At 40.7% G+C, this 144,179-nt stretch overlaps 13 protein-coding genes and 1 long non-coding RNA gene across 14 annotated transcripts; 6 read left to right on the top strand and 8 right to left on the bottom strand.

Moving 5' to 3' along the window:
• Positions 1 to 4,228: 4,228 nt before the first annotated feature.
• Positions 4,229 to 5,595, bottom strand: LOC106094979 (lipase 3). The gene is made up of 3 exons (XM_013262222.2): positions 5,527 to 5,595; positions 4,736 to 5,467; positions 4,229 to 4,676 (listed from the first exon to the last, which is right to left on the bottom strand). Exons 1-3 carry the CDS (start codon positions 5,593 to 5,595, stop codon positions 4,239 to 4,241), a joined length of 1,239 nt encoding a protein of 412 aa, XP_013117676.2. The 3' UTR covers positions 4,229 to 4,238.
• A 37,294-nt stretch (positions 5,596 to 42,889) lies between these two features.
• On the top strand, positions 42,890 to 44,076 carry LOC106094623 (uncharacterized). Its single transcript, XR_001222590.2, has 2 exons — positions 42,890 to 43,484; positions 43,547 to 44,076. It is a non-coding gene; the product is annotated as an uncharacterized LOC106094623 (long non-coding RNA).
• Positions 44,077 to 46,776: 2,700 nt separating this feature from the next.
• LOC106094624 (larval/pupal cuticle protein H1C-like) lies at positions 46,777 to 47,334 on the bottom strand. Its single transcript, XM_013261857.2, has 2 exons — positions 47,272 to 47,334; positions 46,777 to 47,198 (listed from the first exon to the last, which is right to left on the bottom strand). Exons 1-2 carry the CDS (start codon positions 47,281 to 47,283, stop codon positions 46,803 to 46,805), a joined length of 408 nt encoding a protein of 135 aa, XP_013117311.2. The 5' UTR covers positions 47,284 to 47,334; the 3' UTR covers positions 46,777 to 46,802.
• Positions 47,335 to 51,915: 4,581 nt separating this feature from the next.
• LOC131997686 (larval/pupal cuticle protein H1C-like) lies at positions 51,916 to 52,385 on the top strand. Its single transcript, XM_059368918.1, has 2 exons — positions 51,916 to 51,927; positions 51,990 to 52,385. Exons 1-2 carry the CDS (start codon positions 51,916 to 51,918, stop codon positions 52,383 to 52,385), a joined length of 408 nt encoding a protein of 135 aa, XP_059224901.1.
• A 10,368-nt stretch (positions 52,386 to 62,753) lies between these two features.
• Positions 62,754 to 71,910, bottom strand: LOC106094626 (larval/pupal cuticle protein H1C-like; the record flags this gene model as incomplete). Its single annotated transcript, XM_059368911.1, has 3 exons — positions 62,754 to 63,145; positions 71,600 to 71,620; positions 71,892 to 71,910. Coding segments are annotated over 3 exons (432 nt in total), but the record flags the coding sequence as incomplete, so codon positions are not given.
• On the bottom strand, positions 68,474 to 68,930 carry LOC106094627 (kunitz-type serine protease inhibitor conotoxin Cal9.1c-like). The gene is made up of 2 exons (XM_013261859.1): positions 68,805 to 68,930; positions 68,474 to 68,741 (listed from the first exon to the last, which is right to left on the bottom strand). Exons 1-2 carry the CDS (start codon positions 68,881 to 68,883, stop codon positions 68,560 to 68,562), a joined length of 261 nt encoding a protein of 86 aa, XP_013117313.1. The 5' UTR covers positions 68,884 to 68,930; the 3' UTR covers positions 68,474 to 68,559.
• A 5,366-nt stretch (positions 71,911 to 77,276) lies between the features above and the next one.
• On the top strand, positions 77,277 to 78,321 carry LOC106094628 (uncharacterized). Its single transcript, XM_013261860.2, has 2 exons — positions 77,277 to 77,499; positions 77,562 to 78,321. The coding sequence occupies exons 1-2, from the start codon at positions 77,488 to 77,490 to the stop codon at positions 78,270 to 78,272; spliced, it is 723 nt and encodes a 240-aa protein (XP_013117314.2). The 5' UTR covers positions 77,277 to 77,487; the 3' UTR covers positions 78,273 to 78,321.
• A 6,262-nt stretch (positions 78,322 to 84,583) lies between these two features.
• On the bottom strand, positions 84,584 to 85,030 carry LOC106095228 (cuticle protein 19.8-like). Its single transcript, XM_013262469.2, has one exon. It carries the CDS (start codon positions 85,028 to 85,030, stop codon positions 84,584 to 84,586), a length of 447 nt encoding a protein of 148 aa, XP_013117923.1.
• Positions 85,031 to 90,659: 5,629 nt separating this feature from the next.
• Positions 90,660 to 99,850, bottom strand: LOC106095218 (cuticle protein LPCP-23-like). Its single transcript, XM_059368907.1, has 5 exons — positions 99,791 to 99,850; positions 99,165 to 99,728; positions 92,017 to 92,100; positions 91,350 to 91,484; positions 90,660 to 91,029 (listed from the first exon to the last, which is right to left on the bottom strand). Exons 1-5 carry the CDS (start codon positions 99,800 to 99,802, stop codon positions 90,709 to 90,711), a joined length of 1,116 nt encoding a protein of 371 aa, XP_059224890.1. The 5' UTR covers positions 99,803 to 99,850; the 3' UTR covers positions 90,660 to 90,708.
• On the top strand, positions 91,765 to 92,274 carry LOC106095230 (pupal cuticle protein G1A-like). The gene is made up of 2 exons (XM_013262471.2): positions 91,765 to 91,823; positions 91,899 to 92,274. The coding sequence occupies exons 1-2, from the start codon at positions 91,812 to 91,814 to the stop codon at positions 92,247 to 92,249; spliced, it is 363 nt and encodes a 120-aa protein (XP_013117925.1). The 5' UTR covers positions 91,765 to 91,811; the 3' UTR covers positions 92,250 to 92,274.
• A 364-nt stretch (positions 99,851 to 100,214) lies between the features above and the next one.
• LOC106095216 (uncharacterized) lies at positions 100,215 to 107,831 on the top strand. Its single transcript, XM_059368900.1, has 2 exons — positions 100,215 to 100,277; positions 107,448 to 107,831. The coding sequence occupies exons 1-2, from the start codon at positions 100,215 to 100,217 to the stop codon at positions 107,829 to 107,831; spliced, it is 447 nt and encodes a 148-aa protein (XP_059224883.1).
• Positions 107,832 to 112,084: 4,253 nt separating this feature from the next.
• On the bottom strand, positions 112,085 to 112,705 carry LOC106095217 (pupal cuticle protein G1A-like). Its single transcript, XM_013262459.2, has 2 exons — positions 112,694 to 112,705; positions 112,085 to 112,609 (listed from the first exon to the last, which is right to left on the bottom strand). Exons 1-2 carry the CDS (start codon positions 112,703 to 112,705, stop codon positions 112,085 to 112,087), a joined length of 537 nt encoding a protein of 178 aa, XP_013117913.2.
• Positions 112,706 to 122,230: 9,525 nt separating this feature from the next.
• LOC106093706 (pupal cuticle protein C1B) lies at positions 122,231 to 123,105 on the top strand. Its single transcript, XM_013260829.2, has 2 exons — positions 122,231 to 122,313; positions 122,403 to 123,105. The coding sequence occupies exons 1-2, from the start codon at positions 122,302 to 122,304 to the stop codon at positions 123,054 to 123,056; spliced, it is 666 nt and encodes a 221-aa protein (XP_013116283.2). The 5' UTR covers positions 122,231 to 122,301; the 3' UTR covers positions 123,057 to 123,105.
• Positions 123,106 to 131,925: 8,820 nt separating this feature from the next.
• Positions 131,926 to 133,409, bottom strand: LOC106095105 (uncharacterized). The gene is made up of 3 exons (XM_013262353.2): positions 132,848 to 133,409; positions 132,678 to 132,740; positions 131,926 to 132,517 (listed from the first exon to the last, which is right to left on the bottom strand). Exons 1-3 carry the CDS (start codon positions 132,896 to 132,898, stop codon positions 132,086 to 132,088), a joined length of 546 nt encoding a protein of 181 aa, XP_013117807.1. The 5' UTR covers positions 132,899 to 133,409; the 3' UTR covers positions 131,926 to 132,085.
• Positions 133,410 to 144,179: the final 10,770 nt, after the last annotated feature.

The following is a 144,179-nucleotide window of genomic DNA, read 5'->3' as shown; positions in this document are numbered from 1 at the left end:
CTTCTGCACTGTTAACCTCTACCTATCCTCCATTGCATCCCCCCATAGAGGGGATATAGAGATCGCATGATATGCGGACGATTGTACTATCATGGAATCAAGCCCCCCACCGATTGATGACATCTGCGATAGGTTGAACGTCTACCTCAACGCACTCTGCCTCTTATTTCGCTGTCAGAGATCTGAAGATATCGCCACCAAATCTTCTGCCACATTGTTTACTACAAATACGCGGGAGGTGAATGTCGAGCTGATGATTCCGACCATCAAGTGTCCCAAAATACTTGGCGTCACATTTGACAGCCCTTACACATTCTCCCTGCTTGCCACAGCAATTTGCGATAAAGTCAAAAGTAGAAACAAGGTCCTCAAGTCACTTGCCGGCAGCACTTGGGGTGCTGTCAAACCTTGTTGACCACGTACAAAGCAATTGGCCGGTCTGTTATGGGTGTTAAGTTATGCAGCACCAGTGCGGTCTCGTCAGCTCTGTGACACGCCGTCGAATAATATTCAGATCGGCCAGAATACCGCCTTTCGAACTTCGACGGGCTGACTCTTCAGTTCTGGAGCGGAGTGGAGCGGAGTGGAGCGGAGTGGAGCGGAGTGGAGCGGAGTGGAGCGGAGTGGAGCGGAGTGGAGCGGAGTGGAGCGGAGTGGAGCGGAGTGGAGCGGAGTGGAGCGGAGTGGAGCGGAGTGGAGCGGAGTGGAGCGGAGTGGAGCGGAGTGGAGCGGAGTGGAGCGGAGTGGAGCGGAGTGGAGCGGAGTGGAGCGGAGTGGAGCGGAGTGGAGCGGAGTGGAGCGGAGTGGAGCGGAGTGGAGCGGAGTGGAGCGGAGTGGAGCGGAGTGGAGCGGAGTGGAGCGGAGTGGAGCGGAGTGGAGCGGAGTGGAGCGGAGTGGAGCGGAGTGGAGCGGAGTGGAGCGGAGTGGAGCGGAGTGGAGCGGAGTGGAGCGGAGTGGAGCGGAGTGGAGCGGAGTGGAGCGGAGTGGACCGTGGAGCGGAGTGGACCGTGGAGCGGAGTGGAGCGTGGAGCGGAGTGGAGCGTGGAGCGGAGTGGAGGCATAACTTTGCCTTAAAAAGATATAGGTGCGACTATCACCTGATTTTGTTGAAATTCAGAACAGTGACATCCAGGTCCAGATCGAACTATATTAAGATATGGGCGATATGGACCGATCTGCCAACTAAGGGTCTTAAGCCCATAAAAGGAGGCCCTTATCATTGAGTTTAAAATTGAATCGGACTGCACTCATTGATATGTGAGAAGTTTGCCCCTGTTCCTTAGTGAAATGTTCATGGGCAAAATTTACAAGCCCATAAAAGCCCAATTTTTTACTCGATTTCGCTTAAATTTGGAACAGTGCGTTTCACTAGACCTCTCGTTGTCCGACCTGAATATAGTCCAGATCGGACCAAATTTGGATAAAGCTGCAACATAGACCGATCTACAGAGCCGTATTTTCCTATTTCGCTGAAATTAAGAGCAGTGAAATGGACTAGATTTCCATTTGTCCGAACCAAATTTGGTCCAAATTGGAAAATAAAATAATAAAATAGGATTATAAATATATCCATGATGGGTGGGTCTCCAAAGTTCGCCATGAAGTACAGTCGGATGATCTGTTAATGTAGAAGCAACAGACACGGATTCAGACCATAATTGGCATGGATATTGGAGGTTATAGTAGTAATCACTATGCAAAATGTCGGTGAAATCAAATAATAATTGTGCCCTCTACACGCTTTGGGAGTAAAATCGGCAGATCGTATTATGCGGGAGTTGGAGATGTTAGAAGAAATTAAGCAAAATTTCTCCGAAATTGGATAAGTATTAAGCCCTCTGAAGCCTCAACAAGTATAATCGGGAAATCGGTTTACATGGGGGCTATAAAAGGTTATAAACTGATTAAGATTTCACTACACAAAAATTTTGGAGGTCATAAAAGAAACCGCTTTGCAAAATTTCAGCCAAATGCCTAACATAAGTCACTGTGTCAAATTTCAGTGAAATCGGATTAAAAAGGCGCCTTTATTGGGGCCAAGACTATAAAGCGAGATATCGGTCTATATGGCAGTTATATCCAAATCTGGACCGATTTAAGCCACGTTGCAGAAAAATGTCGAAGAGCCTAACACAACTCACTGTCCCACATTTCGGCGAAATCGGACAGTAAATGCGAGTTTTATGGCCCCAACACCTTAAATCGAGAGATCGGTCTATATGGCAGCCAAATCCAAACCTGGACCTATCTGAGTCAAATTGAAGAAAGATGTCGAAGGGCCCAACACAACTCACCGTCCCAAATTTCTGCGACGTCGGACAATAAATGCGCATTTTATGGGCCGAAAAGCTCAAATCGAGAGATCAGTCTATATGGCAGTTATATCCAAATCTGGGCCGATTTAAGCCACATTGCAGAAAAATGTCGAAGAGCCTAACACGGAAATCGGACAGTAAATGCGAGTTTTGTGGCCCCAAAACCTTAAATCGAGAGATCGGTCTATATACAATAGCACCCATATCCAAATCTGGACCGATCTGGGCCAAATTGAAGAAGGATGCCGAAAGTCCTAACACAACTCACTGTCCCAAATTTCGGCGACATCAGACAATAAATGCGCCTTTTATGGGCTCAAAACCTTTATGAGAGAGATCGGTCTATATGGCAGCTATATGCTAACCTGGACCGATCTGTGCCATATTGCAGAAATATGTCGAGGGGCTTAACTTAACTCACTGTCCCAATTTTCGGCGTAATTTGACAATAAATGTGGCCTTTATGAGCCCAAAATCTTAAATCAAGAGATCGGTCTATAAGGCAGCTATATTCAAATCTGGACCGATCTGAGTCAAATTGAAGAAGAAATCGAAGGTCCTACACAACTCACCGTCCCAAATTTCTGCGACATAGAACAATAAATACGCCTTTTATGGGTCCAAAACCTTAATCGAGAGATCGGTCTATATGGCAGCTATATCCAAATCTGGACCGATCTGTGCCATATTGCAGAAGTATGTCAAGGGGCTTAACATAACTCACTGTCGCAAATTTCGGCGCCATCTAACTATAAATGCGCCTTTTATGGGCCGAAAAGCTCAAATCGAGAGATCGGTCTATATGGCAGCTATATCCAAATCTGGACCGATCTGTGCCATATTGCAGAAGTATGTCGAGGGGCTTAACATAACTTACTGCCCCAAATTTCTGCGACATCGAACACTAAATGCGCCTTTTATGGGCCCAAAACCTTAAGTCGAGAGATCGGTCTATATGGCAGCTATATCCAAATCTAGACCGATCTGGGCCATATTGCAGAAGTATGTCGAGGGGCTTAACTTAACTCACTGTCCCAAATTTCGGCGACATCGGACAATAATCTGGACCGATCTGGGCCAAATTGAAGAAGAATGTCGGAAGGCCTAACACAGCTCACTGTCCCAAATTTCGTTCAAATCGGACAATAAATGCGACTTTTATGGTCGCAAGACCTTATATCGAGAGTATGGCCTATATGGCCGCTTTATCCAAATCTGGATTGATCTGGGTCAAATTAAAGTGATATGTCGAGTGGCCTAACACAACTCGCTGTCCCAAATTTCAGCTAAATCGGCTAATAAATGTGACTTTTATGGGCCTAAGACCCTAAATCGGCGGATGGGTCTATATGACAGCTATATCTAAATCTGCACCGATCTGGGCCAAATTGAAGATATGGGGGTTATATCAAGATATAGTCCGATATAGCCCATATTCGAACTTAATCTGCTTATGGACTAAACAAGAATCTGTGCAAAGTTTCAGCTCAATATCTCTATTTTTGAAGACTGTAGCATGATTTCAACAGACAGACGGATGGATATGTCTAGATCGTCTTAGATTTTTACGCTGATCAAGAATATATATACCTTATAGGGTCGGAAATGGATATATCGATGTGTTGCAAACGGAATGGCAAAATAAATATACCCCCTTGCTTCGGTGGTGGGTATAAAAAGCAAATGAGCGGGAGCGGAGCTGGAAAATGTTTGCCGTAGCGTGAGTGGAGCAGAGCGGAAAAAAGATACCCGCTCTGGATCCCTGGTTCAAACGAGCAGCCATGACGAACATTGTATTGGTCGACCTGTTGAGGTGTTTACGCCAGAAATGCTAACAAAAATCCACAAAATGGCATTTAGTAGCTGTTAATGGATCACAGATACATATTTCAAAAATTTTTGTACATCGCATATCGCATTATCTCAAAAAGGTTTATTACGAAAACATTTGCACAAGTCTAAGTTGAAATCGCGACCCTCATATCGCTGCATTCTATGCACAACACAGTCATAGATGCACTCCTTAAGATTATAGGCCAAGGCAAAATCAAAGTGATTGAATTTCATGTATTTCACACGATTCCATGAGGCTTTTTTACCAAATATTTCAGAAAGCCGATAGAGATCTTGAGTATCTGCCAGAAAATCATTGTCACTAAAGTACATTTCCATAGGAGTTTTGGGATGAACATTTGTTAGGTTGTAGGCAGGTGGTTTTGGTTTGCCATATTTTCGCAAATTCCTCTCTAAGCCAAAGTCAAAGGCGCGAAAGCCACAGGAGGCAGCCAACTGCAGATAATGGTGATATTGCCGAATAGAACCACCAGCTGGAGTGGTCGCCAAAATTTCCGGCAGCAAGTTCTACAATAAAACGAAAGCATCAAATAATAGTGTACACCACCCTAATGTACAATACTTACTCTATTCAGGTAAGGAGAATCCCAGCCCACAAAAAAGTTCAAAAGTTGTATACACACACTCTGATAATCGGGTAGCAGGCAAATCCTGCTCGCCACTTCTCGAAACAGGAAGACCAATTGGTGTAGTGGTAGGGTACCCAGGCGTACAGACAAGGGATTATTGTTTCCCAACAAAGGTACGCCCAGTGTGGGCAACGGTCCTCTGGCGTGGCAAAAAAACACAACGGGCGCGAGCAGATGAGAGGTACGTATCTTTTGATTATAACTGGGATGGCTGGCAAGGGCCATCACAAAGGCTGTGACACCCATTGAGAAGCCCACATAATGAAGACTCTGCGAGTTGGTTGCTGCTAATATGTAATCGATTGTCGCAGGCACATCAATGTTACCGATTTCATCCAATGAAAACTCCCAAAACGCAGTCGAGGAAGGCTCGAATTTTATATGTTTTTCGGAATATACATTGCCCCGGGCATTGGCCAACCACACATCATAACCGAAATTGGCCAACATAAATGGCAGACCATTATGTGGGCCAAGAAGCACCCATATATCCGAGGAGCACTGCACACAATTCATGAGTAGAACAGGAGGTCTACTGGCGGTGGTTACATTGTTGCGCGTTTTGCCACGATGGGAATAAGGAATGCGAAACACGGTCAAAATATAACCATCCGTAGTAGTCAGTTGATGTGTTTGACATGGATAACCATGTTGAGTGATTCCATCGCACTAAGGAAAATTCAATTCAATAATCAATACTCAAATTGCTTTTGTTATATGATGCTTACAGTGTCAATTGCCGAGATTATATTTAAACTGAACAAGAAAATAGTTTTGAGAACAAAGCGTGACTGCATTTTCGATGACGTTCGCAAAGACTGTAAATCAAAACTAAGCTTGTTTCAATAAAGACCAGCAACCTTTAATTATTTTGTACTTCGTAGCAATTGGTTACTGCGTCACATCGGTATGTGAATGTCCGTAATTATGCCATTAAATCGTAACAAAAATCTAGCCTTCCGTCGAAAGCATGTACTGCTCGTATTAAAACGAAAAAAATTGAAAATTTTACCTATTACTCACTTCATAGGTAGCCAGGATGGAATCTATGATTTCAACTTCTCTACAAAGAGGTGTCGCACTGCTGCACGCCATTCGGACTCGGCTATAGAAAGGAGGCCCCTTATCATTCAGCTGTGAGAAGTTTGCCCCTGTTCCTTAGTGGAATGTTCATGGGCAAAATTTGCATTTGTATTTGTCATTGTAGCCTATGACGCTCAACGCGTTCGAATCCTGGCAGGAACATCGGACAAAGCGGTAGTTATTTACAAAATGTTCCCCAAAGAGGTGTCGCACTGCGGGAAGCCGTTCGGACTCGGCTATAAAAAAAGGACCCTTATCATTGAGTTTAATCTTGAATCGGAAAGCACTCATTGATGTGTGAGAAGCATACCCCTGCTTGGATCCTGGTGTTTTTAAAAATTGCACTTCCAAATCTCTTTAATTTGAGTCCCATATTGCCAGGGTCGGTAAATATGAACCGTTTGGAGGGTGTTCTATGGCTGATGCGGCCACCGGCACTTTGCACAAAAAATGGATATCAAATTCGTTCTTAATTCCCAAATACCGTTGATTAAGCCTCTCAATTGCCATAGTCGAAAATGAAGTTTAGTTAAGTGGTGCTTTAGGGCGTAAACCACTTGGCTCCAAAATTGGATATCAAATTCGTTTCCTACTCTCAAATAGCTTTCATTTGAGTCCCATATTGTCATAATGGGTCAATTAAACCATTTGACGTATCTTCAGGAGGAAAAGCGACACCTAGACTTGAAAGCAAATTTAAATGTCATATTCGTAATTTACTCCCAAATACCTTTCATTTGAGTCCCATAAAGCCATGGTCGGCGAATATGCCCACTTAGGGGTATTTGGGGGTGGGCGACCGCTTTAGTACTTGAACCTAAATTTTTTTCGCCATATTTGTAATCTACTGCATAATAATTTTCATTTGAGTCCCATATTGACATGAACTTCGAATATTTCTGTTTAGAGCAGTTTTGGGTTTGGGAAGGGGCCCGCTGGGTACTTGGACCCAAATTTTAATACCATATTCGTTTTCTGGTCTCCATTTGATACCTTTCATTTGATACCCTTATTGTGCCCATCGGACCACGGATATGGATGGCGTTTTTTGGGGTAAGGGGGAGGGTCCGCCTCCATCCGATATCAAAAAATCATATAGCCTATGTTTCCTTGCCGACCAACTTACACAATCTATGGAAATTTTAAGAAAATGGCGGTGGCGTGACCCCCTATACTTCCATATGATTTTGTAGGCCGGATTCGAAATCTACTCCCGAATACCTTTCATTTGAGTTCCATATTGACATGAACTTCCAATATGTCGGTTTGGGGTTTGGAGCGGCCTATTGGGTACTTTGACTCAAATTAAAATACCGTATTCGTATTCTACTCTCCAATACCTTTAACTTGATACCTATATTGTCCCGATCGGTTCACTTTTGATTTTGGGTGGTGTTATTGGCATAAGGGGGAGAGTCCGTCCCCCTTCCAATATCGAAAAATTATGTAGCCTATGTTTTCTTCCCGACCAACCTACACAATATGTGAACATTTCGAGAAAATCGGTTTTGCCGTTTTTCAGTCTATACGGAACAAACAAACCTAGTCCCATATATCCGTGATTGGCTAATGTCCCGATTTAGGCGTTTTTATGGGGGTGGGGTGACCCCTATACTTCAATCTGATTTTGTATGCCAGATTCGTTATCTACTCCCGCAATCTTTTCATTTGATACCCATATTGCCCCGATCGATTCACTTTTGATTTTGGGTGGTGGGCATAAGGGGGAGAGTACGTCCCCCTTCCGATATCGAAAAATTATGTAGCCTATGTTTTCTTCCAGACCAACCTACACAATATGTGAACATTTCGGTTCTGCCGTTTTTAAGTCTATACGGAACAAACAAAACGAGTCCCATATATCCCTATAATTTGACATGAATTTGTATGCCAGATTCGTTATCTACTCCCGCATACTTTTCATTTGACACCCATATTGTTCTTATCGGTCCACCCAAATTGTTCCATCGATAAGACGATCTAACCATGTCCGTCCGTCTGTCTGCTGAAATCAAGCTACAGTCTTTAAAATTAGAGACATTGAGCTAAAACTTTGCACAGATTCTTTTTATGCCCATAAGCAGGTTAAGTTCGAAGATGGGCTATATCGGACTATTTCTTAATATAGCCCCCATATGGACCGATCCGCCGTTTTAGGATCTTAGGCCCATAAAAGCCATATTTATTATCCGATTTTGCTGAAATTTGGAATAGTGAGTTGTGTTAGACCAGTCGATATCTCACTTCAATTTGACCCAGATCGGTCCAGATTTAGATATAGCTGCCATATAGACCGATCTTCCGATTTAGGGTCTTGGGCCAATAAAAGCCACATTTATTATCCGACTTTGCTGAAATTTGGGACATTGAGTTGTGTTAGGCCCTTCAACATCTTTCGCCAATTAGTCTCACATAGGTCCAGATTTGGATATAGCTGCCATATAGACCGATCCTCCGATTTAGGGTCTTGGGCCAATTATTGCCCAATTATTGGCGCATTTATTGCTTGATGTCGCCAAAATTTGGGTTGGTCTGTGATGTTAGAACCCTCGACATTCTTCTTTAATTTGGTCCAGATCGGTCCAGATTTGGATATAGCTGCCATATAGACCGATCTCTCGATTTAAGGTTTTAGACCCATAAGAGGCGCATTCATTGTTCGATGTCTCCAAAATTTGGGACAGTGAGTTATGTTAGGACCCTCGACATCCTTATTCAATTTGGCACAGATCGGTTCAGATTTGGATATAGCTGCCATATAGACCGATCTCTCGATATAATGTTTTGGGCCCTTAGAAGGCACATTTATTGCCCGATTTTTCCAAAATTTGGGAGAGTGAAACGTGTAAGGCCACTTGACCTCTTTTTGCAATTTGGCCCAGATCGGTCCAGATTAGGATATAGCTGCCATATAGACCGATCTCTCGATTTAAAGTTTTGGACCCATAAGAGGCGCATTTATTGTCCGATGTCGCCAAAATTTGGGACAGTGAGTTATGTTAGGACCCTCGACATCCTTCTTTAATTTGATCCAGATCGGTCCAGATTTGGATATAGCTGCCATATAGACCGATCTCTCGATTTAAGGTTTTGGACCCATAAAAGGCGCATTTATTGCCCGATTTTGCCAAAATTGAAATGTGAAGGGCCACTTGACCTCTTTTTGCAATTTGGCCCAGATCGGTCTAAATTTCCATATAGCTGCCATATAGACCGATCTCTCGATTTAAGGTTTTGGGCCCATAAAAGGCGCATTTATTGTCCGATTTCGCCGACATTTGGGCCAGTAAGTTGCGTTAGGCTCTACAACAACTTTCTGCAATTTGGCCCAGATCGGTTCAGATTTGGATATAGCTGCCATATAGACCGATCTCTCCATTTAAGGTTTTGGGTCCATAAATGGAGCATTTATTGTCCGATGTCGGACATTGAGTTATGTTAGGACCCTCGACATCCTTCTTTAATTTGGTCCAGATCGGTCCTGATTTGGATATAGCTGTCATATAGACCGATCTCTCGATTTAAGGTTTTGGACCCATAAAAGGCGCATTTATTGCCCGATTTGGCCGAAATTTGGGAGAGTGAAATGTGTAAGGCCACTTGACCTCCTTTTGCAATTTGGCCCAGATCGGTCGAGATTTGGATAAAGCTGCCATATAGACCGATCTCTCGATTTAAGGTTTTGGACCCATAAAGGCGCATTTATTGCCCGATTTTGCCAAAATTTGGGAGAGTGAAATGGGAAGGGCCACTTGACCTCTTTTTGCAATTTGGCCCAGATCGGTCCAGATTTGCATATAGCTGCTATATAGACCGATCTCTCGATTTAAGGTTTTGGTACCACAAAAGGCGCATTTATTGTTGGATTTCGCTGACATTTAGGGCAGTAAGTTGCGTTAGACTCTGGAAAAACTTTCTGCAATTTGGCCCAGATCGGTTCAGATTTGTATATAGCTGCCATATAGACCGATCTCTCGATTTAAGGTTTTGGGCCCATAAAAGGCTCATTTAATGTCCGATTTCGCCAACATTTGGGGCAGTGAGTTGCGTAAGGCTCTGCAACAATTTCCTGCAATTTGGTCCAGAACGGTCCAGATTTGGATATAGCTGCCATATAGGCCGATCTTTCGATTGAAGGTTTTGGGCCTATAAAAGCCGCATTTATTGCCTGATTTTGCCATATTTTGGCACAGTGATTTGTGTTAGGCCCTTCGACATCTTTTTGCGATTTGGGCCAGATCGGTCCAGATTTGCATATAGCTGCCATATAGACCGATCTCTCGATTTAAGGTTTTGGGCCCATAAAAGGCGCATTTATTGTTCGATTTCGCTGACATTTGGGGCAGTAAGTTGCGTTAGGCTCTGGAAAAACTTTCTACAATATGGCCCAGATCGGTCCAGATTAAGATATAGCTGTCATATAGACCGATCTCTCGATTTAAGGTCTTGAGCCCACAAAAGGCGCATTTATTGTCTGATTTTGCCATAATTTGAAACAGTGATTTGTGTTAGGTCCCTTGACATCTTTTTGCAATTTGGCCCAGATCGGTCCAGATATGGATATAGCTGCCATATAGACCGATCTCTCTATTTAAGGTTTTGGGCCCATAAAAGGCGCATTTATTATCCGATTTCGCCGAAACTTGTGGCAGTGAGTTAAGTTAGGCCTCTCGACATCTTTCTACAAGATGGTCCAGATCGGTCCAGATTTGGATATAGCTGCCATATAGGGCGATCTCTCGATTAAAGGTTTTGGGCCTATAAAAGCCGCATTTATTGCCTGATTTTGCCATATTTTGGCACAGTGATTTGTGTTAGGCCCCTTGACATCTTTTTGCGATTTGGCCCAGATCGGTCCAGATTTGGATATAGCTGCCATATAGACCGATCACTCGATTTAAAGTTTTAGACCCATAAAAGGCGCATTTATTGTCCGATTTCGCCGAAACTTGGAGCAGTGGGTTAAGTTAGGCCTCTTGAAATCTTACTACAATATAACACAGATCGGTCCAGACTTGGATATAGACCGATCTCTTCATTTATAGTTTTTAAATCACAAAAGGCGCATTTATCGTCCGATTTCGCCGAAATTTGCGACAGGGAGTTGTGTTAGGCCCTTTGACAGCGCTCTTCAATTTGGCCCAAATCGGTTCAGATTTGGATATAGCTGCCATATAGACCGATCTCTCGATTTAAAGTCTTGGCCCCATAAAAATGCACATTTATAATCCGATTTTGCTGATATTTGAAGCAGTGACTTATGTAAGGCTTTTCGAAATCCATGTCGTATATGGTTCTGATCAGTCTATATTTCGATATGGCTACCAAAAAGACCCATATTTTGTTCTACAAAATCGAACAATGACTTGTACTTATTAGACCTCTCAATACCAGTGTCGAATTTGGTCCAAATCGGACCATATTTCGATAAAGCTGCTATGGGGGCATAAATCACCGAATTATGACGAAAGGTGGTTTTCATATATACCCACCACGGATATCCAAAGTTCGGCCCGGCCGAACTTGACGCCTTTTTACTTGTTTCTATAAGTGAATCCTGTACTAAAGGTATTTTTCTGAAATCTCATGTTCTTCTCTACAATGTTAAGAACATTTTCTAGCGCTCAGATCAAAATATAAAAAGTTGCGAACTTATTTACGATTTTTTCTTAGTTTGGACTACTGGACGACGGCAGCGTAGTTAAGCGTATTGATACATTATTTAATTAGTATTGATTAGTACAGCAATTACATTGTCCACTAGATTAATGAATAAAACAGTCTCAACTAAGATGTTGAGACTGCGCGACCGTAGCGCAGAGGTTAGCATGTCGGGCTATAAAAAGGAGACCCCTTATCATTGAGCTTAAACTTGAATCGGACTGCACTCATTGATATGTGAGAAGTCTGCGCCTGTTCCTTAGTGGAATGTTCATGGGCAAAATTTGCATTTGCAACTAAGATGTCATTTGAAAATGGACCTGATAGTATATGCAGAAAGAGGAGAATAAAGCTCCGACGGAAAGACAAAATTAAGAAAAACATTTCGAAACTAGATGCCAGAAATTAGAGGAGAGCAGAAGATCGAGACAATTGAAATTTTTTTAGTATGTAAAAGTTATGGTATTAAAAACATATTTCATCGGTTCAGATAGATATGGCTCTCATATAAATCGATTTTATATTTCTCAAGTTTAATGACAGCATGCCGCTTACTAGTTATGATCTCAATTAACTGCTTTTCGCTCATTCTCGTGCCCTGAAATTATTTAAAACTCTTGTTTGTATGTATAACACTCAAAACATATAATTATCCAAACCATGAATTAAAGCAAAACAAGTAAAAGCGTGCTGAGTTCGGCCGGGCCGAATCTTATATACCCTCTACCATGGATCGCATTTGTCGAGTTCTTTTCACGGCATCTCTTCTTAGGCAAAAAAAGGATAAAAGAAAAGATTAGCTCTGCTATTAGAGCGATTTCAAGATATGGTCCCGTTCGGACCACAATTGAAATATATATTGGAGACCTGTGTAAAATGTCAGCCAATTCGAATAAGAATTGCACCCTTTGGGGACTCAAAAAGTAAAACAGAGAGATCGATTTATATGGGAGCTGAATCAGGGTAAAAAACGTTTCAGACCATAATAAACACGTTTGTTAATGGTCATGAGAGAATCCGTCGTAAAAAATTTCAGGCAAATCGGATACGAATTGCGCCCTCTAGAGACACAAGAACTCAGGACCCAAGATCGGTTTATATGGCAGCTATATCAGGTTATGGACCGATTTGAACCATACTTGTCACATTTATTGGATATCATAACAAAACACGTCGTGCAAAATTTCATTCCAATCGGATAAGAATTACGCCCTCTAGTGGCTCAAGAAGTCAAGACCCAAGATCGGTTTATATCGCGGCTATATCAGGTTATTGACCGATTTCAACCATACTTGGCACAGTTGTTGGCATCATAACAAAATACTTCGTGTCAAATTTCATTCAAGTCAGATAAGAATTGCGCCCTCTAGGGGCTCAAGAAGTCAAGTCCCCAGATCGGTTTATATGACAGCTATATCAGGTTGTGGACCGATTTAAACCATACTTGGCACAGTTGTTGGATATCAAAACAAAACACGTCGTGCAAAATTTCATTCCAATCGGATACGAATTGCGCCCTCTAGAGGCTCAAGAAGTCGCAACCCAAGATCGGTTTATATGGCAGCTATATCAGGCTATTGACCGATTTAAACCATACTTGGCACAGTTGTTGGATATCATAACAAAATACTTTGGGTCAAATTTCATTCAAATCGGATAAGATTTGCGCCCTCTAGTGGTTCAAGAAGTCAAGATCCCAGATCGGTTTATATGGCAGCTATATTAGGTTATAGACCGATTTAAACCATACTTGGCACAGTTGTTGGATATCATAACAAAACACGTCGTGCAAAAATGTGCAAAAATTGCGGCCTCTAGAGGCTCAAGAAGCCAAGACCCAAGATCGGTTTATATGGCAGCTATATCAAAACATGGACCGATATGGCCCATTTACAATCCCAACCGACCTACACTAAGAAGTATTTGTGCAAAGTTTCAAGCGGACAGCTTTACTCCTTCAAAAGTTAGCGTAATTTCAACAGACAGACGGATGGACGGACGGATGGACGGACGGATGGACGGACGAATGGACGAACGGATGGACGGACGGATGGACGGACGGATGGACGGACGGATGGACGGACGGACGGACGGACGGACGGATGGACGGACGGATGGACGGACGGATGGACGGACGGATGGACGGACGGATGGACGGATGGACGGACGGACGGACGGACGGACGGACGGACGGACGGACGGACGGACGGATGGACGGACGGACGGATGGACGGACGGATGGACGGACGGATGGACGGACGGATGGACGGACGGATGGATGGACGGACGGATGGACGGACGGATGGACGGACGGATGGACGGACGGATGGACGGACGGATGGACGGACGGATGGACGGACGGATGGACGGACGGATGGACGGACGGATGGACGGACGGATGGACGGACGGATGGACGGACGGATGGACGGACGGATGGACGGACGGATGGACGGACGGATGGACGGACGGATGGATGGACGGACGGATGGACGGACGGATGGACGGACGGATGGACGGACGGATGGACGGACGGATGGACGGACGGATGGACGGACGGATGGACGGACGGATGGACGGACGGATGGACGGACGGATGGACGGACGGATGGACGGACGGATGGACGGACGGATGGACGGACGGATGGACGGACGGATGGACGGACGGATGGACGGACGGATGGACGGACGGATGGACGGACGGATGGACGGACGGATGGACGGACGGATGGACGGACGGATGGACGGACGGATGGACGGACGGACGGATGGACGGACGGATGGACGGACGGATGGACGGATGGACGGACGGATGGACGGACGGATGGACGGACGGATGGACGGACGGATGGACGGACGGATGGACGGACGGATGGACGGACGGATGGACGGACGGATGGACGGACGGATGGACGGACGGATGGACGGACGGACGGATGGACGGACGGATGGACGGACGGATGGACGGACGGATGGACGGACGGATGGACGGATGGACGGACGGATGGACGGACGGATGGACGGACGGATGGACGGACGGATGGACGGACGGATGGACGGACGGATGGACGGACGGATGGACGGACGGATGGACGGACGGATGGACGGACGGATGGACGTACGGATGGACGGACGGATGGACGGACGGATGGACGGACGGATGGACGGACGGATGGACGGATGGATGGACGGACGGATGGACGGACGGATGGACGGACGGATGGACGGACGGATGGACGGACGGATGGACGGACGGATGGACGGACGGATGGACGGACGGATGGACGGACGGACGGATGGACGGACGGACGGATGGACGGACGGATAGACGGACGGATGGACGGACGGATGGACGGACGGACGGATGGACGGACGGATGGACGGACGGATGGACGGACGGATGGACGGTCAGATGGACGGACGGACAGACGGACGGACAGACGGATGGACGGTCAGATGGACGGACGGACAGACGGACGTACATGACTAGATCGACATAAAATATCACGACGATCAAGAATTTATATACTTTATGGGGTCTCAGACGAATATTTCGAGTAGTTACAAACAGAATGACGAAATTAGTATACCCCCATCCTATGGTGGAGGGTATAAAAATTGATTTTAACAGCTTTGAGACTTTGTTTCGCCAAAACAACATCAAGATTGTTGGTTGGTGGCATTCAGTTGAAATAAATAAAATAAATATGCCGTAGGCAAATCAGCGGCTGCCAGCTGTGGTTAACAACACTGTTGGACATATAAAATCGGCCCCTTTCTGTTTAATACACTGACGCCCATGGTTAGCATTTCATATAGACTAATTGAGATTTTCGCTGTAGGCGCCTAAGATTATATTGGGAGGCTAGCTTGTTGATGTTTGCCCAGTCAAATGGTGGCACTCAGTCACGACATTGTATTCACATTGGCAAATAATAAATAAATGAACCAAGTCATAGGAGTCTTCAAAAGTCTAAAGATGTGACTCTTGGTAATGTCTGGACTTGTGACGGGCAATTGTTAACTAAAATTCCTTTGAACAATTTGCTCACTCACTGAGATTTCTTTGAACTTTGTGGTAATAGCCATCATATTCAAATGGTTATATGGTCATTACAAAAATCCTCAATGGTTATAAGTGAACGAATAAAATGAAGCCAATGTGCTTTTCAGCCGAGATCGATTTTTAAACGTTATCCGATTAATGAGTCACGACTATATTTTTTGTTTAGCAATAAAAATTATGGATATTTAATTAGCTGTTAACGGTTACGACTACTTGTGTTTGTTGGCTGTCAGCTTCTGCATAAATGCATAATTTGGCAATATGACGAGGAGAGAACAGAAAATTTTTGGAGAACAATAAAAATGATTATTAAATTTTGCGGTTCTTCTTTAGACGAATACAATGATGAAGTATTGTTAAGCATGTAAGACAGCTCTGACATCCAGCTCTAAACTCCAGTAAGTAAGGAAGTAAAATCGAGAGATTTAGCTCCATGGGCTATTTTGCAATATGTTATATGGGATCTGAATCTGATATCAAAAGTCACCAAGGAATCCACTGTGACAAAGTTCGTAAACAAATTTTAAAATGGAAAACCCCGAGCGAAGAAAGATATATGACAGCTAGACAGGGTCCGCTCCGCTGCGCCTCCTTCTCTATATGGAACAAAATTTTCCTTGGAATATTTATTTTCAACAATTAGAGCTTTTAGTGAAATACAATGCTACGAAAATAGTATATCGCTTGAAAAATTGTTTACCAATATAAGTGCCTTCATCTGAATCCCATATGATCTTTATTGGTCTACGAATTTAAGATTGGATGTAAGGTGTACTCTTTTCTAAAAATTCTTTATTTCAGCCCGATATTCTCATAATGTCTGATTTAGGGGTTTTTTTTTTGGGGGGGGGAGTTGGTCTCCCAGACACTTGGCCCTGAAGAAATATCAGCATCGTGCTCTTCTCTCAAATACCATTTATGTAAATCCCATATTGCTATAGATGCGTGTAACTATACCATAGTCGGCATACAGCTCATACAGCTCGTGAGTCATACGTCGCCTATATTCTCCGTTAACGCAAACTGGTGCATACATTTTACGAAGAATCTTTCTCTCAAATACTCCAAGCACTGTCTCATCTGCTTTCACAAGTACCCATGCTTCAGAACCATATAACAGCACGGGTAGTATCAGTGTCTCGTCTGTCGAGAGCTGGCCTTGTTTCTAAACTGCCTACTTAGTCCAAAGTAGCATCTGTTTGCCAGTATTATTCTTCGCTTAATCTCAAAACTGGTGTCTTTCGTTTCGGTTACGGCGGTGCCGAGGTAGATAAAATTACTGACTGTCTCAAACTGTTGTGGTTCCCAACTTTCTCCATTTCTCTATCTGCTCGGTTGTACAAGGCCTTTTGGAAGTTGAAACCATCCATTTCGTCTTATCTCCATTCACTGCCAGACCCATTTTCACTGACCCTCTTTCGATTCTTTCAAAGGCTGCAGTTACTACTTCCGGTGACCGACCTATGATATCGATATCGTCGGCATAGGCGACTGGCATGTGTTCTCTTGTGATTAGTGTGTATAATCTTCTCCAGCAGGATATTAAAGAGATCACACGAAAGGCTCCTTGTCTGAAACCTCGTTTGGTAATAAATGGTTCGGAGAGATTCTTTCCTATTCTTATTAAGGAACTGAGGAACGCGTATCTGCAAGTGTCATCCTGCAGAGTCTTATTAATTTTGCAGGGATACCAAACTCAGACATGGCTTGAAATACCTTTGAACGTAAAGGAGTATCGAAGACGGCTTTGTAGTCAACAAAGACATGGTAGGTGTTGATTTGTCCTTCTCGGGTCTTTTCCAGGATTTGGCGCAGTGTGAATATCTGGTCTAGGGTGGATTTACCTGGTCTAAAGCCGCATTAATAGGGCCCAATTATCTCATTGACTTTAGGTTTTAATCTTTCACACAGTACGCTCGGGAGTATCTTGTATGCGATGGGGAGGAGACTTATTCCTCTGTAGTTGGCACATTCCGTCTTGTCTCCTTTCTTGTGTACGGGACATACTATGCTGAGGTTCCAATCATCGGGTATGCGTTCGTCTAGCCAGATTGCGCAGATAAGCTGATGCATATGCCCTGTCAGCTTGTCGCTTCCGGTCTTAAATAGTTCAGCGGGTAACCCGTCGGCTTCTGCTGCTTTGTTGTTCTTTAGTCGGGTTACTGCTACTTGGACCTCATTCTGACTAGGAGATAAACATTTTATACCATCACCACGGATTGGTTCTGCGGTATCCTTTTCGCCGGGTAAAATGTTCTTTCCATATCTTCAGCATGCTATCTGTTACCAGTTACCAGATTTCCTTCTTTGTCTCTGCAGGAGGATGTGCCTGCACCATAGCCATCGGTTTGGTGTTTAATTCTTTGGTAGAATTTCCGGACTTCATTCTGATTCCTGTACATCTCAATTCGCTCGCACTCACGTCTTTTCATTTCCTTTTTCTTTCTGCGGAATAGACATTTCTCCTCTCTCCTTTTCTCCCGATACCTCTCCTTCATCTGGCGCGTTGCTACTGATTGCAGGGTTGCTCTTTTCATTTCCTTTTTCTTTCTGCGGAATAGACATTTCTCCTCTCTCCTTTTCTCCCGATACCTCTCCTTCATCTGGCGCGTTGCTACTGATTGCAGGGTTGCTCTATATGCCGATTCTTGGCTTCAGTAGCATCTCGACATTCTTGGTCGTACCATGGGTTTTTTGGAGGAGGCTTCCGGTAGCCATGTACTGATTTCGCGGCATTTTCCATGGAGTGGGCAATAGTTTGCCACTGCGCCATTTTATCATCGGAACAAGGAGTGCTTTCTTCAAGCAGTTGGGTCAGTCAAGTGGAGTATGCCGCTGCCATTTGTTGTGTTTGCAGCTTTTCAATGTCCAGCTTCAGTGCAGCGTCATATCGTACTTTCCTCGCCCTGTTCAAAACGGGTGCGAACCTTTGCTGCAACAAGGTAATGATCCGAATCTATATTCGCTCCACGGATCGATCGTACATCTAACACGCTGGATGAATGCCTTCCATCTATCACAACGTGATCACTTTGGTTTCTCGTGTTTTGATCGGGTGACAGCCATGTGGCTTTGTGAATATTTTTATGTTGAAATCTGGTGCTACTAACTACCATGTTTTTTGCCGCGATGAAAATCTATCAGCCTCAATCCATTACTGGATGTTATCTCGTGGAGGCCATTGGCTGCAAAATTGGATATCAAATTCGCTTTCTTATCTCAAATGCCTTTCATTTAAACCACTTATTGCAAAAGCCAGGTTTGGTTTGTGGTATGGGTCTTGAAGACCCAAATTGTCTTGGTGAGTAAATATGTCCTACTTGGAAGTTGTTATGGTGGTGGGACGTCCCCTAGACAGTTGGTCCCGATTGTTGATGTCAGATTAATGGTCTACTCCTAAATACCCTTCATTTGAGCTCCATTTTTCCATAGTCGGCCAACATGACCGGCTTGGGGATGGGCGGCCACTCAGTGAGTTGGCCTTAAAAATATATATCGGATTCGTGTTCCACTTTAAAAATCTTCTTATGTGAGCCTCATATTGCAATGGTCAGCAAATGTTTCCTATTTGGGTGGTGTTACGGGGGTGAGTTGGCCCCGCAGACACTTTTCCCAAACATTGATATCAGATTCGTGATTTACTTCCAAAGACCTTTCATTTGCTGTCATATAGACCTATCCGCCGATTTAGGGTCTTAGGCCCATCAAAGCCAAATTTATTATCCGATTTTGCTGAAATTTGGGACAGTGAGTTGGGTTAGACCCTTCTAAATCTCTCTTCAATTTGGCCCAGATCAGTTCAGATTTGGATATAGGTGCCATATAGGGCGATCACTCGATTTAAGGTCTTGCGCCCATAAAAGGCGCACTTATTGTCTGATTTTGACAAATTAGGGACAGTGAGCTGTGTTAGACCCTTCGACATCCTTCTTTATTTTGGCCCAGATCGGTCCAGATTTGAATAAAGCTGCCATATAGACCAACCTCTCGATTTAAGGTTTTGGACCCACAAAAGGCACATTTATTGTCCGATGTCGCCGGAATTTGGGACAGTGACTTAAGTGAAGCCCCTCGACATACTTCTGCAATATGGCGCAGATCCGTTCAGATATGGATATAGCTGCCGTATAAACCGATCTCTCGGTTTTGAGGTCTTGGGCCCATAAAATGCGCATTTATTGTCCGATGTCGCCGAAAGTTGGGACAGTGAATTGTGTTGGGTCCTTCGACATCTTTCTTTAATTTGGCCCAGATCAGTTCAGATTTCGATATAGCTGTCATATAGACCGATCTCTCGATTTAAGGTTTTGGGCCCATAAAAGGCGCATTTATTGTCCGATTTTGCCAAAATTTGGGACAGTGAGTTGTGTTAGGCCCTTCGACATCCTTCCTCAATTTGGCCAAGATCGGTTTAGATTTGGATATAGCTGCCATATAGGCCGATCTCTCGATTTAAGGTCTCGCGCTCATAAAAGTCGCATTTATTGCCCGATTTTGCTGAAATTTGGGACATTGAATTAGGTTAAGCCTCTCGACATTTTTCGGCAATATGGCACAGATCGGTCCAGATTTGGATATAACTGCTATATAAACTGATCTCTCGATTTAGGGTTTTGGGCCCATAAAAGGTGCATTTATTGTCCGATGTCGTCGAAATTTGGGACAGTGAGTTGTGTTAGGACCTTCGAAATCCTTCTTCAATTTGGCTCAGATCGGTCTAGATTTGAATATAGCTGCCTTATAGACTAATCTCTCAATTTAAGGTTTTGGACACACAAAAGGCGCATTTATTGTCCGACGTCGCCGAAAGTGAGTGAGTTAAGTGACTTAAGTTAAGCCCCTCGACATGCTTCTACAACATGGCACAGATCCGTCCAGATATGGATATAGCTGCCATATAGACCGATCTCTTGATTTAAGGTTTTGGGCCTATAAAAAGCGCATTTATTGTCCGATGTCGCCGAAATTTGGGACAGTGAGTAAAGTTAAGCCTCTTGACATATTTCAGCAATTTGGCCTAGATCGATCAAAATTTACATATAGCTGCCATATAGACCGGTATCTCGATTTAAAGCCACCACCTAGGGTATCCCACCACCTAGGGTATCCAAAGTTCGGGCCGGCCGAACATAATGCCTTTTTACTTATTTTTTTTTTTTTTTTTTTTGCAGTAATTATAATATGATTAGTTTCACTTAATAACCAATAAGTTTTTAAATTCATATATTTCAAAGGTAGAACAAAGTTGTTTTCCTTAATCAAATGCTTTTGGTTAACATGTGCAATACAAATATTCGAAATTAATTACTTTTCTAACACTGAATATTAAAGTCATATAAATTGATTTCATATTTTACCTCAGGCAATTCTGAAAGAATATTAAAGCTTACTATTGTCAGCAACAATCAATTCCACTGATATCATTTAACGTCAAAGATAATTGGTGACAATTAATTGGCCATAATTAAAAATGACTTTAACAATATGTCCGCTTTGTCATCATGAAAGCTTTACGGGATATTAAAATAATAGCTACACCAATACATGGAGTATAAGAAAAGAAATTTTATTGTTATAGAGGTTCATTTTGAAGAACAACATCAAACAAGTAAAAGCTTGCTAGCTTGGCCGGGCCGAATCTTATATACCCTCTAACATAGATCGCCTCTGCCTAGTTCTTCGGCCGGTGTGTCTTTATAGGCAAACAAAGGATAACGGATAAGTTTTGCTATGTTATTGGAGCTATATCAGGTTACGAACCGATTCGTATCATACTTGGTTTGGATATTGGAGACCATTGTAGAAGTCAGTGTACAAAATTTTAGCCAAATCGGCTAAGAATTGCGCCCTGTAGGGGTTCAAGATATAAAATCGGGAGATCAGTTTATATGGGAGCTATATCAGGTTTTTCACCGATCTGAACCATACTTGCCACGTATGTACGAGGTCATAGAAGAAGTCATTGTCCAAAATTTCAGCGAAATCAGACAAGACCTGTGCCCTCTAGGGGCTCAAAAGGCGCCTGTACCACCACTGTGGTACAGGGTATTATAGCTTTGTGCATTTGTTTACAAACCTTAGAAGGAGAGGAGCTAGACCCATTGATAAGTATACCGATCGGCTTAGAATCACTTCCTGATTCGATTTAGCTATGTCCGTCTGTCTGTCCATGTATTCTTGTGATCAAGGTACAGGTCACTTTTGTTTTTCGTCCAAGGACGAACGCTATTGATTTTCAATACAATCGATTCAGATTTAGATATAGCTCGATCCTCAAAAAGTTTGGTATGAAGCGCTTTTTTTGATGTCTTAATATGTGTGCATCAAAATCGGGTCAGATTTCGATGTAGCTCCATATATATATATATATATATATATATATATATATATATATATATATATATATATATATATATATATATATATTTATATATATATATATATATATATATATATATATATATATATATATATATATATATATATATATATATATTTATATATATATATATATATATATATATATATATATAAAGGAGGCCCCTTATATATATATATATATATAATATATATATATATATATATATATATATATATATATATATCTTTCATCCAATATGGCCTTTTAAAGATGTAGAAGCCACAATTTTAGTCCACTCTTTACGAAATTTTGCACGGGGTATTATATTTCACCATTACCACTACGTATGCAAAATCTCATCAAAATCGGATCAGAATTAGATATAGGTCCCATTGACATATTTTATGGAGGCCGCCGTACCACAGAAGTTAGCATGTCCTCCTATGACGCTGAACGCCTGGGTTCGAATCCTGACGAGACCATCAGAAAAAATTTCACCGGTGGTTTTCCACTCCTAATGCTGGCGACATTTGTGAGGTACTTCGCCATGTAAAACTTCTCTCCAAACAGGTATCGCATTGCGGCTCGCGGTTCGGACTAGGCTATAAAAAAGGAGGCCCCTTATCATTGAGTTTAAAAACTTGATTCGGACTGCACTCATTGATATGTGAGAAGTTTGCCCCTGTTCCTTAGTGGAATGTTCATGGGCAAAATTTGCAATTTGCAGATATCTTTTATCCCATATGACCTTCTAAGGGCTAGCCAAAAATTATCATGAGGTGTTATAACCAACATGTGTGCCAATTTAATATGTAGCTCCTATATACATTATTACCCAATATTTGTCTTTCAAAGTGCTCTCGCACAGTGGGATGGAAAAACACGTTAAAGCGTGCAAAGTTCGACCGGGCGAATCTTGGGAGACCACCACCATGGATTCTGCTAAAAAAAATTTACAAAATAAATGTACTTGTGGGGCATAATTTTATTCTATATATCAAACTTCTGTCAACCCAGCAAAAATGAAAGCTTCTATGAACCGAACACGGATGATCGAGAGACCGGTTCATATGGGAGCTATATCAGGTTTAAGACTGATTTTGGCACAGTTGTTGAAAGTCGTAACAGAACATCGCATGTAAAATTTCAGCCTAATTCGGACAAAAATTGCGGCTTGTAAGGACTCAAGAAGTCAAATCCGAAGATCAGTTTTATATGGGAGCTATATCAGGTTATAGACCGATTTGGACCGTACTTGGCACAGTTGTTGGAAGTCAGATCAAAACACTATGTGCAAAATTCCAGCCAAATTGCGGCTTACAGGGGCTCAAGAAGTCATTTCGGGAGATCGGTTTATATTGGAGCAATATCTAAATCTGAATCGATATAGACCATTTGCAATCCCCAACGACCTACTAATTACTATCTTTTTGTCGCGATATAAGCGATTTTTTCATTCAAAAGTTATGAGAGTTACAAATCAAAAAATGTGAAAAAAGTAAATTTTGGCATTTTTAGTAAAAAAAGTAATCTTATTGATTCGCCCTCTATATAGAAAACTTGGCCCAGCACTATCAATTTTGCCACTGAACTGTAAAGAAGACTTAATGAAGATGCCTTTTAAGTGGAATTTTTAAAAAATTGTGTTAACTGTAATAAAATGTCTGTGAAGTACAATATTGGATTTTTTTTAACAAAAAAAACTGGGAAACCCTTCGAGTTCTCAAAACGCAAAGCTGAGTCCCCTAACTTTATAACATAATTTCATTGCACCAAGTAATAACTAATTGCAAGCAAAAAATTTTTTGCGCCATCCCAGGGATTGACATCTCTACGGACATTTTACTAAAAAATTTCAATTCTGCAAACATCTTTCTCAAGTATGGGGAATTTTGGGTGTTTTCATCAAGAAATTCCGGTCGAATCATAAATGGGTTTATATCGGTCCATGTTTTTGATATTGCTGCCATATCAACCGATATGGGATATTGACTTCTTGAACCACTAGAGGGGCGCAATTCTTATCCAATTTGACTGAAATTTTGCAGGAGGTGTTTTTGTTTTAGCTTGCAATAACTGTGGTAAGTATGGTTCAAATCGGGCCATAACCTGATAAAGCTGTCATATAAACCGATCTGGGGTCTTAACTTCTGGAGCCTCTAGAGGGCCGCAATTATTATCTGATTTGGCTGACATTTTTGCACGACGTGTTTTCGTTACGACTTCCAACTCCTGTGCTAATTATGGTTCAAATCGGTCCGTAAGCTGATATAGCTGCAATATAAACCCATCTTGAATCTTGACATCTTGAGCCACTGGAGGGCAACAATTTTTTTCCGATTTGGCTGAAATTTTGTGTGATATGTTTTGTTATAGTTTTTCAATAACTTTGCCAAATATGGTTCAAATCGGTCCGTAACCTGATATAGCCGCCATATAAACCGATCTGGGATCTTGACTTCTTGAGCCTCTAGAGTGCGCAATTACTATCCAGTTTGGCTAAAATTTTGTGCAAGAATTTCTCCCATGACCTACAATATACCTGTCAAATATGGTCTAAATCGGTCGATAGCCTGATACAGTTCCCTTTAAAGCGATCTCCCTATTTTTCTTCTTAAGCCCCTAAAGGGCGCAATTCTTAATCGAATTGGCTGAAATTTTACACAATGACTTCTATTGGGTTGCCCAAAAAGTAATTGCGGATTTTTTTATATAGTCGGCGTTGACAAATTTTTTCACAGCTTGTGACTCTGTAATTAGTTATCAGCTGTTTACTTTTAGCTTGCTTTAGATAAAAGGTGTAAAGTTCATTATAAGCTTTATTAAAAATGCATTTACTTTCTTTTAAAAAATCCGCAATTACTTTTTGGGCAACATTAAATTCGATTATAGTCCGAATAGGACCATAACTTGATATAGTTCTAAAAGCATAGCAATTGTTTTCTTGTATCCTTTGATGGTGGTATATTCATTTTGTCATTCCGTTTGCAGCACATCCAATTTCGACCCTACAAAGTATATATATTCACGATCGTCGTATATATATTCATGATCGTCTGTCTGTCGATGATAATGATCTGAAATTTTGCACAGTTTTTTTTTTTGCCCAAACGCAGTTGAGATTTACAGATGGGCTATATCGGACTCTATCTTGATATAGCCTCCGTATAGACCGATCTGCCGATTTAAGATCTAAGACCCATTAGAGCCACATTTAATATCCGATTTCGCTGAAATTTTGAACAGTGTGTTATGTTAGGCCCTGCCACATTTGGATATAGCTGTCATATATACCGATCTCTCGATGTAAGGTCTTGGGGCCATAAAAGACGCATTTATTATCCGATTTCGCTTGGCACAAAGAGCTGTTTTAGGCTCTTCGACATCCGTGTTCATTATTGCCCAGATCGGTTTATATTTAGTTGTAGCTGCCACATATACCGGGTCATAAAAAGTGCGTATATCAATACATTTCGCTAAAATTTGGTGTTACGCTGCTTGACATTCGTGAAGAGTATGGTTAAGATCGGGCCTATATTTGGATATAGCTGTCATATATAGCGATTTTCGATTTAAAGTCTATTTTGTGTATTTTTTTAACGGACTTGAGGCAATGAGTCTTATATACATATATGTATTGGGTTGCCCAAAAAAATTAAAAATCCGCAATTATTTTTTGGGCAACCCAATATGAGGTGGTAAGTATCCAAAGTTCGGCCTGGCCGAACTTAATGTTTTTTACTTGTTTTGTTCTTGAACGAACCAAATCAGCACATATTTTGATATAACTGCCATAAAAACAGATTATCCGATTTAGGTTAGCTTAAGTTGAAAAGAGTTTGCGGTTATCATTTTCCGATTTAAAGTCTTGAAGTTTGCAATTCCATAACATACCATAGAGATTACTTTTTATATGTTTTCAAAATATTTCCAAGGACATATATCTTTTGCATATTTTCATATTCATTCTTTCCCCTAACAACAACATTAATCCTTGAAACCATTTCGTTATCCATCTTTATTTATTTCACCATACAATCTAATTTATTATTATTATTTACTAGCTTTTTTGCTTTATTGCTTTAACACAATTTGCAGAACAGCAAAAATCAAAATCAACTGGTTTTGATTAAATTCTATTTTTTCCAACACTTAGTTAATGGCTCAATCAAAGTTATTTGAATAAATTAGACTTATCATAATACCCATCAAGATTGGTCATTAATATCCACACAAACATGTATTCTAGTGTAAGCAGATTGTGATTTCATTCCCTCCCCCCCCCCCCCAAAGCTTACAATCACATGAAATGATGGCAATAGCCAAGCTGTTAGTGGTTGGTTTATAAACATTGGCGTAGAAATAGGGGAAGGGGAAGCTTCTTGGGAGAAAAGAAGAAAGAAAATTCAACAAAATTACAAATCAAATCATTTTTAAAATAATTTCCATTAAATATGAAACCCACTCTGAATGGGCCCAATCTCGACCCCTGCCCACCCAACTCAACAGCTGGGGAGTTTTTTCATATAAGTTAGTTTCTCTGGCGCACCCTGTATATATAGAGGTTATCCGTCGAATTGGCTATTATTTCCAGTATATCTAGTACTTATCAAGTCATAGTCCGATTCGGACCATTAATGAACTGAATGTTAAAGACTGTAGTAGAAGTCATTGGGTAATATTGGGTTGCCCAAAAAGTAATTGCGAATTTTTTAAAAGAAAGTAAATGCATTTTTAATAAAACTTAGAAAGAACTTTAATCAAATATCCTTTTCTTACACTAAAAAAAGCAAGCTAAAAGTAACAGCTGATAACTGACAGAAGAAAGAATGCAATTACAGAGTCACAAGCTGTGAAAAAATTTGTCAACGCCGACTATATGAAAAACCGCAATTACTTTTTGGGCAACCCAATAGTTCAGCCCATTCGGATAAGAATTGCGCCTTGTAGGGACTCAAGCAGCATAATCGGGAGATCGGTTTATATGGGAGCTGTATCAAGCTATTGAAGGTCATGGGAGAAGCCGTTTTACAAAATTTCTGCCAAATCGAATGAGAATTGCGCCCTCTAGAGGCTCAAGAAGTCAAGATGCCAGATCGGTTTATATGGCAGCTACATCACGTTATGTACCGATTTGCGTCATACTTAGCACAGTTATTGGAAGTCATAACAAAACACCTCATGCAAAATTTCAGTCAGATTGGACGAGAATTGCACCCTCTAGAGGCTCAAGAAGTCAAGACCCCATATCGGTTTATATGGCAGCTATATCAGGTTTTGTACCGATTTGCGTCATACTTAGCATAGTTGTTGTAAGTGAAATCAAAACACCAGGTGCTAAAATTCAATCAAATCAGATGAGAATTGCGCCCTCTAGAGGCTCAAGAAGTCAAGATTCCAAATCGGTTTATATGGCAGCTATATCAGGTTATGTACCGATTTGCGTTATACTTAGAACAGTTATTGGAAGTCATAACAAAACACCTCATGAAAAATATCAGCTAAATTGGATGAGAATTGCGCCCTCTAGAGGCTCAAGAAGTCAAGATCCCAAATCGGTTTATATGGCAGCTATATCAGGTTATATACCGATTTGCGTTATACTTAGAACAGTTATTGGAAGTCATAACAAAACAACCTCATGAAAAATATCAGCCAAATCGGATGAGAATTGCGCCCTCTAGAGGCTCAAGAAGTCAAGAGCTGAGATCGGTTTATATGGCAGCTATGCTAGGTTATGAACCGATCTAAATCATACTTAGCATAGTTGTTGGAAGTGATACCAAAACACCAGGTGCAAAATTTCAGTCAAATCGGACGAGATTTGCGCCCTCTAGAGGCTCAAGAAGTCAAGAGCTGAGATAGGTTTAAATAGCAGCTATACTGGGTTATGAACCGATCTAAATCATACTTAGCATAGTTGTTGGAAGTGATACCAAAACACCAGGAGCAAAATTTCAGTCAAATCGGTCGAGAATTGCGCCCTCTAGATGCTCAAGAAGTCAAGACCCGAGATCGGTTTATATGGCAGCTGTATCAGGTTACGAACCGATCTAAATCATACTTAGCATAGTTGTTGGAAGTGATACCAAAACACCAGATGCAAAATTTCAGTGAAATCGGACGAGATTTGCGCCCTCTAGAGGCTCAAGAAGTCAAGAGCCGAAATCGGTTTATATGGCAGCTGTCTCGGGTAATGCACCGATTTGAACCATGCTTAACACAGTTGTTGTAAGTGATACCGAAACACCAGGCGCTTAAAATTTTGCACAAATACTTCTTATTAGTGTAGGTATGTTGGCATTGTAAATGGGCCATATCGGTCCATGTTTTGATATAGCTGCCATATAAACCGATCTTGGGTCTTGACTTCTTGAGCCTCTAAAGTGCGCAATTCATATCCGATTGGAATGAAATTTTGCACGACGTGTTTTGTTATGATATCCAACAACTGTGCCAAGTATGGTTCAAATCGGTCCATAACCTGATATAGCTGCCATTTCACCGATCTTGGGTCTTGACTTCTTGAGCCTCTAGAGGGCGCAATTCTTATCCGATTTTAATGAATTTTTGCACGACGTGTTTTGTTATGATATCAAACAACTGTGCCAAGTATGGTTCAAATCGCTCCCTAACCTGATACAGCTGCCATATAAACCGACATTGGGCCTTGACTTCTTGAGCCTCTAGAGGGCGCAATTCTTATCCGATTTGAATGAATTGCACGAAGTATTTTGCTGTGATATCCAACAAATGTGCCAAGTATGGTTCCAATCGGTTCATAACCTGATATAGCTGTCATATAAACAGATCTTGGGACATGACTTCTTGAGCTTCTAGAGGGCGCAATTTCTATCCGATTTGGCTTAAATTTTGCATGACGGTTCATAACCTTATATAGCTACCATATAAACCGATCTGGGATCTTGGCTTCTTGAGCCTCTAGAGGTCGCAATTATTATCCGATTTGCCTGAAATTTTGTACGACGGATCCTCTCAACATACGGGTTTATTATGCTCTGAATCGGTCTATAGCCCGATATAGCTCCCATATAAATCGATCTTTGTATTTTACTTCTTGAGCCCTCAAAGGTCGCAATTCTTATTCGAATTGGCTGACATTTTCTTGATATCGTTCTAATAACAGAGCAAATCTTTTCTTATTTCCTTTTTTGCCTAAGAAGAGATGCCGGAAAAAGAACTCGACAAGTGCGATACATGGTGGAGGGTATATAAGATTCGTCCCGGCCGAACTTAGCATGCTTTTACTTGTTAATCCTACCACCTCGAAACACTGATATGATTCCATACCCTCAAAACCAAAGTTTGATAAATTTTACACAAATTTTTCATTCGGTTTGTAACGCCTCGAAATATTCGTCTAAGACCCCATAAAGCGTTCATATTCTTGATCGTCTCGATGTACTAAGTTGATCTAGCCATGTCCGTCCGTCCGCCCGTCTGTCGAAATCACGATATAGGTCGAACGAGTAAAGCTAGGCGATTGAAATTTTGCACAGATACTTAATATCGATGTAGGTCATTGGGGATTGCAAATGGGCCATATCGGTTCAGATTTAGATATAGCTCATATATAAACCGACCTCCCGATTTGACTTCTTGAGCTCCTGGAAGCCGTAATTTAGTCCCATTTGGCTGAAATTGAGAACGTGACGTTTTCTTTTGACTTCCAACAACTGTGCCATGTATGGTCCAAGTCGGTTGATAACCTGATATAGCTGTCATATAAACCGATCTCCCGATTTGACCTCTTGAGCCACTGGAGGCCGTAATTTTTGTCCGATTTGGCTGAAATTTTGCATGTGGTGTTCTGTTATGACTTCCAAACACAGTGTTAACTACGGTCCACCTCGAAATACTGATCTACCATTCCATACCCACCAAACCAATGTTTAATAATATTTATTGGATTCTGTTACCTTGTTTGGCCCCTCCGAAAACACACTTTAACTATACCATTGCTCGCTCTCAATCCTTATTCTAATCACCCGACAAGATAGGCAAATTTCATTCACAGCATGACTTGAATTAGGTTCACCGCCATTGTGACATGGCAATCAGAACAATTGTAAGAACAGCAACTAAAAGTGAAAAGTTTCCTTGACATCATGCAGCCAAACAAGGCTGTCCCCATATCATCGCTCTCTTTTTCTGCCCGCAACAATGTTAAGGAGTCCCAGCAATGACTTGTTTGTTTCAAATGTTCATTGCAAGTTAAAGCTGGAATAAAATTTTAGCATATATTAAACATAGAGTTTGTATAAAGAAATGTCGTCTGTGGTCAACGATAGAACCAGATTGGCCATTGATATGATATAACATTCGCATGTCCCTCTTGCCATTGGTACTCGTACTTTCAGCTGCCGCTTATAAATTCAATCGCGTGGTAAAATACATCATATTGTAGTTAAAACATGTCTCAACAAATCGTTAGTATATAAAACTACATTTTTTTTTAAATGCGACAACTTCTAAATAAATCACTTGCCATGTTCAAATGAAGTAAACCTTCAATGCTGGCGAGTCTTGCAGGCAAGAACATTGCACTTAGTTAAAATGTATAGAGAAATGATTTTTTCCCCTAATGTCTGTGTTTTAGCTTTCAATATCGGGTCAGTGGAAATATTTGAACCTAACACCTTACTAAGAAATCGCATTAAACTTCAAACCAGATTAAGGAAACATTAAATGGAGGTTAAGAGATTGAATTCATGGCACATATTTATGTTATGTAAAACTTGTTTTTAGGGGGATACAGAATAGGGCTTTTAATATGAAATTTCAAATTGGATATGGATATGCTCCTCTAAGCTGTCATTGGCTTTACCAAGTATATTAAAGCAAAACATTTTTCAAAAATGAAATATTTACATGGGAGCTATATCAGGTTATAGACTGATTTGGACTGTATTTGACTCTGTCGTTACTCCCTCTATTTTTCTTATTTTCATTGATGATCTACTGGGTCTAGCTTCCCATCCGTTCTACTCTTTCGCGGATGACAGCACTCTCTGTCATTCATTTTCGTTCGACCCTAGGCCGAGTCTTCGAGAGATTGAAGTCAGGAGGCGGATTATGGACGTAACATTCTGCCAGGATTTTCTGGCCATACAAAGTGATGTCAGTTGGTCAAAACAAGTATTCGAAGTGTCGTAAGAAGCATTCAAGTGCTTGGACTTTCTTAAGCGGTATGAGAAATATTTCACTCCCCCTGATCTTCTGAATATCTACACTACGTACATCAGGCCAAAGATGTCCAGAGGCGAACGTTGGTGTTGATTGGAGATGATAGGGTATCCAACTCTATTGTTTCCCTTGAACATCGTCAAAATGTGGGTTGTGTGGCGCTGTTCTATTGATTCTTCCACGGTGTGTGTTCTTCGGAAATCAGTCTTTCGATTCCTGCCTTAAGGTTGTTTGTCAGAAAAACAAGATTTTCTAGAAGCGCGCACCGGTTTGCAATCGATTGGCCAGCTGATCGGACCATGCACTACCGAGAGAATTCTTTTTTCGCAATGACGGTTCGTATGTGGAATCGACTTCCGGCGGATGTTTCTCCCGCTACTTACGATATCCAGAAGTGCAAAGCAAGTCTTAACATTCACTACTCCCTCTTTCCCACCTCTTATCCTTAAGTTTTCTCTCCAACGCAATTCAGTGCATACATAGGGGACATCCCCTGCGTGTTGGTTGATTGTAAAAAAAAGGACACCGTATACAAAATTTCAGCACAATCGAACAAAAATTGTGGCTTCCAGGTCCTCAAGAAGACAAATCGGGAGATCGGTTTTAGACCGATTTGGACTATACTACGCAAAGTTGTTGAAAGTCCTAACAGAACACTACTTGCAAAATTTCAGCCAAATCGAACACAAATTGCTCTTGATAAGGGCTCAAGAAGTCATATCGGGAGATCGGTTTATATGGAAGCTATATCAGGTTAAAGACCGATTCGGATCGTACTTGACACAGTTGTTGAAACGGCAGCTATATCCAAATCTGGATCGATCTAGGCCAAATTGACGAAAGATGTCGAAGGGCCTAACACAACTCACTGTCCCAAATTTTAGCAAAATCGGATAATAAATGCGCCTTTTATGGCCCCATAACCTTAAATCGAGAGATCGGTCTATATGGCAGCTATATCCAAATATGTACCGATCTAGCCCAAATTGACGAAAAATGTCGAAGGGCCTAACACAACTCACTGTCCCAAATTTTAGCAAAATCGGATAATAAATGTGGCTGTTATGGGCGTATGACTCTAAGTCGGCGGATCGGTCTATATGACACCTATATCCAAATCTGAACAGATCTGCGCCGAATTGAAGAATGATATCAAGGGGCCTAACACAATTCACTGTCCCAAATTTAGGCGACATCGGACAATAAATGCACCTTATATCGGCCCAAGACCTGAAATTGAGAGATCGGTATATATAGCAGCTATATCCAAATCTGGACCGATCTAAGCCAAATTGATGTAATATGTCGAAGGGCCTAGCACAACTCACTGTCCCAAATTTCAGCAAAATCGGATAAAAAATGTGGCTTTTATGGGCCTATGACCCTAAATCGGCGGATCGGTCTATATGGCAGCTATATCCAAATCTGGGTCGATCTGGGCCAAATTATAAAAACATGTCAAAGGGCTAACACAACTCACTGACCCAAAATTTCAGCGACATCGGACAGTAAATGCACCTTATATGGGCCCAAGACCTTAAATCGAGAGATCGGTCTATATGACAGCTATATCCAAATCTGGACCGTCTGGTCCAAATTGAAGAGGAATGTCGAAGAGCCTAGTACAACTCACTGTCACAAATTTCAGCAAAATCGGATAATAAATGTGGCTTTTATGGGCCTATGGCCCTAAATCGGCGGATCGGTCTATATGACAGCTATATCCAAATCTGGGCCGATCTAGGCCAAATTATAAAAACATGTCAAGGGGCTAACACAATTCACTGTCCCAAATTTCGGTGCCATCGGACAATAAATGCGCCTTTTCGCCTCATTAATATGTGAGAAATTCGCCCCTGCTCGGTGTTTTTAAAAATTTGGGTAATGAGAAGTGCTTTTTAGGGCAGCGATGGCACCTCAGACATTTCGACTCAAATATGCATATCAAATTGCTGCTGCACTTCGAAATCCCTTTAATTTGAGCCCCATATTGCCATGGCCGGTAAATATGAACCGTTTGGAGGGTGTTTTGGGGCTGGGGCGGCCACCGGCACTTTGCACTGAAAATAGATATCAAACTCGTTGTTCATTCCCAATAGAAATGAAGTTCAGTTTAGGGGCGCCACCTAGACTTGAAAGCAAAATTTAATATCATATTCGTAATCTATTCTCAAATACCTTTAATTTGAGTCCCATATAGCCATGGTGGGCTAATATGCCCATTCGAGGGTATTTGGGGGGTGAGCGACCTCCCATTACTTGGAAATAATGTTTTATGCCATATTTGTAATCTACTGCCTAATACTTTTCATTTGAGTCCCATATTGACATGAATTTCGAATATATCTGTTGAGAGGAGTTTTGGGGTTGGGGGGCCCGCTAAGTACTTGAACCCAAATTTCAATACTATGTTCGATTTCTGGTCTCCAATACCTTTCATTTGATTTTGATTATTATGCCCATCGGAAATGGGTGGCGTTTTTGGGGTAAGGGGGAGGGTCCGCCTCTACCCGATAACTAAAAATTATATAGGCTATGTTTCCTCTCAGACACAGGTACACAATCTATGAAAATTGTACGAAAATCGGCTCATAATGGGTCCAATGGCGTTTTTGAGGGATGATGTGACTCCCTATACTTCGATCTTATTTTGTATGCCAGATTCAAAATCTACTCCCGAATACCTTTCATTTCAGCTCTATATTGAATCTGTCTGTTTGGGGGAGTTTTGGCGTTGGGGCGGCCCGATGGGTACTAAGGCTCAAATTTTAATACCATATTCCTATTCTACTCTCCAATATCATTCTTTTGATACCTATGTTGTCCCGATCGGTCCACTTTTGATTTTGGGTTGTGTTTTTGGCGTGAGGGGGAGGGAGGGTCCCCCGTCCCGATTGTCCCGTTCGGTTCACTTTTGATTTTGGGTTGTGTTTTTGGCGTGAGGGGGAGGGAGGGTCCCCCGTCCAATATCGGTCTGTTTCCTTCCAGACCACCCTACACAATATGCGAAAATTTCGAGAAAATCGGGTTTGCCTTTTTTCAGTCTTTACGGCATAAACAATCCGAGTGCCAAATATCCGTGATTGGCTAATGTGCCCATTTTGGGCGTTTTTGTGGGAGTGGGGTGATCCACTATACTTCGACAAGAATTTATATGCCAGATTCGTTATCAACTCCCGCATATTTTTCATTTGATACCCATATTGTCCTTATCGCCCCACTTTTGATTTTGGTTGGTGTTTTTGTGGTAACGGTGGAGGGTCCGCCCCCTTCCGCTATCAACAAATTATAACACCTGTTCCTACTTCGTGACCATATTCGTAATCTACTCCCGAATACCTTTCATTTGAGTCCCATATTGTCATGATCGTCAAATAAATCTTTTTTAAGGGGTTTTGGGGCTGGGGCGGCCCCCCAGGTACTCGGACCCAACTTTTTTTTACGAAATTCGTACTCTACTCTTGAATACCTATCATTTGAGTCCCATATTGTCCCCATCGGCCCACTTTTATTTTTGGGTTGTACTTTTAGAGTAAGGGGGAGGGTCCGCCCCCCCTTCCGATATCAAAAAAAGTATATGGCCTATGTTTCTTTCCAGACCAACCTACACAATCTGTGAAAATTTCAAGGTAATTGGTTCAGCCGTTTTGGAGGCTATACGAAACAAACCGACAAACAAACACAAATTCAATTCAGGACTATTGTCCCCTATATAGTTGGGGTAAAATCGAAAAAATATTCAGCCTCTGGAGGGCCCTAGTCCTCAATTTTGCATACTTATTGGAAAACACCTCAACATTGACTATGTAAAGTTTCATGCCTTTGCCTCTCCCTTCGGTTTCCGTTCAAAAGTTCCAGAATTATTTCCAAGATTTTTCGGTTTGGGAACACTGTGTCGTCTACTAATGTTTCAGTTTGGACATAGGTTTTTAAAAGAAACTTTTTCATCTTGACGGCATCATTAATGTTATCGCCCTGCTCGCAGAAAAGCTTACAGGAGGCAACATAGAGACATAGCTAAATCGATTCTGAGTGTGAGTGATTCTGAGTCGATCGGTTTATTTATTAATGGTTCTATCTCGGCACCTATTAAGCGCTACAAACAATTGCACAATTTCGGCAAGTTAGTGAAGTACATTCCCCCACTTAACGGTAGTGAGTGCTTCACTATACCTATTAAACCGCCTTACAAAACCACTCTAAGTATTATACCCTCCACCATAGGATGGGGGGTATACTAATTTCGTCATTCTGTTTGTAACTACTCGAAATATTCGTCTGAGACCCCATAAAGTATATATATTCTTGATCGTCGTGACATTTTAAGTCGATCTAGCCATGTCCGTCCGTCTGTCCGTCCGTCTGTCTGTCAAAAGCACGCTAACTTCTGAAGGAGTAAAGCTAGCCGCTTGACATTTTGCAAAAATACTTCTTATTAGTGTAGGTCGGTTGGTATTGTAAATGGGCCATATCGGTCCATGCTTTGATATAGCTGTCATATAAACCGATCTTGGATCTTGACTTCTTGAGCCTCTAGAGTGCGCAATTCTTATCCGATTGGCATGAAATTTTGCACGACGTGTTTTGTTATGATATCCAACAACTTCGCCAAGTATGGTTCAAATCGGTCCATAACCTGATATAGCTGCCATATAAACCGATCTTGGGTCTTGACTTCTTGAGCCTCTAGAGTGCGCAATTCTTATCCGATTGGAATGAAATTTTGCACGACGTGTTTTGTTATGATATACAACCACTACGCCAAGTATGGTTCAAATCGGTCCATAACCTGATATAGCTGCCATGTAAACCGATCTTGGGCCTTGACTTCGTGAGCCTCTAGAGTGCGTAATTCTCATCCTATTGGCATGAAATTTTGCACGAAGTATTTTGTTATGATATCCAACAACTTCGCCAAGTATGGTTCAAATCGGTCAATAACTTGATATAGCTGCTGTATAAACCGATCATGGGTCTTGACTTCTTGAGCCTCTAGAGTGCGCAATTCTTATCCGATTGCAATGAAATTTTGCACGACGTGTTTTGTTATGATATCCAACAACTTCGCCAAGTATGGTTCAAATCGGTCAATAACCTGATACAGCTGCCATATATTCCGATCTTGGGTCTTGACTTCTTGAGCCTCTAAAGTGCGCAATTCTTATCCGATTGGGATGAAATTTTGCACGTCGCGTTTTGTTATGATATCCAACAAGTGTGCCAAGTATGGTTCAAATCGGTTCATAACCTGATATAGCTGTCATATAAACCGATCTTGGGTCTTGACTTCTTGAGTCTCTAGAGGGCGCAATTCTTATCCGATTTGCCTGAAATTTTGTACGACGGATCCTCTCTTGACCATCAACATACGAGTGTATTATGGTCTGAATCGGTCTATAGCCCGATACAGCTCCCATATAAATCTCTATTTTGCTTCTTGAGCCCCCAAAGGGCGCAATTCTTATTCGAATTGGCAGGTCTCCAAAATATAATTTAATTGTGGTCCAAACCGGACCCTATCTTCATATCGCTCTCATAGCAGAGCAAATCTTTTCTTATATCCTTTTTTGCCTAAGAAGAGATGCCGGGAAAAGAACTCGACAAATGCGATCCATGGTGAAGGGTATATAAGATTCGGCCCGGCCGAACTTAGCACTCTTTTACTTGTTTTTTTTTTTTTTTTTTGACAAAGACCTCTACTCGGTTTCTCAAGCCCCACATCATATTGTAGTTAAGCACCATCTGTGCCCCGCAACATTATAATTCATGTGACACAATCAATATTATTATCATGTTGAAGAATTTAATTTACATTTAATTAAAATAATGTCTTGTGTTAAAACTAATTTGTTATTACAATTTTCATTGTAACATTCTTCAATAGCAATGTATCTTTAAGTTTTCTGCAGAAAATATCCGGCTATATGAATTAATTGATAAGATGAGGTAAAAAAAAAAACTTTACCAAACCAACAAAAATTATATATATGGGGCTTTTAACCATACATACGCATACAGAGACTTTGGAACATGTAAACTTATCCGCATATTTGTGTCCGTTCGTTGCAGCAATGCTTTGGAATGGGTAAGCCGCTGTGCGACACCTCTTTGGGGAGAAGTTTTATATGGTATAGTACCTCACAAATGTTGCCAGCACTAGGAGGGAAAAACCACTGTTGAACATTTTTTTCTGATGGTCTCGCCAGGATTCGAACCCAGGCCTTCAACGCCATTGGCGGACATGCGAACCTTTGTAATAATTCTTAAATATTCATATATGTCGCTACTTTCTTGGTCTTCCGTTCAGCATTCTAAAGACCACACATGGATGTGTGCTGTCTTATTTATCATGGAATAACCCATATGTAGCGTATATGTAATTTAATATTTTTAATTGAAAACTGCCGCTCATTGCAATTTCAATGTAATGAGATGAAAACAACAGACAATTATTATTTTTTTTTTGTATCTGCACTACTATTGGGTTGCCCAAAAAGTAATTGCGGATTTTTCATATAGTCGGCGTTGACAAATTTTTTCACAGCTTGTGACTCTGTAATTGCATTCTTTCTTCTGTCAGTTATCAGCTGTTACTTTTAGCTTGCTTTAGAAAAAAAGTGTAAAAAAAGTATATTTGATTAAAGTTCATTCAAAGTTTTATTAAAAATGCATTTACTTTCTTTTAAAAAATCCGCAATTACTTTTTGGACAACCCAATATATTTATGAATTAAAATTTTTTTTATTGGAATTTCTGGCACACCCACAGTGCAAGAGCAATTTCACTATAAACCATACAATGAGATTAAACCTAATATACTCGTATTTGAAATGCTATAGCACTGAATCATTTTTACAGATGGCGCCCAATGGCGCCGATCTGCAACGTATAAAATACGAGGACTGCTATATAAGTTTCGGGCCTAGGAAATACCAGGAAGAACACGTAAAAAGGCATTAAGTTCGGCCGGGCCGAACTTTGGCCACTCACCACCTCGGGTATATATGTAGACCACAATTCGTCAAAATCTGGTAAAAAATACATACCTTGTGCCCCATAGCAGGTATATCGAAATATATTCCGATGTGTTTAATGTATAGCTATATCTAAAAATAAACCGATCTGAATCATATACGTCACGAATATCGAAAAGCCTAACATAAGTCACTGTGTCAAATTTCAGTAAAATGGGATAATAAATGCGCCTTTCATGGGGCCAAAACTTTAAATCGAGATATCGGTCTATATGGCAGCTATATCCAAATCTGGACCGATTGGGGAAAAATTTAAGAAAGATATCGTAGAGCCTAACAAAACTCACTGTCGCAAATGTCGGTGAAATCGGATAATAAATGCGAGTTTTATGGGAACAAAACCTTAAATCGAGAGATCGGTCTATATGGCAGCTATATTCAAATCCGGAACGATCTGAGCCAAATTAAAGAAGAATGTCGTAGGACCTCACACAACTCACTGTCCCAAATTTCGGTGACATGGGGCAATAAATGCGCCTTTAATGGGCCCAAAACTTTAAATCGCGAGATCAGTCTATATGGCAGCTATATCCAAATCTGAATCGATCTGAGCTAAATTGAAGAAATATATCGAGGGGATTAATCTAACTTACTGTCCCAAATTTCGGCGACATCGGGCAATAAATACAATCAATTAATTTTTTTATAAAAAATTTCAAAAATTGCAACCACGACCTCAATTGAGAAGAAAGTTGAGATTCAATTAAAAAAAATTTGAATCAATTAATTTTTTGATCGAAAATTTCAAAGACGAACGTAATTGAAAAACAAGTAAAAGCGTGCTAAGTTGGGCCGGGCCGAATCTTGGGAACCCACTACCATGGATTCTGGTCAAATATGGGACCTATATCTAGTTATAGGCCGAATTGGACCGTACTTGGCGCAGTTGTATAGAGTCATAACAGAACACTATATGCAAAATTTCAGCCAAATCGGATAAAAATCGTGGCTTGTAAGGGCCAAGAAGTTAAATTGGCAGATGGTTTTAAACTCGTAATTTTTTAGTAAATTTGCTGTGGAGGCTACAAATAATGTTACATGGGTTTAGGGGACAAGTCAAAGCATGATAAGTTCGGCCGGGTCGAATCTCATATACCCTCCACCATGAATCGCATTTGTGAAGTTCTTAGGTCGATATATCTTTATGGACAAATAACGGATAATGGATAAGAATTGCTATGCTATTTCAGCTATGCCGAGATATAAACCGATTGGGGCCATACTTGATTTGGCTGTTGGAGACCAAGGTGTAATTCTTTGTGCAAAATTTCAGCCAAATCGGATAAAAACAGCACCCTTTAGCGACTCAAAAATTAAAATTGGGAGATCGGTTTATATGGGATATATATTGGGTTATGGACGATTCAGGCCACATTTAACACGCGTATTAAAGGTCATACAAGAAGTCGTTGTGCAAATTCAGCCAGATTGAATACGAATTGCTCCCTCTAGAGGCTCAAGGGTATAATCGGGAGATGGGTTTATATGGGAGCTATATCTAATTATAAATCAATTCAGACCATAATTGGCGCAATTGTTGATGGTCCGCCCTATAGCGGCTCAAGAAGTCAAGAACCGAGATCGGATTATATGGGAGCTATATCAGGCTTATGAACCTATTTAAACCATACTTGACGCTATCGTTAGAAATTAAAACAAAACAGATCATGCAAAATTTCAGGCAAATCGGATAATAAATGCGCCCTCTAGCGGCTCAAGATGCACAATCGGGAGAACGGTTAAAATGGGAGCTTCATCAGGCTATGGACCAATTTAGACCATACTTGACGCAATTATAGATGGTCAAACCAAAACTCTTCATGTGCAAAATTTCAGCCAAATCGGATACTAATTGCGCCCCTAGAGGCTCACGAAGTCAAGATCCGAGATCGTATTATATGGGAGCTATATCAGGCTATGAACCGATTTCAACCATACTTGGCGCAATTGTTATGAGCTAGCACAAAACACTTTATGCTAAATTTCACTCAAAATGGGATAATAATTGTGCCCTCTAGCGACCTTTTTGAGCCGCTAGAGGGCACAATTTTAAATGGGAGCTTCATCAGGTTATGAACCAATTTAGACCATACTTGACGCAATTATTGATGGTCAAACTAAAACACTTCATGCTAAATTTCAACCAAATCGGATACTAATTGCGCCCCTAGAGGCTCACGAAGTCAAGATCCGAGATCGTATTATATGGGAGCTATATCAGGCTATGAACCGATTTCAACCATACTTGGCGCAATTGTTATGAGCTAGCACAAAACACTTTATGCTAAATTTCACCCAAAATGGGATAAAAATTGTGCCCTCTAGCGGCCTTTTTGAGCCGCTAGAGGGCACAATTTTAAATGGGAGCTTCATCAGGTTATGAACCGATTTGGACCATACTTGACGCAATCGTTGATAGTCAAACTAAAACACTTCATGCTAAATTTCAGTCCAATCGGGTAATAATTACGCCCTCTAGCGGCTTAAAAAGTCAAGCTCCGAGATCGGTTTATATGGGAGCTATAACAGATTATGAACCGATTTGGAACACAGTTGTTAATGATCAAACCAAAACACTTCATGCTAAATTTCAACCAAATCGGATAGTAATTGCGCCCTTTAGCGGCTCAAAAAATCAAGGCTCCGAGATCGGTTTATATGGGAGTGATATCAGGTTATGAACCAAATTAAACCATACTTGGCGCAGTTGTTAGATTTCAAAAGAAAATAATTCATGCAAAATTTCAGCCAAATAGGATAATAATTGCGCCCTCTAGCGGTTTAAGAAACCAAGATCTGACATTGATTTATATGACAGCTTTACCAATACATGGACCGATTTAGCCTACTTGAAATCTCAGCCGACCTGCGTTAATAGGAAGAATTAATGCAAAATTTCAAGCACCTAGCTTTACTCCTTCTAAAGTTAGCATGCTTTCGAGAGACAGACGGACGGACATGGCTAACTCGACTAAGAATATCAAGATGATCCAGAATATATTGGGTTGCCCAAAAAGTAATTGCGGATTTTTTAAAAGAAAGTAAATGCATTTTTAATAAAACTTAGAATGAACTTTATTCAAATATACTTTTTTACACTGATAACTGACAGAAGAAAGAATGCAATTACAGAGTCACAAGCTGTGAAAAAATTTGTCAACGCCGACTATATGAAAAATCCGCAATTACTTTTTGGGCAACCCAATATATTCTATGTTGGATCTCAGATCAATATTTCGGTGTGTTACAAACGAAATGACGAAATTAGTATACTCCCATCTAAAAACGGGAGGAATGGAGAACTAGAGCGGGGCCTGAAACGCCCATGGCCACACAATCACTTACGTGCCTTCGTCGGAGCTTATAACACCCCCGTCGGAAATATCCCGTCCCATCGAAAAATCTCAGGAGACCTCCCAGAGGAACGTTCCTAAGATCAACCAGATCGCAGAAGAACCGCCTTCCCAGAAAGGAGACGCAGGCTCTCCGCCTTCGCAGAAGAACCGCCTGCGTCTCCTTTCTGGGAAGGCGATTCTTCTGCGATCTGGGTGATCTTGGGAACGTTCCTCTGGGAGGTTATGGCACCCCTCGTTGAAAACATTCGGTCTCATCAGCAAATCTCAGAAGACCTCCCTGAGGTACGTTCCCAAGATCACTCAGATCGCAGAAGAACCACCTCTCCAGAAAGGAGAGCTTGGGTCCTTGCAGAGACGGACAAAGTTGTTGGAAGTCAAAATGAAACACTTGGTGGAAAATTTCAGCTAAATCGGATAATAATTGCGCCCTCTAGAGGTTTAAGAATTCAAGATCCGAGAACGGTTTATATGGCAGCTATACCAAAACATGGACCGATTTAGCCAATTTACAATCCCAACCGACCTGGTCTTTTAAGAAGTACTTGTGCAAATTTCAAACACCAAGCTTTATACCTTAGAAAGTTAGCGTCCTTTTGACAGACAGACAGACAGATGGACGGACAAAGGGACATGGCTAGATCGACTAAGAATGTAAAGATGATCATGAATATATATATATATACTCAGTTGGGTCTCAGATCAATATTTCGATGTGGTACAAACGGAAAGCCGAAATTAGTATACCCCCATCCAATGGGGGAGGGTATAAAAGGATATTCTACGTTCTTATATTTGAAAGCTCTCTCTCTCTTTCCTCTCTCTCTCTTCTCTCTCTTTTCTCTCTCTCTTCTCAATCTCTCTTCCTCATTCTCTCTTCCTCACTCTCTCTTCCTCACTCTCTCTCACTCTCTTGACGCTCATACAGGTAACGCAGTGAGGTATTCGTCCACAATTGAGATACGAAAGAACCAATAAAGGCCTGGACCAAGGTGAAGCCACTCAGAACACCACAATTTTGACAAATGGTGCTCTTAAAAAACAAGTTTAAACTTAAGTTAAGATTAGGGAGATTTGGGTAGGGTATCATTTCACACTTCTTAACTTCCAGCGCAATACAACTCCTTCATAATGTATACAATTTCGTTAGTGTAAAGAAAATTGTCATACCTGGGTCAGTAGATGGCAAAGGCTCTTGTATCGTTGATGAATAATTACAGTGGCAGTATCAGTAGTAGTTATAAATATTCACAAACTCATATGGGAATTTAATAGCTTTGCAGGTTTCATGCCACATGGGGAGAACAACCGATCAGTGTCAAATTGAGCAAACAAATGGCGGGGCAAAGGGGGAAAAGATTGAGGAATAGATAGATAGAACAATTCAAAGAAATCCCAGCAGACCGACAAGTGATTAGAAAATCAATGGGGGACAAAAGGGAAAAATGTAGCGACCAAACACAGACTTCAGGTTCAAGAGCAACAACTGGAAATGATTGAGACTGGCATTGTTACATGGCCACAAATCAAACAAAAGCAACGCCAACTATTGTCACAAAAACCAAAAACAAGTAAAAAATAAAAAAAAACACGAATAGAGACTATAACCAAGTTATTGGCAAACATCTTTCCTTTCCCCTCCTCCGGCTGCGCTTGGACCCATTTCACAGCATTGCAGCTAAAAGTGGAAATAGATTTTAGCATGGAGGAGAGAAAACTAGAACAGTGTGGCTGATGCAACTGATATGCAAGACCCTGCTTGGGAGACGAAATGCAATCTGGGAGGCATGGGGATAAATACATGGTCATTGATATATAAGCCATGGCTTAATTTCGAAAAGTTATCAAACAGTTCTCAGCCCTCCAAGTGAAAACTTGCAATAGTCACACCACATCAAAAGAAAAATAAAAATGTTCAAATACGTAAGTGTTGAAAACTTCAAGGATATTCTCAGGATATTGTTTGCACTTTTGTAACTTTCCAGATCGCTGCTGTCTTTGCCCTCCTGTTGGCTGTTGCCGCTGCCCTGCCAGCCCCAGTACCTGCTCCTGCCCCAGCTCCTGGACCTTCGCCCAGTCTATATCCTTATTTCCCTGGACCCTATGTGGTGGGACCTCATGTCTTGGGTGCTCCTGTTGTTAAAGTGCTCTCTCCCTATGGTCCCTTCGTCCATGGACCCGTTGTTGTCGGTTAAATTATAGCGAAGCCAACCTGCCCATAAATAACAAACATCTGCTGCCCCTTCCAACTTGAATGCCTTTGTTTATGAACTTTGACTTTTGGAGATTCCTTTGTGAACGTCCATCGTGTACCCTGTGTATTTTGTGAACATTTTTCATTTTAATTTCATTTACTTTTTGTTTTTTCTAATCATTCTATTGTGCTCTTCATTAACCTTCATTTTCTAGTTTTGCTAAATGGCAAAACATAAAAATGTAAAAAATTAAAAGAAAAATATAATTTTTGTATGCAACTTCATAGAAAAAAAGCTTGTTGTTTAAATTTTTAAAAATATGTTTAATGCACATGTGTTAGTGACCGAATGCAAAAGAGTATACTGCCTAAAGGTATGCTATGAAATTGATAGATTATTGAATAAGAGCTGGCAGCTGCGCAGACTCTTGAAATTAAGCCAAGCCCCACAACATGCCGTCGGATAGAAACCCATTTTACTTATTGAAAAACTATTTCATTTCTGTAGGAAATTTTTTTAAAAGTTCATGTCTAAAGGAAATTTAGACAAAATTTCATTTGATTTTATTTATAAGGGCTCAAGAAGTCAAATCGGGAGATCGGCTTATATGGGAGACCGATTTGGACCGTATTTGACACCGTTGTTGGAAGGCATAACGGAGCACCACATACAAAATTTCATTCAAATCGGACAAAATTTGCGGCTTGTAAGGGCTTAAGAAGTCAAATCGGAAGATCGGTTTAAATGCAAGCTATATCAGGTAATAGACCAATTCGGATCGTGCTTGGTACAGTTATTGGAAGTCATAACGGAACTCCACATACAAAACTTCAGCCAAATCGGACAAAATTTACGGCTTGTGAGGGCTAAAGAAGTCAAATCGCAAGATCGGTTTGGGGGCTTGTAAGGGCTCAAAAAGTCAAATCGGGACATCGGTTTATATGGGAGCTATATCAGGTTATAGACCGATTTGGACCATACTTGGCACAGTTGTTGGAAGTCATAACAGAACACTATGGGCCAAATCGAACAAAAATTGCAGCTTCCAGGAGCTCAAGAAGTAAAATCGGGATTTGGATATATCGGGAGCTATCTGAACTGATATGGCCCATTTGCAATCCCCATGACCTACACTACTAGGAAGTGTCTGTGCAAAATTTCCAGCGGCTAGCTTTACGCGTTAGACCACTATCGTGATTTTGACAGACAGACGGAGGGACGGACGGATGGACATGGCTAGACCGACTCAGAATGTCGAGACGATCTAGAATATATATACCTTTTGGGGTCTTAGGTCAATATCTTGAGGTGTTACCAACGGAATGACTAGATTAGTATACTCCCATCCTATGGTGGTGGGTGTAGATCGAGGAGGAAAGTAGAACCAGAGCGGAGGTTGAAACACCCATCGCCACGCAAGCACGTAAGTGCCATGGTCGAATCTCATGGCACCCCGGTCGGAAACCTCCCGTCCCGCCAACAAACCCCAGGAGACCTCCCAAACGTGCGTTCGCAAGATCACCCAGATTGCCGAAGAACCGCCTCCCCTGAAAGAAGAGCCTGCATCCCTTCAGGTTCGGACATGAGTATAGCAAGTGCTCGAGTCTACTCCTCATTCCCATCAGGGTAACTCCTGCAGAATTCATTGTGCGGTAGTCCCATGCGCTCCGTTATGCAGCCTATGGTACAGTGTCCGGTTATGACACAGCTGCAAAATGTTTCTGACAAGTTCTCAAACAAATGAGAAGCTAAAGTGGCACTCCTTCTGACTGCCAGTGTGGGATACACACACAGCAGATGTTCTATTGTCTCTTCTTCCTCGACGTCCTCACGACGTCCTGCAATAGTTGTTACTTCCAACCTTCAGTCTGTCAGCATGTATTGCGATCAGACAGTGACCTGTCATGGCGAACACAGTGAGCCAGGTCGAACGCATAAAGCTAGCCGCTTGAAATTTTGCGCAGATACTTCTTAGTAATGTAGGTCGTTGGGGATTGCAAATGGGCCATATCGGTCCAGGTTTGGATATAGCCCAATAGCCCATATAAACCGATACCCGGATATGACTTCCTGAGCCCCTATAAGCCTCAATTCTCATCCGATTTTCCTGAAATTTAGAACAAAGACTTGTGTTATGACTTTCAAAATCTATGCCAAGTACGATCCGAATCGGTCGATAAACAGATATAGCCGCCATATGAACCGATCCTCGGATTTGACTTCTTGGGCCTCAGAAGCCTCAATTTTCATCCGATTTTACTGAAATTTGAAACAACGACATGTGTTATGACTTTCAACATCTATGCCAAGTATGATTCGAATCGGTCGATAAACAGATATAGCCGCCATATAAACCGATCTCCGGATTTGAATTCTCGAGCCCTTAGAAGACTCAATTCTCATCCGATTTGGCTGAAATTTGGAACAAAGTCTTATGTTACAATTTCTAACTTTCATGCCAAGTATGATCCTAATCGGTTCATAAACAGATATAGCCCCTATATAAACCGATCCCGGATTTGAATTAATGAGCCCCTAGAAGCCTCAATTTTCATCCGATTTGGCTGAAATTTGAAACAAAGTCTTGCGTTATGACTTTCAACATCTATGTCAAGTATGATTCGAATCGGTCGATAAACAGATATAGCCCCCACATTAACCGATCCCCTGATCTGACTTCTTGACTTCCCTACAAGCCTATATGTTCAGCTGATTTGATTGAATTTTGAAGTTTTATCCGAATCGGTCAATACGGTGATGTAGGCCCCCCAAAGTACCGATATCCCGATATGACTTCTTAAGACCAACATAATTGGAATACAAACTCAGTTAATAAGGGTAAATTTCTAGCACAATCCAAGGTGGTGGGTACCCAAGATAAGGCCCGGCCGGACTTAGCACGCTTTTACATGTTTACTTTTATAGTTTGCAACTCTGAGATTTGAAAAACACCAAGGTATAATTTTATGTTACCCTTAAAAAATTTATTTAACAAAAAACACATATCACAATTCGTCCAACCATTTTTTTTTAAACAAATCACTTTTTAATGATGATGAACTGTGTGCACCAAAGGAGCAGAGTGAACCACAGGAACAGAGTGTACAACAGGAGCAACATGATGGACAACTGGGGCGTGGACTGTTTTCAATACAGGGGCAACATGATGCACTACGGGGGTATGGACAGTCTTGACCACAGGGGCAACATGATGGACGGTCTTTACAATGGGAGCAGCATGAACGGTGGTCTTAACGATAGGGGTGTAGACAGGTTGTACAACAGCTTTGCTATGCACTTGGGTGATACTCTGGTGTGATACAGCAGAAGGAGCTGAATGAACAACATGGCCAACTTTGGCTACCACAGGCTCATGGACAACATGATGGGTTTCAATGAGACCAGCAGAGACAGTCAAGAAGAGGGTGGCGAAAATGGCAGCCTGGAAAAATTTACCAAAAGTATTTTTTTTATATATTCTTTCTATAAAAACTGAAGAAATTTTCAAAACTTACGAATTTGAACATTTTGTTTGGAGTTTTCGTTTTTGATATGAGAGATATTGTAATAAGAATAAGTGTTTTGCAACTGATGTCTTTGACTGCCTGCCTTCAAGCTTTTATACAAAAATCTCTAAGCCCAACCAGAACCATTGAATGAGCAACACGCATGATTCTCATTCTTGTCCACCTTGACTGCAGTTCAAAGTTAATTGTGAGCCCTACAAAAACCTTTGCTTTGCTTGTATAGCTGCTAGCCAAATGATACAATCATACAATGCGCTCTCATATCAACTCGAGAGGAAATAACAAAACTTTTGCTTATTCAATTGAAGTTTTGGACTTGGACGATTAATCAAACAAATAACAACAGGCCTAAAGTGGCACGGCGGTGATATGTGTCAGTAGTGCGCTTAGACGCATGCTTGCAGTCAGTCACAAGCTAAATCAATGTACATGAGGTAGACAGCTGGACAGACTATGAGTAGTTATTGTCAATTGCATGATGGTAATAAAGAAGGTCATTAATGTGGGCTATGGTTTGAATTGTTTCGGGTGAAGACGGGAGCATATTCTATGAAAACCTGGAAGATGAGAAAAAAAACTTCCATGTGCCTCTACCTTGAACAAATCTCCTTTATGCTATGGTGGTGGGTATGTCCCCACTCCCTTCCTTCCCTCTGTCCTTCCATCTTTCCTTCCTCCATCAATCCTTCCCCCAGCACTCCTTCCCCCGTCACTCCTTCTCCCATCACTCCTTCCCCCATCACTCCACTCCACTACTTCCCCCATCTCTGGAGACGAGAGCATATTCTATGAAAACCTGAAAGAAGAGAAAAAAGGCTTCCAAGTGTCTCTACCTTAAACAAATTTTCTTTATGATATGGCGGTGGGTAAGTTCCTTACTTCCTTCCTTTCCTCCTCCTTCCCCCATCACTCCCTCCGTCCTTCCCTCCTTCCTTCCCCCATCACTCCTTCCCCTATCACTCTTTCCCCCTTCACTGGAGACGGGAGCATATTCTTTGAAAACATGGAAGATGAGAAAAAGGCTTCCAAGTGTCTCTACCTTAAACAAATTTTCTTTATGATATGGTGGTGGGTAAGTTCCTTACTTCCTTCCATCCCCCATCAATCCTTCCCCTAACACTTTTTCCCTCATCACTCGAGACGGGAGCATATTCTATGAAAATCTGGAAGATGAGAAAAAATGGTTCCAAGTGTCTCTACCAAATTTTCTTTATGATATGGTGGTGGGTAAGTTCCTTACTTCCCTCTTTCCTTCCTTCTTCCTTCCCTTCTTCCTTCCCTCCTTCCTTTCCTCCTTCCTTTCTCCATCCCTTCTTCCTTCCTTCCCCAATCATTCCTTCCTTCCCCCCATCACTCCTTTTTTCCTCCTTCGTTTCCTCCTTCCATTCCCCGTTCCTTTCCTCCTTCCTTCCTTCCCCTATTTTACGAAAATCTGGAAGATGGAAAAAAAACGGCTTCCAAGTGTCTTTACCTTAAACAATTTTTTTTGATATGGCGGTGGGTAAGTCCCTTCCTTCCCTCCTTCCTTCCGCCATCACTCCTTCCTTCCCCCCATCACTCCTTTTTTCCTCCTTCGTTTCCTCCTTCCATTCCCCGTTCCATTCCTCCTTCCTTCCTTCCCCTATCACTCCACACAGAGCACATTATACGAAAATCTGGAAGATGAGAAAAAAAAACGGCTCCCAAGTGTCTTTACCTTAAACAAATTTCCTTTATGATATGGTGGTGGGAAAGTTCCTTACTTCCCTCTTTCCTTCCCTTCTTCCTTCCCTCCTTCCTTCCCTCCTTCCTTCCCTCCTTCCTTACCCTACCACTCCTTCACCCATCACTCTTTCCAACATCACTCTTTCCCCAATCCCTCCTTCCCCCATCACTCCTTCCTTTCCTCCTTCGTTTCCTCCTTCCTTTCCTCGTTCCTTTCCTCCTTCCTTCCTTCCCTTCATCACTCCTTCCTTCACTCGTCAATCCCTCTTCGTTCTCTCCCTCCTTCCCTCCTTCCTTCGCTCGTTCCTTCCCCCATCACTCCTTCCCCTATCACTCTTTCCCCCATCACTGGAGACGGGAGCATATTCTATGAAAATCTGGAAGATGGGAAAAAAGGCTTCCAAGTGTCTTTACCTTAAACAAATTTCCTTTATGATATGGTGGTGGGTAACTTATTTCCTTCCTTTACTTATATCCTTCCTTTCCTCCTTCCTTACTCCATCACTCCTTCCCATAACACTCCTTCCCCCATCACTCCTTCCCCTAACACTCCTTCCCCCATCACTACTTCCCCCATCACTCATTCCCCCATCACTCCTTCCCCTATCACTCTTTCCCCCATCACTCCATCACTGGAGACGGGAGTATATTCTACTAAAATGTGGAAGATGAGAAAAAAAGGCTTCCAAGTGTTTTTACGTGAATCAAATTTTCTTTATGATAAGTTGGTGGATAAGTTCCTTACTTCCTTTCTTCCCTCTTTCCTTCCCCATCACTCCTTCAGCCATCACTCCTTCTTCCATCACTCCATCCAACATCACTCCTTCCAACATCACTCCTTCCCCCACTACTCCTTACCCCATCGCTCCTCACCCCATCACTTCTCACCCCATCACTCCTCACCCCATCACTCCTCACCCCCTCACTCCTTCCTTCCCCCATCACTCCTTCCCTCCCTCATCACTCCTTCCTTTCCTCCTTAGTTCCCTCCTTCCTTCCATCCTACCTTCCCTCCTTCCTTCCCTCCTTACTTATCCCCTTCCTTCCCTCCTTCCATCCCTCTTCGTTCCCTCCTTCCATCCCTATTTCCTTCACTCCCTCCTTCCTTACTCCCTTTCTTCCCTCCCTCCTTCGTTCCCTCCTTCCTTACTCCCTTTCTTCCCTCCCTCCATCCTTCCCTCCTTCCTTCACTCCTTAGTTCCCTCGTTCCTTCACTCCTTAGTTCCCTCCTTCCTTCCATCCTACCTTCCTTCGGTCCCCTACCACTCATTCCAACATCACTCCTTCCACCATCACTTCTTCCCCCATCACTACTTCCCCCCTCACGCCTTCCTTCTCCCTTCACTCCTTCCTTTCCTCCTTCCTTCCCTCCCGCGTTCCTTCACTCCTCCCTTCCCTCATCACTCCTTTTCCCATCACTCCTTCCTTTCCTCCTTCTGATATCACTCTTTCATCCATCACTCCTTCCTTCCCCCCATCACTCTTTCTTTTCCTCCTTCCTTCCCTCCTTACTTCCTTCCTTTCCTCCTTCCTTCCCTCCCTCGTTCCTTCACTCCTTCCTTCCCCCATCACTCCTTCCCCATCACTCCTTCCCCCATCACTCCTTCTTTTCCTCTTTCCGCCATCACTCTTTCACCCATCACTCCTTCCATTCCCCCATCACTCCTTCCTTTTCACCTTCCTTTCCTCCTTAGTTCCCTCCTTCCTTCCATCCTACCTTCCCTCCTACCTCCCTCCTTCCTTCACTCCTTACTTATCCCCTTCCTTCCCTCCTTCCATCCCTTTTCGTTCCCTCCTTCCATCGATAATTATTTCCCTCCCTCCTTCCTTACTCCCTTTCTTCCCTCCCTCCTTCCTTATTCCCTTTCTTCCTTCCCTCCTTCCTTACTCCCTTTCTTCCCTCCTTCGGTCTCCTATCACTCCTTCCCTCATCACTCCTTCCAACATCACTCCTTCCAACATCACTCCTTCCAACATCACTCCTTCCAACATCACTCCTTCCCCCATCACTCCTCAACCCATCACTTCTTGCCCCCTCACTCCTCCCTTCCCCCCTCACTCCTCCCTTCCCCCTCACGCCTTCCTTCCCCCCTCACGCCTTCCTTCCCCCCTCACTCCTTCCTTCCCTCCCTCGTTCCTTCACTCCTTCCTTCCCCCATCACTCCTTCCTTCCCCCATCACTCCTTCCTTTCCTCCTTCCGCCATCACTCAATCCTTCTCCTCATCACTCCTTCTTTTCCTCCTTCCTTTTCTCCTTACTTCCTTCCCTTATTCCTTCCCTTCTTCCTTCCCTCCTTCCTTCCCTGCTTCCATCCCTCTTCGTTTCCTCCTTCCATCCTTCGTTCCTTCCCTCCCTCCTTCCTTACTCCCTGCCTTCCTACCCTCCTCTTCTTCTTCTAATGATATGCTTAGACCATAAGTGTGAATAGCGTCAATGGTGCCTAATTGAATTCTTTGTCCCGCCTTGTGATGAAGCTGTCTGAGACAGGTACTTCATATCACAAATCTCAATTGGTTGATGCTAACGAAGGTCATGAGCATAGGTATATTGAATATGTTGTTTGCTACTGTTTTGGTTTGTTTATTTGACCGATTTCGCTCCAGCCTTGCAATCTTTGTCTGTCTATTAAAACAATAAACAAAAAAAGTCTACACAAATAAGTTTTAAGGCAATTCTTCCTTGTCTGGTAGACTTGAGCATTGTTTTTGATAAATTATTTTGTGCTGTCTTAAATTGCCCATAATCGCTTGTGAACATTATGGCCGGCATGTTTTCGAGGAGTCTTTTGTTTCAAGCCAGTTCGAAAAAAAAAAAACACAAAAACGCACACTGTGCATAAACGTTGCAAAGTTTTGTTTGGTATATAAACTTTACCAGCAGAGTTCTATGCCAACAGTCACATCTCTGCCTTCAATACCAAAACCAAAATGTTCAAATTCGTAAGTTTTATAAAAATTACTGGCAAATTTTTTATCTCAACTCATCTTATCCCCTTTTCTAGGCTGCCATTTTTGCCACCCTCTTCTTGGCCGTCTCTGCTGGTCTCATCGAAACCCATCATGTGGTCCATGAGCCTGTGGTAGCCAAAGTTGGCCATGTTGTTCATTCTGCTCCTTCTGCTGTATCACACCAGAGTATCACCCAAGTCCATAACAAAGCTGTTGTACAACCTGTCTACACCCCCATCGTTAAGACCACCGTTCATGCTGCCCCCATTGTAAAGACCGTGCATCATGTTGCCCCTCTGGTCAAGACTGTCCATACCCCCGTAGTGCATCATGTTGCCCCTGTCGTTAAGACTGTCCACACCCCAGTTGTCCATCATGTTGCTCCTGTTGTACACTCTGTTCCTGTGGTCCACTCTGCTCCTTTGGTACACACTGTTCACCATCATTAAACTTTTAGGTAAAGAAATCGGATTCTGTTTTATTGTTGTTAAATAAATATTACACTCATCTTAAACATAAAAAAATATTTTTTGTTATATAATTAAAAACGGCCATTATATAGGAAATTTTGTCAAAACTAATTTGCATCGAAAATTGTGACGAAATTTCTGTTCTGTGGGCAATTTTGTAGATGAACAAAATCATGTGTAGTACGAAAGAAGTGTAATTTGTCACAGACAGAATGTCTGTCATTACACAAAAATACATGCATTGGGAAACGTACAGCTTATAAGCAGGGTTGTCGAGCTTGGTTAATGTGGTAATTGTATCGTAGATGCGTTTTCGCTATTAATACGATTCAAATACAATATACCAACGCACGGCCCATCACACCTGATGTGGTTGAAAAGTCCCACATTTGGATATCAGTTTCGTATTCTACTCCCAAATTCCTTTATGTAAGCCCCATCTTGCGACAGTCAGTAAAACAATTGCTGTTTGTGGGATTTTTTGGGCGTAGGCGTAGACCCCAGAAAGTTGGTCCCGAAAGTGGGTATAAATTTCGAGATTTACTCCCCAATACCTTTGAGACCCATATTGAGGTTGAGGTTGTCCCCCAAACCACTGTCAAATATCATTTATTTAGATATCATATTTCCATTGGCCTCAAAATTAGATGTCAAATTCGTTTTCTATTCTCAAGTACCGCTCATTTGAAAACCTTTTTGCAAACGTCAGCAAATATATTGGGTTGCCCAAAAAGTAATTGCGGATTTTTTAAAAGAAAGTAAATGAATTTTTAATAAAACTTGGAATGAACTTTAATCAAATATACTTTTTTACACTTTTTTTCTAAAGCAAGCTAAAAGTCACAGCTGATAACTGACAGAAGAAAGAATGCAATTACAGAGTCACAAGCTGTGAAAAAATTTGTCAATGTCGACTATATGAAAAATCCGCAATTACTTTTTGGGCAACCCAATATTAAATTTGAGGTATATGCCCTATAAACCATCAACATCGAGCTCTCCTCTCTTTAAGACCTAAATTGTCATGGTGAGCAAATACGTCCTATTGAGGTGTTGTTATGGGGGTGGAACGTTTCCCAGACAGTTGGTCCCGAATGTTGGTCTACTCCCAAATACCTTTCATTTGAGCCCCATATTTCCATAGTCGCCAAATATGTCCTCTTTGAGGGGTGTTTTAGGGGATGGGGCGGCCACTGAGTGACATGGCCCTAAAAATATATATCAGATTCGTGTTCTACTCTAAAATATCTCTTATTTGATCCTCATATTGCAATGGTTGGCAAAAATCGTCCCCTTTTGGTGGTGTTCTGGGTGTAAGGTGGCCTCATAAACACTTTTTCCCTAATATTCATATCAGATCCGTGCTTTACTCTCGAAGACCGTTCATTTGAGCCCCATATTGCTATGGTCGTAAATTTGTCCCCTTTGGAGGTGTTTTTGGGGAGGGGCGGCTCCACAAACATTTAGTTCCACATTTTGATCGTATTCTAAACACAAATACCTCGCATTTGAGCCCGATATTGCCATGGTCTGTAAATAAGTCCAAATTAGGGGTGTTTCAGGGGTTGGGATGGTCCCCCAGACACTTTGTCCGACGATTTTATATCATTTTAAGTCGATCTAGCCATGTCCGTCCGTCCGTCTGTCTGTTAAAAGCACGCAAACTTTGGCAGTAGTAAAGCTAGGCGCTTGAAATTTCGCACGAATACTTTTTATTAGTGTAGGTCGGTTGGGATTGTAAATGGGCCAAATCGGTCCATGTTTTGATATAGCTGCCATATTAAACGATCTTGGGTCTTGACTTCTTGAGCCTCTAGAGCGCGTAATTCTCGTCCGATTTGACTGAAATTTTGCACGTGGTGTCTTGGTATCACTTCCACAAAATTTCATCAAAATCGGTTCAGATTTCGATATAGCTCCCATGTATATATATCGCCCGATTCGCACTTACATGGCCGTAGTAGCTACAATTTTCAACCGATCAGCACTAAACTTGGCAGGGATTATTTTGTTACTGATCTTAACATATCTGCAAGATTTAATCAAAATCGGTTCAGATTTAGATATAGCTCCCATATATATGTATCGCCCGATTTGCACTTACATGGCCGTAGTAGCTACAATTTTCAACCGATCTACGCCAAACTTGGCACGGTTTGGTTTGTTACTGATCTTAACATATCTGCGAGATTTTATCAAAATCGGTTCAGATTTAGATATAGCTCCCATGTATATGTATCGCCCGATTTGCACTTAAATGGCCGTAGAAACTTCAATTTTCAACCGATCTGCATGATATTTAACGCGGATTGTTTTGTTACTGATCTTAACATATATGCAAGATTTCATCAACATCGGTTCAGATTTCGATATAGCTCCCATGTATATGTATCGCCCGATTTGCACTTACATGGCCGTAGTAGCTACAATTTTCAACCGATCTAGGCGAAACTTGGCACGATTTGATTTGTTACTGATCTTAACATATATACAAGATTTCATCAACATCGGTTCAGATTTCGATATAGCTCCCATGTATATGTATCGCCCGATTTGCACTTACATGGCCGTAGTAGCTACAATTTTCAACCGATCTAGGCGAAACTTGGCACGATTTGATTTGTTACTGATCTTAACATATCTGCGAGGTTTCATAAAAATCGGTTCAGATTTAGATATAGCTCTCATGTATATGTATCGCCCGATTTGCACTTAAGTGGCCGTAGTAACTCCATATTTCAACCGATCTGCACAAAATTTGGCACGGATTGCTTTGTTACTGATTTTAACATATCTGCGAGGTTTCACCAAAATCGGTTCAGATTTCGATATAGCTCCCATGTATATGTATCGCCCAATTTGCACTTAAATGGCCGTAGTAACTGCAATTTTGAAACGATCTGTTCGAAAAAAGTCGGTTCAGATTTATATTGTATATAGCTTTCATATACATATATCTATTGTACGACTTTATAGTTGTAGGTTAGGTATGGGGTACTATACAGTCAGCTACGACTTGCTTTAGCCTTTCCCTGCTGGTTGTAATTATTCTCTCTTTTTGATTCTCATAACATAGCCACCGAAACTTTTAATTGATTATTACACTTAGTGTCATTACAACAATGTATGAATGCCCTTCATGTGCGTATCATTTCGATGCTTTGAATAAAATGATCTTCTGTGGTCATTTTTGGCTGCAAAGTAATTTTTGTACTCCACTCTTACAAGGCTGATCACCTTGGTATTCAATTACAGAATTCTTAATGTGGTAACACAATAGTATCAGTAAGGCAACCCATCAGCTTTTGGCCCCTCACCATTGAGTTTTATGTTTTACATGAGCAATTTCAATCAAATCAAGCCTAAACAAAAACCAAAACCAATAAAATCCCATATAAGTGGCTCCATGTCAATGTCAAGGTGAGGCTGTGAATAGGTACTTGAAAACACTTCAATGTTATGGTGTAATGAGGGGAACTCTATCAAAAATCTGTACAAATAAATCTTCACTTTATGCAGTTTATGGTACAACAGCTACTGTAATGAATGGACATAAGGTTTGTAGAGGGAAGTTTTTGGTGCTTGGTAAATACACTGAGAAAAAGTGGGAAAAAAACTAAGTGAATAATTTTCACACTTTATCATAGAATGGGGGACACACCAAGTTTGTTTATATTCGTGTTATAACGCAAAGTACTGAAGCGTGGATCACGTGGGCCAATTAAGCCACCTATATATCCTCTTTATAATTAAATTCTACAATGAAACATCCCTAATTTATAAGGCGTTATAGTGATCACAGCTGGTGAACTCGCTAAATCTTTTAACGATTTTCATAGGGTAGCCAATGAATAGTTGAACTTAAGATGGTCCACCGGTTTAAATAAAGTCTTTATTGCCCTAACATTCTATAACGAATTGTTGAATTGTTATCCGCCAGTTATTCTCTTTTGATTTAACCCATATTTGGATATGGGTCAATTTTGAGATTTTGCCATAAATTGCATTTAAAAGCCAAAAAAAAAGTTTTCTTCTTTTTTTTATTATTGAATTTTTAAACAATTACTTCATAATCAGCTCCATTGTAAATTTTTTTTTTTGTAAACAAATCAATTATCTCCTCATTTCTGCCAGTCATCGTTGAAACCCCAAAAACACCAACATCGTTGCCATAACAAATGTAACAACGCCTGTCATGCTCATTGCGATGAAACCACAAAACCCACAAACTGCACTGCACTCCAATCATCCACGAGTCATTTGATGTGGTCAGGCAGGCGTATGTGGTTGGAGCATGGCAACAAAGAAGCTCCAAAATAAATGCACACCACAACTTTTATGCGGTTCTTTAGCATAGCCTTAATTATTTCAAGAGTTTGGATTCGTTTTCGTTGGCATTTTCTCCTGCAGGTCTTGGTGAAGACCGACTCACATTACACAGAATAAAAAATCAACGCTTCAACTTTAGCCTCGCGACGACAGTATTGTTATGGGCCTAAAATGTGTGGAGTTTAATCAGTGATTAAAATGCCTGTTGTTTAATTTAAAGGTGATGGATTAAGGCATCAGACTGAAAAGCTGCGAATTCAGGCAAACTACTGGAGTACAAACAATTATGTTGAAGGTTTTTCAATCTTGATTTCGGGGGTGTTTTTGGTCTTAAAGACTCGAAAAGCGGTTTAAGGAGCATTAAGCATAAAAACTAAAGGCATTAACTACATGCATGGTTTGAAAGCCCTAAGAGGTGACATTAAGATTTTAAGTGTGTGGCGATGTCAGAGTTGCAACGGCTGATGAGGAAGGCAAAACAAACAGCAAATGAGGTACTCATAAGGGCCAAGGCCTGGAAGATTTCTTGAATACTAACGATCCAATAACACTTGCTAACGATCCAATAACACAATAGTAAGTGTTTTGCAGACAAAAGTGTTCTTAAAATTTTTACAAAAATCCTTAAAATACCCATTTCGGGCCTGGCCATTACGGGATAACTATGAGCACCACACAGGCTGGAACTTTGAGCTCCGATTTGTGTGGTGTCCATCGTTATCACGGGAAGCTTAGCTGAAAGCTACCGGGCGCGTCCACAGGTTGCGGATGGTGGAAAGTTCCGTTGCGGAGTAGCTGCAAATGCGGCCGCGGGCAGTAGGCGATTTTCGAGATGAAAGTCTCAGTGAGGAGTCAGTTGGCACTGGCTCCTAATTAAATACTAAGTGCCAATGATACTCGAGATGACAAGGCGAATTATTGGCGGCTTCAAATAACCTATGACCAACATCAGCGTCAGTTCCCAGCTTAGGGGCGGCTGGAGGCGTGCATCGGATCTTAAAGCAAGCGGCACAACGCCACGACGAGGGATACATGTGCAATCCCACAAAACCCATGCGGTTGGGGCGCTGGGCCAGTAACCCGCCCCCGGAAAACTATGAGAACTACTATGAGAATCAAAGGAATAGTAGCAAGTAAAAGCATGCTAAGATGGGCCGGGCCGAATCTTACATACCCTCCACCATGGATCGCATTTGTCGAGTTCCTTTCCCGGCATCTCTTCTTAGGCAAAAAAAAATATATAAGAAAAGATTTGCTCTGCTATTAGAGCGATATCAAGATATGGTCCGGTTTGGACCACAATTAAATTATATGTTGGAGGCCTGTGTAAAACGTCAGCCAATTCGAATAAGAATTACGCCCTTTGGGGGCTCAAGAAGTAAAATAGAGAGATCGATTTTTATGGAAGCTATATCTGGCTATAGACCGATTCAGACCATATATAAACACGAATATTGATGGTCATGAGAGTATCCGTCGCACAAAATTCCAGGTAAATCGGATAAAAATTGCGCACTCTAGAAGCTCAAGAAGTCAAGATCTCAGATCGGTTTATATGGCAGCTATATCAGGTTATGGACCGATTTGAACCATACTTGGCACAGTTGTTGGGTATCATAACAAAACACGTCGTGCGAAATTCCATTCTAATCGGATAAGAATTGCGCCCTTTAGAGGCGCAAGAAGTCAAGACCCAAGATCGGTTTATATGACAGCTATATCAGGTTATTGACCGATTTGAACCATACTTGCCATAGTTGTTGGATATCATAACAAAACACGTCGTGCAAAATTTCATTCAAATCGGATAAGAATTACTCCTTCGGAAGTTAGCTTGCTTTCGACAGACAGACGGATGGCCGGACGGACAGACGGACAGACGGACGAACACGGCTGGATCGACATAAAATGTCGCCACGATCAAGAATATATATACTATATGGGGTCTCAGACGAATATTTCGAGTAGTTACAAACAGAATGACGAAATTAGTATACCCCCCATCTTATGGTGGAGGGTATAAAAACGAATCCCCTCAAACGTTGACGACCCACGCAAACGATAAAAGGACCATGATTTGCGGATCTGCACCTTGAATGTCCGCACTCTTTATAGAGAAGGTGCAGTATACCTGCTGGCGGATGTATTAGAGAAGTACAAGGCAGATATGACCGCCTTACAGGAAGTGCGATGGACTGGGAATGGCGTCACTACAACACCAAACGATGACGAACTGTACTACAGCTGCCATAACACGAGGCATGAATTTGGCTGTGGATTTGTGGTTAGTCGGAGACTGAAACACCTTGTCTCCAGCTTAACTCCAGTAGATAAGAGGCTAGCCACAATCAGCATAAAAGCCAAATTCTTCAACATCAGCCTTATTTGTGCGCATGCCCCGCCGGAAGACAAAGACGAGCAGACCATGGATATTTTCTACGAGCGCCTAGAGAGAGAATATGACCGCTGCCTCGCCCATGATATTAAAATCGTTCTGCGAAATTTTAATGCGAAGATAGAGAAGGAAGACATTTTTGGTCCAACAGTCGGAAAATTTAGCCTCCACGAGATAACGTTCAGTAATGGGTTGAGGATGATAGATTTCGCCGCGGCAAAAAAAATTGTAGTTAGTAGCATCAGATTTCAACATAAAAATGTTCACAAAGCCACGTGGCTGTCACCCGATCAAAACACGTGGAACCAAATTGATCACATTGTGATAGATGGAAGGCATTCATCCAGCATGTTAGATGGACGATCGATCCGTGGAGCGAATATAGATTCGGATCATTACCTTGTTGCAGCAAAGGTTCGCACCCGTTTGAACATGGCGGGGAAAGTACGATCTGACACTGTACGGAAGCTGGACAATGAAAAGCTGCAAACACAACAAATGGCAGCGGCATACTCCACTCGAATGACCCAACTGCTTGAAGAAAGCACTCCTTGTTCCGATGATAAAATGGCGCAGTGGCAAACTATTGCCCACTCTATGGAAAATGCCGCGAAATCCGTACTTTGATACCGGAAGCCTCTTCCAAGATACCCATGGTACGACTAAGAATGTCGAGATGCTACTGAAGCCAAGAATGGGGCATATAGAGCAACCCTGCAATCAGTAGCAACGCGCCACATGAAGGAGAGGTATCGGCAGAAAAGGAGAGAGGAGAAACGTCCATTCCGCAGAAAGAAAAAGGAAATGAAAAGACGTGTGTGAGCGAATTGAGATGTTCAGGAGTCAAAATGAAGTCCGGAAATTCTATCAAGGAATTCAACATCAAATTGATGGTTTTGGTGCAGGCACATCCTCCTGCAGAGATAAAGAAGGAAATCTTGTAACTGGTAACAGATAACATGCTGAGGATATGGAAAGAACATTTGACCCAACTGCTAGTGTCCGATGTTGGCGGCGAAGAGGATACCGCAGAACCAATCCCTGATGATGGTATAGAATGTTTACCTACTAGTCAGAATGAGGTCCAAGTAGCAGTGACCCGACTAAAGAACAACAAGGCAGCAGGAGCCGACGGGTTACCCGCTGAACTATTTAAGACCGGAGGCGAAACGCTCATAAGGCGTATGCATCAGCTTAACTGCTGCGCAATCTGGCTAGAAGAACGCATATCCGATTATTGGAACCTCAGCATACTATGTCCCGTACACAAGAAGGGAGACAAGACGGAATGTGGCGACTATAGAGGAATAAGAGAAATAATCCGAGGATCAGTTTATATGGGGTGCTTTATCTTTTTAGAGACCGATTCGGATTATACTTGGCAAGGCTATGGAAGGTCATAACACAAGTCTTTGTTCCAAATTTCAGCCAAATCGGATGAAATTTGGCTAACTAAAGAACAACAAGACAGCAGGAGCTAAAAGAACTAAAGAACAACAAGGCAGCAGGAGCCGACGGGTTACCCGCTGAACTATTTAAGACCGGAGGCGACACGCTGATAAGGCGTATGCATCAACTTATCTGCTGCACAATCTGGCTAGATGAACGCATATCCGATGATTGGAACCTCAGCATACTATGTCCCGTACACAAGAAGGGAGACAAGACGGAATGTGGCGACTATAGAGGAATAAGAGAAATAATCCGAGGATCGGTTTATATGGGGTGCTTTATCTTTTTAGAGACCGATTGGGATTATACTTGGCAAGGCTATGTAAAGTCATAACACAAGTCTTTGTTCAAATTTCAGCCAAATCGGATGAAATTTGGCTAACTAAAGAACAACAAGACAGCAGGAGCAAAAAGAACTAAAGAACAACAAGGCAGCAGGAGCCGACGGGTTACCCGCTGAACTATTTAAGACCGGAGGCGACACGCTGATAAGGCGTATGCATCAGCTCATCTGCGCAATCTGGCTTGATGAACACATACCCGATGATTGGAATCTCAGCATACAATGTCCCGCACACAAGAAGGGAGACAAGACGGAATGTGGCGACTGTAGAGGAATAAGAGGAATAATCCGAGGATCGGTTTATATGGGGTGCTTTATCTTTTTAGATACCGATTCGGATTATACTTGGCAAGGCTATGGAAAGTCATAATACAAGTCTTTGTTCCAAATTTCAGCCTAAGAACTACAAGACAGCAGGAGCTAAAAGAACTAAAGAACAACAAGGCAGCAGGAGCCGACGGGTTACCCGCTGAACTATTTAAGACCGGAGGCGACACGCTGATAAGGCGTATGCATCATCTTATTTGCTGCGCAATCTGGCTAGATGAACGCATATCCGATGATTGGAATCTCAGCATACAATGTCCCGCATACAAGAAAGGAGAGAAGATGGAATGTAACAACCACAGAGGAATAAGAGGACTAATCCGAGGATCGGTTTATATGGGGTGCTTTATCTTTTTAGAGACCGATTGGGATTATACTTGGCAAGGCTATGGAAAGTCATAACACAAGTCCAATTTGTACCAAATTTCGGCCAAATCGGATGAAAATTGAGGCTTCTAGGGGCTCATGAAGTCAAATCCGGGTATCGGTTTATATGGGGGCTATATCTGTACAAAGACCGATTCGGATCATACTTAGCATGAATGTTGCAACTTAAAACTTAAGTCATTGTTAAAAATTTCAGCCCAATCGAATGAGGATTGAGGCTTCTTAGGGCTCAAGAATTAAAATTCGGCGATCGGTTTATAAGGGGGCTATATCTGTTTATCGACCAATTCGGATAATACTTTGCAAGAATATTGGAAGTCATAACACAAGTCTTTCTTCCAAGTTTCAGCCAAATCGGTTGAAAATGGAGGCTTCTAGGGGCTCAAGAAGTCAAATCCGGGGATGGCTTTGTATGGGGGTTATATCTGTTTATAGACCGATACTTGGCTCGTATTTGGCATGTAAGTTGGAACCCATACTTCAAGTCTTTGTGCCAAATTTTATCCAAGTCGGATGAAAATTAAGGGCTTATAAGGGCTCAAGACATCTATAAAAAGTATCTTTGCAAAATTTCAGGCGGCTAACTTTACGCGTTCGACTGCTATCGTGATTTCGACAGACGGACAGACTGACATGGCTAGATGGACAAAGAATGTCGAGGTGATCAGTTTCAAAATCGGTACGGCAAGTTATAGCATGTGTGGGGCGAATATTGAGACGTTAAAATATTTTCTATGTCATTGCCCAGTTTTCAGGGCTAGCAGACATCGGCACTTAATTGGAGACACAATACCAGACATTAACCAACTGAGGGGCGTAACAATTATGGATTATGTAACTAGCACCTGACTTAGTTTTTATTTTTCGAGGTTACTTTTTTAGTTTTTGGAGGTGTATGTCCATAGTGGCATGGGGCGCAATGATATTCGCACTCTCTTTCAGCCTAACCTAACCAAAGCTGGGGATCACATTCCGAATTAGTTGGATTTGGCCATTTTTGGCCACGGTCGTGACACTGTGCGCTGGTGGTTATAAAAACACAGAGCTGAGTTATTTATAAATTTATTTAACAAAAAAATTAATTTTTAATAAGTTTAACATTTTGGTTTTCCAATTAATGATGATGCAACAGTGGCACTGGAATAGCATGAACAACAGGAGTAGCACGATGAACAATTGGAGTGTGGACAGTCTTTACCACAGGAGCAACATGATGGACGACTGGAGTGTGAACGGTCTTTACCACTGGGGCAACATGGTGCACTACGGGAGTATGGACAGTCTTGACCACAGGCGCAACATGATGCACAGTCTTTACAATGGGGACAGCATGAACGGTGGTCTTAACGATGGGCGTGTAGACAGGTTGTACAACAGCTTTGCTATGGACTTGGGTGATGCTCTGGTGTGATACGGCGGAAGGAGCAGAATGGACAACATGGCCAACTTTGGCTACCACAGGCTCATGTACCACATGATGGGTTTCAAGGAGACCAGCAGAGACAGCTAAGAAGAGGGTGGCAAAAATGGCAGCCTAAACGGAGAAGGGTTTTTAAGAAAGCTGATAGTTATTACTAAATGTAAGTGAAAGTTGTACTTACGAATTTGAACATTTTGTTTTTTAATGTGGTGAGGCTTATTGGTTAACTTGATAAAATCGTATTGAATACTGATGCTTAAGAACTCTTTCTGTAAGAGTTTTTATATTATACTCGTATCTGTCGTGCATTTATGAGTGACCGTAGCATAATAATCGGCCATTAGCCATTGAACCTGCTCAATTATCAGCTTTGAAACAATTATGTTTAAATACAAAAGCCCTTTTATCAACATTCAGGCATGTGAGGAAATGTTAAGCCATAAGTCACACAATGCCAACAAGAATTACCATACCCATGACTAGGCGTTGAATGCAGAAATGGAAGTTTGAACGCACAAGACATACAGCAAAACAGTAGCAAACAAATAATTCTACAATGACCTTCATTGCCCCCCCTCCCCATTTCAACAATCAATTTGATATATTAATGGATATTGTTTAATTAAGCGTTTTGATTTTTTTTTTCATTTTTGTGTTTCGAAGAATGTGTATTTCTTAAAGAATTTGGGTTTAAATGCAATTTTATTGATTAAAGTAGCCGAGCCCGGCCCGCTTGGCTGCGCCCGATAATGCTATGTTGGAGAGGAGTACTCTAAATTTGGACATTTCCACTCTCAAATACCTCTTATTTAAACCCCAATAGGTAAAAGTCCTGTTTAAGGGTATGGTGGATCCCCAGAGACTTGGTCCCAAAAGTAAAACTCAATTTCGTGCTCTACTCCCAAAGACCTTTCATTTGAGATCCATACTGCCATGGTCGGTAAATATGTCCGTTTTGAGGGGTTTAATGGGGGTGGGGTGACCCACGAAACACTTAGGCCCACAATTGGATATCAGATTCGCTTTCTACTCTCAAATACCTCTAAGTTGATACCCATATTGAAGTGATTGGTCTGTAAATCGGTTTGGCGGGTTTTGGGGGTGGGCGGCCTTCCTAGGCACCCCAGCTCAGATACTGATAACAAATTTTTGAATTTTTGTTTATATTATATGAAATTTCGCTTAAATCGCCCTACCCATCTCTGACATCTGGTGTTTTTGAAAATTATTGTTAAGCCCCATCTTAGAGTGGGAAGGTAAACAAGTAAAAAAGCGTTAAGTTCGGCCGGGTCGAACTTTGGATACCCACCACCTCGGGTATATATGTAAACCACCTTCCATCAAAATCCGGTGAAAATCGCATACATTATGTCCCATAGCAGTTATATCGAAATATGTTCCGATTTGGACCAAATACTGATAAGTACAAGTCATTCTTTAAATGTGTATAACAAAATATTGGTCTTTTTAGTAGCTATATCTAAAAATAAACCGATCTGAACCATATGCGAGACAGATGTCGAAAAGCCTAACATAAGTCACTGTGACAAATTTCAGTGAAATCGGAATATAAATGCGCCTTTGATGGGGCCAAGACTTTAAATCGAGAAATCGTTCTATATGGCAGCTATATCGTAATCTGGACCGATCTGGGCCAAATTAAAGAAAGATGTCGAAGGGCCTAAGACAACTCACTGTCCCAAAATTCAGCAAAATCGGACAATAAATGCGCCTTTTATGGGCCTAAGACCCTAAATCGAGAGATCGGTCTATATGGCAGCTATATTCAAATCTGAACCGATCTGGGTCAAAATGCAGAAAGTTGTCGAAGAGCCTAACAAAACTCACTGTCTCAAATTTCAGCGACATCGGACAATAAATGAGCCTTATATGGCCCCAAAACATAAAACCGAGATATCGGTCTGTATGGCAGCTATATCCAAATCTGGAGCGATCTGAGCCAAATTGACGAAGGAAGTTGAAGGGCCTAACACAACTCACTGTCCCAAATTTCTGCAAAATCGGATAATAAATGTGGCTTTTATGGGCCTAAGACCCTACATCGAGATATCGGTCTATATGGCAGCTATATCCAAATCTGGACCGATCTGAGCCAAATTGAAAAAAGATGTCGAAGGGCCTAACCAAACTTTTTGTCCCAAGTTTCAGCAAAATCGGATAATAAATGTGGCTTTTATAGGCCTAAGACCCTAAATCGAGATATCGGTCTTTATGGCAGCTATATCCAAATCTGGACCGATCTGTGCGATATTGCAGAAGTATGTCAAGGGGCCTAATTTAACTCACTGTCCCAAATTTCGGCCAAATCCGACAATAAATGCGCCTTTTATGAGCCCAAAACCTTAAATCGCGAAATCGGTCTATATGGCAGCTATATCCAAATCTAGAGCGATCTGAGCCAAATTTAAGAAGGATGTCGAAGGGCCTGACACAACTCACTGTCCCAAATTTCATCAAAATCGGATAATAAATATAGCTCTTATGGGCCTAAGACCCTTAATCGGAGGATCGCTCTATATGTCAGCTATATCCAAATCTGGACCGATCAGGGTAAAATTAAGGAATGATGTCGAAGGGCCTAGCATAACTCACTGTCCCAAATTTTAGCAAAATCGGATAATAATTGCGCCTTCTATGGCCCCAAAACCTAAAACCGAGAGATCGGTCTATATGGCAGCTATATCCAAATCTGGAGCGATCTGAGCCAAATTGACGAAGGATGTTGAAGGGCCTTAAACAACTCACTGTCCCAAGTTTCAGCACCGTTCTGGGACAAATCGGAGAAGAATGTCGACTGGCCTAACACAACTCACTGTCCCAAATTTCAGCAAACTCGGATAATAAATGTGGCTTTTATGGGCCCAAACCCTTAAATCGAGAAATCGGTCTATATGGCAGCTATATCCAAATCTGGACCGATCTGGGACAAATTGAAGAAGGACGTCGAACAGCCTAACTAAACTCACTGTCTCAAATTTCAGCAAAATCGGATAATAAATGGGGCTTTTATGGGCCTAAGACCCTAAAACGGAAGATCGGTCTATAAGGCAGCTATATCCAAATCTGGACCGATCAGGACAAAATTGACGAAGGATGTTGAAGGGCCTAACACAACTAGCAGTCCCAAATTTCATCAAAATCGGATAATAAATGTAGCTTTTATGGGCCTAAGACTCTTAATCGGAGGATCGGTCTATATGGCAGCTATATCCAAATCTGGACTGATTTGGGCCAAATCGGAGAAGAATGTCGACTGGCCTAACACAACTCACTGTCCCAAATTTCAGTAAAATCGGATAATATATGAGGCTTTTATAGGCCTAAGACCCTAAATCGGCGAATCGGTCTATATGGGGGCTATATTAAGATATAATCCGATGAGCTATCCATCTTCGAACTTAACCTGCTTATGGACAAAAAAAGAATCTGTGCAAAGTTTCAGCTCAATATCTCTATTTTTAAAGACTGTAGCGTGACTTCAACAACCAGACGGACGGACATGGCTAGATCGTCTTAGATTTTTATGCTGACCAAGATTATACATTCTTTATAGGGTCGGAAATGGATATTTCGATGTGTTGCAAACGGAATGACAAAATCTGCTTAATCTGCGTATGGAGGAAACACTCTGGTCTGTGCTAAATTCCAGCACAATATCTCAAATTTTAACAACTGTAGCGTGATTGCAACTGAAGAAAACACAGACGGCGGAATGGACAAACGAACAGACACACGGACATTGTAAAATCATCTTAGAATTTTACAACGATCTGAATTAGCTATACTTTGTAGTGTCGGAAATGGATATTTCGAAGCATTCCAATGGTATCCCGTTATGATACCAATAGCTGTACAGACCTCCTTCTTGCATCCTTTCAGTAATAGCCTCGTCTTCTCACGATCTGAATCCCACCCTAAAGATTTTTGTCGTCCTACCGACCGTTTCGCTGTTCCACAATGTTGCATGCGCATTCGTCGCCCACTCCCTTAACTCGCACTGCGTCGACCCGAAAGGCTTCGGGTTAACCAAGTTTATTGATGGCAGTCCTCTGGCCTTCACCGCCAAATCGTCTGCCCTTTCATTTCCCCTTACTCCGTTATGGTCTGGCACCCAAACGATGCGGATTTTGCCATCCTCATAGAAGGCGTTAATCTCCTTCTTACCCTGCAAGACTGTGCGCGACCTTGCCGTCCTGGTTGTTATTGCCCTTATGGCAATTTTATTGTCGGAAAATATGTTCACAATCGATGTCCTTGCGTTAGCACCTTACCACTCCGCCTGCAGGACCGTATTATGGTCAGGCAGTCTAAAACAGATCTCAGTTCTTGGGTTCTCAATGTAAACCCCCAGGCCCACTCTGTCCTCAAGCTTTGATCGATCCGTGTAACATGATCTTCCAGATGGCAATACTAGGGTTCCTTCAATCCAAGACTGTGCCGATGGCAGCAGTGCCTCGCACTCGACTTCAAGGTTCATCTCAGGTATCCGATCAGAAACCTCTCCACTTCCATCGAGGTTTCTTATCGTCGCCTCGATTATACCGCGATGGTCCCATCCCATCTTCAAGCCACTCTCCCATCGCCTTAAGTCTCCCATCCTCAATCCATTCTCCCATCGCCTTAAGTCTCATAGCCGCAGTGGCTGCCTCACACTTAATCTGTATGTCAATGGGTCGGATATCTAGAATAGTCTCCAGTGCCCTAGTGGGCATGGTCCTCATCGCACCTATGCCCAGACAACGTTCTTTTTCCCAATAGCAGACCATCAAACTACTGAGGCGTAAATAAGTATTGGTCTAATCACTCTCCTCTAGAGCCAGTGGACTGTCCTCGGATTCAGGCCCCATTTCGAGCCTACGACCCGTCTACATAGTGCCCCACTTCTGTGAGACTTCTCAGTACGCTCCTGAATGGGACACTTCCAATTCAGTTTCCTGTCCAAGATCACACCTTGTCAGATATCGAAATCGTCTTATTGAGGAAACGTGGTGCGGCCCACCTTCGTCTTCCTCGTGAACAGGCATATTTCAGTGTTCTTTGGGTTAACATTGAGACCTCTGGGTCTAGACCAATCATATGCCGGACCCTTTCGGCCCTTCTGCATAGCTCGTTCGTATCCCTACCTCTTAGAAGTATTATAACAACGTCCTCCTCAGTCAGCATCCGTAATAGGTCATTTATGGCGATCACCCATAGGAGTGGCGATAAAATGCCCCCCCTGTGGCGTACCCTGTGCCACTTTCCCCCCATAGATTTATGCCATGGGACACACAATTTATCCACCTGCTCCTTAGCATATGGTTTATCCAGTCTCTAAGTACCGGGTCCACCAATAAAATGACCAAATGAACATAGCCCCCATTCAATGGTGATGGGTATAAAAATGCACCTCCTTAAGATATGACAACAGATTTTTTATTACAATCATTCACATTTTCAATATAAATTTTACCCTTACTTCCATAACCAAGGCAACAACTTAAGCTTTGCAATGGTGATCACAATCACCTTTGGAGCACCAACGATTATTGTTGCCACCTGCTCCTTTATAATGCATTTGTTCACATAAACCCGACTCGGCATTAAAGAACCACATGCGATGAGCATAACCTCCTTCAACGTCATGTCCTTCGTCTAACACCTCATCACAAGAAGGAGTTTCTGAATAAACAAATTTAAAATTTCCAAAAAATTTTTTAAATTAAAAATGAACACCCAGCTTACTTGGTCTTCCCAAACAGCCTCCTTGTATCATTGACACCATGCAGGCAAGCAAAAATAACGCCAAAATTACAACTTTCATTTTTCGTTATGCGTTTCTTTTAACAAAGAGTTTAGTGGTTGGTGAAAGTGAAATTTGTTTTCAGACTGAATCTGTTAATGCTGAAGTCGGTTGCTTTTATATGACAACAAAACATTCTGAAGTCATCATCTTTTAAACTCATAAGGAGAAGCTCACCAAGTTTCCAATTGTGTTAATGACACAATATGGGCTTGGCTTATTAAAGCTTCACATGAAACAAAAATGCTAAATTAAGAGAAAGAAATTTTCAACGAATTCAAAACACCCTTTGCGATTCAACCTAAATTAAATTGTTTTTTAAATTGACATAAAAACAACGAGCAACAAATAAAAGCCACCGTGGCGCAGAAGTTAGCATATCCGCCTATGACCCCGAACGCCAGGGCTCAAATCACCGCGTAAACATCAATAAAATTTTCAGCGGTGGTTATCCCCTTACTTATGCTGGCTACATTCAAGGTAAGGTATCCTGCCCTGTTAACAAATTCTCTACCAAGAGGTGTTGTTATGCGGCACGCCCTTCGGACTCAGCGTAAAAACAGAGGCCCCTTAACATTGAGCTTAAATTTTAATCGGACCGCACTCATCGATATGAGAGAAGTATCCCTTGTTCCTCAATGGAATGTTCTTGGGAAATTTAGTATAACAAGAAAAATCGGGTTCGGCCAGACCGAACCTTATATATCCAATTTGGACCATACTTGGGCGGACAGATCGTTTTACATGGCAGCTACATCATGTTATGGGTAGAATTCTAATATTTAAAAATCAATGTGTTTGTTTGTTTGTTTGTTCATTTGTACGTTTGTGTGTTCCTGAACCAATTTTCGTGAAATTTTCACAGATGATAATGATCCCGTGGAGAAAATAGGGTACTACATTTTTTGATAACTGAAGGGGGGCGGACTCTCCCCCTTACCCTAGTTTTCAGAAACCCCAGATCTCGGAGATGAGTGGTGCGATTTAGGCGAAATTTTTTGTATAGTACCCTAAAAATAAAAATTTGGTATCCAAATTTCGGATGGGGTACCTAGGGGGCCCGCCCCACCCTAAAACCTACCAAACATATATTTACACCAATCATGACAATATGGGACACAAATGACAGGTATTTAGGATAAGAAAACGTATCTGATATCCCATTGTCGGACCGAGTGCTAGGGGGACCACCCCAAGCCCCAAAACACCCCTACATCGGAAATATTTATCGACCATGACAATATGGGACTCAAATGAAAGGTATTTGCGACGCATTTTTGGAGGTGTTACAAACAGAATGAAGAAATTAGTATACCCCTATCCTATGGTGGAGGGTATAAAAATACGCATTTATTACCCGATTTCTCTAAACTTCAAACCAGCGGGTTAAAATAGGCTTCCCGTTAATCCAACCGAAATTGGTCCACATCGGACCCTATTTTTATACATAGCTGCCAAAGAGCCCGATATTCCGATTTAGGGTCTTAAGCCCCACTGTATTTATTAACCTATTTCACTGAAATTTGAAAAAGTGAAATCTATTAAGGCTCTCGGCATCCGATTTGAATATGATCCAGATCGAACCATATATAAATGCAGCTACCGGGATATATCGGACTTTATCTTAATATAGTCCCCATATAGACCGATACGCAGATTTAGGGACTTAGGCCCATAAAAGCCACATTTATTATCCGATTTTGCTTAAATTTGGGACGGTGAGTTGTGTTAGGCCTTTCGACATCCTTCTTTAATTTGGCTCCAATCGGTCCAGATTTGGATATAACTGCCATATAGACCGATCTCTCGATTAAAGTTTTAGGCCAATAAAAGGCGCATTTATTGTCCGATGTCGACGATATTTGGAACAGTGAGTTAAGTTAGACCACTCGACATCTTTCTGCAATATGGCACAGATCGGTTCAGATTTGGATATACCTGCCATATAGTCCGATCTCTCGATTTAAGGTTTTAGGCCCATAAAAGACGCATTTATTGTCCGATTTCGCAGAAATTTGGGACAGGGGGTTGTGTTAGCGCCTACGACATTTTTCTTCAATTTGGCTCAGATCAGTTCAGATTTGGATATAGCTGCCATATAGACCTATCGCTCGATGTAATTCGGGCCCATAAAAGGCGCATTTGTTGTCCGATTTCGCAGAAATTTGGGACAGTGAGTTGTGTTAGCTCCTCCGACATTTTTCTTCAATTTGGCTCAGATCAGTCCAGATTTGGATATAGCTGCCATATAGTCCGATCTCTCGATTTAAGATCTTAGGCCCATAAAAGGAGCATTTGTTGTCCGATTTCGCCGAAATTTGGTGCAGTGAGTCGTGTTAACGCCTCCCACATTTTTCTTTAATTTGGATATAGCTGCCATATAGACCGATCGTCCGAACTTAACGTCTTTTTACTTCTTTTTCCAGTGCTTGTAGTTTTGTAGAAGTTTTGTTTATTCTGCACAAATGGCTTGATCGGATATATGCAGGAAGTTCAATATTTCGTCCATAGGGCTTTTAGCTCTTCTGCAGTGCTCGTAGTCTTCCAGAATTTTTTTTTAGTTTTGCCCAGTTGGCTTGATATAAGTTCTATTGCAATTATACCGATTCTCTCTCCCTCTCTCTCTCTTTACGTCTCTCTCTCCCTTAGCTATACTTGTGCGTTGGAAATTTGTCAAAACATTCAAAATAATGACTGCTCATAGAAGTGGTTTCGGGACAAAAAAAAAGTCCCCAACTGGTAGCCAACGGAAAAACACCCATCAATAAAAAAAACAAGTAAAAGCGTACCAAGTTCGGCTGGGCCAAATCGTATGTACTCTCCACCATGGATCGTATTTGTCAAGTTCTTTGCCGGCAAACAATGGATCAGAATTGCTATGCCGTTGGAGCTATATCATATTATGGACCGATTCGGAAGATAGCAGAAGTCATTGTGCAAAATTTCAGCCAAATAAGTCCAAAAAACCTCAAAAAGTATGATAGAGAGATCGTTTTATATGGGAGCTATATAAGGTTATGAACCGATTTAGACCATACTTAGCATAGCGTTTATGCAAAATTCCAAATCGGATAAAAATTGTGCCCACTAAGTCTCAGAAAGTCAACATCCAAGATCGGTTTATATGGCAGCTATATCAAAACATGGACCAATATGAACCCTTTACAATCCCAACCGACTTACACTAATATGCAATATTCCTGCAAAATAAGCGAGCTTTCGACAGACAGACGGAAGGAAGGTCATGGCTATATCGTCTTAGAATGTCATGAGGATCAAGAATATACATACTTTATTGGGTCTAAGACGCATATTTCGAGGTGTTACAAACGACATGACAAAATTAGTATACCCCCGTACTATGGTGGAGGGTACAATAACAACATATGTAGCGCAAAGGAATGTTCATGGGCAAATTTGCCCATGAACATTCCACTTAGGAACAGGGACAAACTTCTCACATATAACATAGGTCGCCGCTACCACCCCTATCAGATTTACGTTTGGGTAAAAGAAAACCACGGCTCATCATTAATGCAGCAGCTGCTCTTCTTATGTCAGCTGTTCGAATATCGAGGCATAGACATTGCCAAGTCCCAATGTCGAACAAATGGGAGAAATCGCTGCAATCCTTATGATTTCAATTCTCTCTGATTTGATCTCAATAGGGTGGTTGGCGAAGGATAAAGTAACGCAGAGTTTATCATGTCCGCCTATGACGCTGAACACCTGGGTTCGAATCAGCGGCGAGCGGTGGTTATTCCCTTCTAATGCTGGTGACATTTTTATTTTTGAGGTACTGTACCTTTTGGTATGTCAGCCATGTAAAAACTTCTCCACAAAGAGGTGTCGCACTGTGGCACGCCGTTCGGACTAAATGGAATGTTTATGGGCAAAATTTGCACTTGGTTGACGAATATAAGCGAAATTAATGGATGCTAAATAATTTCGATGTGTCGGGAGTCGAAGACCCAGGTCCTCAACCGGTCTCTGAACACTAGGGTGGGTCAATTTATTACTGTTTTCAAAATCTTAATCTATGTAAATCAGAATTAAATCTACATTTTGTCCATAAATTCGGAAGTTATATCAATTATAACCTGAATTTGTTGTTAAAACCTGGAAGACCGATTTTGATTTTAGGCCTATGGTTTCTTGGTCAAAACTTTTAAGAATTGGTCGTAGATTACAATGATATCCCTACTTCTGGTTCATATTTTTTCTTTAGCATTTAAACTCCTCATTGCCTCCCCTTACTCGCACAATTAAACAGTTATTCCCCAAGCCCATGATGCCTAAAACGAACAATGTCTGCTCCCACGCCATCAGTGGGACCAATATGTACACATGCTCATATCACAAGGATAAGGTTGTGCAACATTTTGGTTTATTCTAAACAAAGTTTTCACTCAACAAACAAAGTTCTTGCAAACTTTATCAATTTCTCTAAGAAACAAAAATATGCGTACGGAATTTAAGAAACCTGTTTCAATTACAAAAACTTTAATTCACAAGCATTTACGCAGCAATCCAGAAAAAATGCTAATCATATTTTCCATAGCAAATGATATTCTTAAGACAATCACCATAACTGATTAGATGGACAATGGCATTTGTGTGTTCATAATATTGCGTAAAGTACAACATAATAGACAGATATCTTTCTTAAATAATATATCACAGTGGTCCATTTTATAGCAAATTTTTTTTTTAAAATTTCATTTCCAAAAATAATTATAGCAAAAGTAGGTTTTCTTTAGAAAATTTTGTAAAAAATTTTTTTAACATTTTTTTCTACAAAAACAAATTTTTAAATTGTGGACCCACCCCCCTGTTTGGGGATCCGCTCAACATCGTGCCCCACTAGTTTTGAGACTTAAATTGGAATCATGGAAGCAAATACGTCCTATTTGGCTATTTTGGGTTTTTATGGGGATCGGACATCCCAAATGTTGGTTGGTCCCAAATGTTGATATCAGATTTGTGCTCTACTCCCAAATATTTGAGCCCATATTTCCGTAGACGGCAAACATTCCCGGTTTGGGAGGGGGGGAGGGATGGGGCGGCTTCTGGGTGACTTGGGGCTGAAAATATTTATCAGATTCGTAATATACTCTAAAATACCTTTTATTGAAGCTCCATATTGCAATGGTCAGCAAATACGTCCTATTGCGGTAGTATTATGGGGGTGCGGTGGCCCCATAGACACTTTTCCCGTATATTGATATCATATTCGTGCTTTACTCCCCAAGACCTTTCATTTGCGACCCAAATTGCTATGGCTGTAAATTTAACCTCTTTGGATGTGCTTTTGGGGAGGAAGCGGCTCCCCAAAAACTTGGTCCCACATTTCGATATCAGATTCGAATTCCATACTCAAATGCCTTTTATTTGAGCTCCATATTGCCATGGTGAAAAAATAAGTCCTGTTTGGGGGGGTTTTGGGGAAGGGATGGACCCCCAGAAACTTGGTCCCACATTTGGATATCAGATTCGTTTTATACTCACAAATACCTTCCATTTGGGCCCCATATTGTCATGGTCGGTAAATATGTCCGATGTAGGGGTGTTTTGGGGGTTGGGGTGGTCCCGCAAACACTTGGTCCGACGATTGGATATCAGATACGTTTTCTAAACTTAAATACCTTTAATTTGAGTCCCATAGTGTCGTGATTGGTCATTACATATTTTTGGTAGGTTTTGGGGGTGGGGTGGGGCCCCCCTGGTTATCCCACCCGAAATTTTGATATCAAATGTTTGTTTTTAGGTTACTATAAGAGAGCATACAAAATTTCGCTAAAATCGCACCCATCTTCGAGATCTGGCATTTCTGAAAATAAGGGTAAGGGGGAGGGTCCGCTCCCCCTTCAGATATCAAAAAATTTAGTACCCTAATTTCACCACGGGATTATTATGCACCATCTGTGAGCCATTCTTGAGTTTATACGGAACACACATACAAACAAACAAACACAAATTCATTTTAATACCCTACACCAACAGTGTGCTACAGGGTATTATAAGTTTGTGCATTTGTGTGCAACGCTTAAAGGAGCAGAGCTAGACCTATTGATAAGTGTACCGATCGATTCAGAATCACTTTCTGATTCGATTTAGCCATGTCCGTCTGTATTCTTGTAATAAAGGTTCAGGCCGTATTTAATGTCCAATCGTCACGACAATTTGCACATGCCACTATTTTGCCCCAAGGACGAACGCTATTGAATTTGGTAAAAATCGGTTTAGATTTAGATATAGCTCTCATGTAAAGGGTGATTTTTTTGAGGTTAGGATTTTCATGCATTAGTATTTGACAGATCACGTGGGATTTCAGACATGGTGTCAAAGAGAAAGATGCTCAGTATGCTTTAACATTTCATCATGAATAGACTTACTAACGAGCAACGCTTGCAAATCATTTTCAGTGAATGGGCCCTAGAAAAGTTGGCAGAAAATCCGCTTTTTTATCGACAAATTTTGTTCAGCGATGAGGCTCATTTCTGGTTGAATGGCTACGTAAATAAGCAAAATTGCCGCATTTGGAGTGAAGAGCAACCAGAAGCCGTTCAAGAACTGCCCATGCATCCCGAAAAATGCACTGTTTGGTGTGGTTTGTACGCTGGTGGAATCATTGGACGGTATTTTTTCAAAGATGCTGTTGGACGCAACGTTACGGTGAATGAACACATTTCGAACCGAACACTGATTTTGGTAATAAAATTCAATGATTTGCAAGCGTTGCTCGTTAGTAAGTCTATTCATGATGAAATGTCAAAGCATACTGAGCATCTTTCTCTTTGACACCATGTCTGAAATCCCACGTGATCTGTCAAATACTAATGCATGAAAATCCTAACCTCAAAAAAATCACCCTTTATATGTACCGCCCGATTTGCACTTAAATGGCTGTAGTAACTGCAATTTTCAACCGATCTGCACAAAATTTGGCACGGATTGTTCTGTTACAGATCTTAACAGATTTGCAAGGTTTCATCAAAATCGGTTCAGATTTAGATATAGCTCCCATGTATATGTATCGCCCGATTTGCACTTATATGGCCGTAGTTACTACAATTAGTACCCGATCTGCACAAAATTTGGCACGGATTGTTTAATTAATAATCTAAATATATCTGCAAGATTTCAACAAAATCGGTTCAGATTTAGATATAGCTTCCATATATATGTATCGCCCGATTTGCACTTAAATGGCCGTAGTAACTGCAATTTTCAAGCGATCTGCACAAAATTTGGCACGGATTGTTTTGTTACTGATCTTAACATATCTGCAAGATTTCATCAAAATCGGTTCAGATTTGGATATACCTCCCACATATATGTATCGCCCGATTTGCACTTAAATAGCCGTAGTAACTACACTATTCAACCGATCTGCACAAACTTTGGCACGGATTGTTTTGTTACTAATCTTAACACATCTGCAAGATTTCCATCAAAATCAGTTGAGATTTGGATATAGCTCCCACATATATGTATCGCCCGATTTGCACTTAAATGGCCGTAGTAACTGCAATTTTCAGCCGATCTCCACAAAATTTGGCACGGATTGTTCTGTTGTTGATCTTAACACATCTGCAAGATTTCATGAAGATCAGTTCAAATTTAGATATATCTCCCATATATATGTATCACCCGATTTGCACTTAAATGGCCGTAGTAACTACACTATTCAACCGATCTGCACAAACTTTGGCACGGATTGTTTTGTTACTAATCTTAACACATCTGCAAGATTTCAACAAAATCGGTTCAGATTTAGATATAGCTTCCATATATATGTATCGCCCGATTTGCACTTAAATGGCCGTAGTAACTGCAATTTTCAACCGATCTGCACAAAATTTGGCACGGATTGTTCTGTTGTTGATCTTAACACATCTGCAAGATTTCATGAAGATCAGTTCAAATTTAGATATATCTCCCATATATATGTATCACCCGATTTGCACTTAAATGGCCGTAGTAACTGCAATTTTCAGCCGATCTCCACAAAATTTGGCACGGATTGTTCTGATGTTGATCTAAACACACTTGCAGGATTTCATCAAAATCGGTTCAAATTTAGATATAGCTCCCACATATATGTATCGACCGATTTGCACTTAAATGGCCGTAGTAACTGCAATTTTCAACCGATCTGCATAAGATTTGGCGCGGATTGTTTTTTTTTGTTTTGTTAGGGTAGGTGTAGGGTATTATATTGTCGGCTCCGCCCGACTTTTGCCTTTCCTTACTGGCTATATATAAGAAGATTTTATTTGTATGCTAAATTTTTTCGAAATTTTAATTCCCTAAAAATTTTGTTTCTATAAAAATATTGCCAAAATTTTAATTAAAGAAAAAATGTTATCCATATTTTATTTCATTTCAATAAAAATAAATTTGTCATTGTCATTTATTGATGGTTTCTTTGTTTTCTTTCTCTATACAAAATCAACCCACTGTGCAATTGTCAATCAAAAAATGACTATCCATAATTACATTTCTTTTGTTGGGCATTAAATATCCGCCACTATAAATAGACCATGGTGACGTATGTCATCGCTTTAGTTCTTATTGGAATTTCATTGCGTAAATTCAGATTAAGGCAATCACGTCATTCAAATGGATAAATTGGCAAGATGTTAAAACATTCCCAAACGAATTAATGCCAAGAATATTTTATTTTCTATTAATAGGCTTGCATCATATTTGCTCTAATAGCATTGGTTCAAGGCTATCCCACCTTGGTGAAACAGGAATTGTCGGTGAACACGGTGGCCGATGTTATTCAGGTCATACCATCGGCTGTAAGCCATCAAAGTCAGACAGTGGTTCATGGCAATGCAAATACTGCCATAGCTCCCGCAGTAGCTGTCGAAGAGAACCATGAGGTGCCTGTGGTTGTGGGCAAATCATCCCCAGTGATTGCTTCCGATGTTAGTTCTTCCTTGGCTCCTGAACATAGGGCAGCTGTTGATGCGGATATTCCCAATCTTAAGGAGCAGTCATCTGGTTCAACTGATGATAATACTGAAGTTGTAGCTGCTATAGAAACTAAATCTGCTCCCGATAGCCCTGAGAGTCCAGTTATGGCAGATTCTGCGGATGATAAACCAATGGTCAAGGAGAATACCTCTGTTTCAGATTCTAATGTTTCAGAAGCTGCATCTGTGGCAGAATCAGTTACTCCTATGGAAACTGCAGCGACTGTTGATCCCGCTTTGAATTTGAAAACAGTAGCGGATCAAAATGTTGACACTGCTATTATAACTCCTGCTGCGTCTACATCGGGTATTGTTCTTCCACCTTCGGAAATTTCTTTCCATGGCGAGCCTCTCCTTAGGAGTCTAACAGCCTCAGGCTCCTTGCAGTCATTTTTGGAGACACCAATAACTTTTGTACATTAACATGATACTTAAGAAAGTGTAAATAAAACTTTTGATATTTTATAAAGAATCACAAAATGTGTGCAGAAAGACTACGGTTATCTTTAATAGACTCATGTGAAGTGTAGCGGCCAAGGCTTAAATGTAAAGTGTGGTCACATAAAAGTGTTGAACTCATTCGGTAAACGAATGTCTGTGTTAAACCATACCAGCTGATGAGAGTTCAAATCTTGGTGTCGCCTCTATTTACTTTACTTAAATTTGCTATGACAGAATATTTGTTCCACTAGTCGTACCTATTGGTTGCCCAAAAAGTAATTGCGGATTTTTTAAAAGAAAGTAAATGCATTTTTAACACAACTTAGAATGAACTTTAATCATTGAAAAAATTTTTTAACGCCGACTATATGAAAAATCCGCAATTACTTTTTGGGCAACCCAATAGAATAGCATTCCAAGCGCCTCGATCTTTTGCGCTCATTCTAAAATCTGTGACACCAAGTTTCGAGGTGTGTCCCACCACTTGATCTTTCCATCGGGCTTTTGGTCTTCCCGGTTTGCGTGTACCACCATGTTTGCCTTCAAAAGACTTCTTTATCCATTCTGACAGCATGACCTAGCCAACGCAGCCGTTGTGTTTTGTGTTTGTCGTCAATCAGCTCATACAGCTTGTGGTTCATACGTCGCCTATATTCTCCATTAACGCAAATTGGTCCATATCCATTTTACGAAGAATCTTTCTCTCAAATACTCCAAGCACTGCCTCAACTGCTCTCACAAGTAGCCATGCTTCAGAACCATGTAACAGCACTGGTAGTATCAGTGTCTTGTACAGTGTAATCTTCGTCTGTCGAGAGGGGGCCTTGTTTCTAAACTTCTTACTTAGTCCAAAGTAGCATCTGTTTGCCAGTATGATTCTTCGCTTTATCTCAAAACTGGTGTCATTCGTTTCGGTTACGGCGGTGCCGAGGTATATAAAGTTACTGACTGTCTCAAACTGTTGTGGTTCCCAACTTTCTCCATTTTCTTTATCTGCTCGGTTGTGCAAGGCTTTTTTGGAGTGGAAACCATCCATTTCGTTTTATCTCCATTTACAGCCAGACCCATTTTCACTGACTCTCTTTCGACTCTTTCAAAGGCTGCAGTTACTACTTTCGGTGACCGACCTATGGTATCGATGTCGTCGGCATAGGCGAGTAGCATGTGTTCTCTTGTGATTAGTGTGGCATATCTATTCACATCTGCATCTCGTATAATCTTCTCCAGCATATTATTAAAGAGATCACACGATAGACTGTCTCCTTGTCTGAAACCTCGTTTGGTATTAAATGGTTCGGAGAGATTCTTTCCTATTCTTACTGAGTGTCATCCTGCTGAGTCTTATTAATTTTGCAGGGATACCAAACTCAGACATGGCCTTAAAATACCTTTGAACGTGAAGGGGTATCGAAAGCGGCTTTGTGGTCAACAAAGAGATGGTAGGTATTGATTTGTCCTTCTCGGGTCTGTTCCAGAATTTGGCGCAGTGTGAATATCTGGTCCAGAATGGATTTACCAGGTCTAAAGCCGCATTGATAGGGCCCAATTATCTCATTGACTTTAGGTTTTAATCTTTCACACAGTATGCTCAAGAGTATCTTGTATGCGATGGGGAGGAGACTTATTCCTCTATAGTCGCCACATTCCATCTTGTCTCCTTTCTTGTATGCGGGACATAGTATGCTGAGGTTCCAATCATCGGGTATGCGTTCTTCTAGCCAGATTGCGCAGATAAGCTGATGCATATGCCTTATCAGCGTGTCGCCTCCGGTCTTAAATAGTTCAGCGGGTAACCCATCGGCTCCTGCTGCCTTGTTGTTCTTTAGTCGGGTCACTGTTACTTGGACCTCATTCTGAGTAGAAGGTAAACATTCTATACCATCATCAGGGATTGGTTCTGCGGTATCCTCTTCGCCGCCAAAGTCGGCCACTAGCAGTTGGGTCAAATGTTCTTTCCATATCCTCAGCATGCTATCTGTTAACAGTTACTAGATTTCCTTCCTTATCTCTGCAGAAGGATGTGCCTGCACCAAAGCCATTGGTTCGATATTAAATTCTTTGGTAGAATTTCCGGACTTCATTCTGACTCCGGTACATCTCAATTCGCTCACACTCACGTCTTTTCATTTTCTTTTTCTTTCCGCGGAATAGACGTTTCTCCTCTATCCTTTTCTCTCGATACCTCTCCTTCATCTGGCGCGTTGCTACTGATTGCAGGGTTGCTCTATATGCCGCATTCTTGGCTTCAGTAGCATCTCGACACTCTTGGTCGTACCATGGGTTTCTGGGAGGAGGCTTCCGGTACCCAAGTACGGATTTCGCGGCATTTTCCATGGAGTGGGCAATAGTTTGCCACTGCGCCATTATATCATCAGAACAAGGAGTGCTTTCATCAAGCAGTTGGGTCAGTCGAGTGGAGTATGCCGCTGCCATTTGTTGTGTTTGCAGTGTCAAATCGCACTTTCCCCGCCATGTTCAAACGGGTGCGAACCTTTGCTGCAACAAGGTAATGATCCGAATCTATATTCGCTCCACGGATCGATCGTACATCTAACACGCTGGATGAATGCCTTCTATCTATCACAATGTGATCAATTTGGTTCCACGTGTTTTGATCGGGTGACAGCCATGTGGCTTTGTAAATATTTTTATGTTGAAATCTGGTGCTACTAACTACCATGTTTTTTGCCGCGGCGAAATCTATCAGCCTCAACCCATTACTGGACGTTATCTCGTGGAGGCTAAACTTTCCGACCGTTGGACCAAAAATGTTTTCCTTCCCTATTTTCGCATTAAAATTTCCCAGAACGGTTTTTACATAATGGGCGGGTCATATTCTCTTCTCTAGGCGCTTATAGAAAATATCCTTGGTCTGCTCGTCTTTGTCTTCCGTCGGGGCATGGGTACAAATTAGGCTGATGTTGAAGAATTTGGCTTTTATGCTGATTGTGGGTAGCCTCTTATCCACTGGAGTTAAGCTGGAGACAAGGTGTTTCAGTCTCCGACTAACCACAAATCCACAGCCAAATTCATGCCTCGTGTTATGGCAGCTATGGTATAGATCGTCACCGGTTGGTGTTGTAGTGACGCCTTTCCCAGTCTATCGCACTTCCTGTAAGGCGGTAATATCTGCCTAGTATTTCTCTAATACATCCGCCAGCAGGTATACTGCACCTTCTCTATAAAGAGTGCGGACATTCAAGGTGCAGATCCGCAAATCATGGTCCTTTTATCGTTTGCGTGGGTCGTCAACGTTTGGGGGGGTCCGTTTTTATACCCTCCACCATAAAATGGGGGGTATACTAATTTCGTCATTCTGTTTGTAACTACTCGAAATATTCGTCTGAGACCCCATAAAGTATATATATTCTTGATCGTCGCGACATTTTATGTCGATCTAGCCATGTCCGTCCGTCTGTCCGTCCGTCAGTCTGTCGAAAGCACGCTAACTTCCGAAGGAGTAAAGCTAGCCGCTTGAAATTTTGCACAAATACTTCTTATTAGTGTAGGTCGGTTGGTATTGAAAATGGGCCATATCGGCCCATGTTTTGATATAGCTGCCATATAAACCGATCTTGGGTCTTGACTTCTTGAGCCTCTAGAGTGCGCAATTCTTATCCGATTGGAATGAAATTTTGCACGACGTATTTTGCTATGATATCCAACAACTGTGCCAAGTATAGTTCAAATCGGTCCATAACCTGATATAGCTGTCATATAAACCGATCTTGGGTCTTGACTTCTTGAGCCTCTAGAGGGCGCAATTCTTATCCGATTGGAATGGAATTTCGCACGACGTGTTTTGTTATGATACCCAACAATTGTGCCAAGTATGGTTTAAATCGGTTCATAACCTGATATAGCTGCCATATAAACCGATCTTGGGTCTTGACTTCTTGAGCCTTTAGAGTGCGCAATTCTTATCCGATTGGAATGAAATTTTGCACGACGTGTTTTGTTATGATATCCAATAAATGTGTCAAGTATGGTTCAAATCGGTTCATAACCTGATATAGCTGCCATATAAACCGAACTTGGGTCTTGACTTCTTGAGCCTCTAGAGGGCACAATTCTTATCCGATTTGAATGAATTTTTGCACGAAGTATTTCGTTATGATATCCAACAACTGTGCCAAGTATGGTTAAAATCGGTCCATAACCTGATATAGCTGTCATATAAACAGATCTGGGGATTTGACTTCTTGAGCTTCTAGAGGGCGCAATTCCCATCCGATTTGGCTGAATTTTTGCATGACGTATTTTATTTTTACTTTCAACAACTGTGTCAAATAAGGTTCAAATCGGTTCATAACCTGATATAGCTGCCATATAAAACGATCTGGGATCTTGACTTCTTGACCCCTAGAGGTCGCAATTATTATCCGATATGCCTGAAATTTTGTACGATGGATCCTCTCATGAGCATCAACAAACGTGTTTCTTATGGTCTGAATCGGTCTATAGCCCGATACAGATCCCATATAAATCGTTCTCTCTATTTTACTTTGTGAGCCCCAATGGGCGCAATTCTTATACGAATTGGCTGAAATTTAACACAGGTCTCCAACATATAATTTAATTGTGGTCCGAACCGGACCATATCTTGATATCGTTTTAATAGCAGAGCAACTCTTTTCTTATATCCTTTTTTGCCTAAGAAGAGATGCCGGGAAAAGAACTCGACAAATGCGATCCGTGGTGGAGGGTATATAAGATTCGGCCCGGCCGAACTTAGCATGCTTTTACTTGTTACTATTCCTTTGTTTCTCATAGTAGTTCCATAGTTTTCCGGGAGCGGGTTACTCGTCCAGCGTCCCAACCGCATGGGTTTTGTGTGATTGCACATGTATCCCTCATTGTGGCGGGTCGCTTACTTCAAGATCCGACGCTCGCCGCCAGCCGCCTCTAACCTGGGAACTGATGTTGATGTTGGCCATTGGTTATTTAAAGGCCAATAACTCGCCTTGTCATCTCGAGTATCATTGGCACTTAAGAGCCAGTGCCACCTGACTCCTCACTGAGACTCTCCTCTCGAAAATCGCCTACTGCCCGCGGCCGCATTTGCAGCTACTCCGCATAAAAACGGAGCTTTCCACCATCCGCAACCTGTGGACGCGCTCAGTAGCTTTCAGCTAAGCTTCCCGTGATAACGGGTAGTAGAGGACACGATGGTGTGGCCTCTACTACCTTTACAGAAAAAAGGGGAACTTCTCTACGATAAATCACAAAAGTTCAATTCATGTTTAAGATCAGTGAGAAGGGATATACTCTTTGCCTCTTAACAATACCTCTTCATAGAGATCTAATATCTACATGACTGGTTGATGGGCTCGCAAATGTGACTAGCATTAGCGGAGGGATAATCACCGCATAATATTTTTTAATGTACTCACCAGCATCCGAAAAAAGGTACTCAGCATTATAAGGACATGGTAACCTGAATCATACTGGAAAACCAAAAAAAAATTGGAAATAAGTCTACAACTTTTTAACTATTGATCTTAGAGGTACAGAATGTTCTAGACATTTGTAGAGGAGGACATAACAGGGGACAGGGAAACTCTGCTGTAGGTCCATATCTCTGATACAGGGTGAGATACAGCGTGTCAAAGGTGACCCCTTTTGACTTCCAATCTTCTGGGGGACATAAATTTTGATCTCCTAATCAACCAATTTGAATGATTTAGGACTCTGGAGAAAGAGCTTTTTGGGATCTAAAACCAGTAAGGAAAGCCAAAAATCGGGCGGTGCCGACTTTATAATACCGTACACCTAATCTATAAGTACAATGTGGGAGCTATGTCCAATTCTGAACCAATTTTGATGAACCTCGGCGGATGTTTTCAGATGGGTTATTAAACAATCCGTGGAGGCCACCGTAGCGCAGACTTGAACATGTCCGCCTATGACTCTGAACGCCTGGGTTCAAATCCTGGCGAAACCATCAGAAAAAATTTTTAACGGTGGTTTTCCCCTCCTAATGCTGGCAACATTTGTGAGGTACTATCCATGTAAAACTTCTCTCCAAAGAGGTGTCGCACTGTGACACGCCGTTCGGTCTCGCCTATAAAAAGGAGGCCCCCTTATCATTGAGCTTGAACTTGAATCGGACTGCACTCATTGATATGTGAGAAGTTTGCCCCTGTTCCTTAGTGAAATTTGCCTTTTTGTGAGGATGCTAAAGTCAAAGTAGAGAAAAACCATGGACCCATATATAATTTAAAGGATTTATTTAAAATCACAAAATAACATCACAAGTACGCAGTCGCAAAACAAAAACATAACTAAATCATTTAATGGAAGGCAGTATAGGCCACGGGAGCAGCATGGACTACGGGAGCGGCAGCATAGGTGTGGACAACTGGAGCAGCGGCATAGGTATGTACCACGGGGGCAGCGGCCACAGTCTTGACAACAGGAGCAGCAGCATAGGTGTGGACAACAGGGGCAGCAGCCACAGTCTTGACCAAAGGAGCAGCAGCATAGGTGTGAACCACGGGAGCAGCAGCTACGGTCTTGACAACAGGAGCAGCAGCATAAGTTTGCACTACGGGAGCAACAGCAACTTTCCTCTCCAAGTTGGTGAAACTTTGATGGGTTATGGCAGAAGAAGCACTGGTGTCCACATAGGCTGTCTTGGCCACCACTGCTGGCTGAACTACAGTGTGGGTTTCAGCAACCAAACCAGGAGCAGCAGCGGCAACAGCTACACAAGCAAGGACGGCAATGAATTTGAACATTTTGTTAAAGTTGTTTAAATCGTTTCGATTTGATTACACAATGAAGAATGTTATGCGACTGATGACATTACCTCAAAATCTCAATGATTTTATACTAAAAAGACAAACTCAAGAGAATACTTCAAGTGACCAAATCATGCGCATGCGTAAAAGACTTTAACAGGTTTTATGGCTATTTTCTTTGCGACGGCCTTAAGCATTTAATGTAAGTGCATGGTGTTTGCCCACAACAATAATCGATGATTGGTTTAATGGTAGTAGCCCTTTTTTTAAAAAAAACTGGCCGGAAAAAACTCTACCAAATTTATGTGTGAGCAGTTCTGACGCCCGCAAACTAAGGCGTCTGCGCAGCGTCACCTATCATGATATGACAATTTTTCTAGAGGCAGCAGATTAAGATAAAGACTATGAGCAGATATTAAGAATAAGTACTTTGCCGGAACTTTTTGGTGTGTGGCAATTAGAATTATGACCATAGATGTGAAGACATAGAAAAAAAAGTACCGGATCTATATCAAGAAATCAGAGCAGAAAAAATTATGAAATATTTTCAAATCGAAAAAACTGTTGTAAACAATGATGTTGAGAAAATTGAGTGTAATACGAGATAGGAAGTGATACAGAACCTCAGGAACTGACCAACTGAGAGAAGTTAAGGGAATATATGCAGAGGATGTAGATCCCTGGGATTTAAGAAAGTATCTTCAGGATTCGATATCGCAGAAAAAAGGATGGGGAGAAGGATGCCGTGTTTGAGGAGGATGCGATTTTGGTCTTCACTGCAAGGAGAATATTCGTATTATTCTCTCCAATACCTTTCATTTAATGTTTTTGGGGTAGGGGGAGGGTGTGCCCCCCTTCCGATAACGAAAAATCATATAGCCTATGTTTCCTTCCACACCTACCTACACAATCTGTGAAAATTTCGAGAAAATCGGTTCTGCTGTTTTTGAATCTATAGGGAACCAGCAAACAAACCGAGTCCCATATAGTCGTGATTGGCTAATATGCCCATGTGTGTTTTCGGGGAGGTGGGACACCCCCCATACTTCGACCTGATTTTGTATACCAGATTTGTAATCTACTCCCGAAATCGTCTTATTTGAGCCCCATATTGATGGCAACGTTCAATTTGTCTGCTTGGAAAAGTTTTGGGTTCAGGGCGACTTTCTGGGAGCATAGACCCAAATTTTAATACCATATTCGCATTCTTCTCCTCAATACCTTTCATTAGATACCCATATTGTCATTATCGGTCCGCTTTTGATTTTGGGTGGTGTTTTAGGGGTACCGGACCGAGATAGGGACCGACCCTTCCGATAGCAACAAATCCTTCCTGACCATATTCGTAATATACTCCCGAATACCTTTCATTTGAGTCCCATATTGTCATGATCGTCCAATAAACCTATTTAGGGGGTTTTGGGGTTGGGGCGGCCCCCCAATTACATGGACTCAATTTTTAATATGAAATTCATACTCTTCTCCTGAATACCTTTCATTTGAGTTCAAAATTGTCTCGATCGGTCCACTTTTAGTACTTTTGGGGTAAGGGGGAGGGTTCGTCCCCCTTCCGATATCAAAAATTTACAAAGCCTATGTTTCCTTACAGACCAACCTACACAATCTGCGAAAATTTCAAGGTAATCGGTTGAGCCGGTTTTGAGTCTATACGGAACAAATCGACAAACAAACACAAATTGCTTTTTATATACAGGGCCCGCTCCGCTGTGCCTTCTTTCACTCTCTTATTGTATCTGAGCTCTATACTGGCACGGTCAGGAAAAAGTCTGGTAAGGCCTTTCAGATATGTCGCGGCAATGTGGATATCATATTGGTGCTTTTATCCCAAATTTCTTTCATTTGAGCCTTATCTTGCTGTGGTCGGCAAATATATCCGGTATGGGGGTATTTTTGGGTGTGAGGCGCAGTCTCCCTGGATATCCCACCTTAAATAAAGATAAGAAATTTCTGCTTTTGAGTTATTATAAACAAACTAAATTTCGCTTAAATCGCCCCACCCAACTCCGAGATCTGACGTTTTTGAAAGGGTCGTGAGGGAAGGGTCCGCCCATAAAAGTTTGGATGTTAGATCTAACCTGGATGTAGCCAAGCCCTTTGCCCCTAAAGTGGATATCAGATTCATACTCTACTCCCAAAAAACCACATTTAAGCTACATATTGCTATAGTCGGCACATATGTCTGGTTAAGGGTGATTTTATGAGGTGAGAAGTCCCTGAAACACTTGACCATTAAACAGATATCAAATTTGAGCCCCTTTTTGCCATAATCCACAAATATGTCCAGGTTGAGGGGTATGTAGGGTGGGGCGTCCACCTACGCACTTAGCCCTGCAAAAATATCGGCATTGTGCTCTACTCTAAAATTTATTTTATTTGAGCTCCAATTGCCATTAGTTTAGGGGGAGTTTATGGGGTGAAACGACCTCCAAACATTTGTCCTCAAAATTAGATATCAAATTCGTTTTCACTATCAATTTCCATAGTAGGTACACATGACCGGTGTGAAGGGAGTTTAGGGGGCGGTTCCTGAAATAATATCAGCATCGTATTAGAACAAGATTTTGTTTGAGCCCCATATTGTAAAACATTTTGAAGGTGGCGATGAAGATATTCAGGGCTATGGGTCTCGTTCAGATCCACACTAATTATATTTTTTTGTATTGGTTATCTAAATTCCAAATCATATTTCGTAGCTACCACTCGGGATACCACATTTTTAAAGAACCCCAGGTCCTCCTGTGTCCATCCCAATTTTAGGGTAAAAAGTGTACTCTACTACCAAGGGCCTTTCATTGGTGTCCTACTCTATCCTGATCGGCATTCAAATATTATTTTTCATTCATTTTTGTTTTGGGTAGGATGGGGGAGGGGGATTGCCCTATGACACGACCTTTCATTTGTGTTCAATATGTTCTCAGGCGTCCTACATGACAGTTTGATGATGTTTATAGTGGGAGAAGAGGGTCGATCCCCCTGACGCTAAGACCCAAAAGAGCATTTATTTGAGACCTTTATTGTCGCGATCTACATGTCCTGCTGAACGACAGGACGTGATCCAGAAACTCGGATCCTTATATCAACATTAGATTCCAACTCTACTGTCATAGACCATTCTTTTAATTGACATATTATCCCAATCGAACTACCCGTCCTATAAAAGGGTATTTAGTGGGTGGGCCTTTCATTTTATACCCATTTTGTGACATTGAACATTCATGCCCTTTTTGATGGGTTTTTCGGTTTGGAGAAACCTCGTAGACACCTTGTACCAAATTCTTATAACAGATGTGTACTCAACTTCCAAACACCTTTCATTTGATATCCATATTGTCCCAATCTGTAAATATGATCTGTTGAGGGGTTTTTGAGGGGTGGGGGCGCCTCAGCTCCCAAGGAATAAATTTTCCTATCCGCATTGTATTCTACTTTCAAATACCTTTGGTCTGATATTCATATTGTCCCAATCGGTAAATATGTCCTGCTGGGGGTTTTGGTGGGTTGGGAGGGCCCTCGACACTCAAAAATAAATGTTTATGTCAGATTTGATTCCCATATTGCCCAAAGCGGTGAAAGTGTCCAGTTGAGTGGTGTTTTTGGGGTTGGGGGACCCCCGAACATTTAATGTGAAATTTTGTATACCAAGATCATACTCTACTCTTAAATACCTTTCATTTCATACCCATATTGTCCCAATCGGTAAACATGTCCGCTTAGTTGGGTTTTGGGATGGGGCGTCCCCCCTAGTTATGTGAAACCAAAATTTTATCATTTCGTATTTTTTGGGAAACCATAAGGTGGCATACAAAGTCTCGCTTAAATCGGCGCACCCTTTTACAGGATCTGGCGTTTTTGAAAAATGTCCTCAGGGGGAAGGTCCGCCCCCCTTCGATCCTTTCGGTTCAACCGTTTTTGAGTCTATACGGAACAGACAAATAAATAAACAAACAAAGCGCAACAAATTCCATTTTCAAACCTACCACCATAGGATGGGGGTAGGGTAGGGAGGGCCCTCGACACTCAAAAAGAAATGTTTATGTCAGATTAGATTGCCATATTGCCCAAAGCGGTGAAAGTGTCCAGTTGAGTGGTGTTTTTGGGGTTGGGGGACCCCCGAACATTTAATGTGAAATTTTGTATACCAAGATCATACTCTACTCTTAAATACCTTTCATTTCATACCCATATTGTCCCAATCGGTAAACATGTCCGCTTAGTTGGGCTTTGGGATGGGGCGTCCCCCCTAGTTATGTGAAACCAAAATTTTTTCATTTCGTATTTTTTGGGAAACCATAAGGTGGCATACAAAGTCTCGCTTAAATCGGCGCACCCTTTTACAGGACCTGGCGTTTTTGAAAAATGTACTGAGGGGGAAGGAACGACTTCCACCGACAGTGCCTAGTACGGTCCAAATGGGTCTTTAAACTGATATAGCTGCCATATAAACCGATCTCCCGATTTGACTTCTTGAGCTCTTACAAGTCGCAATTTTTGTCCGATTTGGACGAAATTTTGCATGCAGTATTCTGTTAAGACTTCCAACAACTGAGACAAGTACGGTCAAAATCGGTCTATATCCTGATATAGCTCCCATATAAACCGATCTCCCGATTTGACTTCTTGAGCCCTTACAAGCCGCAATTTTCGTCCGATTTGGATGAAATTTTGCATGCGGTGTTCTGTTACGACTTCCACCGACTGTGCCTAGTACGGTACAAATCGGTCTTTAAACTGATATAGCTGCCATATAAACCGATCCCCCGATTTGACTTCTTGAGCGCATAAAAGCCGAAATTTTAGTCCGATTTGGATGAAATTTTGCATGCAGTATTCTGTTAAGACTTCCAGCAACTGAAACAAGTACGGTCCAAATCGGTCTATAACCTGATATAGCTCCCATATAAACCGATCTCCCGATTTGACGTCTTGAGCCCTTACAAGCCGCAATTTTCGTCCGATTTGGCTGAAATTTTGCATGCGATGTTCTGTTACGACTTCCAACAACTGAGACAAGTACGGTCCAAATCGGTCTATAACCTGATATAGCTCCCATATAAACCGATCTCCCGATTTGATTTCTTGAGCTCTTACAAGTCGCAATTTTCGTCCGATTTGGACGAAATTTTGCATGCGGTATTCTGTTATGACTTTCAACAACTGTGCCTAGTACAGTCCAAATAGGTCTTTAAACTGATATAACTCCCATATAAACCCATTTGACTTCTTCAGCCCTTACAAGCCGCAATTTTCGTCCGATGTGGCTGATATTCTGTACATAGCGTTCTCTTATGTCTTCCAACAACTGTGCCAAGTACGGTTCAAATCAGTCTATAACCTGATATAGCTCCCATGTAAGCCGGTCTCTCAATCATCCTTGTTCGGTTCCTAGAAGCTTAAATTTTTACTGGTTTAACAGAAGTTTCAACTTCAACCTAATCTATTTTGTCAAAATTTTTAGCAGCATCCATGGCGCTGGGTTCCCACGATTCGGCCCATCCGAACTTAGCACGCTTTTACTTGTTATATATTAAAATAAGTTAACAACCACTTCAAATCATTTTCCCTTACAACATTTCCTTTATTTTCCTTCATTTACTATTACAACAAAAACAATGGCAATTTAAATATGGGAACTTCTATTGGCTACAAGACAGGTCTTAACCCAAGTGTACGACAGGGGCAGCAGCATAGGTGTGAACAACTGGAGCAGCATAGGTTTTAACTACTGGTGCAGCGGCATAAGTATGGACCACGGGTGAAGCAATGGTTTTAACAACAGGAGCAGCAGCATAGGTATGAACCACAGGAGCAGCGGCATAAGTCTTTAGCACAGGGGCAGCGGCATAGGTATGGACTACGGGTGTGGCCAAAGTTTTAACCAATGGCGCCGAGTACACAGCAGGCTGGACAATGGAATGGGTTTGAGACACCAAACCGGGAGCAGCTTGAGCAGCAGCCAAGAAACCCAAAAGGATAACCTGAAGACAATCAATGGATTTACATGATTTTAAGTTAAATAAATAATTCCTAAATTTTAAGGACAACTTACGAATTTGAACATTTTTGTTGGTTGTTTGAATTTGGATAGTTTGCAGTGAACTGATAATGTCTGTGGAATATATCAGCGCTTTTATATGATTGACATGAACTAGAGCAGTCTTCAACTTCCTCGTCGAATTATTTAGTTTTGACACTTGCGACCGGTTTGCTTAGCATAGCCAAGATACTTTAGTGCCTACCAAGTCTATTGTTAATCTTATTTTGAATTATGTCTGCCTAAAAACTATGACATTTTTACCCAGGTTTCAATTTCAAAAAAATCATTGCATGCGTGACCTGTGGTATTCTGCTTTGAATGAATGAAGGCATCACTCAACATAATCATTATGTTGAATAATTTGCTGCACTTGTGTATGCCAACACAAAAGTCCAACTGAAAAATGTTAGAAAACCCACAGACAAAAGGAAGTATACCCCTCATGGCAAGGAGCATATTAAAGGATATGCTCAGTTCTAGGAAAACAAAACAAACAACAAATCCCATTACTGCTCGCAAACGATTGACAAAAGACTTGCTACGCACTAAATAATCTTGAGGTACTAAGTAAACCGGTCACAAATGCCAAAATTAACTAAACGAAGAAGGAAGTAAAAGACAGCTCTTGTTCATATCAACCATATAAAAGCAATGACATATTCCACAGACATTATCAGTTTATTGCAAACATTCCAAATCTAACCAACCACCCAACTCTCGAAAATGTTCAAATTCGTAAGTAAAATTATCCTTAAAAAAAAGGAGCGCATTTCCAATGGCAAAGTAAAAAAAAATATTTTTATCACCCAGGCTCCCTTCTTGGCTTTGTTGGCTGTCGCCCAAGCTGCCCCCGGTTTTGTGGCTCAAACCCATTCTATTGTCCAGCCTGCTGTGTACTCAGCCCCAGTGGTTAAAACTTTGGCCTCACCCGTAGTCCACACCTATGCCGCTGCTCCAGTGTTGAAGACTTATGCTGCAGCTCCTGTGGTTCATACCTATGCTGCTGCTGCTCCTGTTGTTAAAACAATTGCTTCACCCGTGGTCCACACTTATGCCGCTGCACCAGTAGTTAAGACCTATGCTGCACCAGTTGTTAAAACCTATGCTGCTCCAGTTCTTCACACCTATGCTGCTGCTGCCCCTGTTGTACACTTCGGTTAAGAATTTTTTTTTTTTACTATAAAAGGTCCTCTTAAATTTAACGCCATTGTTTTTATTGTAATAGTAAATAAAGGAAAACTATTCGAGATGTTGTTGTAATGGAAAAATCGTAGCATTTTTAATGTATGTGTGTTTATTGCACTTCTCTAGAGATACAGAGGTAAAACTAGTAAAAGCCCGCTAAAATCGGCCGGATCGAATCTTATATACCCTCAACCATGGATCGCATTTGTCAAGTTCTTTGCCCGATATCTCTCTATAGGCAAACAAAGTATAATGGATAAAAATCGCCATGCTATTAAAACTATATCAGGTTATGGACCATACTTGGTTTGGATGTTGGAGACCATAGTGGAAGCCATTGAGCAAAATTTCATCCAAATCAGATAAGCATTGCTCCCTATAGGAGGCCTTAGTAGCAAAAAAGCGAGATCGGTTTATTTGGAGCTATATCCGGTTGTGAACCGATTTGGAACATACTTGCCAAGATTGTTGGAAGTCGAAACCAAGTTTCAGCCAAATCGGATAAAAATTGTGCACTCTAGGGGCTCAAGAAGTCAAGATCCGAGATCGGTTTATATGGAAGCCATACCAAGTTATTATGCGATTGAGATTTGTTTTAAGTCATAACACAACACCTAATACAAAAATTTCAGCTAAACCAGATAACCATTGCGCCCTCTATAGGCTCAAGAAATGTAAAAGAGAGATCGGTTTATATGGGAGCTATATCAAATTATGAACCGATTTGGACCATACCAGGCAAATTTGTTGCAAATCGAAACAAAAGACTTTGTGCAAAATTTCAGCCAAATGGGATAATACTCGGCACAGTTGTTGGAAGTCATAACAAAACACCTCATACAAAAGTTCAGCCAAATCGGATAAGAAATGCGCCGTCAAAAGGCGCACCGTGGCGCAGTTGTCGAAGTTCACGACGGGGCTCAAATCCAGGCGTGCACTTCGACAAAATTGTCAGTGGTGTTTATCCCCTTTATCTCTACCAAGTGGTGTCGCTATGCGGCACGCCGTTCGAATTCGGCATAAAAAAGGAGGCCCCTTATCATTGAGCTTCAACTTTAATCGGACTGCAGTCCTTGATATGAGAGAAGTTCCCCTGTTTCTTAATGAACTGTTCATGGGAAATTTTGTAAAGGGTGATTTTTTTGAGGTTAGGATTTTCATGCATTAGTATTTGACAGATCACGTGGGATTTCAGACATGGTGTCAAAGAGAAAGATGCTCAGTATGCTTTGACATTTCATCATGAATAGACTTACTAACGAGCAACGCTTGCAAATCATTGAATTTTATTACCAAAATCAGTGTTCGGTTCGAAATGTGTTCAAATTTTGACAAATTTTGTTCAGCGATGAGGCTCATTTCTGGTTGAATGGCTACGTAAATAAGCAAAATTGCCGCATTTGGAGTGAAGAGCAACCAGAAGCCGTTCAAGAACTGCCCATGCATCCCGAAAAATGCACTGTTTGGTGTGGTTTGTACGCTGGTGGAATCATTGGACCGTATTTTTTCAAAGATGCTGTTGGACGCAACGTTACGGTGAATGAACACATTTCGAACCGAACACTGATTTTGGTAATAAAATTCAATGATTTGCAAGCGTTGCTCGTTAGTAAGTCTATTCATGATGAAATGACAAAGCATACTGAGCATCTTTCTCTTTGACACCATGTCTGAAATCCCAGAGAGAGAGCTGTGTCAAAACATGGACTGATATGACCCATATATTGGCTTGCCCAAAAAGTAATTGCGGATTTTTCATATAGTCGGCGTTGACAAATTTTTTCACAGCTTATGACTCTGTAATTGCATTCTTTCTTCTGTCAGTTATCAGCTGTTACGTTTAGCTTGCTTTAGAAAAAAAGTGTAAAAAAAGTATATTTGATTAAAGTTCATTCTAAGTTTTATTAAAAATGCATTTACTTTCTTTTAAAAAATCCGCAATTACTTTTTGGGCAACCCAATACAATCCCAACCGACCTACACAAATAGGAAGCATAAATGGAAAGTTTCAAGTGCCTAGCATTATTTCTTCGAAATATAGCAAGCTTTTGAGAGGCAGGCGGACGGACATTGCTAAATCGACTTAGAATGTCTAGACGATCAAGCATATATAAACATACTTTGTTGGATCTCAGATGAATATTTCGATATGTTACAAATGGAATGACGAAACAAGTATACCCCTCATTGTATGGGGGACGGTATAAAGTATTTTTCATGCTGGGAGGTGCAATGCCATATAAGAACTTCTCGCCCAAAAGGTGTCGCACTGAGACATGCCGTTGGGACTTGGCTATAGAAAAGGAGGCCCCTTGCCCTTGAGCTTAAACTTGAATCAGTTAGCGTCCATTAGTATGTGAGATGTTTGTGGCTATTCCTCAGTGGAATGTTCATAGGTAAATTTGTATTTGTTTGCATTCTATGGTGGAGCGTATAAAAATCGTACTTTTTCGAAGGAAACGGTTTATAAACTCTTAAGGATAGTTTTTTTACCATTTAGGGTGGTTTAGTATCCTTAGGGTAGATTAAGTACCCTTTAGGAAAGTTTTAGTACTCTTTACGGTTGCTTTAGTATCCTTTTGGGTGATTTAAGTACCCTATTGGATAGTTTTAGTACCCTTTAGGGTAGTTTTAATACCCTTTAGGTTAGTTTAAGTACCCTTTAGGGTAGTTTTAGTAACCTTTAGTATAGTTTTAGTACTATTTAGAGAAGTTTTAGTACCCTTTAGAAGTATTTAGAATAGTTAAGTACCCTTTACTGTTGTCTTGGTATCCTGTAGGGTAGTTTTAATACCCTCTAGCAGCCTCTAGGGTAGCTTTAACACCCTTTTGGATAGTTTTAGTACACTCAAGGGTAGTTTTAGAACCCTCTAGGGTAGTATTCATAGCCTCTAGTATCCTCTAGATAAGCTTAAGTACCCTTTTGGGTAGTTTTAGTACACTCTAGGGTAGTTTTAGTACCCTCTAGGGTATATTGTAATATAACAACCCTACAGGATACAGATTTAGTATCCTGTAGGGTAGTTGTATTACCCCAGGGGGGTAATTTAAATGTTCTTTAGGATTACTTTAGCACCCATTAAGGTAGTTTTAGTGCCCTTTAAGGTGGTTTTAGTACCCTTTAGGAAAGTTTTAATACTCTTTAGGGTTGCTGTAGTACCCTTTAGGGAGGTTTAAGTAGTTTGAGTACCCTTAAGGGTAGTGTTAGTAGCCTCTAGGATAGTTGAAGTATCCTATAGGGTAGTTTTAGTAGCTTCTTGGGAAGTTTTAGTACACTCTAGGGTAGTTTTAGTACCCGCTAGGGTAGTTTCAGTACCCTCTAGGGTAATTTCAGTACCCTATAGGGTAGTTTCAGTACCCTTTAGGGTAGTTTCAATACTCTCTAGGATAGTTTTAGTATCCTTTTGGGGTAATTTCATTACCCTATAAGAACGTTGTAGTGCTCTTTAGGGTTGCTTTAGTACCCTTTAGGGTAGTTTGAGTGCCTTTTAGGGTAGTTTTGGTACTCTTTAGTGTAGTTTTTGTACTATTTAGGGTAGTTTAGCACCCTTTACTGTTATTTGGGTACGCTCTAGGGTAGTTTTAAAACCATCTAGGGTAGTTTTAGCACCCTCTAGGGTAGCCTTGTTACCCTCTAGGGTAGTTGTAGTACCTTCTAGGGTAGTTTTAGTACCCTTTAGGATAGATTAAGTACCCTCTGGTGTAATTTTGATACCATTTAAGGTAGTTTTATATATACAAAATTAAAGTACCCTTTTTTCAAGGAAATTGGTAGTCTAGTACACTTTTGTCGAGGAAAGGGTAGTTTTAGTACACTTACTCACAGAAGAGGGTAGTTTTGGTACCCTTTCTCACAGGAAAGCGTAGTTCTTTTACTCTTTAGTGTAGTTTTAGTATTATTTAGGGTAGTTTGGTACCCTTTACTGTTGTTTTGGTACGCTCTAGGCTAGTTTTAAAATCATCTGGGGTAGTTTTAGCACCCTCTAGGGTAGTCTTATTACCCTCTAGGGTAGTTTTAGTACCCTCTAGGGTAGTTTTAGTACCCTTTAGGATAGATTAAGTACCCTCTAGTGTAATTTTGATACCATTTAAGGTAGTTTTATATATACGAAATTAAAGTACCCTTTTTCAAGGAAATTGGTAGTTTAGTACACTTTTGTCAAGGAAAGGGTAGTTTTAGTACACTTACTCACAGAAGAGGGTAGTTTTGTACACTTTTTCGCAGGAAAGGGTAGTACTTCTATACTAGTATACTAGTTTAAGTACACTCTACCACAGGAAAGGGTAGTATTAGTACACATTTCCAAAGGAAAGGATATTTTAAGTACACTCTCCTATTGAAATGGGTAGTTTTGGTACACTTTCTCACAGGAAAATAGTTTTAGTACACTTTCCCAAAGGAAAGGGTATTTTAAGTAGACTATCCTATAAGAAATGGTAGTTTTAGTACACTTTCCCACAGAGAAGGGAAGTTTTAGAAAGTTAAAGTATACTTTTCCACAGGAAAGGGTAATTTTAGTACACTTTCCCACAGAGAAGGGAAGCTTTAGAACATTTTCCCACAGAGAATGGGAGGTTTTAGAACATTTTCCCACAGGAAAGGGTTGGTTTAGTAACTTTTCCCACATAAAAGGGATGTTTTTGAACACTTTGCCATAGGAAAGGGTAGTTTTAGTACACTTTCCCACAGGAAAGAGTAATTTTAGCACATTTTCGCACAGGAAGGGGTACTTTAACACATTTTTCTACAGGAAATGTACTTTAAGCACACTTTACCACAGAAAAGGGTACTTTCAGTACACTTCCTACAACAAAGGGTTCTTTTAGTACAATTTCCTACTGGAAAGTGTAGTTTTAGTACACTTTCCCACAGGTAAGGGTACTTTTAGTACACTATCCCACAGAGAAGGATACTTTAAGTACGCTTTTCCACAGGAAGGGGTACTTTTAGTACACCTTTTCACAGTAACTTTTAACAGGGTACTTTTAAACCAATTTTTCACAGGAAAGGGTCTCCTTTCCTACAGTAGACGGTTGTTTTAGTACACTTCCGCACAGGAAGGGGTAGTTTTAGTACTCTTTCACTTTACACTACACACTTTTTACACTTGCCCATAGGAAAGGGTACTTTTTGGACCAACTTCCACAGAAGGGCGTACATATTTTACCTTTTTCCAAAGAAAAAAATACTTTGAATACCCTTTCCCAAGGGAAACGATACTTTTAGTGCACTTTTCGAGAAGAAACAATACTTTTAGTACCCTTTTGGAGAATAAACCATACTTTTAGTACCCATGCCCAAAAAGAAAGACTATTTTTAATACTCATTCCCAAAGGAATGAGTATTTTTCGTACCTTTCACAAAAGAATCAGTAGTTTTAGTACACTTTCCCAAAAAAGGGTACTTTTAGTGCGCATTTCCAAAGAAAAGTGTAGTTTTAATACTTTTTACCAAAGAAAAGTGTAATTTGAGTATACTTTACCATAAAAAGTGTAATTTTAGTATACTTTACCGAAGGAAAATGTGGTTTTAGTATAATTTACGAAAAAAAGGGAAGCTTTGTACTCTATTTTACCTCTTCCCCTAAGGAGAGGGCAAAGGAGAAGGTGTTACAAACCATTTCATACATATTTTTCCATGAACATTCCATTAAGATACAGCCGTACTTCTCTTACATCAGAGAGTGCAATCCTTTTCAAGTTTTGTTTTTATGCCGAGTTCGAACGGTGTGCCACACCGTGACACCACTTGTTAGAGAAATTTTAACATGACTGTATACCTTACAAATATCGCCAGCATTTGTAAGGGATATCTGAAGCAGATTTTTTTTCACGCCGAGATTTGAACCCAGGCTTTCGGCGTCATAGGCGGTCTTGCTAACCTCTGCACCACTCTGGCCTCCTACAAACAAATTCACTAAGTTCCAACATCGTGTAGCACAGTAATGCTCTTGGGTTATCAGTCGGTCAGTGAGCAACTCTGGAGTCTCAGTGTGGATAGATTGTGGAGTGAGATCTTGAAATACCAAAACGCTGCTCAGTGTGGATTCCGTATTTTAGCGTTTGAATGTGCAGTGAGATCTTGACATACCAAAACGCCGCTCTGTGGTAGGGACTTTCTCAGATACGTATCATGTAAAGGTGGAGGCAAAGTATTCTTACAATTTCCGCAGTTAACAGTATGGTAGGGCCTAAATTCTTTCTCAACCTAACGTCAAAAACTACCAACAAATATTTTACTGGTACAGCTAAGCTCTAGAGCTCAAACCCCATTTTTATCAATTTTAACTACTTTCGCAAACACCAGGTTCAAAAAGGAAGAACCAAATCGTCTATACATGACAGCTATTGGGTTGCCCAAAAAGTAATTGCGGATTTTTTAAAAGAAAGTAAATGCATTTTTAATGAAACTTAGAATGAACTTTAATCAGATATACTTTTTTTACACTTTTTTTCTAAAGCCAGCTAAAGTAACAGCTGATAACTGACAGAAGAAAGAATGTAATAACAGAGTCACAAGCTGTGAAAAAATTTGTCAACGCCGACTATATGAAAAATCCGCAATTACTTTTTGGGCAACCCAATACATAGCCCGCATTTAGTCTTTTACCATTAGGTCGTAGTTTTTCATTTTTCTTAAAGACGCACTGCGAAAATTTTGCGACTTATTATAATTTTGCAAAAAAAAAAGCTAAAAATTATGCATTCCATAGACAATAACCAATCAGTAATACTACGCACTGAATTTCCAATGTGGATAGAACACGCATTTGCCATAAGGAAACTGCATACGGAATAATTAATTAGGCCATGTGTTATTTTCGCAACATTTAACATAAAATTTTATTTAAAACATAAAATTAGCTAGGGAACGCTTTAATGATGGACCACATGGGCAACGGGAACGGAGTGGACAAGGGGCACAGAGTGGACAACGGGTGTGGCAGCATGGACAACAGCAGGAGCAACAAGGGCGGCATTGGAATGAACTTGAACATGGGATTGGTGGGAAACGGCATGGCTGACGACGGGAGCGGCATGATAGGTTTGAACAACGGGGGCAGCAGCCACAGTGTGGACTACAGGGGCGGCAGCTACAGTATGGACGACGGGGGCGGCAGCAACTGTCTTTACAACGGGCACCACATGTTCAACGGTCTTGACCACAGGCACTACAGGTTCAACGGTCTTGACCACAGGTACAACAGGCTCCACAGTCTTTACAACAGGCACAAGGGGGGCAGCGTGGACAGTGGTCTTGACAACAGGTGCCACAACGGGTTCAATGACAGCCTTGTTGTGGACGCGAGTAAAACTTTGATGAGAGACAGCAGAGGGGGCACTGTGGACCACAGTGCCTACTTTGGCCAAGACGGGCTCCTGTACAACGGTGTGGTGTTCGGCAACCAAGCCAGGGGCAGCCAAGGCCATGGAAACGCAGGCAAAGAAGGCAACCTGAAGAGGGTAAAATTTGTTAAACCTTACTCTATCTTTGTTCTTCTCAGCCTAGAACTTACGAATTTGAACATTTTCTTGTTAGGTGATTCTATGATGAAGTCTCAACTGAAACTGATAAATTCTTGCCAGCCACCAAAAGTTTTTATACTTATTCTGGGTTGCACATTTGATTGATTTTTTAAGGGCATGCTTATGAATGGACAACTCCCTCTACCAACTTAGGAATTAACTTGAAGTTGAACGATCGATAACTTCTTGTTTTTCGAAATCCATTGTAGCTGTGGTTTGCTTGTAATTGTCACTTTTTTTTGTTGTTTCGTTTTTTGTCTTTTAGATTTAAATCACAGTAGCCGGAACAATTCATTTGGCAGCATACGTAAATGGGAAACACAAACCTGAAATCTGAACCTGTCCAGAAGTGATTGGGCATTTTTGGGTGTTTTTTTTTTCTTGGATGTTGTGACAGCATTGCCACTCTTGGATATGTTTAAGAGTTGGTTACAAGCTAAGGGCCTTTGGATTAAAGAGACTGTCATGAAGGCAAAAGTAAAGGGTCAAATGAGCTTTAATTAGATATATCATTCTTTGCATTTTGTGCAGATTACGAACAGTGATGAGGGTTTGTCCAAAATGTAAGCTTTTTATACCCACCACCATAGGATGGGGGTATACTAATCTAGTCATTCCATTCGTAACACCTTGAAATATTGATCTAGGACCCCATAAAGTATATACATTCTTGATCGTCTCTGAATTCTGATTCGAACTAGCCATGACCTCCCGTCCGTCCGTCCTTCTGTCTATCGAAATCGCGATAGCGGTCGAACGAGTAGAGCTAGCCGCTTGAAAATTTGCTCAGATACTTCTTATTGATGTAGGTCTTTGGGGATTACAAATGGGAAATATCGGTTCAGATTTGGATATAGCTTCCATATAAACCGATCTCCCGATTAGGCTGAAATTTTGCACGTGGTGTTCTGTTATGACTTCCAGCATTCGTGTCGAGTACTGTCCAAATCGGTCAAGAACCTGATATAGCCCCATGTAAACCGATCTCCTGATTGAACTTCTTGAGCCCTGGGAAGCCTCAATTTTCATCCGATTTGCCTGAAATTTTGTGCATAGTGTTCTCTTATGACTTCCAACAACTGTTCCAAGTACGGTCCAAATCGGTAAATAACCTGATATAGCTCCCATATCAACCGATCTCCCGATTTGACTTCTTGAGCCCCTGGAAGCTGCAATTTTTGTCCGATTTGGCTGAAATTTGGCACATAATGTTCTCTTATGACTTCCAACAATTGTGACAAATACGGTCTAAATCGGTCAAGAACCTGATATAGCTCCCATATCAACCGATCTCCCGATTTTACTTCTTGAGCCCCTGGAAGCTGCAATTTTTGTCCGATTTGGCTGAAATTTGGCACATAATGTTCTCTTATGACTTCCAACAATTGTGACAAATACGATCCAAATCGGTCAAGAACCTGATATAGCTCCCATATAAACCGACCTCCCGATTAAACTTCTTGAACTCTTGGAAGCCTCAATTTTCATCCGATTTGGCTGAAATTTTGTGCATAGTGTTCTCTTATGATTTCCAACAACTGTTCCAAGTACGGTCCAAATCGATCAAGGACCTGATATAGCCTCCATATAAACCGATCTCCCGATTTGACTTCTTGAGCCCCTGGAAGCTGCAATTTTTGTCCGATTTGGCTGAAATTTGGCACATAATGTTCTCTTATGACTTCCAACAATTGTGACAAATACGGTCTAAATCGGTCAAGAACCTGATATAGCTCCCATATAGACCGATCTCCCGATTTGAGTTCTTGAGCCCCTGGAAGCCGTAATTTTTGTCCGATTTAGCTGAAATTTGGCAAATAATGTTCTTTTATGACCTCCAACAACTGTGCCAAGTACGGTCCAAATCGGTAAATAACCTGATATAGCTCCCATATAGACCGATCTCCCGATTTGACTTCTTGAGCCCCTCAAAGCCGCAATTTTTGTACGATTTGGCTGAAATTTGGCACATAATGTTCTGTTATGACTTCCAACACCCATGTCAAGTACTGTTTAAATCGGTCAAGAACCTGATATAGCTCCCATATAAACCGACCTCCCGATTAAACTTCTTGAACTCATGTAAGCCTCAATTTTCATCCGATTTGGCTGAAATTTTGCACGTGGTGTTCTGTTATGACTTCCAACAACTGTGCTGAGTACGGTTCACATCGGTCAAGAACCTGATATAGCTCCCATATAAACCGATATACCAATTTGACTTCTTGAGTTCTTACAAGCCGCAATTTTTGTCCAATTTAGCTGAAATTTTGCACATAATATTCTTTTATTCTTTGGGGGTACGCCCCTAATCACCCCCTAAACTGAACTTCATTTCCGACTATAGCAATATGGAGCTCAAATCAACTGTGTTTAGGAGTAAAGAACGAATTTGATATCTATTTTCAGAGCAAAGTACCGGTGGCCGCCCCAGCCGACCATGGCAATATGGGGCTCAAATTAAAGGCATTTCTCACCGTCACCAAAAACAAAATATGGTTTCTATTGTTGGGGTCGGGTGCCGCCCAAAACCCGCCAAATGGATACATAGACCAATCACGACAACATAGAGTCATGTGTTTGGGGAGCCGCCCCACCACAAAATTCCTCCCTATTATAGCTATTTGGCGTGGAAATTAATTGCTTTACGGTAAATTGATATTCATTTTCGGGACAAGGACCCTGGGATCGACCCCACCCTCAAACACAACATATTTACCGATTATGCCATTATGGGGCTCAATTAAAATGTTTACGAAACTAGAGCACGTATCTTATATTGACTTTAATGGCCAAGTGGCCATCCCCGAAATACCCCCTTAACCGGAAATATTTACCAATACGGTAATATAGGATTTAAAAGTAAGGCATTTGGGAGTAGAGAAAAAATTTGCCCAGGAACCAAGCAGGGGCAAACTTCTCACCCATCAATGAGTGCTTTCCGATTCAAGTTTAGACTCAATGATAAGGGAGTTTTTTTTTTGGGAATTTTTAAAATGACCATGCATGACATGGTACCTCTCAATTAGTGCCAGCTTTAAGAGAGGATAATCACCGCTTTAATTTTATTCGATATTCTTGCCAGGATTCGAAAGCGTTCAGAGTAATAGGCGGTCTTGCTAACCTCTGCGCTGTGGTGGCCTCCCTGCTCAAATCGCACATTAAATGCCCCTATTATCTGTCCAAGACCTTAAATCGAGAGATCGGTATATATGGCAGCTATATCCAAATATAGACAGATCAAGGCCATTTTGAACACGGGTGTTGAAGAGCCTAACACATTACACTGTGCCATCAGACAAAAAATTTCAGCGGTGTTTTTTGCTCTCCTAATGCTGGCGACATTTATGAGGTACTATGCCATGTAAAAGCTTCTCCTCAAAGAGGTGTAGCACTGCGGCACGCCGTTCGAAATGGGCTAAAAAAAGGAATTCCCTTATCGTTGAGCTTGACCTTGAATCGGCCAGCACTGATATGTGAGACGTTTGCCATAGTACCTTAATGGAATGTTCATAGGCTAATTTGCATTTTTTTTATTGTTAGATTTCACTAAATTTGGACATAGTGAGCTATGTTAGGTTTTTTCATATCCGTGCACTATATGGTTCAAATAGGTCTTTATTTACATATAGCCGCCATTTATGCCGATCTCCCGATTTAAGTTCTTGGGCCCATAAAATGCGAACAATGATTTGTATTAGACCCTTACATATTCTCCCCGAATATGATGGAGATTGGACTATATAAAGATATAGCTGCCATGTAGACAAATTTTCTGTTTCACCACCTTACACAGTAAATTGACACAGATAGCATGCTGACGTTATGGAAAGAACATTTTACCCAACTGCTAGTGTCCGACGTTGGCGGCGAAGATGATACCGCAGAACGAATCAATGATGATGGTATAGAATGTTTACATCCTAGTCAGAATGAGGTCCAAGTAGCAGGGACCCGACTAAAGAACAATAAGGCCGCAGGTGCCGAAGGGTTACCCACTTAACTATTTAAGACCGGAGGCGACACGCTGATAGGGAGTATGCATCAGCTTATCTGCACAATCTGGCTAGAAGAACGCATACCGGATGATTGGAACCTCAGCATACTATCTCCCGTACACAAGAAAGGAGACAAGACGGAATGTGCCAACTACAAAATAAGTCTCCTCCCCCATCGCATACAAGATCCTCTCGAGCGTACTGTGTGAAAGATTAAAACCTAAAGTCAATGAGATAATTGGGCCATATCAATGCGGCTTTAGACCTCGTAAATCCACCCTAGAACAGATATTTACACTGCGCCAAATCCTGGAAAAGACACGAGAAGGACAAATCAACACCTACCACCTCTTTGTTGACTACAAAGCCGCTTTCGATACTCCTTTACGTTTAAAGGTATTTCAAGCCATGTCTGAGTTGGGTATCCCTGAAAATTTAATAAGACTCAGCAGGATGACACTTGCTGATACGCGATCCTCAGTAAAAATAGGTAGGAATCTATCCGAATCATTCAATACCAAACGAGTTTTCAGACAAGGAGACAGCCTATCGTGTGATCACTTTAATATCCTGCTGGAGAAGATTATACGAGATGCAGGTGTGAATAGATATGGCACACTAATCACAAGAGAACACATGCCAGTCGCCTATGCCGACGATATCGATATCATAGGTCGGTCACCCGGAGTAGTAACTGCAGCCTTTGAAAGAATCGAAAGAGAGTCAGTGAAAATGCGTCTGGCAGTAAATGGAGATAAACCGAAATCGATGGTTTCAACTCCCACAATACCTTGTACAACCGAGCAGTTATTGAAAATGGAGAAAGTTGGGAACCACAACTTTGAGATAGTCAGTGACTTTATCTATCTCGGCACCGCCGTAACCGAAACGATAGACATCAGTTTTGAGATTAAGCGAAGAATAATACTGTCAAACAGATGCTACTTTGGACTAAGTTAGCAGCTTAGAAACAAGGCCCCCTCTCGACAGACGAAGATTACACTATACAAGACACTCATACTACACGTGTTTGTTGTTACATGGTTCTGAGGCTTGGGTACTTGTGAAAGCAGATGAGCCAGTGCTTGGAGTATTTGAGAGAAAGATTCTTCGTAAAATATATGGACCAGTTTGCATTGATGGAGAATATAGGCGACGTATGAAACACGAGCTGTATGTGCTTTATGACGACGATAGCATAGTTACACGTATCAATATGAGCATTTTATTTCTTTAAACTTGTTTATTTAATTTTCAAAAATAATTTTGGATCATCATACACCTTTGATTATCTAAGGGCCCTATAATTGATTAAAACAATTCTTATAGCAAGACAAATGCTTTACAAAACAAGCACCACAGCCTAAAATCCAATTAAAAAGAATAATATTCGAAAATCACAACCTTCATCAATTAAATGCCAATCAAAAAGAGATTTCGTAACACTTCTCTACCTATGACGATAAACAATTCCCAAAAAAAAAAAAAAAAAAAAAAAAAAAACAAAAAAAGGTGTCTAAAACGTTGTTAAGTTAGCGCCACAAACTTGCGTACACGAAACATGATTAAGACATTTTATGGGACAGCGATGAGAGGTTTGTAAACCCAAACACAAACAGAGAAAAAACTCCTTAAAAGATTAATGCCTAGTGCCACATGAAGGTCGCCACTTTAATGGCAGAGCAACCAAAATTAAAGGAGAGAAAAAAAGAGCCAAATAATTGGGGAAGACTAAATAAAGTTGATTGTGAGTAAATTTGTCTTCGATTTGTTTTTGGTGAACTTGCTATGGCAATTAAGAATAATTCTTCCACTTCTCTTCTTGCGGTTTTGCCTAAACATTCACAATTTGGTATAAAATTCGTTTGGATGGCTATGGACAATAACAGTTTCTCGTGAACTTTTAGACAAGAAAGACAAAATCCCCAAAAATAATGTTCAAAATCGTATGTATAGTCTTAAGCTTAACCAGATACTGAAGAGCCAAAACACAACTAAACTTAGAAACAAATATTTTATATTATAAAAAAAAATATTTTATATTTTTATAAAAAAAAAATATTTTATATTTTTATAAAAAAAAATATTTAATGTTTTTATAAAAAAAAACAATATTTAATATTTTTATAAAAAAAAAATATTTAATATTTTTATAAAAAAAATATTTAATATTTTTATAAAAAAAAATATTTAATATTTTTATAAAAAAAAATTTAATATTTTCATAAAAAAAAAATTTATAATTAAAAAAAAAGTTTAGTATTTTTATAAAAAAAAAATATTTTATATTTTTACAAAAAAAAAAAAATATTTAATATTTTTCTAAAAAAAAATTTTAATATTTTCATAAAAAAAAATATTTTATATTAAAAAAAAAGTTTAGTATTTTTATAAAAAAAATATTTATTATTTTAATAAAAAAAATATTTAATATTTTTATAAAAAAAATATTTAATATTTTTATAAAAAAAATATTTAATATTTTTATAAAAAAAATATTCAATATTTTAAAAAAAAAAATATTTAATATTTTTGTAAAAAAAATAATTAAAATTTTTTAAAAAAAAAAATATTTAATATTTTTTTTAAAAAATATTTTATATTTAAAAAAAAAGTTTAATATTTTTATAAAAAAAAATGTTTAATATTTTATAAAAAAAAAATATTTATTATTTTTATTAAAAAAAAATATTTAATATTTTAATAAAAAAAAATATTTTATATTTTTATTAAAAAAAAAATATTTAATATTTTTATAAAAAAAAATATTTAATATTTTTATAAAAAAAATATTGAATATTTTTTTTATAAAAATATTTAATATTTTTATAAAAAAAAATATTTAATATTTTTATAAAAAAAAATATTATATATTTTTATAAAAAAAATATATAATAATTTCATAAAAAAAATAAATATTTTATAAAAAAAAAATTTATATTTTTATAAAAAAATAAATATTTTTCTAAAAAAAAAATATTTAATATTTTTATAAAAAAAAATATTTTATATTTTTACAAAAAAAATATATTTAATATTTTTATAAAAAAAAGTATTTTATATTTTTATAAAAAAAAATATTTTATATTTTTATAAAAAAAAAATATTTAATATTTTTATAAAAAAAAAAATTTAATATTTTTATAAAAAAAAAAATATTTTATATATTTACAAAAAAAATATATTTAATATTTTTATAAAAAAAAGTATTTTATATTGTTATAAAAAAAATATTTTATATTTTTATAAAAAAAAAATATTTTATATTTTTACAAAAAAAAAATATTTAATATTTTTATAAAAAAAAAATATTTAATATTTTTATAAAAAAAATATTTAATATTTTTATAAAAAAAAAATATTTAATATTTTTATAAAAAAAAAAAAATTATATTTTTATAAAAAAAAAATATTTTACATTTGTATAAAAAAAAATATTTAATATTTTTATAAAAAAAAAATATTTAATATTTTTATAAAAAAAAAATATTTTATATGTTTATAAAAAAATATTTAATTTTTTCATAAAAAAAATTATTTTATTTTTTATTGCTATTTTACTTAATTTTTTATATCTTTTTTTTAATTTTTTTTCAAATTTTTTACTTAATTGTTCATCTAATTTCTTTTCTTTTATCTTCCTTTAAAGATCACCCTCATTGCCCTCGCCTGTTTGGTCGCTGCCAATGCTGGTTTAATTGAAACCCACCATGTAATCCAGGAACCCGTTCTCACTAAAGTCGGTGCTGTGGTCCATAGCGCACCTTCGGCTGTATCACATCAAAGTTTTACCCGTGTCCACAATAAGGCTGTCATTACACCTGTTATTACCCCAGTTGTGAAGACCACCGTTCATGCTGCTCCACTAGTTAAGACCATCGAACCTGTTGTTCATCATACCTATACTGCTGCCATTCCTTCAGTACACTCTGTTCCAGTTGTACATTCTGCCTTTGTGCACTCGGCTCCCATAGTTCATACAGCTCCAGTTGTTAAAACTATTGCCCCCGCTGCTTATGCCATTCATCATTAACAAGGCAAATAGCTTAAAATTGTAACAAATGTGATATAGTTTTGAATTTTGAGTTTTAGTAGTAAATATGCGAAAATAAAAGAAATTATTTAAAAACAAGTAAAAGCGTGTTAAGTTCGGCCGGGCCGAATATTGGGAACCCACCACCATGAATTCTGCTTAAAAATGGGACCTATATCTAGTTAAGCAAAATGCAAATTTAGCCACGAACATTCCACTAAGGAATAGGGGCAAACTTTTCACATATCAATGAGTGCAGTCCGATTCAAGTTTAAGCTCAATGATAAGGGCCCCAAATTTTATAGTCGAGTCCCAACGGCGTGCCGCAGTGCGACACCTCTTTGGAGAGAAGATTTACATGGCATAGTACCTCACAAATGTTGAAAATTTTTTCTGATGGTCTCGCCAGGATTCGAACCCAGGTGTTCAGCATCATAGGCGGACATGCTAACCTCTGCGCTACGGTGGTTTGGTTATAGACCGATTTATACAGTACTTGACACAGTTGTTGAGAGTCATTACAGAACACTATGTGCAAAATTTCAGCCAAATCGGACAAAAATTACGGCCTACAGTGGCTCGAGAATTCAAATCGGAAGATCGGTTTATATGGGAGCTATATCAGGTTATTTACCGATTTGGACCGTACTTGGCACAGTTTTTAAAAGTCATAACAAAATACTATCTAAAAAATTGCATCTTCTAGGGGATCGAGTTGTCTAATTGGGATTGGACCGTACATGGCACGGATGTTGGAAGTCACAACAGAAGTTTAGAGTGCTTTCGACCATCAGACGGATGGACTTGGCCAAATCGACTATGAATGTTAATACGATCCAGAATATATATATACACCTTGTTGGGCCTCAGATCAATATTACAATGTGTTACCAACGGAATGACGAAATTAGCACACCACCATCCTGTGCTTGGATAAGGATAGGATAATAATATGATAAGTATAGGATAAGGATAGGATGAGGATAGGATAAGGATAGAATAAGGATAGGATAAAGATAAAGATAGGATAAGGATAAGGATAAGGATAAGGATAAGGATAAGGATAAGGATAAGGATAAGGATAAGGATAAGGATAAGGATAAGGATAAGGATAAGGATAAGGATAAGGATAAGGATAAGGATAAGGATAAGGATAAGGATAAGGATAAGGATAAGGATAAGGATAAGGATAAGGATTAAGGATAAGGATAAGGATAAGGATAAGGATAAGGATAAGGATAAGGATAAGGATAAGGATAAGGATAAGGATAAGGATAAGGATAAGGATAAGGATAAGGATAAGGATAAGGATAAGGATAAGGATAAGGATAAGGATAAGGATAAGGATAAGGATAAGGATAAGGATAAGGATAAGGATAAGGATAAGGATAAGGATAAGGATAAGGATAAGGATAAGGATAAGGATAAGGATAAGGATAAGGATAAGGATAAGGATAAGGATAAGGATAAGGATAAGGATAAGGATAAGGATAAGGATAAGGATAAGGATAAGGATAAGGATAAGGATAAGGATAAGGATAAGGATAAGGATAAGGATAAGGATAAGGATAAGGATAAGGATAAGGATAAGGATAAGGATAAGTATAAGTATAAGTATAAGGATAAGGATAAGGATAAGGATAAGGATAAGGATAAGGATAAGGATAAGGATAAGGATAAGGATAAGGATAAGGATAAGGATAAGGATAAGGATAAGGATAAGGATAAGGATAAGGATAAGGATAAGGATAAGAATAAGGATAAGGATAAGGTTAAGGATAAGGATAGGGTTAAGGATAAGGATAAGGATGGGATAGTATAAGAATAAAATAAGAAATTAATTTTTCATCTCAAATTATGGTATGGGCAGCTGAGACCACCAATAACCGTTTTCCAATCATTCTTTATCGCCTCGACGTTCTGAGTTGATCTAGCCATGTCCTGTCGAAATCACGATAGCGGTCAAACGCGTAAAGCTAGTTTCACTGTCAAACATCTTCAGTTTGGTCTATAATTTAATCATGAATCGTCTTACAAACGAACAACGCTTGCAAATTATTGAATTTTATTATCAAAATATGTGCCCTATTACGAAAGTTCGCCGCGCGCTTCTTCCATTTTACTACGCAGCTCATTTTTGGCTCAATGGGTACGTAAATAAGCAGAATTATCGAATTTGGTGTGAAGGTCAGCCAGAAGCATTGCAAGAGCTTCCAATGCCTCCAGAAAATGCCACAGTTTGGTGTAGTTCATGGGTTGGTGGCACCATTGGACCGTACTTCTTCAAAGATGATGCGAATCGTAACGTAATTGTGAATGGTGAGCGCTACCGTGAGATGATATCCAGCTTTTTGTTGGCCCGAAATGCAAGAGGTTTCAACAGGATGGTGCCACATGACACAGTACGCGTAACAATGAACTTGAGAGGAAAGTTCGGTAAATATTATATTTCACGTTCGGCACCGGTCAATAGACCGCGTAGATCGTGCGATTTTACGCCTTTAGACTATTTTGTGTGGGGCTATGTTAAAGCTCATGTTTATACAGACAAGCCCGCTTCAATTGACGCATTGGAAGACGACATTGAAGCACTTATTCGTGAAAAAGCGGCCGAAATGTTGAAAGGTTAGGTTAGGTTAAGTTTAAGGGGCAGTCTGCCATCAGGCTCACTTGAACGTTTTCGTCCATTGTGATACCACAGGAACTGAAGAAGGAAGATGCCTTCTAGGTCCTACCGTTGAACCATCCAGATCGCTTTAAAAAGCTCAAAACTCGCGAATGTTCACATCCGTTAAATCAGACAGGTTCTCAAAGAAATGAGAACCTAAAGTAGAACTCCTTCTGACTGCCAGAGCGGGACACACACACAGAAGGTGTTTTAAAGTCTTTTCTTCTTCGATGTCCTCACAGGTTCTGCAAAAGTCGTTGCTGGCAACCTTCAGTCTGTCAGCATGTTTTCCGATTAGTTAGTGATTGTGTCATGACGGACACAATGACTGAGACATCTGTTCTAGCCAGTGACAGCAAGGCAATAGACCTCTTCAAGTCTAGATTAGGCCACATAGTTTTGGAAAGATCACAGCCCGCTCTTTGTGACCATCGATCATTCATTGTCCTTCAGGCCTGGCGGATTTTAAACTGTTCAGCCATCTCGTTGAGAAATCTGCGGCAGTCGAGGGCGGTTTTTGTGTTCAGAAATACGTTCTCCAGGGATTTAATGGCAGCCTGGCTGTCTGAGAAGATATTTATGCCAATCGTCGTCAATCGTCGCCAATCGTCACATCTTATTTTATTTTATATCTTAGCCATTCCACCACTTCCTTAATTGCAAGGATCTGCGCTTGATACACACTGCAGTAATCGGGTAACCTTTTCTATATGACCAGTTTTAGATCTTTAGAGGCCACGTGGTCGTTTAGTTTGGAACCATCCGTATAAAAGTCTATGTAACTTCTATCTTCTTCTACCAGGGATATCGTAATCTAAATCGGTTCTATCAGGAATGGTGGTACAGTACTTTTTATCAAAAAGCGGCTCAGGTAGGGTGTAATCCACACTACATGAAACAACGGATATTGTATCAAGGATAACACAGTGTCTGTAGCCGCCACATGACTAATCAAAAAGCTCCCTTAACCTCACGGCAATGGCCTCTGCAGTTTGGCTAGCGACAATGTCCAGAGGCATAAGATGCAGCATTAAATTCAGTGCATCAGATGGTCTCGTCCTCAGTGTGGCTGTGATGCATAAACAAGCAATCCTTTGGTTCCGGTTAAATATTGAGCAGTAGGTTGATTTTTGAAGCGACGTCCACCAGACCACAACACCATATAGCATTACAGGTCTGACAACTGCAGTATAAACCCAATGCATGACACGCGGTCTAAACCCCCAATTTTGGCAATGACTCTCTTGCAGGTGTATAGGGCAAGAGTTGCCTTGCTTGCCCTTTCCAAAATGTTGGATTTGAAGTTCGATTTCCTGTCCAGTAACACAGCCAGGATTTTTACTGAAAGGAGGTTTCTCATTGTTTAAGGTCGTGGCAATCACGCGGAAAACTAATCAGGTTGGAATACACAGCTACCATAGTCTTTTTCGCAACGAATTCCCTAGCCCTATTTCGTAGGAGGATGAAAAATATCTTTTCAGTGCTTTTAAAAAAATTTTTAGTTATTGTTTTTTTTTTTTTAATTTATTTTAGTTAAAATTATCAAAACATAACAAAAGTCGATCATTCAATCCAACTTCTCAATTTAATGGACATAGACAGATTTGGCAACAGGCACAATGGGTGAGGAAACAAAAGATTTGACAACGGGAGCAGCGTAGGTGTGGACAACAGGGCTGGCAACAGTCTTGACAACGGGAGCAGCATAGGTGTGAACAACAGGGGCAGCAACATGCTTAACAACTGGGGCAGAGTAGGTGTGGACAACAGGGGTGGCTACGGTCTTGACCACAGGGGCCGAGTAGGTGTGGACCACGGGAGCAGCAGCTACAGTCTTAACAACGGGGGCAGAGTAGGTGTGCACAACAGGGGTGGCAACAGTTTTAACGACAGGTGCGGCAGCATAGGTGGTGTGAACAACAGGGGCGGCAACAGTCTTTACCACAGGGGTAACGATGTGAGCTTTGTTGTGGACTTGGGTGAAGCTTTGATGGGATACTGCAGAGGGTACGGCATGGGCCACCTTGGTGACCACAGGTTGGACAACATGGGTCTCAGCCACATAACCGGTAGAAGCGGCAGCAACGGCCAACAAAGCGAACAAGGATACCTAAAAACAACCAAATAAAGGACAACATGTTTTTTTTTTTTTTTTTTTAATGAAATTTCCACGATTCTTCAACAAAACACTTACAAATCTGAACATTTTGAAAGTTTGGGTTGAGTGTTGTTATCACTGATTGGTAATTGAAGTGAATGATATCTAAAATTGTCACTCGTTTGGTTTATATACAAAAATTGGTAATTTTGGCCATTTGAAGCACTTCAATGAAGTTGAAATTATTGTGAGGCATAAATTGTCATTATTTGGAACTGACCTCAAATGCAATTCATAATATTATTGTGGCGGCAGGTTTGGTTTGTTGCTTGTTGATTTCCTTCAATCATATGCCACCGTGCTGGCAGCATTGTTTGTTGTATGGCTAAAATAATACATTTTGGCCAAGATTGATTAATTTGACCAAACAGCATGCCCACATTTTGCAAATTCATTTGTGTTTTACTTGCTAAGGTCTTACTTTGTTTTTTTATTTGCGGCACTTAACACTGAACTTGAACTGAAGTAAACTTTTGGAGTCTGCCAACTTCTTTTTGTCGTTTCTTTAGCAATGCAAATACAAGAGTTTTTGATTGAGTTGTTGAGGAAGACCATAGAGGCGGCCAATTAAAATAATTTTTTTACGCACCCATGTCATTTATGCAGCTACTGTTTGCTACTAGAATTTAGTTTGCAAAGAATATTAAGATTTAATACAAAATTATTAAAAACAAGTAAAAAGGTATTAAGTTCGCCGCGCCGAACTTTGGATAGCCACCACCTCGGGTATATATGTGTTAACCCCCTTTCGTCACAATCCGGTGAATATTGGAAAGCTTGTGAACCCAAATTCGGCACGGATATTGAGTGCTCTAATACATATAAGACACTGTTCGACTTTGTAGTACAAAATATTGGTCTTTTCGGCAGCTATATATAAATATAAACCGATCTGAACCATATACGACACGGATGCCGAAAAGCCTATTATATGTCATTGTGTCAAATTTCAACCAAATCGGATAATAAATGCGATTTTTATAGGGCCAAGACTTTAAATTGAGAGATCGTTCTATATGGCACCTATAACCAAATCTGGAGCAATATGAACCAAATTAAACAAAGATAAAATAATCATCCTATTTCATTATAAATCCAATACTATATTCGTAGTTATATCTTAATAGGGGCTGGTCTCGATCATATTTCATTCAGGTCCCGAGAACTCATATACAAGTAACATTTTCAGCCAATAAATCTGCTATTTATAGGATTAAGACCCTAAAATGGAAGATCGGTCTATATGACAGCTATATCTATATAGTCTGATCTGATCCATATTTGGGGCGGATGTCGAAAGGCTTACAAAAATGTACTGTTTCAAATTTCAGCGCAATCAGGTAATAAAAAAAACTTTTGTGGGCTTTTGACCCCTAATCGGCACATCGGTCTATATGACAGCTACATCTAAATACAGTCCGATCAGAACCATATTTTGCTCAGATGTCGGGAGGCCTAAAATTACTCACTATTTCAAATTTCCGCGAAATCGGATAAAAAATAAAGCATTTATGGGCATTAGACCCTTTATCGGGAGATCGGTCTATATAGCACCTATATTCAAATATGGTCCGATTTGACTCTACTCCCAAATGTCTTTCTTTTGAGTCCTATATTAGCACTTTGGTAAATATTTCCTGTTTAAGGGGTATTTCGGGGATGGGGTGGCCAACCAGACACTTGGCCCTTAAAGTAAATATAAGCTTCGTGTTCCACTCCCAAGTACATTTTATATGAGCCCCATATTGGCATGATCGGTAAATAAATTCTATACCCTGGGTTCACTCCACCCTTAAGGAGTGAACCTAGGGTCCCAAAAACGGGTATCAATTCCCCACTCTTATCCCAAACCACCGAAGGATGGGGTATATTCATTTTGTCATTCCGTTTGCAACACATCGAAATATCCATTTCCGACCCTATAGAGTATAGATTTTCTTGACCGTCGTAAAAATGTAAGATGATCTCGCCATGTCCGGCCGTCTGTCTGTTAAAATCACGCTTAATGGCAGCTATATCCAAATCTGAACCGATCTGGGCCAAATTACAGATAGGTGTCGAAGAGCCTAACGCAACTCACTGTCCCAAATTTTGGCGAAATCGGATAATTAATGCGCCTTTTATGGCTCAAAGACCTTATATCGAGATATCGGTCTATATGGCAGATATATCCAAATCTGGACCAATCTGCGCCATAATGCAGAAAGATTTCGTCGGGCCTAACTTCATTCACTGTCCCAAAATTTGGCGATATCGGTCAATAAATGCGCCTTTTATGGGCCCAAAACTTTAAATCGAGAGATCGGTCTATATGGCAGCTATATAAAAATCTGAACCGATCTGGGCCAAATTGCAGAAAGTTGTAGAAGAGCCTAACGCAGCTCACTGTCCCAAAATTTGGCGATATCGGACAATAAATGCGCCTTTTATGGGACCAAAGCTTTAAATCGAAAGATCGGCCTATATGACAGCTATATCCAAATCTGAACCGATTGGGCCAAATTGCAGAAAGTTGTAGAAGAGCCTAACGCAGCTCACTGTCCCAAAATTCGGCGTAATCAGACAATAAATGTGCCTTTTATGGGCCCAAAACTTTAAATCGAGAGATCGGCCTATATGGCAGCTATATAAAAATCTGAACCGATATGGGCCAAATTGAAGAGAGCTGTCGAGGGGCCTAACACAACTCCCTGTCCCAAATTTCGGCGAAATCGGACAATAAATGCGCCTTTTATATACCCAAAACCTTAAATCGAGAGATCGGTCAATGTGGCAGCTATATCCAAATCTGGACCGATCTGGACCAAATTGCAAAACTACGTCAAGGGGCCTAAGACAACTCAATGCGCATTTTATGGGTCTAAAACCTTAAATCGAGAGATCGGCCTATATGGCATTTATATCCAAATCTGGACCGATCTGGGCCAAATGGCAAAAAGTGTGAAGTGGGATGTCGACTGGCCTAACACAACTCACTGTCCCAATTTTCAACAAAATCGATTAAAAAATGTGGCTTTTATGGGCTTAAGACCCTAAATCGGCGGATCGGTCTATATGGGGGCTATATCAAGATATAGTCCGATATAGCCCATTTTCTAACTTAACCTGCTTATGGACAAAAAAAAAAGAATCTGTGCAAACTTTCAGCTCAATATCTCTATTTTAAAGACTGTAGCGAGACGAACAGACGGACGGACATGTCTATATCGTCTTAGATTTTTAAGCTGATCAAGAATATATATACTTTATGGGGTCGGAAATGGATATTTCGATGTGTTGCAAACGGAATGACAAAATGAATATACCCCCATCCTTCGGTGGTGGGTATGAAAAACGCCACGTAGACCTGCAAATTTTAATCTCATATTCGTAATCTACTCCCAAATACCTTTCATTTGAGTCCCATATAACCATGGTAGGCTAATATGCCCATTTGGTGGTATTTGGCGGTGGGGTGACCTCCCCTTACTTGGACCTAATTTTATGTGCCATATTTGTAATCTACTGCCAAATATTTTTTATTTGAGTCCTTTATTGTAATTAACGTCGAATATATCTGTTTAGATGAATTTTGAGGTTGGGGCGACCCGCTGTTTTTAATACCACATTCGCATTCTACACTTCAATACCTTTCATTTGATACCCGTATTGTTCCGATCGGTTCACTTTTGATGTTGGGTGTTGTTTTAGGGCTAACGGGGGAGGGTCCGCCCCTTCCGATATCAACAAATTATAAATCCTATTCCTCCTTCCTGACTATATTCGTAATCTACTCCCCCGAATACCTTTCATTTGAAGCCCATATTGTCATGATCGCCCAATAAGCCTATTTTAGGGTGGCGGCCCCCCAAATACTTGGACCCATTTATTAATATGAAATTCGTACTCTACTCTTAAATACCTTTCATTTGAGTCCCATATTGTGCCGATTTATTTTTGGGTAGTACTTTTGTGGTAAGGGGGAGGGTCCGCCCCCTTCCCATATCAAATATTTTATAGACTATGTTTCTTTCCAGACCAACCTACACAATCTGTGAAAATTTCAATAAAATCGGTTCAGCCGTTTTTGAGTCTATACGGAACAAACCGACAAACAAGCAAACAAACACAAATGGATTATACCCTACACCACCACTCAGTAGTTTGGTGGACTGCTATGGAGAAAAAGTGCAACATAAAGACCATACAACAAGTTCAAAGAACATTTTGGAGACTATTCAACATATCCGACCCATTGACATACAGATTAAGTGTGAGGCAGCCATTGCGGCTATGAGACTTGGGGCGATGGGAGTATGGATTGAGGATGGGAACAGCTCATACCATCGCGGTATAATCGAAGTTACGATAGGAAACCTATATGGAAGGGAAGAGGTTTCCCAGCGGATGACTGGGATAAACCTTGAGGTCGAGTGCAAGGCATTGCTGCCAGCGGCACAGCCTTGGACCGACGGAACCCTAGTATTGCCAATTTTAAGGTCATGTTATACGGACGGATCAAAGCTAGAAGACAGAGTAGGACTGGGGGTCTACATTGAGAACCCAAGAACTAAGTTCTGTTCTAGACTGCCTGACCATAATACGGTTTTGCAGGCAGAGACCCGGACGATCACGGAATGTATGAGGTGGTGTGATGTTAACGCGAGTACGTCAAGTATGAACATGTTTACGCACAGTAATCAGGCCATAGGGGCAATAACAACCAGGATGGTAAGATCACTAACAGTCTTGGAATGTAAGAAGGAGATTAACGCCTTCACTGAGGATGGCACGATCCGCATCGTTTGGGTGCCGGGCCATAGCGAAGTAACTGGGAATGAGAAAGTAAACGATTTGGCAGTGAAGGCCAGACAACTGCCGTCAATAAACTTGGTTAACCCGAAGTCTTTCGAGTCGACGAGTGGGCGACGAATGCACAAGCAACCCTGTGGAATAGTGAAACGGTCGGTAGAAAGGCGAGACAACTATGGAGAGATCCAGATCGTAGGAAGACGAGGCTGCTACTGAAAGGAAGTAAGAAAGAGGTCAGTATAGCTCTCGGTATCATAACGGGACACATAGGACTACGAGCCTACTTGTGTAAAATCGGTACGGCAAATGATAGCAAGTGTATGGCATGCGGGGAAGATGATGAGACGTTGGAGCATTTCCTATATCAGTGCACGGATCTCCGTCTGCGGGACCGTATTTTGGTCAGACAGTTGAAAACAGATCTCAGTCCCTGGGTTCTCAAGCTAGGAGCCATCCGTTCTCTAGCTAGGAGCCATCCGTGTAACATGATCTTTCAGATGACACTATCAAAGTTCGGACAATCCAAGACTGTGCCGCTGGCTGCGGTGCCTCGCACATCGACCTCAAGTGTAGTCCCAGGAATCCGGTCGGAAATCTAATCCATTCCTAACATCAATTTTATGGAAAATGTTGTCTAAATTACACTTTTTTACAAACTATTGTCGAAATTTGATTCTTATGCAAAAATTAACCGAAACTGATTTTTGGTTTAGCGCAGCAAAATTGGTTATTGCAACAGACGCTGGGGTAAATGATAATTTTTTTCCATTCTAATGGGTACACAAGCCTGCATCAGGCTATAACAAAAACTTCAATTATATGCTGAACGACAAAGATGGATTAGTCTATCTTCCTTCCGGCCAAAAACCACAATGTGTTGCCATCTCAAAAGAAGCCATCATAATTAGGCATATTAAACGCCAATCAAGCAAATAGAAACAAAACATCTCAATGAGCAACCACAAAGAAAAATGTATAGCATTGAATTGAATTCAAGTGCAAGCCTCATACACAAACCATAGCTAAAAATAAAATTTGCCAAAATAGACAAAAAAAAAAAAAAACTCCAAAACATACTATGGCCACAGGGAGGTATTGTTTGCGCCAAAAAGCAACTCAATAGACTCAAAAGTTGCAAACAGTAGCCGCTAAAAGTTATAGCAGTAGTAGTAAAATAAACAAAACCCAGCCAAATTGGATATAGACATTGAGCATAAAACCATTTTAGGTATCCAAAGTTCGGCCGGGCCGAACTTTGGATACCCACCACCTCGGGTATATATGTAAACCCCCATATTGTCACAATCCGGTGAAAATTTAATAACTTAAGCACCCATGTTCGGCACGGACATTGTGGGGTCTAATGTATACGTCACTATTCAATTTTTTAGAACAAAATATTTATCTTTATGGCAGATATATCCAATTATAAACCGATCTGAACCATATCGAGGTTGGATATCGTGAGGCTCAGAAAAACTCACTGTTTCAAATTTCAACGAAATGGGGTAATAAATAAAGCTTTTATGGGCTTCAGACCCTTCATCGGCTGATCGGTCTATATGGCAGCTATATCTAAATATAGTCCGATCTGTGCCATATTTGGGTCAGATGTTAGGAGGCTCAAAATAACCCACTGTTTCAAATTTCAGCGAAATCGAATGAAAAATAAAGCTTTTATGGACTTCAGACCCTTTATCGGGAGATCGGTCTGTATGGCAGCTATATTTTAATATAGTCCGATCTGAACCATATTTAGGCCGTGTGTCAGGAGGCTAAAAATAACTCACTGTTTCAAATTTCAGCAAAATCGGTAAAAAAAATAAAGCTTTTATGGGATTCAGACCCTTTATCGGCAGATCGGTCTATATGACAGCTATCTTATATATACAAATCAATTTGTGTTTGTTTGTAAATTTGTGTGTTTGTTTGTTTGTGTGCTCCTTATAGACTCAAAAATGGCTGAACCGATTTTCTTGAAATTTTCCTAGATGGTCCATAATGATGAAAACGGGGTACTACATTTTCTGATATCTGAAGGGGGAACGGACCCTCCCCCTTAGCCTAATTTTCAGATCTCGCCAGATCTCGGAGATGGGTGTTACGATTTAAGCGCATTTTTGTGTGCTCTCATAAAGTACCCTAAAAATAAAAATTTGGTATCCAAATTTCGGATGGGGTACCTGAGGGGGCCGCCCCACCCTAAAACCTACTAAACATATATTTAGATCAATCACGACAATATGGGACTCAAATGAAAGGTATTTAGGATAAGAAAACGTATCTGATATCCAATTGTCGGACCAAGTGTTAGGGGGACCACCCCAAGCCCCATAACACCCCTAAATCGGACATATTTACCGAACATGGCAATATGGGACTCAAATAAAAGCTATGCAAATAGAATACGAATCTAATATCCAAATGTGGGATCATGTTTCTGGGGGTCCACCCCTTCCCCATAACACACCCCAAACAGGACTTCATCACTGACCATGGGAATATGGGGTTTAAATAAAACGTATTTGAGTGTAGAATACGAATCTGATATCCAAATGGGGGACCAAGTGTTCGGGGGGCCGCTTCTCCCAAAAAACATTCCCAAAGGGGACAAATTTACGACCATAGCAATACGGGGCTCAAATGAAAGGTCTTTGGGAGTAAAGCACGAATCTGATATCAATATTCAGGAAAAGTGTTTATGGGGCCACCCCACCCCCACAACACCACCCAACCACCAAAACACCCCTAAATCAGACATATTTACCGACCATGGCAATATGGGACTCAAATGAAAGGTATTTGCAAATAGAATACGAATCTAATATCCAAATGTGGGATCACGTTTCTGGGGGTCCACCCCTTCCCCATAACACCCCTCAAACAGGACTTATTTACTGAACATGGGAATATGGGTCTTAAATAAAAGGTATTTGAGTGTAGAATATGAATCTGATATCCAGATGGGGGACCAAGTGTTCGGGGGGCCGCTTCTCCCCAAAAACATTCCCAAAGTGGACAAATTTACGGCCATAGCAATATTGGGCTCAAATGAAAGGTCTTTGGGAGTAAAGCACGAATCTGATATCAATATTCGGGAAAAGTGTCTATGCGGCCACCCCACCCCCACAACACAGCCCAACCCCCAAAACACCCCTAAATCGGACATATACCGATCATGGCAATATAGGACTCAAATGAAAGGTATTTGCGAGTAGAAAACGAATCTATTATTCAAATGTGGGATATGGGGTGATGGACCCCTTTTCCCAAAATACCCCCCAAACAGGACTTATTTACTGACCATGGGAATATGGGGCTTAAATAAAAGGTATTTGAGTGTAGAATTAGAATCTGATATCCAGATGGGGGACCAAGTGTTTGGGGGGCCGCTTCTCCCCAAAAACATTCCGAAAGGGGACAAATTTACGACCATAGCAATATTGGACTCAAATGAAAGGTCTTTGGGAGTAAAGCACGAATTTGATATCAATATTCGGGTGTCTATGGGGCCACCCCACCCCTACAACACCACCCAAATAGGAATTATTTGCTGACTAATACAATATGAGGCTCAAATAAGAGGGTTTTTAGAGTAGAACATGAATCGGATATATATTTTCAAGGCCAACTCACTGAGTGGCCGCCCATCCCCAAAAAAAACCCCAAGCCAGCCATGTTTACCAACTATAGAAATATGGGGTTCAAATAAAAGGTATTTGGGTGTAGACCACGCATCTGATATCAACATTAGGAACCAACTGTATAGGGGACGTCCCACCACCATAACAAACCCCGTATTTGCTCACCAAGACAATTTGGGTCTTAAAGAAAGTGGAACTACAAATTTTTAGTTTTTAGGGCCAATACCTCAAACCGGACATATTTGCTGACTTTTGCAATAAGGAGTTTACATGAGATTAGAAAACGATTTTGTTATCCATTTTTGAGGCCAATGGCAATATGGGGTTCAAATAAATGATATATGAGAATAGACCACGTTGCTGATACATATTCAGGGCTAAATGTTGGGGGACCACCCCAATCCCCAGAACACCCCTAAATCGGGCATATTTACCGACCATGTCATGTGGAGCTTAAATACAATGTATTGGGGGATAGAGCAAGAATTGATACCCATTTTCGGGACCAATTTTCTGGGGGACTACCCCTTCCCAAAATACCCCACAAAGAGCCATTTTTACTGACCATCGCAATATGGGGCTCAAATAAAGGTATGCGGGAGTAAATTACGAATTTGATCTCCAAATGTAGGACCATGTATTTGGGGCATCACCCCTCCCCCAAAACATTGGTATTACGTTGTGTTGCAAACGCAATGACTAAATGAATATACCCCCTACCCTACGGTGGTGGGTATAGAAATCACAAAGAAATAAAATTGTAATAAACCTCGCTTAACAAACATCTACTTCACATTAGGTGTAGTCTCTCAAAGTTTATTGCGGTTCAAGTTCAATGTTAAACAACGCACACGAAAAACTAACCTCAGAAATTGGACCACAAAATTTAGAGTTTTGGCTAAATAAATCAATCCTCAAAGTCAGTTGTTATTATTATTAGCACTATAGACCCCTAGACAGCCCATTGAGGTACTTGCAAATAATGGCCCATTATTCATATAAGGTCAATTCCAAATAATAACAATTGTCTGCATTATTTAAACAAATAATTGCAACTATGCAAGGCAAGGACTTAGAGCGAGTTTTATAAGAAAAATATTTTATTAAATTTTTTGTATATAAATCAAACGAGTGACAACATCAAACATCATTCACTTTAAGTGCTATTAAGTGACAACATTAAAAAAAAAACAAACCAAACAACCAAAAATGTTCAGATTTGTAAGTGAAACAAAAAATGGATTAAAAAAAAACTAAAAAATTAGTTATTTATAAAATCTGTTATCATTAAATTCTCCTTTTTCTTTCAGGTATCCTTGTTTGCTTTGTTGGCCGTTACTGCCGCTGCTCCCGGTTTTGTGGCTGAGACCCATGTTGTCCAACCTGTGATCACCAAGGTGGCCCATGCCGTACCCTCTGCAGTATCCCATCAAAGCTTCACCCAAGTCCACAACAAAGCTCACCTCATTACCCCTGTGGTAAAGACTGTTGCCGCCCCTGTTGTACACACCACCTATGCTGCCGCCCCTGTCGTTAAAACTGTTGCCACCCCTGTTGTGCACACCTATTCTGCCCCCGTTGTTAAGACCGTAGCTGCTGCTCCCGTGGTCCACACCTACTCTGCCCCTGTGGTCAAGACCGTAGCCACCCCTGTTGTCCACGCCTACTCTGCCCCAGTTGTGAAGCATGTTGCTGCCCCTGTTGTCCACACCTATGCTGCTCCCGTAGTCAAGACCGTTGCCACCCCTGTTGTTCACACCTATGCTGCTCCCGTTGTCAAGCATGTAGCCGCCCCTGTTGTGCACACCGCTTATGCTGCTCCTGTTGTCAAGACCGTTGCCACACCCCTTGTCAGCCATGCCGTTACCCACCACTCCAATAGCCAAGTTCATCACAAAACTGTTGTAGCTTCCCCAGTTGCAGTTCATGCTGCTCCCGTTTTCAAATCTGTCTATGTCCACTAAAAAGCGCTTAAAGTCGAATGATCGATTATTGTTGAAAAATATGTTTTTGTTTTGACCCCATCATAGTATACATAAAAAAATTATTTAAAAAAAAAGTAAAAATAGTTTTATTGATTTTAAGGCAATGCTTACAGAAACTTAGGATGGATGGTATTTTACCTATAAATAGTGTCCTTCCACTTTTAGTTACCACAATTTCAAAAAACTTGGCGTCACATTTGACAACTCTTACACATTCTCCCCACATGCCACAGCAATCTGCGATAAAGTCAAAAGTAGAAACAAGGTCCTCAAGTCCAAGTGACTGGCAGCACTTGGGGTGCAGACAAAGAAGCCTTGTTGACCACGTACAAAGCAATTGGCTGGTCTATGGTAAGTTGTGCAGAGCCAGTGTGATCTCGTCAGCTTTGTGATACGCAGCGCAATAATATTCAGATCTGTCAGAATGCCGGACTCCGAAAAGCGATGGGCTGTCTCCTCAGTTCTCATGTGGACCACCTCCATCAGGAGACAAAGATCCTACGAAGTACGAAAACATAACTACATGCTGTCTAAGCAATACCTTTTGGGCTGTTATCGCAGAGACCATCCAAATCATCATCTTGTGGATAGATATATACCGCCCAGAAGCCTTGAGGTACATCTAGAGCGTGAGGTTCAGCACTACAAAAGGGAACCCCTAGATCAAGCGGCATATCAAGCAGGTCTAGACAACATTCATGCAGACACGGTAACAGATGCGGTAAATGGCTACCGGGTGAATGTAGTACTTGGAGAACGAGAGCCTTCCATTGCACCTGAAGAAATTGACCAGAGTAGTTGTGGCTCATACATGCTGTCTAAGCAATACCTTTTGGGCTGTTATCGCAGAGACCATCCAAATCATCATATCCACCTCCCAGAAGTGAGGTTATGCACTACGTGAGGTTTAGCACTACAAAAGGGAACCCCTAGATCAAGCGACATATCAAGCAGGTCTAGACAACATTCATGCAAACACGGTAGCAAATGCGGTAAATGGCTACCAGGTGAATGTAGTCCTTCGAGAACGATCGCCTCCCATTGCACCTGAAGAAATTGAGCTCCCCCGGCAAACCAGAGTAGTTCTGGCTCAATTACGTTCCGGCAGATGCAGCCGCCTCAACTCCTACAGAGCAAGGATTGATTGATGCAAACGTGCAAGATGTATGACCCGATTGTATCCGGGGACCGCACGATACACGTCACCTGTTTAACACCTCAGCCAGACCCACTCGACTCAAACGCAGATCCCTTTGGACGCAACCCATCTTAGCCGTAGAGTTTCTGGATCTCGACACTCAATAGAATTAAGCGGACGTAACATAGAACACAACAAACTGCTACAACAACCTAAGCCAGTAATCGGATTGTTATGCGCTCTAAATACAAAAACAAGTAAAAAGGCGTTAAGTTCGGCCGGGCCGAACTTTGGATACCCACCACCTCGGTGGGTATGGAAGGATGTACACCTTCCATCAAAATCCGGTGAAAATTGCATACCTTATGTCCCATAGCAGTTATATCGAAGTATGTTCCGATTTGGACCAAATACTAATAAGTACAAGTCATTCTTTAAATGTGTATAACAACCTATTGGACTTTTTAGTAGATATATCTAAAAATAAACCGATCTGAACTATTTACGAGACAGATGTCGAAAAGCCTAACATAATTCACTGTGTCAATTTTTAGTGAAATCGAATTATAAATGCGCCTTTTATGTGACCAAGACTTCAAATCGAGAGATCGGTCTACATGGCAGCTATATGCAAATCTGCACCGATTTGGGCAAAGTTGCAGAAAAATGTCGAAGAGTCTAACACAACGCACTGTCACAAATTTCAGCTAAATCGGACAATAAATGCGCCTTTTATGGCCCGAAAACCTAAAACCGACAGATCGGTCTATATGGCAGCTATATCCAAATCAGGACGATCTGTACTATATTGCAGAAGTATGTCAAAGGGCATAACTTAACTCACTGTCCCAAATTTCGGCAACATCGGGCAATAAATGCGCCTTTCATGGGCCCAAAACCTTTAATCGAGAGTTCGGTCGGTATATGGCAGCTATATCCAAATCTGAACCGATCAGGACCAAATTGAAGAAAAATGTCGAAGGGCCTAAGACAACTCGCTGTCCCAAATTACAGCAAAATCGGTTAATAAATATGGCTTTTATGGGCCTAAAACCCTAAATCCGAGGATCGGTATATATAACATCTATATCCAAATCTGAACCGACCAGGGTCAAATTGAAGAAAAATGTCTAAGGGCCTAAGACAAATTTCTAAATTTCTATATTTCAGCAAAATCGGTTAATAAATGCGGCTTTTATGGGCCTAAGACCCTAAATCGGAGGATCGATATATATAAAATCTATATCCACATCTGGACCGATCTGGACCAAATTGACGAAGGATGTGGAAGGGCCCAACACAACTCAGCAAAATCGCATAATAAAGGTGGCTTTTATGGGCCTTAGACCATAAATGAGGGGATCGGTCTGTATGGCAGCTATATCCAAATCTGGACCGATCTGGGTCAAGTTGACGAAGGATGTTGAAGGGACTAACACAACTCACTGTCCCAAATTTCAACAAAATCGGATAATAAATGTGGATTTTATGGGCCTAAGACCCTAAATCGCCCAATCGGTCTATATGGGGGCTATATCAAGATATAGTCCGATATAGCCCATCCTGGAACTTAACCTGCTTATGGACAAAAAAAAAAGAACCTGAGCAAAATTTCAGCCCAATATCTCTATTTTTAAAGACAGTAGCGTGATTTCAACAGACAGACGGACATGTCTAGATCGTCTTAGATTTTTACGCTGATCAAAAATATATATACTTTATAGGGTCGGAAATGAATATTTCGATATGTTGTAAACGGAATGACAAAATGAATATACCCCCATCTTTCGGTGGGGGGTATAAAAGGTATCCTCGAAAAAGAAAATCTAAGTTAGGAGTTCGTGCTACCTATAAAATCCTTAAATGTTTTCCATGTCACTCCCCTAAGTTGGTTTTTGTCTGGTATAGTGTCCCCACCAAAGTACCGGTGTCTTTTAGCTGCGAAAGCCGGGCAAAGACAAAGGAAATGCTCCAACGTCTCACCATCTTCCTCGCATGCCCTACACATGCTATCACTTGCCGCACCGATTTTGCATAAGTGAGCTCGTTGTACTATGTGTCGCGTCATGATACCAAAGGCTATACTGATCTCCTTCTTACTTTCTTTCAGTAATAGCCACGTCCTCTCACGACCTGGATCACCCCATAGGATTTTTGCCGTCCTACCGACTGTTTCGCTGTTCCACAGTGTTACATGCGGGTTCGTCGCCCTCGCCCTTAACTCGGACTGCATCGACACGAAAGGCTTCGGGTTAACCCAGTCCTCTGGCCATGATTACCAAATCGTCTGATTTCTCATACCCAATTGCTCCGCTATGGCCCGGCATCCAAAAGATGCGGATTTTGCCATCCTAAGAGAAGGCGTTAATCTCATTCTTACACTGCAAGACTGTTCGTGACCTTACCTTCCTGGTTGTTATTGCCCTTATGGCCATTTTACTGTCCGTAAATATGTCCACACTCGGCGCCTGCAGTACCGCATGCTGTTATGGTCAGGCAGCCTAAAACAACTCACAGTCCTTGGCTTCTCAATGTACACCCCCAGGCCCACCTGTCCTCGAGCTTTGATCCATCCGTGTAACATGATCTTCCAGATGGCAATACTAGGATTCCTTCAGTCCAAGACAGTGCCGCTGGCAGCAGTGCCTCGAACTCAAGTGTCGTCTCAAGTATCCGATCGGAAACCCTTCCTTCCAGGTTTCCTATCGCCACCTCGATTATACCGCGATGGTATAAGCTGCTCACATCCGCAATCCATTCTCCCATCACCTTAAGTCTCATAGACGCAGTGGCTGCCTCACACATAATCTGTATGTCAATGGGTCGGATATCTAGAACGGTCTCCAGTGCCCTAGTGGGCGTGGTGCTCATCGCTCCGCCTTTTTTATGTATATAGAATCGATTTTTAGGGTCGGAAACCCTCCGGACCCTCCCCTTACCCTAATTTTCAGAAACGCCAGATCTGGGTACTGAGTGGTGCGATTTATGCGAAATTTTGTGTGCCCTCTTATAGTAACCTGAAAACAAAATTTTGGTACCCAAATTTAGAATGGGATACCTAAGGGGGCCGCCCCACCCTAAAACCTACCAAACATATATTTAGACCAATCACAACAATATGGGACCTTTCATTTGGTATTTCGAATTAGAAAACATATCTGATATCCATTTGTCGAACCAAGTGTTGGGAGGACCACCCCAACCCCAAAACGCCCCTAAATCTGACATATTTACCGACCATGGCAATATGGGGCTCAAATCTAAGGTATGTGCGAGCAGAATACGAAAATGATATCGAAATGTGGGATCAAGTTTCTGGGCGTCCACTCCTTCCAAAAAACACTCCCCAAACAGAACTTATTTACTAAACATGGCAATATGGGGCTTAAATAAAAGGTATTCGAGTGAAGGCTACGAATCTGATATGCAAATGTGGGACCAAGTGTTTGGGGGACCATCCCAAAAACCTTCCCCAAAGGGGACAAATTTACGACAATAGCAATATGGAGCTCAAATAAAAGGTCTTTGAAAGCAAAGCACGAATCTGATATCAATATTCGGGAAAAAGTGCCTATGGGCCCACCCCATCCCCATAAAACCACCCAAATAGGAAGTATTTGCTGACCACTGCAATGTGGGGCTCAAATAAAAGGTATTTTAGAGAATAACACGAATCTGATTTATATTTTCAAGTCTAAGTCACTGAGTGGCCGCCCCATCCCCCAAACCGGTCATGTTTGCCGATTTTAGAATTACTGGACTCAAATGAAAGATATTTGGTAGTAGACCACGAAACTGATATCAATATTCGTGACCAACTGCCTAGGGGACGTATCACCCCCATAACAACCCCCAAATAGGACAAATTTGCTCACCATGACAATTTGGGTCTTAAAGAGAGTGGAGCTCGATATTAATAGTTTTTACGGCCCATACCCCAAACGGGACATATTTGATGATTTTTGCAATAAGAGGTTTCAGTGAAAGGTATTTCAGATTAGAAAACCAATTTGATATCCAATTTTGAGGCCAGTGGCAATATGGGGTTAAAATAAATGATATTTGAAAGTAGAGCACGATGCTGATATATTTTCAGGGCTGAGTTTTTTATGGACCACCCCACTCCCCAAAACACCCCTAAATCGCGCAATTTTACCGACTATGGCAATCTGCAGCTCAAATGAAAGGTATTGGGGAGTAGACCATGAACCATGACCAATCTTGCCAAAAATTTTGCACAATGTTTTCCTCGACGACTACCACAATATCTGAGAAGTTTGCTCTAAATCGGTTCAGATTTAGATATAGCCCCATATATATATTCGTCCGATTTTGAGAAATATTGCAATAAAGTGCTCATATGTTAACCGGTTCTCTTGTAATTTGGCAGAAGGGATTTTCTTTTAACCTTCGACATTACTGGTGAATTTCATAGAAATCGGTTCATATTTAGATATAGCTGCCATATATGTATTTCGCCTGATTTTTAAATTCACCTGTTCTGGGTGCCGGGCCACAGAGATATCCCAAGGGATTGTAAAGCAGACGAGCTTGAGAGATTAGGAACTACCCTCTATACTCCAGGGTTACTGGAATCTGTGGGTATGCCTCTAGCTACATGTAAACTAAGTTTTCAGGACCAGGTCTGAAGGATAATGAATGGCAGATGGTCACAAAGAGGTCACAAAACTATGTGGCCTAGGTTAGGTTAGGTAAGATTGGCAGTCCTTTATAGACTCACTTAGACAATGCTAAGTCCATTGTGATACCACAGAAGCGACAGACCAAGGCTTCTGGCGGGAATTGAACCCATGACCCCCGCACTGCTAATCTCAGCACGCTACCAACTCGGCTACGGGGGCCTAATCTAGACTTGAAGAGGTCTACCGCTTTGCTTTCTCTGGCTAGAACAGACATCTCAGTCATTGTATCCGTCATGACAGGTCACTGTCTAATCGGAAAACATTCTGACTGACTGAAGGTTGCCAGCAACGACTTTTGCAGAAGCTGTGAGGACATCGAAGAAGAAGAGACTATAGAACACCTTCTTTTGATTGGGTGTTCCGGTGGCAGTTAGAAGGAGTTCCACTTTAGGTTTTCATATATTTGAAAACCTGTCCGATTTATCGGATGTGAACATTCGCAAGTTTTGAGCTTTTTAAAGCGATCTGGATGGTTCAACGGCAGGAACTAGAAGGCATCTTCCTTCTTCTGTTCCTGTGGTATCACAATGGACGAAAATGTCTAAGTGAGTCTGATGGCAGACTGCCATTTAAACCTAACCTAAACTAACTTTTGAACTTCCTTACTGGTGCTATCATGTCATTTCGACGCATTGGTATTAGTGTTAATTTAAAAACAGTTCGGCCGGGCCGAATCTTATATACCCTCCACTATGGATCGCATATGTCGAGTTCCTTTCCCGGCATCTCTTCTTAGGCAAAAAACAGGATAAAAGAAAGATTTGCTCTGCTATTAGAGCGATATCAAGATATGGTCCGGTTTGGACCACAATTAAATTATATGTTGGAGACCTGTGTAAAATGTCAGCCAATTCGAATAAGAGTTAAACCCTTTGGGGGCTCAAGAAGTAAAGTAGAGAGAGAGCTGTATGAGCCTATAGACCGATTCAGACCATAATAAACACGTATGTTGATGGTCATGATGAGAGGAGACAGCGTGCAAAGGATCCGTCGTGCAAAATTTCAGGCAAATCGGATAATAATTGCGACCTCTAGAGGCTCAAGAAGTCAAGATCCCAGATCGGTTTTTATGGCAGCTATATCAGGTTATGAACCGATTTGAACCTTATTTGGCACAGTTGATGAAAGTCATATTAAAATACGTCATGCTAAATTTCAGCCAAATAGGATAGGAATTGCGCCTCTAGAAGCTCAGGATGTCCAGTCCCCAGATCGGTTTATATGACAGCTATATCAGGTTATGGACCGATTTGAACTTTACTTGGCACAGTTATTGGATATCATAACAAAATACTTCGTGCGAAATTTCATTAAAATCGGTTAAGAATTGCGCCCTCCAGTGGGTAAAGAAGTCAAGACCCAAGATCGGTTTATATGGCAGCTATATCAGGTTATGAACCGATTTTAACCTTATTTGGCACAGTGGTTAGAAGTCATATTAAAATACGTCATGCAAAATGTCAGTCAAATCGGATAGGAATTGCGCCCTCTAGAGGCTCAATAATTCAAAACCCAAGATCGGTTTATATGGCATATTTCATTCCACTCGGATTAGAATTGAGCCCTCTAGAGGTCAAGGAATTCAAGACCCATGATCGGTTTATATGGCAGATATATCAGGGTATAGACCGATTTGAACCATACTTGGCACAGTTATTGGATATCATAACAAAACACGTTGTGCAAAATTGCATTCCAATCGGATAAGAATTGCGACCTCTAGAGGCTGAAGAAGTCAAGACCCAAGATCGGTTTATATGGCAGCTATAACAGGTTATAGACCGATTTGAACCATACTTGGCACAGTTATTGGATATCATAACAAAACATGTTGTGCAAAATTTCATTCCAATCGGATAAGAATTGCGCACTCTAGAGGCTCAAGAAGTCAAGACCCAAGATCGGTTTATATGGCAGCTATATCAGGTTATGAACCGATTTGAACCTTATTCGGCACAGTTGATGAAAGTCATATTAAAATGCGTCATGCAAAATTTCAGCCAAATCGGATAGGAATTGCGGCCTCTAGAGGCTCAAGAATTCAAAACCCAAGATCGGTTTATATGGCATATTTCATTCCACTCGGATAAGAATTGAGCCCTCTAGAGGCTCAGGAATTCAAGACCCATGATCGGTTTATATGGCAGCTATATCAGGGTATAGACCGATTTGAACCATACTTGGCACAGTTATTGGATATCATAACAAAACACGTCGTGCAAAATTTCATTCCAATCGGATAAGAATTGCGCCCTCTAGAGGCTCAAGAAGTCAAGACCCAAAATCAGTTTATATGTCAGCAGTTATTGACCGATTCGAACCTAACTTAGCGAAGTTATTGGAAGTCATAGCGAAACACGTCGTGAAAATTTTCATTCCAATCGGATAGGAATTGCGCCATCTAGAGGCTCAGGAATTCAAGACCCATGATCGGTTTATATGGCAGCTATAACAGGTTATAGACCGATTTGAACCATACTTGGCACAGTTATTGGGTATTATAACAAAACACGTTGTGCAAAATTTCATTCCAATCGGATAAGAATTGCGCCCTCTAGAGGCTCAAGAAGACAAGGACAGTCTGTCCGTCAGTCTGTCCGTCGAAAGCACGCTAACTTTCGAAGGAGTAAAACTAGCCGCTTGAAATTTTGCACAAATACTCCATATCGGTCCATGTTTTGATATAGCTGCCATATAAATCGATCTTGGGTCTTGTCTTCTTTAGCCTCTAGAGGGCGCAGTTCTTATCCGATTGGAATGAAATTTTGCACGACGTGTTTTGTTATGATATCCAATAACTGTGCCAAGTATGGTTCAAATCGGTCTACGACCTGATACAGCTGCCATATACACCGATCTGGATCTTGAATTTTTGAGCATCTAGAGGGCGCAATCCTTATCCAATTGGAATGAAATATGCCTATATCGACATAAAATGTCACGACGATCAAGAATATATATACTTTATGGGGTCTTAGATGAATATTTCGAGAAGTTACAAACAGAATGACGAAATTAGTATACCCCCATCCTATGGTGAAGGGTATAATATATTCAACAAAATGAGCCTATAACAATTGTTTGGTGTGGCATCTGCCATAACCGTAAATATTAAAAAAAACCTATTATATAATATACTTATAACTAAAATCCTCTCATACATCGTCCTATTGTCTACGACTAGTCAAATATTTATCATAACTTATATAGGGAGCAGGAACAATCATTGGCAGCATTTTATACACCACCGGGTGTGCTGAGTAGGTTAGATGAGCGGGTGTATGCAAGGGACTTTTAAACACTGGCGTTTGCTCCTTGTATGTTATATAAGGATCCTCGGATACAAGTGTATTTGTAGGTGGCTGAGACGATTGCAACTTTTCGGATGTCGAACTCTCTTCTTTAGAGCTGGGAAATTTCACTTTTCTTGAAGTATGACTATTGGCGGTCAGGGAAGGAGTTGATAAAATTCTAGGCTTTGCTTCTCTACGAATATGAGTGATGGATTGATGAGAATAGGCCATGGAGCCTGGGGTAGTATCGTGGCGTATAATGCCAGCTCTGCAAGCAGCAATCAGTAGCAATACGAGAAATAGGGACTGTAAGAAAAAGATGGTTTTTTAGAACCGATACAAGTACAAGAGCCTAATCAGACCCAATTACAAGTTCTTCTTGTAAATTGGCTCGATCCACACCCTATGGAGTAATTGATGTGAAGAACGAACTGGGCATTAAAGCCAAGAAACACAAATCACTTACCGCAATTCGCATCATTTTTTCTTGCCTATCCCAATGCTTACGATGCAAACTCAAAAACAGTTTCTAAAAAAATAATTCAATTATTTCAAGTGCCAAGTACTTTTATATATCACAACAACATCATTAATAAATTGCCAATTTTGAACGCCTTATAAGAATCGGTAACTTACGTGTGGGAGCAGATAAGAATTCCCTTGAAATTGAAGATTAACATGCCACATTGAAGGCTCTCATCAGCTTGAATAATTTCTTTAATTCAAAAATGATGTTAACTTGCGGCATATGCTTGGATTAGATTTAGAGGTCGTTTGCAATGTGTGCCTCGACAGACACATTGGCGAGTTGGAGACTATGTCTGGTTTTCAACATTAAAACCAAAAAAAAAACAAAAATCTTCATCAAAATTTCTCTTGATTTGAAATTTTTTATCCGTTTGCTGTTTTTTTTACTGCTTTAGATTTTCTGCCATTAATCACTCAAATGAGTTTTTGGGTTTTGAACACTTTCCGCAACTCAACTCAAAATATTTTGCAGCTGTTGTCGATGTCGATGGCTTCAACACCATCACTGCTGGTATTTCAATTGCGCCAATGTTCTGTATTGATGATATATATTGACTGGCTTCAGTATTTGTTGGGCCACAACTAGCTTGGCTTGGCCGTCTTAAAGTCGCAGTAGTCAGTTCCAGCCTTAAATGTGTAACTCACTTCATATTTGAGTTGGCGAGTTTGAGCCGTGATTCAGTGTCGCTCCCTCAATGGATGCTTTGTTCGATGAATGGCATGGCTGGCCCAATGTGCTGAGTAATATGTTGCTTATTAGCACTTACTTTTTTGCTTTCGTTGTTGTTCAATATTTCTTTGATTTGTCTTTGCTGAAATGAGTTTTTCAAAGAAGTTGCTACTTTTTTTGAGTTGGCCAGCAAGGCTCGAGAGAAGGTTATGAAACATTAGAAATGAAAATGTAGTATTTTCGACAGGGATGTCGAAAAGCCTAACATAAGTCACTGTGTCAAATTTCGGCGAAAATCTAGAGATCGGTTTATATGGCAGCAATATCCAAATCTGAACCGATTTGGGCCAAGTTGCAGAAAAATGTCGAAGAGCCTAATAAAACTCACTGTCACAAATTTCGGCGACATCGGACAATAAATGCGCCCTTTATGGGCCCAAAGCCTTAAATCGAGAGATCGGTCTATATGGCAGCTATATGAAAATCTGAACCGATTTGGGTCAAAATGCAGAAAGTTGTCGAAGAGCCTAACACAAATCAATGTCCCAAATTTCGGCGAAATCGAACAATGAATGCGACTTTTATTAGCCCAAAGCCTTAAATCGAGAGATCGGTCTATATGGCAGCTATATCCAAATCTGAACCGATTTGGGCCAAGTTGCAGAAAAATGTCGAAGGGCCTACCACAACTCACTGTCCCAAATTTCGGCGAAAACGGGCAATAAATGCGCCTTTTATGGGCCCAAGACCTTAAATCGAGAGATCGATCTATATGGCAGCTATATCAAAATCTGAACCGATCTGGGTCAAAATGCAGAAAGTTGTCGAAGAGCCTAACACAACTCACTGTCCCAAATTTCGGCGAAATCGAACAATGAATGCGACTTTTATTAGCCCAAAACCTTAAATCGAGAGATCGGTCTATATGGCAGCTACATTCAAATCTGGACCGATCTGTGTCAAATTGTAAAAAGATGTCGAGGGGCCTAACATAACTCACAGTCCCAAATTTTGGCAAAATCGAACAATAAATGCGCCTTTTATGGCGCCAAAACCTTACATCAAAATATCGGTCTATATAGCAGCTATATCTAAATCTGGACCGATTTGGGCCAAATTGCAGAAAAATGTCGAAGGGCCTACCACAACTCACTGTCCCAAATTTTGGCAAAATCGAACAATAAATGCGCCTTTTATGGTGCCAAAACCTTACATCAAAATATCGGTCTATATGGCAGCTATATTCAAATCTGGACCGATTTGGGCCAAGTTGCAGAAAAATGTCGAAGGGCCTAATAAAACTCACTGTCCCAAATTTCGGCGAAATCGAACAATGAGAGCGACTTTTATTAGCCCAAAACCTTAAATCGAGGGATCGGTCTATATGGCAGCTACATTCAAATCTGGACCGATCTGTGTCAAATTAAAGAATAATGGTGAAGGGCGTAACACAACTCACTGTCCCAAATTTTGGCAAAATCGGTTAATAAATGTGCCTTTTATGGGCCCAAGACCTTAAATCGAGAGATCGGTCTATATGGCAGCTATATCGAAATCTGAACCGATTTGAGCCAAATTGAAAGGTAATGTTGAAGGGCCTTACACAACTCACTGTCCTAAATTTTGGCAAAATCGAACAATAAATGCGCATTTTATGGGCCCAAAACCTTAAATCGAGAGAACGGACTCTATGGCAGCTATATCCAAATCTGGACCGATCTATGCCATATTGCAAAAATATGCCGAGGGGCCGAACTTAAGCCACTGTCCCAAATTTCGACGACATCGGATAATAAATGCGCCTTTTATGTGGCAGCGCAACACACAAATATAAGCGAAATCGGACAATAAATGCGGCTTTTATGTTTAAGGCCATTCAAGAAGTTGTGGTGCAAAATTTCAGTCAAATCGCATAAGAATTGATACCTCCAGAGGCTGAAGAAGCATAATCGGGAGATCGGTTTATATGGGAGCTATTTCAGGTTACGAACCGATTTGAGCTATACTTACCACAATTGTTCGTGGTCAAACTAAAATACATCATGCAAAATTTCAGCAAAATCGGATAATAAGTGCGCCCTCTGGCGGCTCAAGAAGTCAAGATCCGATATCGGTTTATATGGGAGCTATACCAGGTTATGCACCGACGTAATTCACGCAGTTGTTGGTGGTTGAACCAAAACACTTAGCGCAAAATTTAAGCCACATCGGATAGCAATTGCGCCCTCTAGCGGCACAAGAGGTCAACAGCTGAAATCAGTTTATATGGGAGCTATATCAGGTTATTAACCGATTTGAGCCATACTTGGCACAGTTGTTGGTAGTCAAACTAAAATACCTCATGCGAAATTTCAGCCAAATCGGATAAGAATTGCGTCAATACCCGATATCGGTTTATATGACAGCTATACCAAAATACGGACCGATTTGGCCCATTTACAATCCCAACCGACCTGCACTATTAAAAAGTATTTATGCAAAATTGTAAGCACCTAAGTTTACTCCTTCGAAAGTTAGCGTGCTTTCGACAGGCAGACAAACGGACGGATGTACGGACGGACAGACGAACGGACATGGCTAAACCGACTAAGAATATCAAGACGATCAAAATTATATACACTTTGTTGGGTCTCAGACAAATATTTCGATGTGTTACAAACGGAATGAGGATTACTTCAGAGATGAGGATAGTCATCTCTGAAGTAAAATGATAATCAATCAGCGAGCAAAACATCATTCATTCGAGCAAAGAACAAGTAAAAGCGTCCTAAGTTCAGCCGGGCCGAACCTTGGGAACCCACCACCATGGATTCTGCTAAAATATGGGAGCTATATCTAGCTTTAGACCGAATTGCACCGTACTTAGCGCAGTTTTTGAGAGTCATAACAGAACACTATATGCAAAAATTCAGCCAAATCGGACAAAAATTGCAGCTTACATTGGCTCAAATCGGGAAATCGGTTTATACGGGAGCTATATCAGTTTATAGACCTATTTGGACCGTACTTGGCACAGTTGGACCATACTTGGCACTGTTGTTGAAAGTCATAACAGAACACCACGTGCAAAATTTCAGCCAAATCGGACAAAAATTGCGGCTTCCATGGGCTCAAGAAGTCAAATCGGGAGATCGGTTTATATGGGAGCTATATCAGGTTATGGACCGATTCGGACCGTACATAGCACAGTTGTTGGGAGTCATAACAGAATACTTAATGCAAAATTTCGGCCAAATCGGATGAAAATTGCGGCTTCCAGGGGCTCAAGAAGTCAAATCGGGAGATCGGTTTATATGGGAGCTATATCAGGTTATAGACCGATTCGGACCGTACATAGCACAGTTGTTGAAAGTCATAACAGAACACCACGGTTTTAGCCAAATCGGACACTAATTGCGGCTTCCATGGGCTCAAGAAGTCAAATCGGGAGATCGGTTTATATGGGAGCTACATCAGGTTCTTGACCGACTTGGACCGTACTTGACAAAGTTGTTGGAAGTCATAACCGAACACTATGGGCAAAATCGGATGAAAGTTACGGCTTCCAGGGGCTTAAGAATTCAAATCGGAAGATCGGTTTATATGGGAGCTATATCAGGTTCTTGACCGAATTGGACCGTACTTGGTACAGTTGGACCGTACTTGGCACAGTTGTTGCAAGTCATAACCGAACACTATGTGCAAAATTTCAGCCAAATCGGATGAAAGTTGCGGCTTCCAGGGGCTCAGGAAGTCAAATCGGGAGATCGGTTCATATAAGAGCTATATCAGGTTATAGACCGATTTGGACCGTACTTAGCACAGTTGTTGGGAGTCATAACAGAGTAGTATATGCAAAATTTAAGCCAAATCTGTTGAAAATCAAGGATTTCAGGGGCTTAAGAAGTCAAATCGGGAGATCGGTATAAATGGAAGCTATATCAGGTTCTTGAGCGATTTGAACCGTATTTGGCACAGTTGTTGAAAGTCAAAACAGAACACCACGATTTTAGCCAAATCGGACACTAATTGCGGCTTCCATGGGCTCAAGAAGTCAAATCGGGAGATCGGTTTATATGGGAGCTACATCAGGTTCTTGACCGACTTGGATCGTACATGGCAAAGTTGTTGGAAGTTATAACCGAAAACTATGGGCAAAATCGGATGAAAGTTACGGCTTCCAGGGGCTCAAAAACTCAAATCGGGAGATCGGTTTATATGGGAACTATATCAGGTTATTGACCGACTTGGACCGTACTTGGCACAGTTGGACCGTACTTGGCACAGTTGTTGGAAGTCATAACCGAACATTATGTTCAAAATTTCAGCCACATCGGACAAAAATTGCTGTGAAAAGAGATGTGTGCACCGATTTAAGAGAATTTTGTCATTGCAATTTTGTGGTAGCCAAAAAAAACCAATTGGGGCCAAGCAACATGGGGGAACGCCCCACCACAAAACCCACACCAAAGGACATGTTTACCGACTGGGACAATGTGGGTGTCAAATGAAAGGTATTTGGAAGTAGAGTCCGAATTTGATATAAAAATGTGGCCAAAAAACCACCTAAATGGACATATAGGCCAATCTGGACAGTAAGAAACTTAAATAAGAGGTCTGTGACAATGTGGAACGAAGCTGAATATCAGCACCAAGTATTTTGGATTTCCAATTCGGTGGTCAAAGACCACTGTTGGAACTTAAAGGGAAAGTTTTTAAGAGTATAGTCTGAATGTTATATTATAATTTTGTGGTTCGGAGTCTGAGTTCTGATCCAGCCCAAAGAACCCACAAAAGGACGTGTCGACCGATCAGAGCCATATAAAACTCCCATGGAAGGTTTTTGAGAGTAGAGTAAGATTCTGATATTAATCTTATCGGTCTACCTCTAAAGGACGCTTAAAGCCAGTCTATGAGCTGCTTTGTGTAGTGAAGTACACCGGCAGTCGTATACAAAGCCTTTACAAGTCGTCTGCAAATGACACTGCAATGTGTGGCAAAGTCTGGAATGGCAACAAGGACCTGAAGTTGCATGTGTAGAAAGATATCTGGAAAGTTGAAAAAAAAAAAGGTAAGAAGACCTTTATTTTTGTCTTGGAGTACATGTACGGTATTACCTTATTATTCCCCTTCTGATGCAAAGTAAAGTACTTTTATAAGTCGCCTATAATCGCTATGCAATAAATTTTACTAAGGTTCATAGACTTGTATATAAACTTCATAAACCGTGCCTTTTTTCTTTGAATTTGTAAGTACATAAAATGTGTCAGCATTTTTTCATGTATCTGTCTACACAACCTTCACTTTTTTCCAATATATTTTGTAAAAAATCTCAAAAAAAAAAAAAAATATCAATAGCATTAAGTAAGTAAGTAAGAAAAAAAAACAATCGCAGAGCATTGTTGCTTGGAATTATGTATTGTAGCGCAAAGCGTTGCACTGTGGAACAAAAGCGGCAAGAAAATAAAAACAAAGTAGTCAAAGAAAAAAGAAAGTAAATCAAAAGCTGAAAATTTAGTGCAATGACATTATGGGCAGCAATATTGTCAACAAGTAAAAGTGTGCAAAGTTCGTCCGGGCGAATCTTACATACCCTCCACCATGGATGGCATTTGTCAAGTTTTTCGCCCGGTATCTCTTTATAGGCAAACAAAGTATAATGGATAAGAAATTCTTTGCCTATTTCAAGGCTTCTACAGCCTTGAAAGTCGAAACGATTTCGATGAAATTTTACACACATATTGGGATGTCAATTAAACCATCTCATGAAAAATTTTGTAGAGATCGGACAAAAATTGTGGCTTCTACTGCCTTAAAAGGCCATATCGGATGAAAAATATATATGGGAGCTTTATCTAAATCTGGACCGATTTTTATGAAACTTTGCAAACGTATGAGAACGTTGAATAAAACGGCTCATGCCAAATTTTGTAAAGATCGGTCCAAAATTGTGACTGCTACAGCCTTCAAAGACCATATCGGATGAAAGATATATATGGGAGGTATATCTAAATCTGATCCGATTATGATGAAATTTTGCACACATATTGCGACATCACAAAAAAGAACTTCGTGGCAAATTTTGTAAAGATCGGACCAAAATTGTGCCTTCTACAGTCTTAGTAGGTCAAATCGGATGAAAATTATATATGGGAGCTATATCTAAATCTGAACCGATTTAGATGAAATTTTGCACACATACTGGGACGCCACAAAAAGCATTTCGTGCCAAATTTGGTAGAGATCGCATCAAAATTGTGGCTCCTACAGCTTTAAAAGGGCATATCGGATGAAAGATATATATGGGAGCTTTATCTTAATCTGGACCGATTTCAATAAAATTTTGCAATCATTTTGGGTCGTTAACAAAAACAATTCGTGCCAAATTTTGTAAGGATCGGACGAAAATTGTGGCTTCTACAGCCTTAAAAAGCCATATTGGATGAAAGATATATATGGGAGCTATATCTAAATCTGAACCGATTTTTTCAAAATCAATAGCGTTTGTTCTTGGGCCAAAAAAAAGTGACATGTGTAAAATTTCGTGACAATCGGACAACAAATACGACCTGCACTTTGATTACAAGAATACATGGACAGACGGACATGGCTAAATCGAATCAGAAAGTGATTCTGAGTCGATCGGTATACTTATTAATGGGTCTAGCTCTTCTCCTCCTTAGCGTTGCAAACAAATGCACAAATCTATAATACCCTGTACCACAGTGGTGGTGTAGGGTATACAAATGAAATTGTTGCGCTTTGTTTGTTTGTTTGTCTGTTCCGTATAGACTCATAAACAGCTAAACCGACTTTCATGAAATTTTCACAGATGGTAGAGTTTGGGCCCCTGGTGAATATAGGGTACTACATTTTTTGATATCCGAAGGGGGCGGACCCTCCCCCATACCCCAATTTTCAAAAACGCCAGATCTCGGAGATGTGTGCACCGAAATTTTGTATGCCGCCTTATGATACCCCAAAAATTGGTAAAAAAAAAATTGGGGTCAAATAACCTGGGGGGACGCCCCATCCCAAAACCCACCCGGGCGGACATGTGCACCGATTGGGGCAATATGGGTGTCAAATGAAAGGTATTTAAGAGTAGAGTACGAACTTGATATACAAATTTCGCCCAAAGTGTTCGAGGAGATCCCCACCCCAAAAAAAACTCCCCAACAGGATCCTTTCACCGCTTTGGGCATTATGGGTATCAAATGAAAGGAATTTAAAAGTAAAGTAGAAATTCTTCATAAAAATGTATTCTTTGGTCTCTGAGAGGCCTCCCCACCGCAGGGCATATTTACCAATTGGGACAACATGAATATCAAATGAAAACTATTTAAAAGTAGAGTAAGAATCTTATATAAAATTATATTCTTTGGTATCTGAGATGCCTCCCCACCCCCCAAAATCGCTCAACAGGACATATTTACCGATTGGGACAATATGGGTATCAAACGAAAGATGTTAGGGAGCTGAGTACACATCTGTTATAAGAATTTGGTCCAAGGTGTCTACGGGGTCTCCCCAACCCCAAAACCCCTTAAACGGGCATGAATGTCAAACGTCACAAAATGGGTCTTAAATGAAAGGTCTTTGGGAGTTGACTACCAATCTGGTATGCACAATTAGAACAGAATTTGGGACTGGCCCACCCATTAAATACCCTTCAATAGGACGTGTAGTTCGATCGGGATCATATGTCAATTAAAAGAAATGTCTATGACAGTATATTTTGAATCTAATGTTGGTATAAGGATTCAAGTATCTGGGTCACGTCCTACCGTTCCGCAGGACGGTAGATCGCTACAATAAAAAATTCGTATAAATTGTCGTTTAGTTCTTAGCGTCGGGGGGACCTCCTCCCCCCACCCAATAAATACAACGTACTCAAATGAAAGGATGTGTCAGAGGGCAATCCCCCTACCCCAATTCTATCCAAAAAAAAAGGAATTAAAAATAATGTATGAATAATATGAAATAACGTATGAAGGTTGATCAGGATAGGATGGACACAGGAGGACCTGCGGATCTTTAAGAATGTGGTATCCCAAGTGGTCGCTTTGAAATATGATTTTGAATGTATTAGATAACCAATACAAAAAAAATATTAATAAGTGTGAATCTGAACGAGACCCATAGCCCTAAATATTTTGATAGCCTCCTCCAAAATGCTTGATATTATGAGGCTCAAACAAAATCGTGCCCTAGCACGATGCTGATATTACTTTAGAGTCCGCCTCTAAACTCCCTTCAAACCGATCATGATTGCCTACTATGGCGATAAATAATAGGTATTTGATAGTAGAAAATGAATTTGATATCCATTTTTGAGAATAAAAGGTTTGAGGATCGTGTCATTCCATAAACTCCCCCTAAACCAATCAAATGAAAGGTGTTTGAGACTAGATCACGAATCTGATATATGGGCGTCCACTTCAATCTCAAAAATATTTGAAAGGTATTTGGGAGTAAAGCACGAAAATGATATCCACATTGGGGCGAAATATCTGAAAGGCCGTACCAGCACCCCAAAACATGACTTATTTCCTGCCAGTGTCAGTATAGGGCTCAGATAATATAAAAGAGTAAAAAAGGCGCAGCGGAGCAGGCCCTGTCCAGCTAGTTTTATCTGTAGGGGGAGGGTCCGTCCCCCTTCCAATACCGAAAAATTATATAGCCTACGTTTCCTTCCAGACTATCCTACACAATATGATACCGTTATGACTCTTAACAACTAAACCAAGTACGGTCCGAAACGGTCTATAACCTGATATAGCTCCCATGTAAACCGATTTCCCGATTTGACTTCTTGAGCCCTTATAAGCCGCAATTTTTGTCCGATTTGGCTGAAATTTCGCATGTAGTGTTCTGTTATGACTTCCAACAACTGAGCCAAGCACGGTCCAAATCGGTCTATAACCTCCCATTTAACCGATCTCCCGATTTGACTTCTTGAGCCCTTATAAGCCGAAATTTTTCTCCGATTTGGCTAAAATTTTGCATGCGGTGTTCGATATAGCTCCAATGTAAACCGGTCTCTCGATCATCCTTGTTCGGTTCCTAGAAGCTTTAATTTTTGCTGGTTTGACAGAAGTTTGGTATGTAGAATCCGATATATATCGGTATGATTATATCCGATATATACGGTGTTAATATTAAGAACCAAGTACCTGTGGGTCGTCATGGAGTTGTGGATTCAAATAAAAGATCTATGGAAGAGTACGATTTTGAAAACAGAAAATTGGGGTCAAGCCACCTAGGGGAACACCCCACCCCAAAACCGAACCAAACGGACATGCTTACCGATTAGGACAATATGGATGTCAAATGAAAGGTATTTGAAAGGAGAGTACGAATTTTATATACCAATTCGGCTTCAACTATATGTGGACCGCAATACCCAATCAAAAAGGAAAAGCGTGCTAAGTTGGGCCGGGCCGAATCTTGGGTACCTACAACCATGGATTCCGGTAAAAATGTACCGTTATTAACTAAGTTTGTATTTGAAATATTTTGGCTCAAGAAGATATATTGGGATACCGGTTCTTAGTCATATTGAGATGCCGGTTCTTAGGGCCGAATCGGTCAATATGGTGATGATATCACCATATCATTGACCGATTTGAATAAAATTTGGCTCTGATGTTGTAAGTCATAAGTTAGGGTATTTGGCCAACTTTCAGCCAAACCAGGTAAAAATTTAGGCTTCTAAGAACTGAAGAAGTCAAATCTGGCGATCGGTTTATATGGAGGCTATATCTGTTTATAGACCAATACGGATCATACTTGGCATGGATGTTGGAAGCCACATCTCAAGTCTTTGTTTCAAGTTCCAGCCAAAGCGGATGAAAATTGAGACTTCTAAGGGCTCAAGAAGTCAAATCCGGGGATCGGTTTATATGGGGCCTATATCTGTTTATAGACCGATTCGCATCATACCGGGCATGGATGTTGGAAGCCATAACTCAAGTCTTTGTTCCAAATTTTAGCCATATTGGATGAAATTTAAGGCTTCTAAGGGCCCAAGAAGTCAAATCTGGGGAACGGTTTATATGGGGGCTATAACTGTTTATAGGCCGATTCCAATCATACCGGGCATAGATGTTGAAAGCCATAACTCAAGTCTTTGTTCCAAATTTCAGCCAAATTGGATGAAATTTAAGGCTTCTAAGGGCTCAAGAAGTCATATCCGGGGATCGGTTCAAATGGGGGCTATAAGTGTTTATAGGCCGATTCCAATCATACCGGGCATAGATGTTGAAAGCCATAACTCAAGTCTTTGTTCCAAATTTCAGCCAAATTGGATGAAATTTAAGGCTTCTAAGGGCTCAAGAAGTCATATCCGGGGATCGGTTCAAATGGGGGCTATATCTATTTATAGACCGATTCGATACTTGGTATGGATGTTGGAAGCCACAATTCAAGTCTTTGTTCCTAATTTCAGTCAAATCGGATGAAAATTGAGACTTCGAAGGGCTCAAGAAGTCAAATCCGGGGATCGATTTATATGGGAGCTATATCCAAATCTGAACCAATTTGGTCCATTTGCAATTTCCAATGACCTACATCAAAAAAAAGTATCTGTACACAATTTCAAGCGGCTAGCTTTACACAATCGTCATTTCGACAGACAGACGGACGGACGGACATCGCTAGACAGACTCAGAATGGGTTGCAGATCAATATTTCGCTGTGTTACAAATGGAATGATAAGATTAGTACACTCCCATCCTATGGTGGTGGGTATAAGATCTGGAAAGACATGAAGACCGATCGGGGCAATAT

This window comes from Stomoxys calcitrans, chromosome 1 (genome assembly GCF_963082655.1).
Source record: "Stomoxys calcitrans chromosome 1, idStoCalc2.1, whole genome shotgun sequence".
Taxonomy (NCBI): Eukaryota; Metazoa; Arthropoda; class Insecta; order Diptera; family Muscidae; genus Stomoxys; species Stomoxys calcitrans.
Note: the sequence above shows the minus strand (reverse complement) of the source record. Positions and strands in the feature narration are given on the sequence as shown.

Bases quoted from the DNA above. Each gene is read 5' to 3' on its own strand.
- LOC106094979 (XM_013262222.2), bottom strand. From the start codon at position 5,595: ATGCAGTCACGCTTTGTTCTCAAAACTATTTTCTTGTTCAGTTTAAAT. The intron at 5,468-5,526 runs GTAAGCATCATA...AATTTTCCTTAG, and splicing joins TAATCTCGGCAATTGACACT to TGCGATGGAATCACTCAACA. The intron at 4,677-4,735 runs GTAAGTATTGTA...GTTTTATTGTAG, and splicing joins ATTCTCCTTACCTGAATAGA to AACTTGCTGCCGGAAATTTT.
- LOC106094627 (XM_013261859.1), bottom strand. From the start codon at position 68,883: ATGAAAGTTGTAATTTTGGCGTTATTTTTGCTTGCCTGCATGGTGTCA. The intron at 68,742-68,804 runs GTAAGCTGGGTG...TTGTTTATTCAG, and splicing joins AGGCTGTTTGGGAAGACCAA to AAACTCCTTCTTGTGATGAG.
- LOC106095228 (XM_013262469.2), bottom strand. From the start codon at position 85,030: ATGTTCAAATTCATTGCCGTCCTTGCTTGTGTAGCTGTTGCCGCTGCT.
- LOC106095218 (XM_059368907.1), bottom strand. The intron at 91,485-92,016 runs GTGAGGCCAAAG...AACATTTTTCAG, and splicing joins GGCATAGGTGTGGACTACGG to TTGGACTTTTGTGTTGGCAT. The intron at 91,030-91,349 runs GTAAAAATGTCA...GATTGTCTTCAG, and splicing joins TTTTTGAAATTGAAACCTGG to GTTATCCTTTTGGGTTTCTT.
- LOC106095216 (XM_059368900.1), top strand. From the start codon at position 100,215: ATGTTTAAGAGTTGGTTACAAGCTAAGGGCCTTTGGATTAAAGAGACT. The intron at 100,278-107,447 runs GTAAAGGGTCAA...CTTCCTTTAAAG, and splicing joins AGACTGTCATGAAGGCAAAA to ATCACCCTCATTGCCCTCGC.
- LOC106095105 (XM_013262353.2), bottom strand. From the start codon at position 132,898: ATGTGGCATGTTAATCTTCAATTTCAAGGGAATTCTTATCTGCTCCCA. The intron at 132,741-132,847 runs GTAAGTTACCGA...TTATTTTTTTAG, and splicing joins ATTCTTATCTGCTCCCACAC to AAACTGTTTTTGAGTTTGCA. The intron at 132,518-132,677 runs GTAAGTGATTTG...TTTTTCTTACAG, and splicing joins AAAAAATGATGCGAATTGCG to TCCCTATTTCTCGTATTGCT.